Here is a 122,673-nt window from a genome sequence, read left to right as displayed (position 1 = left end):
ACCACTCTGACTGTAATCCACTGAAAAACGTGAAGAAAACACCAACATGGCAACATGATCATAATTCAAATAGGAGATTGAATGGTTTTGTTAGAGTCAGACACCTTTGATTAATAAGGTTTCGGAGGAGGGGGAGAAACAGGGAGTAGTGTAGGGAGTATCGTAAGAAAAACAAAGTTGTGAATAGCACCTTTCAATAGAAATTTAGAATTAGAAAATAATGAACAAAACCACACCAAAAAACTGTTTTAGGGCCAAAATCAGTGAAACCAAGATGGTAACTGAAGAAAATCCCAGTTGGACTCCATGAATCACTAAATAGATATTGAGGTGCACAAATCTCAAAATTCAAACAAATTTCCTAATTTTCAATTTGAATTTGATTATACAGAACACCATGTATTCTTTACTGTTCCTTTATTCAGATGAATCAAAATGTGGCATGAAGATTACAATGAACTTCAGGGGCTAAAGACAATACAGCACTGTCTACTAGCCTGCAATCTACAAGACTGTACAAAATCTTACACAAAGGTTTCTGAAATACAATGTAATACAGATAAGTATATGTTTTCCAAATGTTGACAAAGCTTCCTCACAATGTTAAAAAAAATACAGACAGGCTTTGGGCCATATACACCTGTAAAATGTTCTAAAAAAAATTAGGCTTGTTGGATAATCAAATAAAACCAAGTTGACACATTATCCATTTTTTCTCTAGAAAAATTTGGACCAATAATGCTTTGATATTACATCACAATCTTCTGGCTAAGGATATGAGTCTATCTGGTTCCTATGTCCAGAGAATCGGTTATCATACTACTACTAGCTTGTAACTTTCTAATTAGGGTAACAATCTTTTTTTAATACTGTATGCATTCTTAAGAAGTAGAATGAAAGAAATGTGGGTTTTGGAAAAATCAAAACTGATCGAAAGAAATGTCTAGAAAATCTGGATAAGAGGGATCAATAGCCCCATAATTCAGTAATTTTTTTTCAGTTCTATATATTTATAATGTATGTATTATATATATAAAAATAATAGTATGTCAAGAACATGTGTATATTTTTTTTAACTATGGCACTACTCTAGATAATTCAAAGGTGGTAAACGTCACAGTCTAAAAATGAGCTAGCAGTGTCTATCACCTGTAATCTGGAAGATGAGGAATTTTTGACCAACATCCACTTCTGTGCATCAGTATCAATGATTTTCCTCCACAGTACACTACAATGTCCCATTCCATTTTAAAGAATATCTTTGATTATCAGAGGTACATGTAGATGATTGTGAACTATAAAATTGTCTGGTTGACAATAAATAAATGTTCATTTTGAAGTTTTTGAGACAAGATCTAATGACATACGTGTAGGGACTTCACTCTTCCCTGTCTTAGCCAACATGTCCTGATTTACACACAAGATTGAACTATTATACAACTGAAAAGTTAAAGACACTGCCAAAACCTTTAATTTAAAGTATGATGAATTTCCAGATAACAACCGTGTTGCAATTAATCTTCTAGTAACTTTCTAAATATAAGCCAAGATTCCCATGATATTTGTCAACAAATGACTAAAAAAATAACGAAAGTTTGAAAAGAGGCAAATTAAAAACACAGAAAACTTCTACGATCTACACATATTCCATTTCCTTGTTCCTTGTTGGTATGTTTGGTGGTTTACTGGAATGTCACTTCTTAAAACTGGCTCTAATTTTGAAAATGTGACAGTATCTCAATTTCTATAATTTTACAATGCAGGTGTTGCAATGAAGCATAAGACATGTATGCTAAACTTTTAAGAATGCTTTGTAAATGTTGCCTGGTCATACTTTTCCTTGTTTCATTCATTTTAAGTGATATGTTGATTTTGTTTGTTGATTTTAATTTGAGGTATGATTTTGCTTCTGACCGTGCCAATGTTACAAGAAATATAGGAAATCTGCCTCTGTTGACAATTAGGTCAAAATGTACGCAGCTGTTCTCTAGCAGGAGTTAAAATTGACAATGGTAGAGCACCATGTAGAAGACCAGACTATCTTGTAAATAGGCAAACTATGAAGAATAATCTCTACTTTCTCTAACTACTTTATTTCTTTAACATAGTCCTCACATATTCATGTTTTGACATGTACGCCAAAAAAAAACAAAAAAAAACACAAGGCCCACAGGGCCTGTATCTCTCTCACCTGATTTAGTTCACTGCTTCATCTAAACTAAATGAAAAGCATCTACAAGATATATCATACCCATTTTCCTCTTGAGTCTATATACTGGTAATTCAAAACTAATATTCCCCTGCATTCATGAAAACTTGGAAACAAATTTGGACCCCTCTGCCAAATGGACTCTGATGTATCATTTATACAAGCTCCCTTCATTCATGGATGCTTCAAACCAAATGACAAAATTAAATCATTCTTAGAGAACAAGAAATGTTTAATGAATCTTCTGTAATTGCCTTATTGTATTCTGCCCGACCTGCCTCAGGGGGCCTAATACCCACAGTTTATCCAAAATAGATGCCTCTTCACCCTTTGATGCTTCAAACTAAATTGGGATAAATGCTTACATACCTACAGTAGAAAGAAACTGGAGAATTTGCTCCATATCCCATACAGAACCCACCGGTCAAGCCCAGAGACCTACCATTTATACAAAACTGATTTCCCTTTATCCATGGAAACTGCCGACCACATTCCAGCAAAATCCAATTACAATAAATAATGGAGGGATAGGATTTAAAATAATTTACGAAAATTTCCTCTCTTAGGCCCCACCTCCATTACCCAATGGGGAGAGACTCAACATGTATATGAGATTAAGTCAGTTATGCCAAGCATGCTTCAGACCAAATTTGGATGAAAGCCAATAATTCCTACATGACTTGCTACAATTCCCCTCTTGGGCCCTGCCCCTCCTGCTCCAGGGGGCTGAAACCTAATGTTTAAACAAGATTGATTCCCCATCATCAAAGAATTCATCAGACTAATCTTGCACAAATTTCAAACAGGAGTAGTAGAATTTTGAAGAATTTGTTTTATAGCCTCTTTCCGGCCCTAGGATGTTGAGACCTACCATTTACACAAAATTCAATCCTCATCATTGAAGGATGCCTCTGATCAAATTTGGGCAAAAACTTATCATTTCTTCAGGAGTAGGATTTTAAAGAATTTATTTACCCTATAAACACATGTCCCTCAGGCCTGTGGGGAGCCTAGACTCACTGTTTATGCAAAACAACTTCCACTTCCTCTAAGGATACTTCAGACCAAATTAGGTCCAAACCAGCTTCAACTTTTATGACTAGTAGTAATCTATAGGAAAAGTGGACAAATCTATGAGGCCCTGCCCCTCTGGCCCCAAGGGGATCAGACCCACAGTTCATACAATACTGATTTCCCTTCAGCCAACCATACTTAAGGTCTAATTAGTGAAAATCCAGTCAGTTCATGACTAATAGTGATTTATAGAAAATAATTAACAAATGAGACGATTGACTGATGACAGGTGCCATGGTATCCCTATACCTCGACTTTGGGCCAAGAGAGCTACAAAAAATATGCCCAATTCTACTTACAATACAACTCAATATAAAATCAAGCAAATACAATTTTAATTTTCTGTATATTTTTTCAACTACACAATGCACCATGGAATCCTTGAAATTCTTATAGAGGGATTTTTAGACTAGTAAAGTCTTAAATTTACATATTGTTTGTTTGGCATTGACCTACCAGCTGAAAAATATACCCCCAACTCAAACACACAAAACCCTGACTCAAATAATCCATTTATATATATAAGCTAGGGTCTTCAAATCTTGTATATTAGTGTTTTCTACTCCAATGTCATATTAACACTTGATACTTACTTTCCCTCACTAAAACAAATGAATGACTTTTTACAGGCGCTTTTTTTCTGCAATCAAATAAAATATTTTCCCTACCTGTTGACACAAGTCTTCAAGAATTAGTCAATGTCAGACAGAGTTTTAAAACATGAAAGTAATTTAACGACTTTCATGCATCCTCCCATCAATGTAGCTAAAAAAAGACTGATTCATAAAAATAGACAAAAGATGTGTTGATTATAAATCTGAGTGAGTTGGGAAAACTGGCATTATAGTACAGCAAATTCCAATACCTTTATCAACAACAAAATATCCAAAGTTTAAAGAACTGATATTTCGTCAAAGTAAACATAGAGTGCATTATCACTCATCAATCAGAGTAGATAGGAAGTCCCTTATTTCATCAAATGTCATCCTTTCCACATTGAATATGGCTAGTTTCATCTTCTGCCACTGTTGCTGTAATTGTTGTGGTGTTCCAGCCTCTGGTATTCTCTCGAGCATGGCTTCCCAGTCAATATCTTTTTCTGTTTCGACATTTAAATTACATAATTCAGCAATAAACTTGACCTTGTCAACTTGCTGCACACGTTTGCCGCCCTGAACCAACAATGGCCGAAGCTGGTACACCCAATGACTACGACACTGCTTTCCATTCCGATTCGGCATCCTCTTGCCAATTTTTGCCCAGGGCATGTTGAAATGGGGAAGACTAAGCAGGTCATCTGTCTCCATCTCTTCTGAGATTATTTGAAGTAAAAGATTAGTCTGTAAATGGAATCAAAATAATAAAAAATTAGTGTGTAAAGGCTCACAGAGATACATCTCCGACTCCTGGATCAGGGAATAAGTGGCCATTGTTGTCATGCAATATTTACTCTAAATCTGTTAAGGGGGTCTGGTTTAAAAGTTTTCTATTTTGAAATTGGTAAAAAATTATTTTGGACCTTTAACGTTGCATTAACCAATGGCCACCAAAATCTAATCTCAGGCAGACTTTGGTGGCAATGCCAGGGTGTGCAAGGATTTGAATGACTAAATATGTTCAGCAGTTATTTTGTATAAAAGCTTTTTATTTCCAATGTAATCAAGGGTGAACTTTGACCTTTAACCTTGATGGCAAAAACATATGAAGACAAGAGGCCCATAGGGCCTGTATCGCTCACCTGGCTTGGCTGAATTGCTTCATTAAAACTGATTGAAAAAGTAATTCTAAATATCCAAGCATCTAACACTAAACTGATCTATTTTGCTATTAGACCCCAATCCCCTCTCCATAGGGGGTCAGACAAATCCTATTTCCAATATTGGGCCTAACCCCTCCCACCCAAGGGGATCAAGAGCCATCCCTTACAACAAATTGATTACTCTTTACCCAAGAATGCTTCAGACCAAATTCAGGCATGATGGATGCTACTGTATGCCAATAGCTCACATGTTCTTTTGGGTCAGGTGAGCTAAAAATGATGACAGTTATAAAGATGAAAGAGCAATTATTGCTTTATTCTGAAATGTCAGGCCTATAAATGGTGGCGGATGAGAACCGCAACGTCACAAGAACAATTATATGCAGGACTGCAAGGGTTCACTTCAGCTCTAATACACATCATGTTGTACACTTAATGCTGAAGCATGGTGCTCCTAAACCTTAAATAATAAATATTGACCATGTGCTAGGAGTGGGTGGCTTAAAGCCAATGAAGTCTATCCAACAACAAGAGGCTCAATGGGCCTGCATCATTAACCTGATATTCAATGTTTGTCAAAATTAAAATTAGTGTTTATCACAAATACATTAACAAGTACACCATTGGCATTTAAAGTGGGCACATCCCATCTATTTCAAACAATTTTTACCACCAACAGCTTCTAATATTCAACTCTTTAACAGTCACAGGTATGACCTGGACTATAGGTAAATGTCGTTTCGTTTTTTCTTGCAAATTTCAATCAAATATCTAGCTTCTTTAACTTTCGGTTTACCAAGGGAAGTCGTTTACTGGTTTTGACAATTTGACCCCTCTGACCTTTCATATGGTTCGAGGTTATTTCTGTTTTGCAAACTTCGACAGGTTCATCTCGGAGACCTATCAGAATGTCATAGCATAAGCTCATTGGGTCTTTGAACTAGATGAGCTAAAAATCAAGGTGAAATTACAGGAGAGTATCTTACTGCAGACAGTTTTCAGTCATCAAAGATACATCTTTTACTCTGCAATAATTATTATAAAGCCTATGGGGGCAAACTATAAATATTCACTCAAAGACACTGAAATGATTCAAAAGATATACTTAGTGTTTGTTGATACAAAATACCCAGGAATGGGAATTTTGTCAAAAAGTTATTTATATAAGGGTGAGATATTATAAAACTGTTGCATAGATATAATAACATTAAAACAATGTCATCAAAATTACCTCCTCTTCTGTCCAAGTTCCCTTCTTCCTTTTACCATCTTTAATGATCTGATAATGGTCCATCACACTGTTTCTTGACCGGTTCATTTCATAACCAATCACCGACCACCGATTTCCATGTAGTTTATGAAGACTGAGCAATGTTTCTTCTTCTTCAGGACTGAAGGGTCCAGTTTTCCAATTTGGTAATATCTTTCTGGCGCGGTCCACTATACTTTCAGGTGACCTAGAAAGAACACAAACACTTTCATATATTTGAGTAAAGAACTAGCATAAAAAACAGCTTAAGTAACAAAGACACACTTCTGGCCCAAAATGTTGGCATGAATGTTTTCAAGATAATTTGAACAGTAAACTCAACATGGCCAAATTAATTAAAACAGTCCAATTAACATCAATTAACTGAAGATAATTATAAAAAATCGGAAATTTTTGTTTGTATGGTAATACGCCTGTATATAAATCATCCTCAACACCCCAAGAGCCATGATAACTCTCTCTGTTCACCCCTGGAACATGTCATGACAAAATTGAAGTTTCCACCTGGGAAACCCTGTTGACAAGACAAAAAGACAAGTTTGATACTTTGATGTACATGAAACAATCTCTGGGTTGCATAAAAGTATATTGTGATGGCTTTGAAGTTGGGTGTCACTCCTCTGTAATCTTCAAAAGGAGGGTATCAATCTGTGTTCAGTTTTTTTCTCCTGGAACCAATCAAACTGGAACACTTATAGGTCAGCAAAGGCCTGTTATGTGGCTGGAAATACCCCACCTTCTCCAACCCACCCTTAGACATACACATCCAGACTAACAGATTACTGGCACGATCTTAAGTACACTCTGTCACAAAAGTTAAAAAGGATGGGGGGGGGGGGGGGGGGGGGGGGGGGGGAAACCCAACAACATACTAAAAAATACATTCAACAATCAGATTTTTTAATCTATAATAACAGTGACCTTGACCTTAGAACTTTGGATATAAAAAAACAATATCCCAAGCAAGCACTTTTGGTAAGGAAGCATTGTATGAACTTTGATTTAGATTGAGCAAAGCAAACCCCCAAGTTATCACAGAAACTGATTTTAACTTATAATTACAGTGACCTTTGAACCTGAATGGCAATCTACCTCAAAGAAGCACTTCTGGTTAAGAAGCATTGCATCAAGTTTGAGTTAAATTGGCTACAGCAAACTTGAGTTATTCCATAAAATGGATTTTCCTTTATAGCGACAATAACCTCAACCTTTGACTTCTGGGTATGAAAAGTAATCCCTACCAGGCCCAAGGGAACCCAAGTTATACCATAGAAACCGAGTTTCTAATTAGACTAAAAGTAATCTGGACCATTGACCCTGGGACCTGAAAAGCAATCCAAAGCAAGCCATATTTGTAAGGAAGCATTCTATGAGGTTTAATTTGATTGGCCAAAACAAACTTGATTTATCGCATGGAAACTTTTTTTTTTCTTTTCATAGCAACAATGACCCTGACCTTTAACTTTCAAAACTGGAAAGCAACCCCAAGCAAACACTTTTAGTTAAGAAGTACTGTATGGAGTTTGGGTTAGACTGGCCAAAGCAAACTCTAGTTTTCACATGGAAACTGGTTTTCTATTTACAGCCAGTGACCTTGACCTTTAACCTTGGGAGATAAAAAGGTACATACCTGAAGCAAGCACTTCCTTCAAGGAGGCTAGGCATAAAGTATGAGCACTGTTGGCGCAACAGAATTAGAGATATTGTACAGAAACAAAAAACTGATAGACAGATTGACAAGCTGATTATTATAGGGCACCAACATCTCAATAGGGGGCCCCAATTACTTTGCATGTGCCTTCAATTTTGTCAAAACATGTACCAGGGGTGCAGAGAGCGAAAGTGATTGTAACCCCTGGAGTATTGAGGATGTATATAAATGTATGTATATTCAAGTTTTCCAGTGACAGCTTAAATACTTTTGAGAGAAATTGAGCTCAATGAAGCATGAAGTGTAGAGCTAGACACAAACTTTGCACAATCAAAAACAAAACCCAATTAATTGTCTTATATGTGTGGAAATCTTAATTAAAGACAAGCACCAAGATGCTGTTGCTTGTTAAGTCTAACAGTTTGGTGATGATAGCACTTATAGGTTAGTTAGATTATACGGAATTTAACACTATCAGCAGAAATGTTACACCTTTGAGACACTCTGTGACTGTCACAGGAGAGGCAATAAAATTACAACATGTACTGCATACTCACCCAGAACTCTGGATAAGCAATGTTGCCATTAGAAAATTAAATACACAAAAAGAGTATGCATATGCCTAAAGGAAATCACTTAGTCTTAAAGGATAAAAATATTTCTGATATTCCTAGTGTACAAACACACCTTCTAAGTCTACCAGCAAGTCGAATATAGAAATCACTGTGTTTACAAAACATCTTCACTCTGTCTCGTTCTTCCTTTGAAGATGCCAAATAGTTTATAAATAGTATCTGTAGAAGAAAGCCATTATCCATGTCCAATGGATACTCATTCTTAATGTTTTCAAAGTTTTCCATTAACATGTCATCTTCCTGTTGTACCCATTTCCCAGTACGAATCTTTATTCCCATCAGTCTAAAATTCTCCATGTCACTTAGTGTACTTGAAATTTTCCCCGTATGCACAATAGCTGCTTCTTCATCAGTCAAAGTTAATGAACTTGTTAAATTTTTCATTGATGGTCTACTTTCTTCCCAATCTCTCACCAACTGTTCTTCGAAACTTTGGGAGTAAGAGCCTCCTTCTATGGAAAGAAAAAACAAAACAAATAACAACAGAGTATATCACATTTATGTAACAAGTGAAATGTAATTTATTCTTGTATACAAAACATAGGTATCTAGACCATATTTAACTTTTTTTCTGCCTTGTCTCTATAATTTTAAAACTATTTTTTCCAGCTATTATCCCATCTCAGGTCCATTTCACTACAGCTGTTATAAGACACAGGAAATCACAAATCTATTCCTTGCATGCCATTATGTATCCAGGTAATAGACAAAGGATAAACTTTTCTCTTACCCAGGACAGGTAAGACTTAAAGAGGAGATTCTCTTGTCTCACCCTGGGGTTGAGACAAGCTACACAAGTTCTTTGCATATTCTGGAAACAATTTAAGTAACATTACTAATGTGAGCTGGACGTGGAACTACTTTTATGAGGTCACATACACTAATTCATCTGCTACTGAAATCTTGTTTCATCATCAAAACTCAAACTCCTGTGTTATCATCCAGATGACTTTAAGATTGAAATCGTGTTAATGTACAACTGATTATTAAAAGTATCAACAGTACAATTTTTTTATGATTTACACATGAGTTTTATTTTGTGTAAGATTAAATCACAATGTGTGAAGTGTCTGAGGTGTGGGCCTTGTCACTATTCATACCCCATCCACATGTTTTTCTTTACATCAACACACTTCGTCTTAATGTCAGACAAGGAAAACAAGATATGAGAAAAATAATGATTCACCCCCTTTAAGGTCAGATAGAGGGAATATTGTTAAATTGTCGTGTTTGACAGCTTTACAATCTTCCCCTGAGGGTTGAAATCCCAGTATCTCACCCTAAAGGGGGTGAATGATTCTATTAACCAATTGTATCAACTATCATTTGGTAGGCTGCCTCTATCGCCTTTGCATATACATAACAACATGCGTACAGTTACTGTATTATAATGTAATAATAAGCCTTAGTATGTCATAAGATTAAGTTTGTTTCCAGTACAAAAAAACTCTTCTACACATGATTTATTCAACCATTGTTCATGGTGGACAAACGTTGAAATATTTATAGAAAAAATAAAGTCTGTAGTAGTGAAGGTTAAATTTAATAAATCATTTGAATATTTTGTGGACACTATCCATGTTCTATTTATAGCATCTATTGTACATCTATTTTTAACCTAATTAACCACCTCATCTACACTTTAAGCTCAATAATTTACATATCTAATGTACAAACATGTATTAGATGTGGACATGATGATCACTTATGGTATAGCTCTATACTGAATATACACATGCATCATATCTTTTAACTGAAACATTTTCCCAACTCCTTATTGATGGTCTACTTACCATTTCTAATTTTACATGAACTTGAAGAATGCTTTAATTCCTTAACTCAAATACTTACTCTGCTTTTGACTAAGACTGTTATCAGCAGGAAAACTCTCATCCTCAACGTCTAAGTCCTTTTTCTTCTTCTTTTTCTCCTTTCTTTTTTTCTTATCTTTTATTTGAGTGAAATCATCACAGTGTTTCACATGACTTTTCTTAGCTTTCTTTGTATAGACTCCTACATTGTAGTTATTTCCACTTGATGAGCTTGCAACTTCATCAACTTGGTCTCCATCCAGGTGGTTTGTTTTTCTTTTTCTTGTGGATGCCATTCTGTTGTCCGTCATTTAAACGATTAAGTGAACAGATTGATGAAAATTGATCTAAAACATTATAAACAAGTAAATATTTGAATTATATCTTCACAGTTCACTTTAAATATCACTATAATCCATTTGTCAGTGCTATAACATATATTTCATCAATTTAATATTTATGACTTCAATAATTGATCAAGTTCAAGAAATCATGACAAATTATTCTCAAAGTATAAATATATATATATATATATAGAGAGAGAGAGAGAGAGAGAGAGATTACAAAACCTTATGCTACGCATATATATTAAAATAACTTAAAACAACATGTCGAATTAAGCAATAGTGCTTTCATTTTTTAATCTTCATGATATTTAATAATTGCCTAGAAATATTTCAACGAACACTGCCAATTTAACCTTTATATGTAGATATATATGTTAATTAACTTCAAACACCATGTCGAACATCTGACACCTTCAGATCAACATACATTACTATATAGAGATGCATTGTGTTTATTGATATTTGAACATGATAACATTCATATTTGACAGGTTCTGAAAGTTCCTGAATTCAAGAAGATGCATATATTTGATTAAAGAAATTCTCTCTCAAAAAAATTGACACATTGGTGTACTGTTAAGTCATAAAGTATTTTCAAGAATAACCAGACAAAAAGGAATCTTCTTATCTACTGCTGATAAGGATTATCAACACGTATTAATTACATATTGAATTACATTAATTTTCATACCATCCATACAATTTATCAGGTGGTTTTGTACTAAAAAGTATAATGCAGTATCACTGTTATCATACATCAATGGTTATTAACCTATGTGGATTATCTAATGATTAATTCATAATTGCTTTTCAACATTGCATACTGTCAACAATAAATAAGTAAACAACAATAAAATTTGAAATTCCAATCAAGAAAGAAAATGGAAATCTTATCTTTATTTACCAGTAAGAAAATTGTCTTCTGGTGTAAAAACAACTTAGTACCAAAATGATTGATGCGAAAATGATTGAGTATGAAAATGCCTTGACTAAATAAAATCATGGCGTCCAAAACACAAACAGGTAAGTAACATTGTCTGAAGGGTTCCGACTATCCATGATTTCATTCTTATCTTTGTTAACCATGTCCAAGGCAAAAAATATCACGAACAGGTAGTAAAAACCCTTCAGTCTATCTGGGTTGGGTCAGTCAGAAATATTTAACCTGTATTGAAGTACATATCAGTACCGGCATTTAGGTAATACAATATGTTTACCAAATTATTATTGAGGGACATGCTTATGATTCTACTGTAGCTACCCATTGACTGTGTAGTTGAGGTCAGGTTAACTTACTTTAGTAGAATGTCCAGCTATAGAGACTGAAGGGTTGCAAGTTCACACCCTTGGGCCTTGGCAGTGTGTTGCAATACTCCTTAACTTCCTATTACAGATTTGGTGTTATTGACGACTCAAAGGGTAGAAGCCATAAGAGAATGAACATTTTCCTTGGTGATAATGAACCTGGGTTGTTTGTATTTGAGTCAAAAACTTTGAAAAGGAGGGAGTGGCCTTACCAGTCTCGGTCAGTGGGAATTTCGCTTTAGTCGAGTGATAGTGTCAGGTTAAACTCAAAGGGATGCGTGTTTTTCATTACCCTTTCCTCCTACTGCTGTAACGTTTTCCCCAAAAAAATATGGTAAATAATTTACACTTATTAACAGTTATCTACGTCCCTGATAACATGTTTAATTCTCGACGATTAAAGGTTTCTCGTGTAACTTAATCTCGAAAACTTTCTGGACAGGTTTACACGTGTAATCTAAAACATCTAAATGTTTAATTCAGGAATTCTCAATAGTAACAACATGTGTCAAATGAATGATATTGAGTATTATGAAACAAAATGAAACGTGTTCTTACCCTGTTAACGTTCTGATTTGCGCGCAAATGTTTTTAAATCGTGGAGTTAATCACATTGGACGAGTCCCGAGTGCGATAGCGTATATCCGAATGAACTCTCGCGAGAACTTGTTGCTACAGGCATGGCGGATTGTATACAAATGGAGTCTTAACGCGTTGTTGGTATTTCAGTAAATGAGAAACTGTCTATCTTTAGTTCAACTGCATGTAAGTTTGCTTCAGCAGTCGAATCCAATTGAAGCGAAATATTGAACCGTCAAATAATTACTTTATTTTTGTTTATCCATCTACGTTAGGCAAGCTACAGAGCCTGACCAGAAATTGAATCGCGGATGTCATTTCTGTTATGATTATATCTAAATGGCAGTTTTAACATTCGTGATATTGTTTTGAATATAAAATGCAGTTCGGCAAGAGTGAAAAAGACTAACGAAGCGAGCCGCTTTTAAATTTCTGTACCGACCCAAAAAAAAAGCTTACACACTATGTATATAAGACATTGACCATGAATTCTATTTATCCTGCAACCTGTGTTGAAACTGACAGATTGTTGTTTATGCTTTGTTTACCTGACATTCATGTTATACTGAATTAAACCTGATGCTGTACGCCAAAACAATTCCTCATCTCATTATGAAAATAAAGAAGAGCTTATTTAAACATTCTACTGCAGTATGATTTTTCCAAACAGATAATCTTCCTTATTTTTCTATAGGTTTATGCAAATCATATTGGATCATCTTTGATATTAATGAATGATTCAGTATACACCACTATATCGATAATTTATCTTATGATTTATTCTGCTTTTTCTTTAGAACTTTTGAGGTATAAAGATGGAAGATCAGAACTATGGTGAGATGTATGGGGGAGAGGAATACATGGGGGTGATGGCAGGTGATGACTTTGACGATAATGGTATAATTGACTGTGATGACGGAGATGATGACGATGGAATGCTGGACCTGGGATCAGAGGAAGAAGAATCAGTAATAGAGTAAGTTTCTCAGATTTTTTTTTGGTTTTATATTAAGTATATCTGTTCACCACATGCAAGTCAAGAGTTCAGAGCATTTTTTAACCTCAGATTAAAGTATTCATTGGAATTCCTACATGCAACAGGCTTCAGTATAGAGATGCCAAACCTTCTCAGTCTTTCTGGACATTTTCAGTTGAATATATATATATATATATATAAAATAAAGAAGAAAGAACCTTTTTATTGGTGAAAATAGTGCTAGCATGATAAAACTCACTTTCCAATGCAGAGAGCCGACTGTGTCTGTGCCCCAGGTAGACACAATATCTAAACAAGAACAGCTTCGCATGATTCATCTGAGGAGTCATCTTAATCAGCTTACAGAAACAGTGAAGCACCATCGATATCTCACAGAGAAAACCAGGTACATGTGTACTAGTATCTTCATCAGGTTTGATATATTTTCTGCCACACCAACAATATCTTTCAGGGAGAATCAGGCAAATATTTTGAGATCATTACTGAACACAGAAAACTAATGTTTTACAAAAAGTCAGCTGCTGAATGAGAGCTCAAAGATTTATTTCCAATATTGTAGTACTGTGCCCATTGACATGTGAGACCATTAATGAAATTTTTAGCTTCTGTTTCTAACCTCTACCCTGACACACACTTGTTTAAAATTCCAGCCTTGGAGAATTAAACATCACACTACGGATGATATATAAAGGAATGTCATATGTTGTCATGTTAGGTGGTCATATATGTAGAAAGTTATTGGGTAAAGAATGAAATAATTTTAGAAGTTGTGGCCATTTTGATCTTTACATGTAAGTTATTCAGGAAATTTTGTTATTGTTATCAGTATGCTGATGGCAGATCAATCCTTCTCTGCTTCCATGTCTTAAATTGTCATTGCTATTTTCTTTCCCCAACAAATTTACGATTTTTTCAACAGAGAGGAGCAGAAGCAATGTCGTAATAAGATTGAGACTTTGGAGTCGGAGAGAAATCAAGTATTCACAGAGATACAGAGTGCTGAGTCTGACAACAATACGTAAGTATACAGTAATTGGAGAGCAGGATGTTTCCTTAATGTGCAGTGATGTTTTAAGTATATCAGTCATGTTGTTTTGGTGATAGTTTGTATAATTTGGTCATTTTTATTTGTGGCAAAACTGCACTCTCCAAGAAGCATAATCATGTAGAGTGAATTGAAATGAAGAAGTACATTGTTTAAAAGGAGATAACTTGGTTATGTTTCAGATCTGCTTTGTATCGCCTGAGGACTCAACATGAGAAAATCTGTACTGAGATTGAAAATGAACAGAAGCTTGAAACCCTGATTGCAGAGCGTCTAGAGAAGGAAGAGTAAGTAATATCTGTACAATAGGAGGTCTTGATGACTATGTAGTGTTGGAGAGAGGCCCTAACATGGCTTATACACATATAGAATAATTTATATCCGATGGGACTCAGACTGTCCAATATTTTACACATTTTTGGTGTGTTTCCTTTACAAATAAGCATGCACAGGACAAACTGTCATAGACAATCTGTCATATGAAATAGAAATGCAAATGATGAAGAAAGCCAGTGAATGATTCAGGTGTTCTGCTCTGTCAACAAACACACAAATTACATCTTTTAAGGAATTCAATCATTCTCTTAGATAAATGTATAAAGATTAAATTGAGAGAGCTGTAAAAAGAAAGAGTGGATAGAATTCTCAGAATATTCTGACTTTGATAATTTTTTTAACTTAATAATCCCTAAGCTTATCATGGAATGCATGACCTTATTCCACCATCAAGATATGTCTATTCACAAGAATGAGGTGAAAAGGGTGGCATATTTTGCTCCTACAGTTTCTGTGTGCCAAGAGAGATGGGATCTTGGTGACTACATACTTTTTTTATCATATGAAGACTAAATTATGAAGTTATAAAAAAATCATGACCAAAATCCTTTAATGAACAATGTTTCTCTAAGTTAGTTATATTTTTTTCAATTTTGAAATATTCCTTTGAAGGTATGAGTTGGCAAAGGTTGACGTGGAAAGAGGCAAGTTTTTGCTCCAAGAGGATGAACTTATTAAACGTGAACAACAGTTGGCCACAGAGAAAACTGATATGGCTTTGGCTCGTCTTCGCAAGGAAGAAATGAAAGCCAGAAAAGGGGAGGAGATTCTTCGTAAACGGGAAAGGTGTGATACATATGTAAACCTATAAATCTACCAAAGAAAAATGAACTTCACAGCTATTTCAAATGTTATGTTTTTTCACTTATATAGTTTTTTTCATTTTATGCTGAATTTATTATTTTATTATTTGTGTTTTTTTCATTTTTTGCTGAAACCGTCCAGCTATGTTCTAAGATAAGAATATCGTAATGTGATGTTGAATTATCTTTTGTTTCAGGAACTATGTGGAAGCAATAAAGGCACAGCAGAAACAGCAACAGGTTTTGATAGAAAATGCCCAGAAAAGTCATGAGAAACACAGTAAATACCTAAATGAAACAGTGGCGAAGTAAGTTGATATATCTGTCCTTTTATGCTTTTTAACATTTTTAGTATCATTGTCACCCTGAAGAACTTTTATACCTTGCTACAAAATTGTCACACATCAAACTTTTACACTTAGCTAAGATATTTAACATTGTGTAACACTTTTATACCTGTCTGGTATTATCATCACCCGGTAACACTTTCATGCCTCGCCTCCTACTTTTGTCTTTACAGTAATACATACCATACATCTATACAGTCACTCACATATGAAGATTTTCATCAGAATCAGTACACAAACAGTACCTTAACTAGGAAGAATGTTACCTTAAGAAATCTCACATAATAAAATTTGCCTCAAACAGGGTTTTCCATAAGAGCTGGTCGGCGGCCAATTTGATCATTTGGCCGCCTACACCAATCCAGTTCTGTAATAATGTTCCGTACACGACTACACGTACACGGCAGGCCAGCTTCCTACTTTCACTACACAGCCTACTACTAACAAAATTATGGAAAACCCTGCTCAAATTTCCTGTTACATTTTCATCGTCTTGTTTTACTCAGATTCTAGAGAGTGGTAAAAATGGTCTATTCAAACTTGTTTCTAAAGAAACAAAATCAGTCTTATGAAAACAGCGATTGGTGAATGATTGATAGATCTAAATATTAAGACAGCCAATTTACATTTCAGACACAAAATGCGTCAAGAGGAAGAAAATATACGCTATAAAGAGAACATGCAGAAAAAAATGGACATGTTGCTGAAACTGAAAGGCGATATTACAGCAAACAGGGTATGTGTTATAACTGACTTGTCCACCATGTTACAGAACTTGTACATAAGGTAAAATCTGTAGAAACATTTGTTCCTTGTTGAGTTTTGTAATTCTAAAAACTGAATGTTTGTAGGAAAACCTGAAGGCCCTCCATGCCAGAGATAAAGCACTGGAAAAAGAAGAGAAACAGAAAGAAGAATTAGAAAGACGTAGAATCCTTTCAGACGGCGGAAACCCAGACGAGGTTATGCTGATTCGTAAACGTATCCAGGACTTTGAGCGTGCTAAAACGTACAGTATACTCACTAAAGACTTTACACATCAGGGAATCTCTTAAATCTAAATTTAACATATTTTTTTATCAGGCAATTAGTCTATTATCCAATACATTTGCCCATGTAATATTTTTGCTGATATGTCACTAGTTTTATTCACCCTGGAATGTTTATCGTTAGCTACAAAATTCAGAAATTGATTGTGATATGATAATATGGACAATGATGTTACATAGATTTAATTGAAAATAAGACAGCAAGGTTGCTGCCACTGTTTGATTTTGTTCTCCACATTTTGTTTTAAAACTTGTCAAAATGGTTTTTTTTCCAGTAATGTGATAAGAATAACCTTAACTTTGTTTACATTTCCTAGATTTTATGAGTTTGTTTATATTTCTCAGTTTACACATTTGGATCATTATGGTATCATAGTAATAAACTACAGTGTGAACATGTTTTAAATTTTACACCACACTGAGTGTTTGATAATTTATACCCTGTATGGTACTACAGGGACTTCCAGATGGATCAGAAATCCAAGCAGGCTGCCATTATGGATAAGGTTCTATTAGAGGAAGATCGCATGAGGAAGAGAAAGAAACAGCTTCCTAATCTATGGGTCGATCCTAAGAAAGAAAAAGCAAAGGTATGCTATTCATAATAATCTTTTTATCATTCACAAAAAATTAATGATAAAACAACAATTCTGTGGCTGTTATAGGTAACCTGCATTAATGCTGTTCTTTCTTCCCATTTTTCTGTACCAAACTTTCTCAAAATTATTAAAAACATAGAAATTTGTATTTGTAATTGATACAACACTCATCATGTTTGCATAATATTCCCTGGCTTTTCATAACTCCAACATAACCCTGAACCCAAGTGTAATGAAAAGCCCATTCAACCCATGTAACTATACAATTTAATTATCCTAATAGTTGACATGAATTATCTGTATAAATATACTTGATCTCTACTTTTAATGTTGATTTGTTAAGTACTTAGATATAAAAGTGGACATGAAATGCCACATAAAGTTTAAATCATGTCCTTCTCAGATTGTGGCACCAATGAAGAAGAAACCTCTGAGGGTTTTTAAGGAGATGGATGGAACGTCATTGTTTGACGAGACCGAGGCTGCAGGTGTGAGATTCGATATGGCTGATATTGAGGTAACCAAATTCTTAACTGTTGAATAATTGACTAGATAATTTTTGTGTCAGGGATAGTAATAAAGATAGATAATAAGATATTTTTGACGAAGATGTTGTTGTGTTCATTTACAAAATCTTTTAATGTCGGTTAACATTTGATTGAGATGTTTTGAGTAAAATATACATGTACAAATTGTTAGAAACAACTCGGTAATTAAACCCCCTACTAACATAAGCAGGGGGAGGGGTATTAGTAATTGCTTTTCTGTGAATGTGTACATCAGTAATAACATTACATACAAAATATCTCATGAATTCTTCAACAGATTTAGTACATATTCACACCATAGCATCATACCACCAAGGTCTACACCAAAAACCTAGAAGAAACATCATGATTGACAACTGCAAACATTTTAACATATTTCACTTTAGTAGCAAATATACTGTTATTTATTTTGAAACTTAAAGAAAATGGCAGAGGATGCTGCTGACAGGGAGGTGGACGCCTTGACCAAAGATTCTGAGGTGGAGAAGCCAACTCCACTGCCAGATTCTAGTGACTCAAGTGATGCAGAGAGCGATGGTTAGTGAAGGAAATAGAAGGACTAAGCTTCTTCAATTCAAGTTTTGCACTCACTACTTTATAAATGAGTGACGATTACTGAAGGAAACTTGAGGTCTGAGCTAATTATCAGCTTCATCAATATCTAGAATTACGCTCATTCTGTAACATGTGATAGGTAACGAAAGATGGAAGATAAGCTAGACTCCCAGATTACTGGACATAGGAAAAGTCACACAGAATGTCTAACTGATAAACTACCAGTTATCTTATGACAGTTGAGTGATAGTTATAATCAAAGACATTTTACAACAAGGCTTGTTAACATTAATAACGGATATACAGTAATAGATATATAGTGAAGGGCTTTAATCAAGGACATCAGAGATCACACACAATATATACTGTAAATTTATGGTCTTCATTTTGAAGAATAACATTGTTAAATTTCTCACTGCCTGATGATGAAACTTTGATAACATACATAGAACAAAATACTAAATATTATATCTGATATCATTCTAAACAGAGGAGATGAAGTTTGATTTGGCTGAACCAGAGTTTGAGGGTCTTTGGGATCAACATAAGCCATACAAGGTTCCTAAGGACTCGGAGTCAACACTGAAGTTACCAGGGGCAACCAAGATGGACAGAGTAAGTTTAGTTTTCTTTTTCATTTGATCACATCTTTTTGAGAAATCAAAGATTTATTTCTGATTAATTATAGAAATTAAAAACTTTCTTGGAATTTTGAAGTATCTTATCATTAGTGTATCAGGAATAATATTTTTTTCCTGTGACACACAACACACCAAACCATCAATTTCTAAAGAGACAAATATGCTTCTTTTGTGCGTTTGTTTTTGAGTTATGAATGTTTGCCTTTTTATAGGAGATAATGACCAAGGTTCTGGATAAACATCGGTCTGGAATCATCCTTAAGCAGGTGGCCGCAGGACGTGAGTTCCAGGGATGTCCATTTTACAGCAAGCCAGATGTCATCCATTTCAAGGTTTGTAATCTTCTTGATTGCTCATCACATGCTGAATATGAAAATTACACAGCTGATGGCTAGAACAATAAATGTGTTAATAGTTCACATCATTTTAGTTCTGATCCTTGGTTTCTGATCCATACTAAATATGACCTGCTCAGCCATGAATTTTATCATAGTGTTACAGCTATCAGATTGTCATTCTGACAGACAGTACATCAAGCATCTTTATGTTTAATTCATTAATTCATTACTGATGAAAATATTTTATTTATCAATGATGAAAAACATAGATAAGTTTTTGAATGTCAACATAAAAACTTTTCACCAAGCAAGGTAAATTTTATTGATTGATGAAATAAAAAACTTATGATTTTTTACTGTGATAGCAGATCCAAGACCACTCACATTTTCTGGAGTTTCTCGAAAACTGTTCAAGAAAACTTAACAAAATTTCCGATATTTGTTAATCTTGTTGTCTTTTACATGACATGTGCAGGAAGTTATTTGGTATTTACAGGAATTTGTTGTGTGATATTTACAGGAATTCGTTTTGTGATATTTACAGGATTTTAATGTGTGATATTTACAGGATTTTAATGTGTGATATTTACAGGAATTTGTTTTGTGATATTTACAGGATTTTAATGTGTGATATTTACAGGAATTTGTTTTGTGATATTTACAGGATTTTAATGTGTGATATTTACAGGAATTTGTTTTGTGATATTTACAGGATTTTAATGTGTGATATTTACAGGACTTTGTTGTTGGACACACATATAAGAAGAGAGTTACCCTGACAAATGTGTCATATACTGTCAACTACTGTAGGTACATCAACATCACAGAGCGCCTCAAGGACTTCATCGAGATTGTGTAAGTATGACCTTGAAAAAATAGATGTATATTGTATTTACATAATTCTGTATTTTAAAAGTATGAAATTGACATCTTTAGACTTTAATTGTTAAAATAATTGACTTATTTAGAAGAAGTAAACCTATGCTTGAATTTGAAAGTAGTAAAAAACAAAAAATACGGAAATAAGTGTCTGTGATTTGTTTCTCTAGTTATTATGATAGATTTATACCTCTGTTTTATTGGTAGGTTTGACCCTCCAGGTCAGATGTCTGCTGGTCTTACATGTGAGATGCTAGTTACCTTCAAACCTATGGTAAGTATATTTAGATTTTAGGAACTAATACAGACGGAGAATTAAAGAGATAGATGTCATGGCCGAGATTATAAACTATAGACTGAGGTGATATTTATTGCAGAGAGAGAACACTGTTAGATAAATTCAGTCAGACAATTTAATACCTAATGTTATTTTGAATGATATTGATGATGTGTTTTTACTGTTTCAGATCAATGAGGATTTAGTGGGTGAAGTGAACTTCCTGTCACAGACTGGCCCATTCTCTATTCCACTACACTGTAGCACAAAGAAATGTGATGTAAGCTTTCTACAGTGGCCTCATTAAACCATACAAAACAATATGCTGTAGCACCAAGAAATTTCACATAATCATAATATTACTAGGAAATGTGATGTAAGCTTTCTATTACAAAGAAATGTGATGTAAGCTTTCTACAGTGGCCTCATTAAACCATACAAAACAATATGCTGTAGCACCAAGAAATTTCACATAATCATAATATTACAAGGAAATGTGATGTAAGCTTTCTACAACAATTCAATAATACAATGTACTATATTACAAGGAAATGTGATGTAAGCTTTCTATTACAAGGAAATGTGATGTAAGCTTTCTACAACAATTCCATAATACAATGTACTATATTACAAGGAAATGTGATGTAAGCTTTCTATTACAAGGAAATATGATGTAAGCTTTCTATTACAAGGAAATGTGATGTAAGCTTTCTATTACAAGGAAATGTGATGTAAGCTTTCTATTACAAGGAAATGTGATGTAAGCTTTCTATTACAAGGAAATGTGATGTAAGCTTTCTATTACAAGGAAATGTGATGTAAGCTTTCTATTACAAGGAAATGTGATGTAAGCTTTCTATTACAAGGAAATGTGATGTAAGCTTCCTATTACAAGGAAATGTGATGTAAGCTTTCTATTACAAGGAAATGTGATGTAAGCTTTCTATTACAAGGAAATGTGATGTAAGCTTTCTACAACAATTCCATAATACAATTATAAAACAATACACACTGTATACAAAAAAACGTTAAGTTAATTTTCAACATCCTTGTTTCTTGACTATTTCATTGATACATATGTAATTATATAATTGTCTGTTTAAGTATGTACTGGTATGCACAGCTGTTTGATATCTGTTGTACCAGAATATGTAGCATGTGACCATTAAGCCCTCACTATTGATGTAATATATTTGTTTCCTTTTTGCAGCTGTCGGTGGACACTAGTGTGATTGAGTTTGGAACCACAGTCATTGGTGAAACTTTGAAACGCACCTTTACATTGACCAACAAGGGTGCCCTGGGAACAAAATTCGAGTTTTTCAAGGTCACAGGGTCAAAGCAGAGGTCAGAGAGTGCAGCAGAAACATCTCTAGGAAGGCTGGTATGTTATGATTGCTAAGTAACACAATTCAAAAGCAAGATCTCAAGTAAATCTCCTTTTTTTTATGTGGCAATGACAGTAGAGGGTGCAAGAGTGTGTGGTGTGTGGTGGGGTGGGGGTGATTTTGGTTGGTTGGTATTTGTAACATTTTTACATTTTAAGTGTATTTTCTTGTCATATGTAATTAATAACTACTCCCATTCATGCCAGAGTGTTGATCATGAATGAAAATGTTAAGATACATCATAGTTACAATTAAGATGTTAGACACATTATATTTATAAATAAGATGTTTACACACATTATAGTAACCAATGAGATGTTTACACACATTATAGTCACCAATGAGATGTTTAAACACATTATAGTAACCAATGAGATGTTTAAACACATTATAGTCACCAATGAGATGTTTACACACATTATAGTAACCAATAAGACGTTTACACACATTATAGTTACCATTAAGATATTTACACATGTTATAGTCACCAATGAGATGTTTAAACACATTATAGTCACCAATGAGATGTTTAAACACATTATAGTCACCAATGAGATGTTTAAACACATTATAGTCACCAATGAGATGTTTAAACACATTATAGTCACCAATGAGATGTTTAAACACATTATAGTCACCAATGAGATGTTTAAACACATTATAGTCACTAATGAGATGTTTACACACATTATAGTAACCAATAAGACGTTTACACACATTATAGTTACCATTAAGATATTTACACATGTTATAGTCACCAATGAGATGTTTAAACACATTATAGTCACCAATGAGATGTTTAAACACATTATAGTCACCAATGAGATGTTTAAACACATTATAGTCACCAATGAGATGTTTACACACATTATAGTAACCAATGAGATGTTTAAACACATTATAGTCACCAATGAGATGTTTACACACATTATAGTAACCAATAAGACGTTTACACACATTATAGTTACCATTAAGATATTTACACATGTTATAGTTACCAATGGGATGTTTACACACATTATAGTAACCAATAAGACGTTTACACACATTATAGTTACCATTAAGATATTTACACATGTTATAGTCACCAATGAGATGTTTACACACATTATAGTAACCAATAAGACGTTTACACACATTATAGTTACCATTAAGATATTTACACATGTTATAGTTACCAATGGGATGTTTACACACATTATAGTAACCATTAAGATGTTTACACACATTATAGTAACCATTAAGATGTTTACACACATTATAGTAACCATTAAGATATTTACACACATTATAGTTGTTACACAGAATACCTGTCACATATAATTACTCTCAATGCTTCCTATACATTGTCTTAATTATCTTCTATATAAGTGAATTTCAAGAATATACACAAAATTTTTATCATAAAAGAATTATGAAACTGTCAGATTGAAAGGTAATATGAAATACACCTACGTTGGTTAACAGTGCAGTTCCTTATCCTGCTCTCTTGATAACAATATCTCTAGTGTTTCCTCCTGGTTTACAGACAACAGCTGACACTACCCAGGCTAATAGTCCCGATTCTGCCTCAGTCATGGTCAAGAAAGATAACAAGGAACAGCCACCTGCCAAGAAAGCCTTAGACGGTATATGTTACATTTTGATGCCACAGAAACAGTTAACAATTCTGCCTGTTGATAGATTTTTGGAAAAAACATTTTAGATTGCCTTAATCATCCTGTAGTACTCTTCTCTTGATTTTCTCGGTTCAGTTGCGATGAGGTATATCATATTTTTCTGTGGTTATATTTACTCACTAGATGCATCAGGAACCTAACAAATATTGTTTGTGTTTACATATTATAATACAGTAGCATTAAGCTTACCACCTGATTAGATCATGTTGATCAGGGACCAATGATAGTATAATCTTGTATACAGCACAGCTGTTGCAACTTACATCATCAAAAGATGGCATTTGGTTTGTAACTGTAATAAACTCTGTGATTGAGAAATCACAAGGGAGACTACTTTAATGAAAGGATGATATTTTTAAGATCTGGACAAAGCAAGCCAAGATGTAGGAGGTGGCTCTGAGGAGGGACACCAGGTGGAGGGAATGAGTGCTGTAGAGGGCGAACAGCCTGCAGAGGGGGAGGAAAATGGTAAGCAAAATACATTAAATTTGGAGTTATACAATCATCTTCTCCTGATCTTGATCAAGATTCTAAGAAAGACACAGCTTGAATGATAAATGTTATGGTAGAAAGATCTAATACTCTACTAGGCTAAATTCATTCAAAATGTAAAACATTAGTGTTTTAGCTTAGCTTACTAAACTTATAAAGGTTTTGAAAATTTGTAAGGATTCTGTAATAATTTCTATCTTTTGAGTCATTGCTGCATTTCTTGAGTTTTTGGTCATTTGACATTAATTTGTAGGTGTCCGGTAATTGCATTGTCCCTTGAGTTGCTGGGCAGTGAACATTAGTCTGTATTTTTCCAGTTATTGTTGTGTCGCCTGAGATGCTGGGCAGTGAACATTAGTCTGTATTTTTCCAGTTATTGCCTTGTCGCCTGAGATGCTGGGCAGTGAACATTAGTCTGTATTTTTCCAGTTATTGCCTTGTCGCCTGAGATGCTGGGCAGTAAACATTAGTCTATTTTTCCAGTTATTGTCATGTCGCCTGAGATGCTGGGCAGTGAACATTAGTCTGTATTTTTCTAGTTATTTCTGTCTTGCCTGAGATGCTGGGCAGTGAACATTAGTCTGTATTTTTCTAGTTATTTCTGTCTCGCCTGAGATGCTGGGCAGTGAACATTAGTCTGTATTTTTCCCGTTATTTCTGTCTTGCCCGAGATGCTGGGCAGTGAACATTAGTCTGTATAGTTATTGTCGTCTTGCCTGAGATGCTGGGCAGTGAACATTAGTCTGTATTTTTCCAGTTATTGTCGTCTCGTCTGAGATGCTGGGCAGTGAACATTAGTCTGTATTTTTCTAGTTATTTCTGTCTCGCCTGAGATGCTGGGCAGTGAACATTAGTCTGTATTTTTCCCGTTATTTCCGTCTCGCCTGAGATGCTGGGCAGTGAACATTAGTCTGTATAGTTATTGTCGTCTTGCCTGAGATGCTGGGCAGTGAACATTAGTCTATTTTTCCAGTTATTGTCATGTCGCCTGAGATGCTGGGCAGTGAACATTAGTCTGTATTTTTCTAGTTATTTCTGTCTTGCCTGAGATGCTGGGCAGTGAACATTAGTCTGTATTTTTCTAGTTATTTCTGTCTCGCCTGAGATGCTGGGCAGTGAACATTAGTCTGTATTTTTCCCGTTATTTCTGTCTTGCCTGAGATGCTGGGCAGTGAACATTAGTCTGTATAGTTATTGTCGTCTTGCCTGAGATGCTGGGCAGTGAACATTAGTCTGTATTTTTCCAGTTATTGTCGTCTCGCCTGAGATGCTGGGCAGTGAACATTAGTCTGTATTTTTCTAGTTATTTCTGTCTCGCCTGAGATGCTGGGCAGTGAACATTAGTCTGTATTTTTCCCGTTATTTCCGTCTCGCCTGAGATGCTGGGCAGTGAACATTAGTCTGTATAGTTATTGTCGTCTTGCCTGAGATGCTGGGCAGTGAACATTAGTCTGTATTTTTCCAGTTATTTCCGTGTCACCTGAGATGCTGGGCAGTGAACATAAGTCTGTATTTTTCCAGTTATTGTTGTCTTGCCTGAATTGCTGGGCAGTGAACATTACTTTGAATCTTTCCAGTTATTGCGGAATCCCCGGAGTTGGTGGTCAGTGACAATGAGGATTACGGGGCCTTGGATGGAATGAAGGTTGGTATGTTGGCTGTAGGAGAACTGGAGCCGTTCTCTTCTGTCAAACTTGAGATCATCTGGCAGCCAACCATACCAGGAAAGGTTGATACTGAGTTCCTCATCAGCTTCTCCGATCCTCTCTCAGAAAGTGTGAGTACATCAAATGTTTAATATGTTGGATTTATCTATCTGCTACTCTAGGAATAGCTTTAAAACTTGAAGCCAGTATGGGTTGATTTATTCTGCAAACAGATCTTCAGGTATCTGTATGATTAAAAGGTTTATGATTTTACAGAGAGATCTTGTTACATGTTATAGGTAGAGTTGTGTGTTTATTCTGTGAACAACAGATCTTGTTACATGTTATAGGTAGAGTTGTGTGTTTATTCTGTGAACAACAGATCTTGTTACATGTTATAGGTAGAGTTGTGTGTTTATTCTGTGAACAACAGATCTTGTTACATGTTATAGGTAGAGTTGTGTGTTTATTCTGTGAACAACAGATCTTGTTACATGTTATAGGTAGAGTTGTGTGTTTATTCTGTGAACAACAGATCTTGTTACATGTTATAGGTAGAGTTGTGTGTTTATTCTGTGAACAACAGTTACATGTTATAGGTAGAGTTGTGTGTTTATTCATCTTGTTACATGTTATAGGTAGAGTTGTGTGTTTATTCTGTGATAGGTAGAGTTGTGTGTTTATTCTGTGAACAACAGATCTTGTTACATGTTATAGGTAGAGTTGTGTGTTTATTCTGTGAACAACAGATCTTGTTACATGTTATAGGTAGAGTTGTGTGTTTATTCTGTGAACAACAGATCTTGTTACATGTTATAGGTAGAGTTGTGTGTTTATTCTGTGAACAACAGATCTTGTTACATGTTATAGGTAGAGTTGTGTGTTTATTCTGTGAACAACAGATCTTGTTACATGTTATAGGTAGAGTTGTGTGTTTATTCTGTGAACAACAGATCTTGTTACATGTTATAGGTAGAGTTGTGTGTTTATTCTGTGAACAACAGATCTTGTTACATGTTATAGGTAGAGTTGTGTGTTTATTCTGTGAACAACAGATCTTGTTACATGTTATAGGTAGAGTTGTGTGTTTATTCTGTGAACAACAGATCTTGTTACATGTTATAGGTAGAGTTGTGTGTTTATTCTGTGAACAACAGATCTTGTTACATGTTATATGTAGAGTTGTGTGTTTATTCTGTGAACAACAGATCTTGTTACATGTTATAGGTAGAGTTGTGTGTTTATTCTGTGAACAACAGATCTTGTTACATGTTATAGGTAGAGTTGTGTGTTTATTCTGTGAACAACAGATCTTGTTACATGTTATAGGTAGAGTTGTGTGTTTATTCTGTGAACAACAGATCTTGTTACATGTTATAGGTAGAGTTGTGTGTTTATTCTGTGAACAACAGATCTTGTTACATGTTATAGGTAGAGTTGTGTGTTTATTCTGTGAACAACAGATCTTGTTACATGTTATAGGTAGAGTTGTGTGTTTATTCTGTGAACAACAGATCTTGTTACATGTTATAGGTAGAGTTGTGTGTTTATTCTGTGAACAACAGATCTTGTTACATGTTATAGGTAGAGTTGTGTGTTTATTCTGTGAACAACATTTGTGTATCTATTCTGTAAACAACATTTGTGTATTTATTCTATGGATAACATTTGTGTATTTATTCTGTAAACAACATTTGTGTATTTATTCTGTAATCAACATTTGTGTATCTATTTTGTAAACAACATTTGTGTATTTATTCTGCGAACAACATTTGTGTATTTATTCTGCGAACAACATTTATGTATTTATTCTGTGAACAGATCTCGGTCCAAGCTCTGGCCAATGCCATTGACGTGCCTGTATGGGTGGAGAGACAGACTATTGACCTACGTATCTGTATGTACGATCGTCTGTACCAGGACACAGTCATTGTCAACAACAGGTCAGTGTCTCTCTACTGAAGATCTTACTGAAACCTAGATTAAGAATAAGAGAAAGAAACCATTTTACAAAAAGTTTACTTATTTCATGATTTGTGTTTTGTCAAGTGTTGAATATTAAATTCAACTTATTTAAAAATCGTTTTAGTTCATTTGAGAATAGTTTATTTTTTGAAGATTTATGATTTATGTTAACTGATTAAAATAAATGCTCCATATTAAGTAATAATGATTAAATGATTATAGTCTATGTTTATCTTTTGATTAATGATTTATGCAGAATAAAGGAATTATGAAGTAAGGTCAGTAGAGAGATGAATTTCTCTGTATTTTACAGGGCAACAACAGCTCTGCGTTTAAAGTTTGAGGTGTGTAAGGAGTTGAGAAATCACCTTGAACTCCTTCCTAAAACTGGCTACATACAGGCCCAGTCCCAGTTCTCTGCTCAGCTCAAGTTCCTTCCCAGGTTTGTTAGCTACTTGTACACATACCTGGATATGCTGAAAATTTATTAAGAAATTGTGTTAACACAGACAATTCTCCACTACGCCATCAATTATAAAATTACCCAAAGCTGATTATTGTAATGTTTTAGCATACATCCTTCTGCAATTATTGATAGAGAAATTCTTGTATTAAAAAAATATTCTTAAGTGTAAAATGCACATATACATGTATTATAATGCCTTTCAGCTTTTTGCATTCAAAATTGTATTTCCAATTGACATGAGAATATTTACCCGGTATATAAAAAATCAATCCTGACGAGAACACTGACTTATTTGATATAGATAGTTTGATAGATATTTTCCATCTTTTTACCAGACAAAGTCTCTTTGAGGAAGCTGGAAAGTATTTTGACAAGGAGACAGGTGTTTTGGAAGCCCCAATGACCATCCGAGTGGCAGATCAGGTCAGATTTCTTGTCGAAATTCTTCTAGGATTGTAGACTGAATCTTGTCCAGAGAAAATGCTTCAATTTTCATCAGTATTTTTGGAAACTTTACTGATAAAGTCAGTGCACAATGAAGTTGTGTAAATGCTGTTATTTAGAGATTTGGCACTTTTTTATGGGAGTTGTTTTCCTTCTACTTCATCTGTGGTGAAATCTTTTCCACACATCTTCTGAAGTTTTTATCCAAACTTTGTGAAATATCACTGAGGAAATTGTGCACCAAGGCTTCACATATTTGTATGGTTGTTATGTCCATTCTACTCTGTAGACTGAACAACTCTTCAATATTTTCTGAATTCAAAGTTTGTTTACTGAGAGATTTTTCTGTACATTCTTTTCAAACTTTATCAAGTCTGTGTCTAAATTTAATTAAAATTAGATGATTGGTGACCTCTGATTGAATTGATTATTCGGATGGTTCCTGTTTGTGGATTTTTGTTTTACTTCACTGACCTCTAGTTGTTGTATTTACTCTACAGACTGCCCCTGTGCCATTCACTGTACAAGCTGTAGTGACCACCTCCGACATGGAGTTTGACACGACTAGTATTGACTTCGGATGCTGTACTATCTATGAGTCTGTAAAGACAACCATCAAACTCACCAACAAGTCTATTCTCCCACAGGAGTACGGCTTTGTAGGACTTCCTGATGTAAGTTTCTAAAAATCAATCTTACAGAAATATTCATTGATTACAAATTCATAATGGTTTGGATATTTTGTGATTTAGTTTGTTTTCCGAGAAAATCCAATGCTTATAAGGCTGTATGTAGGACCATGACAAAACACCAAGAAGCATTCGTAGTAGATAGTCCCAGGAGAAGCCTTGTTCAGGATTCAGTTATTTGGCATTTCTCATTATAGATTGATATATTTTCAAAATTCACAGTATTTGGAAGTACAGCCTGATGATGGATTTGGAACACTGTTGCCATTGGAGACCATTGATCTCGAGGTCATATTTAGTCCAAAGAAAGCACGGGATTATAAATTTGAACTGAACTGCAAGTCCCTGATTAACAGGTAGAAAATGTTTCTTGTTTACATAAAAGTTTTACCTATCATATCTAGAAAGTGTTGTACACCTTCGTTTTAGATGTTTTCAATTGAATATTAACTTAAAGCATAACATGATGATGTCATTATCCTGCAGGGAGTTTAAGATCCAGTGTAAGGGTGTCGGGGTACATCCGCCTTTAGAGCTGAGTCACCAGGTTGTACACTTTGCTGCGACAGCTCTCTACGATGTGTCTACAGCCTCACTCCACGTGGTCAACTCACACACCAGCACTAATGAGTTTACTCATCCTGTGCCCAGGATTGGCAAAGGTAATAAAAAGCTTCATTGTGCACAGTAGTCTGCTTTTGAATCAATTATTTTCAACTGTTTTGACTGACATGCAAGTTAACAATCAAACCCTGAGTCAAACCTTCAACTTCTGAGTCAAACTGCCAACAACTGAGTCAAGCTTTCAATTCTTGAGTCAAACCTTAAGGTTTTGAGTCAAACCTTCAGAAACTGAGTCAAGCCTTCAGATACTGAGTCAAGCCTTCAGTTGTTGATTGAAAATTTCACCTGTTGAATCTAACCTTCATATAACTACAGAGATAACTGACATCTGTAGCTGGATTGGTGTTTGATGAAATATGTTTTTGCCCATTTGATCGAATCTTACAAACAATTTTTGTTACACATGAGGCATCTTACTGAGTGATGTCATTAATTATCGTTAAAACAGCTGGTCTTTCCTCTTATCAGACTGAATCACATTCAGACTGCTTAAGATCTGATGGAAGTATTTTTGATTCATAAATACTTTCTTTCCAGGTGACATTGCTCCTGTTGGCCCTACATCGTTTGAATTTGTTGTCCCTGAGGGAGCCCCGCTCACTATTTCACCATCAGTCGGAACCATAGAACCTGGAAAGGTACCTGCTAAAGTCATTTTTATAAATCTACACCTATGTGATGCTTTTTTCATCTTTTTATTTTTTTTTGTTTTTTGAAATTTTGATTTCAGTGAACAAAAACATGGAAAAAATGACAATTGTGGTTCAGTGTTCTCAAATAGACAGATTTAAAATGGAATGAGAAAAATCATATTCATTGAAATGTTGAGAAATAAATTTTTGATAGGAAGCCTAAAAATGAGCCAATAAACTCACTTAAGAGAACGAGATTTTATGAAATTTGAAAACTTCTGTTATGTTTGAAAAATATAGACATTAGAGGTCTGTAGAGAAATGAATATACATATGGGAGAAGGTTGTTTTAATTTATGCTGATTTATGCAAAATAGGATTCTTATTTATTGTATCGCAGCAAACTCTCTCTTGTTATGTCTATAAGGTAAAGGATATTTTGTGTTGCAAAGTGAAATTGACAACAGAAAATTATGATATATGAGATGTATCAGATTGGTTAGCATTAATCTGAGTTAACGAATACATCAACTTCTCATAGGAGTGAGTAAATATGTTCATTGATTGATGAAATGAAAATTAAATGATCACTTTGCAGTAACATTTTCTTATCTGAAATAATATGTCTTTTTTTTTTGTAGAAATGTCGCGTTCAGATTCGTTTCACTCCAACACTGCCGGAGAACAGTATTAAGAAGGAGGCTGTTCGAATGGGCACCAAAATGTTGGAACTTAAAGCAGAGCGAGATTATCAGGAACAAGTAAGGAAGGAAAAAGAGGAACAAGAACAGGCTCAGGTAGGTCATGGATCTTAGTATAGCCTGACTGGGTAATGGCTGGGGACGTACAGTCATATCACCACAACTCTCTTACAGTATGATTAGACTTGTTTAGGTCTGTTTCTTTATCAATACCTTTTTCCAGTGGTTTTATTTTTACTCAAGTTCTGTTTAGGTCTAACATTGATTTTATAAACTGAAATTATGTGTTTTGGACTTATCCTGGACCAAAATCTACAGTTTAAAGAAGAAGAATATATCGTGAGCTTCATAATTTCATCACATCAGGAGCAGGGGCATATATAATTTATACAACATTCTCTAGTTATTCTGAAAATATTTGACTTTTTTTACACAGGCTAGTTCTAAGAATGCCAAACCTGGTGCCAAGGATAAAGGTGGGGCCAAAGGGGCAGCAAAGGGCAAATCATCACCTGTCGCCCCCAATCTGACCGTAGCAGGGCCTCGCCCAATCACACCGCCCACGATGGAGTCCATCACTCGAGCGTAAGTCATACTTATAGCAAATCATTTATACAGACTGCTGATACTGCAGGGGATAACATTCCATATCATTTATACAGACTGCTGATACTGCAGGGGATAACATTCCATATCATTTATACAGACTGCTGATACTGCAGGGGATAACATTCCATATCATTTATACAGACTGCTGATACTGCAGGGGATAACATTCCATATCATTTATACAGACTGCTGATACTGCAGGGGATAACATTCCATATCATTTATACAGACTGCTGATACTGCGGGGGATAACATTCATATCATTTATACAGACTGCTGATACTGCAGGGGATAACATTCCATATAATTTATACAGACTGCTGATACTGCAGGGGATAACATTCAAATCATTTATACAGACTGCTGATACTGCAGGGGATAACATTCATATCATTTATACAGACTGCTGATACTGCAGGGGATAACATTCATATCATTTATACAGACTGCTGATACTGCAGGGGATAACATTCATATCATTTATACAGACTGCTGATACTGCAGGGGATAACATTCAAATCATTTATACAGACTGCTGATACTGCAGGGGATAACATTCATATCATTTATACAGACTGCTGATACTGCAGGGGATAACATTCCATATCATTTATACAGACTGCTGATACTGCAGGGGATAACATTCATATCATTTATACAGACTGCTGATACTGCAGGGGATAACATTCAAATCATTTATACAGACTGCTGATACTGCAGGGGATAACATTCATATCATTTATACAGACTGCTGATACTGCAGGGGATAACATTCCATATCATTTATACAGACTGCTGATACTGCAGGGGATAACATTCCATATCATTTATACAGACTGCTGATACTGCAGGGGATAACATTCCATATCATTTATACAGACTGCTGATACTGCAGGGGATAACATTCCATATCATTTATACAGACTGCTGATACTGCAGGGGATAACATTCATATCATTTATACAGACTGCTGATACTGCAGGGGATAACATTCCATATCATTTATACAGACTGCTGATACTGCAGGGGATAACATTCATATCGTTTATACAGACTGCTGATACTGCAGGGGATAACATTCATATCATTTATACAGACTGCTGATACTGCAGGGGATAACATTCCATATCATTTATACAGACTGCTGATACTGCAGGGGATAACATCCCATATCATTTATACAGACTGCTGATACTGCAGGGGATAACATTCCATATCATTTATACAGACTGCTGATACTGCAGGGGATAACATTCATATCGTTTATACAGACTGCTGATACTGCGAGGGATAACATTCCATATCATTTATACAGACTGCTGATACTGCAGGGGATAACATTCATATCATTTATACAGACTGCTGATACTGCAGGGGATAACATTCAAATCATTTATACAGACTGCTGATACTGCAGGGGATAACATTCATATCGTTTATACAGACTGCTGATACTGCAGGGGATAACATTCATATCGTTTATACAGACTGCTGATACTGCAGGGGATAACATTCATATCATTTATACAGACTGCTGATACTGCAGGGGATAACATTCATATCGTTTATACAGACTGCTGATACTGCAGGGGATAACATTCATATCATTTATACAGACTGCTGATACTGCAGGGGATAACATTCCATATCATTTATACAGACTGCTGATACTGCAGGGGATAACATTCATATCATTTATACAGACTGCTGATACTGCAGGGGATAACATTCCATATCATTAATACAGACTGCTGATACTGCAGGGGATAACATTCAAATCATTTATACAGACTGCTGATACTGCAGGGGATAACATTCATATCATTTATACAGACTGCTGATACTGCAGGGGATAACATTCATATCGTTTATACAGACTGCTGATACTGCAGGGGATAACATTCCATATCATTTATACAGACTGCTGATACTGCAGGGGATAACATTCATATCGTTTATACAGACTGCTGATACTGCAGGGGATAACATTCCATATCATTTATACAGACTGCTGATACTGCAGGGGATAACATTCAAATCATTTATACAGACTGCTGATACTGCAGGGGATAACATTCATATCGTTTATACAGACTGCTGATACTGCAGGGGATAACATTCATATCATTTATACAGACTGCTGATACTGCAGGGGATAACATTCATATCGTTTATACAGACTGCTGATACTGCAGGGGATAACATTCCATATCATTTATACAGACTGCTGATACTGCAGGGGATAACATTCATATCGTTTATACAGACTGCTGATACTGCAGGGGATAACATTCCATATCATTTATACAGACTGCTGATACTGCAGGGGATAACATTCATATCGTTTATACAGACTGCTGATACTGCAGGGGATAACATTCCATATCATTTATACAGACTGCTGATACTGCAGGGGATAACATTCATATCGTTTATACAGACTGCTGATACTGCAGGGGATAACATTCCATATCATTTATACAGACTGCTGATACTGCAGGGGATAACATTCATATCGTTTATACAGACTGCTGATACTGCAGGGGATAACATTCCATATCATTTATACAGACTGCTGATACTGCAGGGGATAACATTCATATCGTTTATACAGACTGCTGATACTGCAGGGGATAACATTCCATATCATTTATACAGACTGCTGATACTGCAGGGGATAACATTCATATCATTTATACAGACTGCTGATACTGCAGGGGATAACATTCCATATCATTTATACAGACTGCTGATACTGCAGGGGATAACATTCATATCATTTATACAGACTGCTGATACTGCAGGGGATAACATTCCATATCATTTATACAGACTGCTGATACTGCAGGGGATAACATTCATATCATTTATACAGACTGCTGATACTGCAGGGGATAACATTCATATCATTTATACAGACTGCTGATACTGCAGGGGATAACATTCCATATCATTTATACAGACTGCTGATACTGCAGGGGATAACATTCCATATCATTTATACAGACTGCTGATACTGCAGGGGATAACATTCATATCATTTATACAGACTGCTGATACTGCAGGGGATAACATTCATATCATTAAGATAAAACTGGTTTCTTGCAATGGCTTTTTTAGTTTTTGATATTTCTGGTTGAAATGCAATTTGAATGCATATAATTAAAACTGAGTTACAACAATATTTGTATCTTATAACATAAATGTACATACTTTAGTGATTATCTTATTTTAGTGCCTTTTGCACTAGAGATATTGCACTAAAATAAGACTGCACTAATTCCAGTTTCTTTATGATGTTAATATAGTAATTATTGCAAATGCACAAATTTATAATTACTCTTATTTGTAACAGATCGATATTGTTCTGAAATTTTAATCGCACATAAATATGTTCATTTACAGTGCTAATGGCAAAAAAATAACTTGTGTTGAATTTGTTATTGTAACAGGACTCCAGCATACACTGCGGCTCAGGGGTCCTTGTTGAGACAGTTTCGTGGAAGTTTCCGTTCCTATACAATACCCTGCTACGTGGCCTCTGGGGAGTGCTCCAACCCAGGGGAACTCCCTTACAGGTACAGTCATTGGAATTAAAATAAACTGGTATTATAACCTCGACAAGTGCCTTGTATTCAGGATCAGTGTACAGATAATACAGATTTGTTGCCATCTTTCTACATTCTTTCTGATTTGGACAACATTTTCTTTCAACATTCCATGCACAAATACCTTGGATACATCGTTCACATTTCAGTGTCATGGATCTGTTGGATGAAAGCAGTAACTTTAAATAGGACAATTTAATTTGGGAATCACACAAGTACTGACATTTTACCATTCATCTGAAGGTCCATATCATCATAGACAGGAAATTTTGTTATCACTGCCATAATTAACAGGTTGATGATGTAAATGATGCAGGTGTTAAATACTTGTCTTGTAATTATACAGGTACAGTGTGTATATGGTAAATGGACATTAATATTAATGGAAAGTTTCTTGTTTCAGTATTCACAACACTCTGTACCTAGAAGTCCACTGTCCAATCGTGAAACCCACCCTGGTGGTAATATCTGATAATGGCAACACGTGTCTGGATTTTGGGGAAGTTTCTCTTGGCCAAAACATCACCAAAACAATTACTATACAGAATATCTCCAACAAACACGTGGAAGTAAGTCTATAAATAAACCTGGGGGCATCGATATTAAAAAACATTACCATGCTTTATCTAAGATTCAATTTCAATCATTTTATTGAAAATGACCCAATATGGTATACCAAGTAAATGAAATAAGCTTCATAACTGAATGATTGGCTTGTCAGCAGCAGGCTGTTCCAAGACAATATTAAAAACAAATATTTTCTACTGATTTGATAAAATGTATTGCATGTATGATGACAAACACATGTGATTGGTTTTTCAGCTGCGTTCATCCATCCCAGATACGTCGGGGCCATTCCTCATGTTGAATGCTCTGAGATTGTTGCCACCAGAGGGCACCCACACCTTACTGATGTCATTCACTCCGACAGCTGGCCGTGTGGTAAGATTATTATTATCATGTACTCTGGGATTCTATTGGATGTAAAATAAAACACATCTGGAAAATCTTTTATTCCACCTGATAAACATATTTTGGGGCACTGATTACATTAGCATTGATTGTAAATACATGCATGGTTAACTGATTTTGATATCATGGTTCACTGAAAACACTATCATATTCAACCAAATACAATGTCATGGCTCATTGATTGCATTGCCACAGTCCAGTGATCACAATATGACTATCCACTTATTACAATAAAAACAATAGTGATAGAACTATATCATGGTATGGCTGATTGCAGTTTCATGGTTGACTGCTTCAAATATCTTTCATGGTTCGCTCATTATGATATCATGGTCCACCAATTTTGATATCGTGGTTCACCGATTACAAACTAAACCACTATATACTGAAAGTGTATCACAGTTAACTAATGAAAATACCATACCTACATTGATTACTATACCAGTCCATTATGTCAATCCTCATTAAGGTCTCAATTCTGTATACATGTAGATTATAAACATTTCAGTGAAAAGTTTCAATCATGTCTATTTACAAATTTTACATCAATAAAATTAGATAGAAAAAACGAAAGTATCGCCTATATAAAATATTTCATTTACTGATAAAGATGGAGTAGAAAAACATCAAAGCAAAAAGCACAATGTATCAAGGCTGTGTATCAATACCATTTCCATACAGTCTCTATCTACTAGTTTTGTATTGTCATTGTCTTACCTGTCTAATATTCTGTATCTTTGGTGTTTCAGAGTTGGGTAACTTTAAGCATGTCTTTATGGTTTATTTAGAATTATATTTTGATTGAGTTTGTTTATTTGCTAATTAGAACTGTTGGTTTTGATATAGTTAGTTATCAGATGTGCCAGTTTTTTTTCCAGAAGTGAGAAATTACCTGGTTCTCATTTTGCTATTGATTATAATTCTGCATCACAAAATTTTCACTGTTTGAGCATCAATTGAATCTGTTGGTCAGTTATATCACAGTTTTACCAATCTCACATCGTGTTATGATTTTGCATGAAGAACATACACATTGCTGTCACTAAGGAAACAAAGACATTATAAATTTGGAATTTTCACAAAGACATGACTATTGAATGTTGAGTTCCTTTATGCTTACACATGTTTCACATAGAGTAATTTGTTTATTTCGTTTCTATGGCAATACATCTGATGCAAGAGTTTTCAAGCACTGATTTCAACATGTGTGGAACTTCAGTGCACAGTATGTGCTGTTGTCATAAATAGCACCAACTCTGTATGAGGTTTCATTACACTATATTATTGTACCATCAGGACGAGGAATTACCTGAAGATGAGTGTACAAGTACACCTAAGGTAGAAAATGAGAGCTTCACAATCAACTTAATATGATAACATTAACAGAATCTGCTATTCATTAGAATCATTTTCAATACAACAATGAAATCTTAATATCAAGTGAAAAAGCTGAGTATCTCAATATAAAACAACTTACAAGCTTAATAACTTTAACCATTTAAATTATAGAATAATATTTCTCAATACAATAAACTATGTCAGTATGGAGTTCGTGTATCATTTGTATATATGTACATTTCTGTGTGGTGAGATCACAGAGGTCAAATATGTTATAGTCTTCAAAAATCTCTATAACCAAAAGGTCCAGGGTCATGATGTTTGGCCTGTAGAATTCTGGGTTAAGTTTGTTCAAATAGATAACCTTTACCCACTTTTAAGGTCGCAGGAGTCAAATCTGTATATATTTCGAAACAATCACTTCTGAATTACCAAACAGCTCAGAGTCATGATATTTAGCTAGTGGTGCTGGTATGAATGACCTTGACCTAATTTTAAGGTGACACAGGTCAAATGAATTTTAAATCTTCAAACAACTTCTTTTAATGAAACCTGCTGTGCTTAAGGGCTGTCAAATAAATGATCCTGACTTACTTTCAAGGTCATATACATCAAATGTGATAAATCTTGAAACAAATTCTTATGAATAATCAGAACAAGAGACATAGGCCTACTGAGATGAAGGTCTAAAAACTTTGTTGAAATCCATGACTTTGACCCATTTTCAAAGTCAAGGAGATGAAATGTGTTAAAATCTTTTAACTGTTTCTGTGCAATAACCAGAAGACCTGAGGTCTGTTTATTTTGCCAGAAGCCTTCTGGGATGAAGAGCTATTGAATGTGTTCAAATAAATAGACTTGAACAGTATCATTCAACTAAGGTAAAATGAAATATGTCAAAATCTGAAAATGAATTCCCTAAAATAACCAACAGATCAGGAGTTGTTTCACCTTCACACTAAAGAAGGGATCAGTGTAGGATAATCCATGAAAAGTACCAGAATACACTTGTCCAGTTATCTCTTGTATCTTGTAGTAGTTGTAAAGCAGCTGACAGATACAGACCAATGTGTCTTTTGATTCTCTCTCATTTTGTCTTTTTTGGCACTTTTAGCTTCTCCTGTTTCAATGCCTGATATTTTCCATAGTTTAAATGATAACTGAAAAAATGATTTTGAATGTTTGACAGCAAGCTATTTAAAAAAATAAAGGTGTGAAAATGATCCAGTATCATGAATTAATTATCTTACTTCACACTACAACATACTTTTAATCAATAGCATGATAGTTTGAATGAATAATTTTTACATCAATAATATATGATAACAAAATCAATGTATCACTTGTAAGCTTCAGAGTTAATATCAATAATATATAATTACAACTAGATTTTATGTCAATACAGCTGTTGTATACAGCAGTGAGGCATGGTTTCCACAAAAGGTTGAATATATGTACATGTATATTAATGATGTATGTTTATACAATATGTTATGTTAAAAATTATGATTAAATCAAAAGTTTGTATGTCAACAATGTATAGTTCTACCAAAAGTTTATGCTTTGTATAAAGTTATATCAAATTGCATATGAAGCATTCTATGGTAAAGATTTTGGAAATAGTCTTTAAAGAGATATTGGTTGATAACTGTAGTAACAATAAGGTTTGCTACATGGAAACACAACTACACAACAAATCGATAGTATACGTTGTACCCAGTAGTTATAGAATTAAAGTACTGGCGTAATTTCTATGTAGTTATAAACTATATTTGCTAGTGCTAATGCTGTGTGGGTATATATATTGTATATAGTGTTAGATATAATTAAACACATTTGATACTTTATATGAAACTACATATTCAGTGGAATACTGTAATTTACATTGTACATATTTCAAAGAGACATACATCACGGTTAAATATTATCAAGTACAGATATGATAAACTAACCATTATAATGACCTATTAACAGTTCTTACCACTGATGTTACACTGTTTCAGGAAGTTATCGACTACATTTATGTTATTTTAACAAATTCAAGATCCATTTTTAGCATCATCACCCAAAAAAAAGAATTATATTATATGCTACATTACTGGCATTTCATACTTCATCCAGAATTATATACTTAGTGTTTTGCTTATAATCACACTTGGCATTTTATTTCTCGCAGTTATCTACAATCTATTTTTTTGACTGGCTGATAATAATGTCTTTTGTTAGGTCAGATTTATTGAATTTTTCCCGTTATCTTTTGACATAATGTATCCAACATCAAACATAAATTGTGATTATCTCCCTTGATTGTTGAATTATCTCCCTTTATAGTTCCAAGAAGTGTTTAAAATCTACACTGGGATATCGGTACTGCATGTGACTCTGGCTGGTAAGGGAGTTAACCCTGTTGTGGACCTAAGTATGCCAATGGAAAATGGTGTTTTCAATATGGGATCCGTTCTTGTTTCGGAGTATGTGGAAAAAACATTCAAGGTAAGCATATCTCATATATACTTAACTGAGATGAAATTTTATTGTAATATTTATAAATATTTTTAAATAACATGTTATTAATTTTCAGAAATGCAATGTTTACCATAATTAAATAAATCAACTAGTATTATCCATGTGATGAAATCATTTGCAAAACTTTTGTTATAAAACTGAATTATAGTTGTTTTTTTTTAATTTTTAATTTATTACTTTATCTCTTACAAAAAAAATTAATTGTGTTGGAGAATCTTATAAGTATCAGCTGATAAATTTTCAACAATTTGTCCAACAGATGCAGAACTCCTCATCGTTATCCATAGACTACTGTATGAAGCTGGAGAGTCTTTCCCTGTTACGTCATACAAAAGGCCAGGAACTGCCAGAATTTGTTAAACGGGATAAAAAAGCAAAATCACAAGTTGGTAAGTGAATGTGTTTCTTTTTACATTACAAATTTTTACCCAACTGTCTATTTGAGTGCCAGATTCTCTCCATTTTTTAATGATGCATATAGTTGAAATTCATGTCTGTAACTACAGTTGTATGTTATCTTTATGCAGTCTTGTTATGATGATGTATACATGAACTATCTCCTTTTGTAGGAACTCAGAACAACAGTGGTCAAAATGTGTTTGACCTGGTGCCTTCTGAGGGAACAATACCACCTGGGGGTACAACAGAGGTCACTGTGACCTTTGCCCCAGACCATGCAAGTGACCACTTTTCTGATGGCATCAAAATTGAACTCTTTGGAAAAGTATGTATACAAAATTACTTTTGCTAAATCCTTTTTAACAACAGTTTTGAAATGAAATCAGATAATCCTTCAGTTCTGACAAGACACTTAAAGAAATTGCAAGCATTACAGAAATTTTTTTTCCGTGGCAACAAGCATGAAATAATCCTAAATCTGATACAATTTCTGTCTTTCTGTTTTGTGATTTGAGACTGTAATATTAAGACTAAACTTACTTGCTTCATTAGGAGGAGTCGCACAGCTTTAAAATTGTTGGAATGGCCAAACCAAGGATTATGTTTGTCCAGAGTCCAGACAATAGGTTTCCTAACGTTGAATCTTTGGCTGATGTGATTTCAGATGGAACAGATGAAGAAGGTAATGTATTGTTGTGATATTATGATTGAAAGAGTATTTCTCATTGTTTCGTAATAATAGTCTGGTACTTTAAATAGTAATGTTCTGAAATATAATGATACATTAGTACTAGGAGACATTGTGTTGATGTCCATTAAATTACACTCTGAAATTGCCTCACAAATGGCTTTAAACTTTAGTTATTACTAAATCTTTAGTGAAACAAAACCATAATATTGATAGCAGGGATGGCTATTGAATTTGGCATCTACATAAAAATTGATTTGAAAGATAATTATTGTGTGAGAATACTGATTAAATCTTGACATTATCTGATTGCAATGATACTTTGTTATTGCCTTTATATGATTTTGAAATAATAAGCACTCTTCTTATGATTTTATCAGTATTAATAGTGTAGAATCAGTGGACTCAACAGTGATTCCTTAGGGAAAAAAAAGTATGAATCAGATAGCTATTACACAGGGCATTAGCTTGAACACGGAGACATATTTGAAAGACATTTTCAACTGTAACTGCCAGGGCCTTCTTTATTTATTATGTCTCTAACAATTGCAAGATTTCATATAGGAGGACCACATAGGATTATAATTGTTGCATATTGATATTTGGTCTTAATTCTATCTTAAATAGAGTTATTGCCCTTAGTTCTTTCATTAACTACTTCCTTTTACAAGGACATATCTTGTATAAAGATCACTTGCAATGATCAAATTTTGCATGCAACTTTGTATGATTTGAAATTCTTGCATATTTCAGTTATTTCATTAAGCTTCACCACAGAACTATAGAATAGTGGTAATTTTTTTGCAAGTTTGATATGAAATTTTGGCTAATAGTGGAAACATATTTGTGCTGCAGATTTAAGAAGCATTTTGTTCTGGAGGTCCTTATTTAAATGGAAAGTGACAGTCTCTCAGTTTAACCATTGCATGATGAAATCTTATTTTTTTTCAGAGGGTCGACAAAGTATAGAACCAGTGCTGCTAACACTACAGAGTATTGCCAAAGAAAACGAGTATGTACCAGCATCCCGTGATCTTCAGATTGGCTGTGTTCGAACTATGGCAGTTAGTCAGAAAAAGGTTGGTGGAAATCGTCATCACTCTTATTTCACCAATTTTTTGATGTTGTAATGTATATATAAAAGCACAGACCCTATCCTTCCCAAAGGAGATAATACCTTACCCTCGTCAGCTAAAGTGCTCCCATCCTATTTTCATACAGCGCACATAAGCAGGGGTGTCATGGAGTTTGTGTTTGAGTTTTACACAGAGAAAGTAGAAGCTACTTTTACATCAAATCTCTTATTGGTTATACTTTTCTTATTTCTTATTTTCCACTGTGAAAATATTTCTCTTGGTAACGAACTTTTAAGTTTATTCAATCTACAGTGTAAAGTACACAGTGGGTTTTAAGATATGCTAAAACAAATAGTGATGTAAACACAAAATAATTTGTAATATAAGAATAGGACAAAAAGGTACATATACTGCGCATGTTTGAGTAATTTTCTGTGTACCTGTTAATATGTCTCACACAACTAACAACTGCATGAGGTGTATAAATTGATGTAACACACAACAGAGTATTAATCTGTATGCTGTCTCTGTCAGCCAGAACTATTTGTTCATTTTGGTGTAATTTGAATTGTTTGATAAGTTTTTGCATAAAATATCATTTATTCAATAATACATGATATATAAAATTGATAAAGGTCTGTTTTTAATACTGTTATGTACTCAGCAAGGAGAAGCTATGAATACAGTTTTACAACAAGCTCTAACAAACATGGCCGTGTATTATCATTCCTTCAGATGCAACTTTGAATTCCTGCCTGTAATCAGGACAACTTTCCACTTATCACTACTTACCTTAAGGCTCCTTAAGTTTTAGCAGGCTATTGACTTTCTCTGGTTAAGCTTTCCACAATTAAAATCAAGTCAATTGAAAGAATAAGATTTTTATCACTTGTAAATATTGTGAGCAAAGTTTGGATGTAAAATTAAAGAATAACTTTGTAAGTAATGTTATGATAGATCTGGCTTTACCTCACATGTTTATTTTTCTTCAGTGTATTTATTTTTCAATATGTGGTTGATATTTATTTGCTGTGGTGTGTTTCTCTAACACAGGAAGGCAGAAAGGTACGGTTACTGTCAAATAGATCAGTGCTTTAATGTAGAATGTACTTTATCATCAACAAATTAAATACAGCAAGTCATGATTGTCACAGAACTCCAGATTTTTATGAAATATCAAAATATTCAGTTAATAATTATAAGACAGCGATAAAAGTACTGTATAGAAAAAATATTCCTAAGGAGAAAAGTTTTTTAAATTCCTATGTATGTTTGTACAGATAGGGAAAAATACAATACCTTGTAGATTGGCTAGAGAACAACTTCAATGTTTCAATGTTTTAAACATTTATGAAAGCTATATAGAATATTTAGACTGCCAGGACTAAAAGTGTTTAAAATTTGGTTAGATATATTACATAATTTTGTTATTAAAATCAAAAAATTGTCAAAATATTTCTTATAATGCTTTTAAAATTGACAATCAAATTTTGTTTTAAATCATGTGATAAAAAAGGGAATTTCATTTACTTTGTGTTTATTTTTTAATGTTGAATATTTTTGGTATTTTAATTCTTCTTGTTACTGTCATTGTTGTTAAATATCCATAGTTTGTTTGCTGGGTTTTTCACCCCATCAACAGCCAAGAGGGTCATTTTTGGGCAAGGTCTCCTTGTTATCGCTGGTGATACCCCACAGAAAAGCCAATTGGCTCATCATATGTGCCTTCTTTCCAAGGACACAACCTTGATAGCATAGACATAACCATTTCTGAGCTTCCTAAGAAACACAGTGTTGTGGGTAGGGAGTGTGAAAAAACAAACCTCACATCTTCAGCTGAAGTTGCATGTTGGTCAATGCTGTACTGACTGAGCTATGGTCACAATGGTGTCCCCATTGAAACATAACTGCATTATCTACAGATAATATGCAGAAATGGCATTTGGTCATTATAACCTTCACCTCGAGGTCAAAAGTCAAATAATTTCTTGCTATATATGATTAAAAAATAATAGATATTTAAAACAAGGACTAAAATTTTATCTCCATCGTTATGGTTTAGAAATCAAAGTTTTAAGTTTATTTTAAAGAAGTTTTTACTTTGTAAATATTTTGCAATTAATAGAAAACGTTTTCATGACAAATAAGGGGAGACAATCAAGTATCAATTTTTTGCTTTCTTCTAGTTATATGACTAATTATGTAGGAGTTACTTGAGTATACAGTCTGTATCGTTATTAATCAATTTGAATCCAGCGGTCATTTAGATACAATCTGTCATGTTTTGTTCCATAAGTTTTTTTTGTTTTCTGCCGCACTAAAATACTAATATATATCACTGTAATTCCTCCCTCACCTTCCACTGCTGCGTATACCATGCTACCTAACCAATCACTCACCATCCTGTGATCATGTGACATCTAACAACCAATAGGATGCACGAGGCTCCAAGGTAGGCCATTCACTACAGAAATCAAACTAAACCTTATATTGTGTCTATGTTACATATAAATGTTTGCATGTATGTTTGTGTTTATGAAATGATCATTCTAACTGCTGTTTACAGGTAATATTATTGTACAATGCAACTGTGTTTGTTATTGTTTCTGCATATTTTAAATAAAATGCATTTCACCAATTTGCCAACTGTCAAGGTAGGATATTATGAAGGATGTTTTAGAGCACACTAAAGTATACTTATGCTTACAGTGTCCAATGTAGAATTAAATTGAAATGCTTGTATCAAGGCCTAAAATATAGTGATCTTTTATGTAATATTTCAAAATACTCAGACTACATAAAATTATATCAGCGATGATAATTAATCCAATCTTAACATTGATTTTGGTGTCAGTATGTCATGATAAAGGTATTGGAAACAAGGATATATGGAAACTATATTCTTGAAGGTATCACACAAATCTGTCCTGGATTAAACTTGGAAGGTTAACTCAAAGTTTGGGGTGGGCTTATTACAAGAACATTGAAATTAAATATCTTATTAATATTTCTAAACAGCAATTGATCTTATTTCCTGGTTTTGTTAATTCTGAAGTGATACTGTGAAATTGTTCTTTTTTTGTGGGGTATTTATTTTCATTTATTTTTAGATTTATTGAGCTTTGTTATCTGTGAAATCATGTGCCCACAGTATATTTTTGCTTGTGATTTACCACTACTTACCACAACATGTAAATATAAACATTACTACTGATAAAAAATTATCTATGACTCCACGTCTGACCATAAAACCTTCTTAATGACTTGATTTCTTGTTGCCTTTTCAGAACGGTGAATTCCAGTTTGATAATGTACAGCCCATTATTGCTAAAGGCTTTGGCATAGAGCCACAGAAGGTAGGATAATTTCAGTTTTGAAAGGTGTTGTTCTCGTATATCATCAGTCTAGTAGCTGATCACAATGTTAGAAGTTTTATCTAATTATATATTTAATAACTTTTTCATCTGCTATTTCAGCTTTTTACCTTTCAGCAGACAAGAATAAACTCAAAGAATATTTAGAGCCTTTTAAATTGACAGGGTCAAGTTCTCTAACAACTTAATGGTGAAAAATTTTGAGCAGAAAGTTGTCCTCAGGTTACATTACATTGTGACACTAATGATATCAGCTTTCCGATTTCCTTTGAATTTTGACCAAATAACCTCAAGACGTTGTTTCATAGAAATCTGGGTAAACCAGTTTAATAAGCACATTTTAGTCACTTAACACTTGCTTGGTGTCACTATTGCCTCCTGTTGTCAAGTTTGCACATCATGTTTTAATTGTAACCTGTTTTTTGTAGGGTATGGTGGAAGCTGGTATTTTAAAACCTGTCACATTCACTTGGACACCTCCTCCTGGTCATGATGTATGTATTTCTTGTTGAAAATCTTCTTTATGAAAAAGTTATATAGGTTTAAGTCATCTTAATGGAGTTATAATAGAATCAAAATTTCTTATCTTTTCATGTATCAATATTCAGCATCATCATGGCTTTTCAAAAAAGTTACTATTTCATGGACAATTGCTTTCGAAGATAAAATATAGCTCAGGAAATCTAATGATACTTATATTTTAACAGTTTGAGAATATGAATTTGTGGATTGAGAGCAACCATGAAATTGACGAAAATAAATCCTCAATAAAAATGATTGGTTTTACAGTAAACAGAAGTTTAGGGAAAAAGAGATATAAAGAATTAATACTATTTGTCTGGATTTGTCCAATAAAAAATATATCCCAACACTTTTTCAACTATTTTGGGCAGTTAAAACAGAATTGATCGTTTATAAATAGATACAATAACAATCAGAGTGTTTACAAATTGTCAGTATGACATGAAGAATGTTAATTACGCCCAAGTATCATACAATGAACATCAAATATTGTTTCAATCATCATGGTCTTTGATGTATCTTTATATATAGTCAATCTAAATGTCTTGTATACTTTATTTCAGCCCAACCAGATTGTAGATGGGACTGTCACTCTGACACTGAAAGGAGATGTCACAGAACAACTCAAAGTGATGCTCCGAGCAATGGTTGTGTCAGAATAGTCATAAACTTTATACCTCCTACCTATCTGTGATAATTTATATTATTTCAATACTGTTAAACAGGTTAGCACATTAAATCTATACCATCCATGGTGTAATGATGACAAGTATGCTTGAAAATTTGTTTTTGAAATATTGAAGATTGGCACCAAGTGAACAATTCTTTGGCTCACCAGTAACAGTGAAATTTGATGATATTTCCATTTGTAAGTCAAAGTAAATGTCAATTTTTGAAGTGTGTAACCATTGACACAACAATCAGTTTTGTTCTGTGATACATTTGGGAAGACTTCCAGGCTGAATATCTGACATTTGGTCTATATTTATCTATCTTTTACCATTGTGATAACAGGTAATAAATTATAAACAAATCATGGTATGTGTTTGTTTCATTACAAGTCCTAATTACACTATCCTGCATAACCTTATAATACAAAATATGATTGCTTGTTTTTCATTTGGTTTATCTCCCTGTCGGAAATCAAGGATGCTCTGATGCAGGATCTCCTTGTAGTCATACAGTTGGTGACTACCTCAATGAAAAACATACAGAAGGCCCATTGCAAACCATCCCGAGCAATTGGGGCAAAACGTGTTGCCCATGTATACAACTGCTACAGCTTATGCAGGATGGTCTGTTTTTTTCTGACAAACACAAACTATCTGTAGTTGAAGCACACATCAGATCTTCAGTTACAAACTGAGCTTTCTCAACCCGCATCTCCCTTTCAAAATAGGACATTGCTTATGTTTGATTATCAATATGACTGCAATATGTAAGGTATATATGCTTAGGAGAATTTCTGTACAAAATTGTGGGTATCTGGGGTAACATTTTCAGGCAGTGACACCAGTCACATTATTTCATACAAATGTACATGTATTGTCATTCAGTATACTTGTGGAAGAACAGGGAAAATACACATTCATGTCAAGTGCCCTGACCATGAATTGAGCACAGGTCTCTGACATAATAATCTAGACGCTCTACCAACTGAAGAAGCATGCTCTTTCAGCTGAGTGGCATAGACCAGATTTAGCACATATACAAGCCACACCAACCAGCTCCTTTTACATACTGTTAACACTAGTAGAAAATCCTGATAGGACTGATATACTTCCAATCCAAGTACTAAGATCTCCTGCAAAGAAACAAACAGGGACTTTGTAGCATTCATGATGATTTTGAATTCCCTTTTATTAATTTTCCATTTCTAGATAGTAACATACCTGCTAACAAAACCTTTGTTTACATCACATTCGCTCCCATATTAATGAACTTTCTCTCAATATCATGATTTCTGTGCAACATTTTCACAGCCACTTGATAATCTCACAATACAGGGTATGATGAGCATTGGGGATGATGAATGAAGATGTCGGGGAAGTTTTATCATGACACATTAATTTATTGGGATATTGTCTTTTTTTCTCCTGCAAAATATCAAGTTAGATTCATTGTGCAATTCCATACTCATTAGCATTACTGATTTCCTTAATCCTCTTTGTGCCCTGTCACACATACGGCTATCACCAGAGACTTCCAGTACTGTCTTTCATGTGATCATTGTACCTGTTCCCATATCCATCATGCTTCCTTCATCTCCTTCTTGACCGACTGCCTCCAGGTTTCCTTGGGTCTTCCATCTCATTGCAGACATCCCCAATGCATCACCATCTTCTGTGCTTTATTTCTTTTGACATTGATCCCATTGTTAATCTCAATTTCATTTTACATTTGAGAATGTGACATTACTTACATAGACCCAGATTTACATGGTGGGTGTTGAGGAAGCAGAAGATTCTTCCTCTTCACACCTGGTTGTCTCTACCATGGTTGTTAAGGTTTCAGTGTAATTCATTCTTTCATTCATGTTTTGCCTTTTGTTTCACCAATTCTGAGTTCAAATGAAGTTTTTTTCTTGACCGTGATGTATGGTGGCAATCTTGGATTTCAGACCGACCTGAAAAATAACAACACTTGGTTAGGACCATCTCAGGATCATTTCAGACAAGTTGGAGCTTAATCCCAATGGCTTTCCTGGCTGCTGTGTTGAGGTTTTGACAAGGTTGAAAAATAACAGGCACCAGTGAAACTGGAGAAGAAGTTTAAAATATGTTTTTAAGATGGAGGCCATCTTGGCTTTCAGACATACCCAAAAAAATTAACAACACTTGGTCAGGAACATCTCAGAATCATATCATGACTTCAGGTCAGATGACCAAAAAAGTAATCATTCACCACCTTGTGGGTAAGAAATGGGAATATCGACCCTCTGAGAAAAATTAAGTTGCAGAAACTAAGCAACTCTCACATATAATCTGATCTTCCCCTTCAGGCAAAATTCCTCTACCTTGCCCCTAAATGGGTAAATTACTTCATCAATCCTTTATTAAGCCTTTTCAGGATAAGGAACTATTACTAGAGAGTGACAACACGGATAAGACAACAATTTTGACTCAACTGAATTTTATTCAGTGTACCTTATAACATGATGAAGCTAAAGACCAGTAGATGGACATGGCAGAAATTGCACAAGAAACTTTTGTCAGCTTCATTTACAATTTTTTCATAATTAAGATCATGTTAACAAGCTCAGCAATTTTAGCACACATTATTATACAGCATTTAAGCCGTATATAACAGTAATATGATAATTGTACAGGATACAACAATTTAATGCTTTTGAAAAATATATGATTACTGTTAAATGATGTTGGTCATCGTCATTCATATAAGTACAAAAGTATTTTTGTTAAAAAAGCAAATTTCACATTAACCAAAAATGAACACTTATGCAATATTCAGATCTAGGCTAGAACAAGGATCATTTCATAAGTATATATATGGATATAAGCAATGACATCTTAAATCAGTTACTGATCATGATCATTGGTCAGGTTTTTAACAGTATATGAAGACAATGCATTTTTAAAAATTTCACAATAGTAATAAAATGAAAAACTGAAACTTCAGTTATTTGAATTTGAATCATTATCTGCACACCGGAGATTGAAAAACAATACAAAAAAAAGGTGCTTTGAAAATTTGCATTGATATACTGTTGAAGATTTACATTTAAAGTCAATAAGCTCATTGGCATTCCTCCAAGCACTACTTATTTATACAGGACACTCGGGTACATGTTACCGCATATCGCTTTACCAACAAGTTTTCTCGCCATCCTTTACAACCAATCAATATGTAGAGTCTGCCACAAAAAATTGTCTATTCATAGTTTCTTAAATAAACAACTCCGAACCTGGAGTTAGGACTGTTTTTAGGAAGAAGCACTTTAAAAAGTTGTGACTTGTGATACACAAAAAGGAATAAGTTTTTTTCTAGATAACAATTAATTCTTCAGGCAGCACAATGTACCGGCCTTTCACACCCATAATTACATGCAAACTGTTCCTATATTTTTCTCTCCAACAGCAGTGTCCCTTGTTTTTGGTTGGAATTAATATGTTTGGCCTTTTCAACATTATGGCTGGGATGTAGCTCTTATCAAACAACATTGCTGTGTTAATTAATTGGTAGGAATGACATATTCAAAGATTTCTGGGACATATATTTCAGTCCTTAATTCATGCTTTTCCTGTGAATCTCTTTATAACTGGACGCATCAAAACTACGGAAATGGTGCTCTGTCAGAAAAAAAACCAAAAAATTACTGCTTATATCTGACCCATGAATTCTGTTTCCTCATCATTCACAAAATAGTTACCAGATATTCCAGTAAAACATCCTACACTTCCATTCTGGGTTTTGTTAGGAGTAGTTTGATATATTCCATTGAACCATCAGCTCACTCCTGTGACTCCAAAACCAATCATTGCTATCCATGATTCAGTTTCATGTTCCCATCACCTGGTATTATCTATTAAATTCTATGGGTCAGATACCCCTAAACAAAACCAGAAGTCCAGTGGAGAGATATGTTTTACTAAGAAGTTGACTGGTTGCATCTCCTCCAACTATTGAAAAGTCAAGTTTCAAGTTCTCCTTAATAAAATGTTTGTTCAGTTAATTTATCCATATGGTTTTCATTGAATGTAGATTTATTTGAGAATTCAAGGTTGAAACAAATGCTACAATACATAGTCATTAGTTTGAAGCAGATAATTTCCAGTGAAAAATGTCCAAATTAGTCTTCATCAGTATGTATTTTTTAATTAGTTTAATGGTTCAGGACATCATGGTAGTATGGTTGTTTTCTTGTATAATGACTAGACAGAAAATATCAACAGCTTTCATCTAGGAGTTGTTTAGTATGTAAATGCATGTAAGAATTATGTGTTATTATTTATCTCGCCTGTCCTGCTTTATTCAATAATAGTATGGTAATTTGTAAACAAAATGACAAATACAAAAAAATGTCACCCTCCCAATACCAAACTTCCAAGTTTATTTTAACTAATAATATGTAAACACTTTTGACATGCAGGTAACCATATCGAAATTTTGGAACTTTTTTAAAATTTTGAAACATAAGGAAAATTTTTACTCCAGATATCACTCTTTCATAGGAGGGAGAGGAAAACTTGTCCGATATACCACAGTACTTGTTTTAATGTGACAGTAAAATTAAAGTCCTGAAGACATTATAGTAACCATTTCTCAAAATTTTCATCCCAAAAATACACTAAAATATAAAATTCATAGAATCTATTTGGTTGCTTTAGATGTCTCTACTACAATGAAAGTGTATTCAAAATTCCATTGGAATAAACATTGTATTTAATAGAGAAACTTATCTAAATACAACACTCAAGTACAGTTTCTAAGCAAACTTAATTTTCTGAGTTCACCTGAAATCATCTGGAAAATATTTTGTAAATCTACCTATTTGGTTAAAATTGAACAAGTTTACATACAAAACTTGACAGAGAAATGTAGATGTTGCTATGGTTGCCACTGCAGGAAAAATAACACCAGTCTTTGACTTTGCGTTCTAGGCGAGACAAAAACCATTTAACCATGTATTAAGAATATATTTCAGAAATTGCACTAGTTAATGTGTTAGAAAAGAATATTAATATTGCAGCTGAAATGATTAAACATTGTGGTACTGATAATAATGCAACACTTCTGCCTGTTACTCCTCCCTAAGATCTGGTTCTTATCAATGTGATCATTAACGTAAGCCATTTTATATAGCATTAAAGATGGCAGTTAGATTCCAACAAACACAATTTATATCAGTGTATTGTATTTACATCTTGATAATGTTACAATTCAAAATAACCAAAAGTTTCTTCAGTTCTAAAACCCATTCATTCTACTGTCTGCACTCTTCTGCCTCTGTCGTATTTAGTGTAACAAATGTTTCCATGGCTTCAGAAGGTTGATCTGGATTTGATTCTGTTGAAGCCTTCACTGCTGTATCGATTGCAGAGTTATCCTGTTTTGGGCTGCAAGTTGTTGTCTCATTATTAGTTGCCGAGTTATCCTGTTTTGGGCTGCAAGTGGTTGTCCCATCAGTTTTTGAGTCCTGTTTCTGGCTGCTAATAGTTTCATTATTAGTTGCAGGTTCATCTTGTTTTGGGCTGTTAGCTGCAGTTTCTGCTTTTGTGAAGAGCTGGATAGTCCTGCGGAAACCTGGAAAAGAGATTAATAAATTACAATTCTTTTCTCCTCTGCAGAACAAGAACTTCTGATCTAAAGGTGCCAAGCAGTGCCATAACATGATCAAAAATTTGTTTTACAGAACTTTTACTGTGTATGTACCTTTGCCCAAAAAATATTATCACATACACACCCTTATCACACACCTCCAAATTGTTAAAATCCAACATCACTAGCATCAGTTTTAAAGAACTCTCCTATACAATATACACATTGAAGGTGGAGTAGAAGACACCTCTAGTTTCAAAATACCAAGGAAAAACTGCTACCATATTCCTTGGAAACTTGACTGAATATTTTGAAAATTACAACATTAATGTATCCTGATACTGTATTTGAGCACAAGTTCATATACTTGTATAACACCTAAAGAATTTTACAACTGTCAAATTTTTGAAAATTTCTACAAAGAAAGGAGAAGAAAAAAGAAAATTTGTATTACCCTTATGGTATGTGGTAAACTTTGCATCAAATGTAATATCAACAAGACATTTCAATGTTTTCAATCATCAACATACTTGTGGAATTTCCATTGTAATTTTGTCCAGTACCCAGGGAATATCTACAGGTATCCCCATACCTTCTCACACCCTATCAGGGAATTTCGATGAAACAAACATGTACATAATATATTATAAAACTATACATACCTTTGGACTTGTTGAAGGGAGTGTCTACAACCTCACAAGTGGAGAATCCAACCTCTTTAGACAACAGGTAGTCTGAGAACTGCTCTGGCTTTAGAGAAATTCTTTTGAAGTTCTCAAAAATCTCCGGCTGAAAATACATAAAATTGTTTTCATTATTCTATAGAGCAAAGAACAAAGCAATTGAAACATTTACTCCTATTTGATCTTTTTCAACGACATGATCAAAATTGTTTCAGTTATTAAAGTGAGCAGTTTTGGAAATCTTGTGTTCCAAACTTTCATATATTCAATTTCCCTGATTCAAATAATTGGCAATACACATTGAAATTTATTTCCAAGGTTTGACTTGATAAATCACACATTATGTTATTAGTTCTGAATGGTGGCCATTGTAATAGAAAATATTTACTGTGAGCTTCTTCTTCTTCTTGTAGGAAGACCATGGCTGAGGCTCTAAGATCAGCCGTCCCCCTGGCCGCAGCTGCCGATAAATTCTCTTAAACATTCGCTTTAGTCCATCATCACCAAAATTAAGGTGAACCCATTTGGTAAGACTTAGAGCTAAGATGACATCATAATCTTCTTTCTGCAGTTCCAGTAATTCTTCTCTCTCCAGTACATAGTTACCCTGTAAACATGCGGACATTGATTTTGTGCTATATATGAACTGACAATATATTGAGCACATGTCTGTTTCAAACTAACGGTATGATACTACTTTTCCAATTATGTGAGCATGCAAGTTACATTTTCAATTTCTTGATCTAGTCTGAAAACTATCAGAGTTACAGTTCCTGCTTTGCTGTTTCATAAGAGTAAAGATTGGATCTATTTCTCCTAGAAGAAAATCAATCTCTAGCTCTTCAACAGCTATTTCTTAAAACATTGTACATTCTTTGGTTTTAATATTTCTGAAAATACCAATATATAAAAAGAATTGTAACATGTACAAGTTTAATTAGTGCTTTTTTAACGTTTATATTTAACATTGATATTTACCTGTACAAAGACAACATTGTGTGGAAATTTTGGAAAGCTGTAGACTTCATTCACAGGTGGAGCAGCAATTGGACCATAATTCAGAGTATTGGAGATTGGAAAACTTCCACAACCCATATTCTCTTTTGAGATGTAATGCCTCACATTTTTCCTAGCAGCAGCAATCAGACTAGAATCAATGTCAATCCCTATAATCTTTCGAGGATGCATTTCTTTTGCTATAGCCAATGTCACATGACCAACATTGCATCCAATGTCAATTGCATCCTTTCCCTCAAACCACTCTTTCCTGAAAGACATTAGCCTGTAATCATCTGCAGTGTCAGGATTTCTGTACCCATAATATCTATTGTAGTTGCCATAGACGAATTTTCCTTTTTTAGAAAACTGCTTGTTTAAACTTGAACAAGAAGCTGTCTTTTCTACAGGTTTTTGACTAAATTGTCTTTTTAACTTTTTTGGTGGTGTGATCTTGTCTAGATCTAGCGATGATCTTGGAGGACTTAATGATGTTCTCAAAATTGATCGCACCACTGATGATGATGGTTCAGGTTTTGCATCACTCATGCTAAGTGTCCGCCGTCGGCGTCGGTAAAATGAATTACTAGGTGAAATCTGTGGGACAACAGGTGAAACTATCTTATCTGCATTAGGAACATTAACTGTCACAGTCTTTGAATTTTCTGTCTCTGTTGATAATGCAGATACATTTCGTGTATCTGAAGCCATTTGGACGGCAGTGTCATCATCATCAATTTCTATTCTTAATGCTTCCAGAAGACCTTTTCGTTTCTCAGAGCAAGGCTCTTTCAAAACTGATGCTGACATAACTGATGATGCCGACGTGTTTTGACTGCAGTCTCCTTTTTTCTTATTTTTGTGTTGGCGCTTTTTCTTGTTGCGATTAGCACCTTTCGTTAAATTCCAGTCCTCATCTAAATTAAGGTTCAAAGGGTCAGTGATGTTTGTTGGAATATGAACCTCAACCTTTTGCCTATGAAGTGGAGTTGGCAAGGGTGAGGACACTGGAGTTTTCTCATTTAACACCTTGTCAATTTCCTTATCATTCATACTATTCAAGTTCAAAGGATCATTGATATTTCCTCCAAGAAGAAATTTTGTTGGAAGCACTATTGTTTCTGATGGCATGGACTTGAGCCTTTTCCGCTTGAAGCCAAATGTCTGGTGTTGTTGATTCGTCTCTGCACGAAACTGGCTAACGCGACGTTTCCGGACCTGTTTCCCTTCATTCTGGCTCTTATTGTCGGCGAATGAAAATTTTCTCAACGGTGGAGATTGGCTTGTTAACTGCTTCTCGCCACAATGGAACTCAGTGTGCTCGAACTGAGTCCGTGTCGGAGTCTTCACTTCGACACTCATTTTAAACGTTGATACAACGAATATGTGTTTTTATGTTGACATCAGCACGTGTACGACATAAATACGATTCAGTTCCGCCACCTAGCGGGAAATTACTTCACTAACAAAGTCGGACATCAAAACAGTGAATTGACCTACATATATGCCACTTTATATAGCATACCAGCATAAAGCATTCTTGAAATATGTAGTTTATGATGTTTACTTAACGTGAAATGTCCCATAAATGAATCAAGAAATGTCTTAAACACCGCTTTCCAGAAGGAATACCGCTTCAGCTCTCCTGCCTGCTCCGTGCTCCTGCCGTAGCAAGTGCTCTATGTGCGCATGAACACCGCAATGAGGTATGGGAAATAACATTCGGAACATAATCAAACGTAACACTTATTTGGATATAAAACCACGAGTCATTAGTTCACAGTCGAACGGCGTTGGCTGTCGTCTGTTGAATGTAAACATCGTTACTTTGCGGTTCAAAACTTCATACTTTACTGAAAACTTAAAGTATTTATACAGTAGAGTAAATGGTAAGTAAAAAATATTGTTTTTGTAACGAATTGGTTCAACACGTAGGGATACTTGAATTGATATTGATGTCGACTAGTTTTAATCTTACTCAGTAACGAGGGCGGGAAATTCGGTTTTTATTCTTATTCACATGAACCATATACACTGACAATGCGGTGATGACGCTGACCAACACTATTTCAGAAAAAATAAGGTTATCAGTGATATTTGGGACTGAGAATAAAATATTTGAGTCCTAGACTCATGATTTTTCCTGTATGACTGATTAAATTTCAGGAGTGTTCAATTCTGAAAACTTTACACTAGCCCAAGGGCTAGTGAACCAATTTTTCTCACTATCCCTGATCAAAACTACTAACGCCAATTTGGAATTTTTCAATTAATGCTGAATGCTGTTTTTTCCATGATTTTCTGTTTCATCAATAGAATTAATCACATCTGTGTTATGCAATAAAGCATTAAACATGTATAAATGAACAGTTTTTCTAGTTTCTGTACCATAAATTGACAATTAACATGAAAGAAATTAATTGTATACCACAGTTTAGCGATTCACCCAGAACTGCTACTTTCTAGACGCATGTAATCTATTCTCCCATCTCATTTCCACTGGGAAATCTATAAGGTAACTAAGCATACATTGGATCTGAACTATTGGTGCTAATATAAATGAAATTGTTATTCCTTTATTTCTCATAAGGAAATGTGTGACAGTAAAAGTTTTTATTTGTAAATTTGCAATTTTTTAAGTTTAAAGCCAACAAAGTTACTGAGTATGTATATTGTATATATATATTGTATATAATGTATATTTCAGAAGATGATGTTGTAAACATCTGTCAAGTATACATGTCTTCATTTAACTTAACTATTTTCTTATATTATCTGGAAAGCCAACATTGTCTTATTTTGATGTGAACATGTCTTGTGTGATGTAACACCTATCAAAGCAGTAGCACTAAGCACAAATGATCTTGTTTCAATTTCAACAGCATCAGGAATTCCTTAATTTGTAATTTAGAACCATATATCCAACGATCAGTGACATGTAAAGATACTGTCTCTTCATATTACAATCCTTATCTAAATTACCCCTGCAATTCTCAAGCTAGTTTACCAACAATTTGATACACTTAGATGAATGCATTTTTCACATTTGAGAATCTTGATGGACTGATGGAAACCACCTGTGGTTGTAAATTTTACTATCCTGACTAATGTGTACAGAAACAATTTGGCTTTTAATGCAGATTAAGAACAGAAAAAATTCACTAGCCCATGGGTTAGTCAGTGTCTCGGAACAGCAAGCCCCAACCTGAAATTTACTAGCCCCAAGCGTCGAGCTAGCAGAATTGAACACCCCTGAATTTGAGAGCCCACTACAAGATCTCTTAGTAGGAGGAATCATCAAAAGTTTAGAAATTATGTTCTGGGCTCATCTGAAAAAAGAATATACATAAAATATCGATAATATGAATGTAATTATGGTATATAAATACATTTTTTTGTAAAGGAAGAAGAATGGAGACTCCAGAGAACTCTAGTATTTCCAAACTAAATAATTCACAGGATTGCCAAGAATCGACAGAACTCGCAGTATGCAATCAGCAAAGTCTTGATAATGAAGTTGGTATTCCTATCTATTTTAATGTTATTAAATCACTTTTTTGTTAATAACAATAAAACTGGGGAATGGTTTGGGTAATGCTATCTTATTTCATGTACAGCGTTTGTTAAATAAATGAGAAAGTATTCCAAAATGTGTATCAATAGGAATTTTGATATGTACATTGTGAATTTTCTGTAATGCATGATGATATTAAATAAATAAATTGTACCAGGTACTTAAGATGTGAAATGTTCAATACTGATTTTCCTGTTATGACTTATGTAGGAGTCCATTCATCACCTTGAGGAAAAAGAAGGTTCACCATCAATGAATAACTATGAAAAAGCAAAGAGTCTAAATATCAACTTAAAACAGAAGAAAATGAAAGTTGGATTTCAAGCTCCTAAAAAGACATCAGCAGAAATGGTATACATTATACAGTTTTATCATTTACTAAATTGTTGTCCCAGCCCCTATAGGTATTGAAAGATAATCAGCGCCAACTACATTTCTCCATCATTGCTGAAGATTTCATTGCATTTACACATACTCTTTGTTTTGTATATACATCTCAAGTTCATTTCTACATTTATTTTGTCCATATGCACTGAACATTGAGAGTAGAACCACTCCCCTCAAACCTGATTTTGTGATGTGATCTAATTTTGTCTTTCAGTCATAATGATTTTTTATCTTCACTTTTGCATATTACAATATTAAAGGTGAAATTGAAAAGGCAAAATTGCAGGAAGTCATATCTAAATAATCTGAAAAGAACAAAGATCCACTAGAAGATTAATGTATTAGCTTTGCAATGTACATGTATATATTCAGTGTTTAAGTTTCTTAAGTAATCCAATTCCATTTATCATTCATAGTCATTTACCTTATGTATATATTACATATATCAACGGAAGGACATGTCACATTTTTAGCCTGCTGTCATCAGATGGTGAGCTGTTCAGTCAGTGGTCATGACATAAATGAAAGTTGATTGATAATGTTTTTTGTACATTCTCAAGGAATCAGATGAAAGTTTGAAGAATGACAAGGATGTAAAATCAGAAAAGAAGAAGCCCAAGAAATCTGGAGAAACACAGGTTAGAAAGTCATTTTAATTCCATGCTTTTACAAGGGTAAACACATTTTTCAGGTTCATTATAACCTTGTTGTACTGCCACCCATTGTACTCCCAGCCTTGCCTACCACTATCAGTTTTTTTTCAAAATGAATTTCTCTTGACATATGACCATGGTGGCTGATTGCTTAACATATCTCACCATCTTTGTTACTAGCTCTCAGTATCGCAGTCACAGCCTTTTCCCCTCTCGCCAGATCTGGTACGTCCTTTAACTAATCTTGCTGTTAATAGGAAGTGAAACAACAATGAAATAAACCTTCCTGACACTTCAATGCGCCATTGTAATTCCCTTTGTGTGCTCCCGATAACACTGCCATAGCACCACCAATGTTACCTGTGACATGGTCATCACAGCACAGCTGACCAAGTTCATGGATCAGTTATATACACTATGTATACAAATATACTTTTGAATGTGTGTTTTAGTGTGTTGATGTAACAGAATGTCTTATACATATGTCTCATTATTTCACAGATTTAATTTTCATTGCCTTGTGAATGTACTGCAAAATAGTGAAAATATCATTCATGTTAAAATATTTGGCTATACAGTATTTTCCCAAAACTGAGGAAAATGCAGGAATAACTTCCAAATTTCTAAATATCACTATATTTGCTCAATTTGCTCAATTTATAAAGGCCACAGCGGACTATAAAATTCATACACAATATAATAACACTGATGGTCTGAAACAAACATTGTATGATCTTGACTATGTAAGAAGTAATTTTGCTGGAGAATTTTGTTGTATGATAATATCTGACTTCACAGGAAGGTGATGAATCAAAAGAAGTGAAGCCGAAAAAATCAAAGAAATCAGTTACAAAACAGAAAAATTGTGCTGATAAACAGAAAGATCCTGTAAAACTTAAAAAGTCCAAGATACCAAATGTGGCTCACAGTGTTCAAGCTCCTTTTTCTGTAAGTCAAAGAAATAAAGATGAAAAAAATTAACTCAGAAATGGAATAATGTTTGAAGATGACAAGCATAGAAACTTAAAACTGAATTTTCTCTATTTTATCAGTAAATAATCACGAAGATTTGAAATGTTGACTTACATATAAAACTGAATTCTTGTTTCCATTTAAAGCCCTTCTGAAGGTGTATATTTGAATGTACTTTTGAGTTGTTCCAAAACAGATTTGCCTGTGTAAATTTTTATTTCCCGTCAAATAATTCAATTCAGACTCCTGCTTCAACTGACTGTAGTAAAGATAGCATTGCTACAGAAGTCAAAGGAAAAGGACAGAAAAAAACTGAGGTAAGGATTATTATATTTTGCATTATTCGATTTTCAATTTACAAATACATTAGAGCTGAAACGATTGTTCAAGTATTTGTTAATGAGGTCAGTTTCCGGAATTTTTATTCTTCAAATTGGGATTGTTACAATGTTCAGTTATTTCACCAAAAGATAAAGTGACTACATGTTGTTTTTTTTTATTGGTTCTGAAATTTTGCACAATTTCAGAAAAAAAGATAAAGAGCGTTACTTCCTTTTTGCGAGCATTACTTCCTTTTTGCAAGTTATACAGATGGATTTAACCCTAATAAAGTTTTGTTGAAGTCATTGGTATAGCTAATATAAAGCTCCTGAAGTATTTCTGAAATCTGGCAGACCTTATTACATTGTCATTGGTTAATACATTTTAACAATATCTTTGCTCTCTGTATAATTACATGTGTAACATGTATGCATGTGTAGTGCTCTTGTTTAATCTAGCAACCTTAAATGCAGACCATGTTTTCAGAATTTTAAACCTACTTTATAAATCTTCCTATTCAAAAGATTCACATTATGGAAATTCTTTTCCTTTCAGAAGAAAGATGACTGTACACCAGCCAAATCTTTGTCTGATGAAGAGTGGGAGCAACTCTTTCAGTCTGCAATTAATAGAGTCAGGAGCACACCATCAGAACAATGTAAATATTAACCTGTCATTTACCAGCATGCCTGTCAACTTATCAATCATTTTAAACTTTTATTTGTCTGGAGATCTTTCACTTTTTAGGAGTTTAATTTTACTGTAATTTTTATTAAAAAATTGCATTTTTGAGAATAACTTTGTAAGGAGTATTAGCATAGGATGATAGGATGACAGTTTTGATGGTATGCAAGTATTGACACTGGCTTATTATCATCAATGTCTCAATTTCTTTTTCATGACACTTGAAAGCTACTTAACCTTTAACTTTATAATAAATATTGGTTTTCTCTGTCAAGGCCTCTTGTTTTTAAAAACTATTTTAATCTTGTCCAGATCTCTTCACTCCCTCAATTTTCAACGATTCTCCATCAAACTTGGTTGGCTTCATCACCATGAGTTGACATGGAGTTGTGTTTTCCTGAACAACATTTTTATTTCGAAGAGCTATTAATCTTTGTTTTGGTTTTTCCTAGTATTTTAATCTCGACCAGAAATCTTCCTAATTGTTGATTAGCTTTTCACAAAAAAATGAGTTGTATTTTTCTTTACAATGACTTGTTTAAGTAGTGTTTACAAGAGTTATTACTCTTTATTTTCCATTATATCAACTTGAGATTCTTTCCCACAGTTTTGAATTGACCTCTTTGATATTTTGAACAATATATCATGAAAACACGAGACACTGTTTGATCAGTTGCAATTTTATTTTAGTAATTCTGAGGGAGTGATCTGATTGCCTTGTATATTTTCCAGTTTTTTTTTTTCTTGTCCAATGATTCTGTCCTTAGTTTTAGACTGATTTCTTTTGAAATTTCTTGTCATTTTTGAAAATGATTTACAATTAAATAAACAATATTACATAGGTACTGGAATTTAGAAAACAAAAGTTATAGCTTAAATAAATCCTTCTTCATGTCATTAAAATTTCATTTGTTGGCTTTCTAATAATGACATTTCATTTTTAATAAAGAAAAGATTCTTATCTTTGAAAAAAGCTCTGAATGATTTAAGATACAGCCATCAACAAATTGATGAAATACATTTAAGCTGTCAAAATCAAAAGTGATCTTCAATGGTCTGCAAGTCTTAAATGTTATGTTTTCTCTTGCAGTATTCAAACAAGATGAAGAGCCAGAACAAAATGTGGTCTCATTGAATGAGAATGAGGTGCAAAATAATCATGAACAGAATGAAGTTGAGGATAGCAAATGTAGGGATGCTGATTTAGAAGATGACAGTGGTGTAAAAGTCAGTATATCCAAGCCTGAAGTTGTGGGCCCAGAACAGATTCAGGAGAACTCCGGGAACCATGATTTACCTGTTGTAAATGAACACATACAGTAAGAAAATTTGATTGAGAAGCAATCACTATTCTTTGTGGAAAGCAAGAAAATAGTCATTAAATGGGGAAAAAAATCTTCAGTTGACTGTTCATTGTTTTACATATCCCTAATTACTTTGTAAATAGCCGATATTGTCTGTCAATGCTCCCATTAAAGAAAAATCAATAATTGGGCTTAGTCATATAGACATGATCACTAAGTCAAACAACCTCTTCTCCAGGAAGTTATCATAGCTGTCCATGACAGTTTGATAATTTACTTGTCTATATATTGCCATGAATGTTTTGGACTGCTATCTGTAGGATTACTGTCATAGATCTCCAGTGAATATAGATTTAAGCTTTAAATATATTCCATCCCATCTAGTGGTAGAAAAATTCTGTCGTTAGAAAGAGAATTCAATGACAATTTTTGGTCATGTACTATGTAAGAGAATTTCATAAATTTGAAAATGTAGGATGGGATTTTTTCTATATATAATACAGTAGATTCTGATATTATTTCAGTGAAATTTTCAGCAAAAGCTCTCAAATCCTATCTCGTCATGGAATTTATAATATTATATATAATTCTGGGTTTAGAAGGCATATAATGTGGCATTCAATAGCATTCACAACATTGTAGGATGATAGAGTGTGAACAAGTGCAAGAATTGAATGAGAATACACCTGAAGGTAGTGAATTGGAATTCAATGGTGAAGAAGATAAGAAACATCAACACACACCGGTGGTCCAATTGAAAAAAGCTATAAAAAAGGCTGACAGGAGCAGTGCTGCAAAAATTCTAGCACCAAGACAACTACAGTTTCCAAAACCAACAGGTAAGAAATTCATGTACATGTATTAAAAGATTAATGTAGATAATCCTATAGAGATCCCATTAATTGGACAGTTGCATATACCGGTATTTCTTGCTATATTGATTTTTCAGCCCACCTGGCCCATTTTTTAACTCGCTTGGCGGAACCTACTTGTATCTGTACCTCTGTTTGTTATCTGTCCAGTGTCAACTTTTCCATTTAAACAACTTCATGGTCTTTGGTTGGTGGATTCTTGACAAAGTTTATTGAAAGAAATGACCTTGACCCATATTTCAGGTCACAAGGGTGAAATTTGTTAAAACATAACCAAAAGTTCTAGCATATTGATATTTAGCTGGTAAGTTCTTGGGATGAAGCTGTGACCCATGACAGGGCAATGATCTGTCCTGTTGAACTTCATTTGAGATATTCAGTATGCCTGATTGCATTCTGAACATTCTGTTATCACCACAGAATTGTTATAACTTACAGCATACAGCAGATAGTTATAAGGTGAATGAATGCAGCTGGTCATTGTGGCTGCACTAGATTGATTTAATACAAAATTTCTTGAATGTGATTTAATACAAAATTTCTTGAATGAAATATGTTCATGTATATATTTTTATTTCTTTAGAAGATTGTGAAAAGCCAAGAAAAAAGAAAGACTGCAAAGAAATTGAAAATGAAGAGAAGAAAACTTCAGATGAGATCAGGAAGAAAGAAAAAGGGGAAAAAATCCTAAAGAATGAAAACGACAAAGATTATACTCCTAAAAGTAAAAAACAAATGTTGATGGAGAGAGAAATTGAAGAAACAGGTAAATTCTGTTGATGCTTTGTTGAACTCAGTATTTTGACCAAATAAATACCAGTTCAGTTCTCAAATGTAAAAGCCTTATAGTGTTGACTGGAATACATTTACCTGAACTGAAATGGTTAATAACTTTCAAATTATTATATTCGCATCACAAGTAGATAGCTTTTCAGTGACTGCAAATGTAATAGTTCTCCTTCATAATGCAGAGAGTTTTATGTGACTTCAATAATAATAAGGAAAAATTCCACTTTTCAAATTTTGTATGGAAATGTAAGTATTAGGGGTTGTCAAATATAATGTTACTTTTATTTTCGCCAGGGACATGGGTACAATGCTCCAAAACCACTTGCCACAAGTGGAGATTACTTCAGGATATCAATGACCCTACTGAAATTGATGAAAGGTGGACCTGTGATATGAACAAAGGTCAGCATCCACACCAAAAGTTTGAATATTCTGTTTTCTATTCTCATGATGGTGGGCTGTCAAATTGAAGTATGATCGTCTGTCATTGGTCCTTAAACAATTCCTGTTATCACTTTTTCTTGAGAAGTGTTTTATGGTTCATTTTTAAATTTCTAATGTAGGTATGCTTTTTGTCCATAGTTGTTCCCTTTAGATTTAGGGTATGATCAGAAAAACAAAATGAGTGACCGGCAAGGAACTTTGATTTTAACTACAGAAATTTGCTATCTCCATATCTCGATGGATAAATCATGCATGTTTACTTTTGTCCCTAGTTGTTCCTTTTGATTTTGGGACTGAAACAAGTGGCTGATAGGCAGCCATCTTGAATTTTGACAACAGGGTTTGTTATCACTGTTTCTTGAGAAATACTGGATAGATATTTCCCAAATTTCCTAGGTATTTTTCCCCTTGGTCCCTAGTAGTGTTATTTTTAGACTGATCAGCTTTGGATTTTACATTGAATGTTTGTTATCTTGAGAAATGCTTAATTTTATCGGTAGGTTACCTTCACTCCTTAGTTGTTCCTTTTTATTGGGGACTGATCCAAAAAAACTTCTTTTTAAAAGGCCGAAAGATGATAATGTTTGATTTGACGATTAAAGATTATTATCATTATTTCTTCAGATGAACTATCAAATTTCATATTAATTAAGAGAAAAATTAGATAAAAGAAGAAAAAAGACGGGGAAAAAATCTGACTTTTAAGAACAAATTAAGATGCATCAAACAATGGTGGGCACCAAGATCCCTCTACCTGGAATTTCTAATTTGTTGTCATTTATGAAGTTTTATCCAATCAACAGAAATAACTCCTGTTACACTCACAGTACCTTTACCAGCTTCTTGGAAGTATGTAAATAGAGGTATTAGTGAATACTTAAACTAATTTACAGCTGTTTTTGACTTTTTCATGGAGTTTCCATCAAATTTGGTATATAGAAGTCTTTGCATCTGCGGGAGGTAGTAGTTGTCTTCAGGATGACAGCTCTACATGAAATTATTGTCTTCATTGATACCAAACATCCTAGGAAAGACCCATAAGGTTTCATAAGGAATGGACCACTGAATTGGAAAGTGCATTTGTCCTAATTCTAAAATCCTTTCTTTATAATTTGTTATAAGATTTATCAACTTTTTCCTGTACACTCAAACTTTTAATTTTAAATTTTAATATATGCATGTAGTTGTACTTGATTGCAAGTGTTTTGTGACTGGAAATATGTCCTGATTTAGATGTAAATTATCATGGTTCTCATTTTTAGACTCAACCTACAACAGCTGTGAAAAGGCAGAGCAGGATTATGATGAATCTGAACACTTCTACACTAAATATTCTGAGGGGAGCATTGTGTGGGCCAGGATGGTTGGTTATCCATGGTAAATGTTTTTCATTCTTTGATTTCATTAAAATTGTTACTAATTTTGTATTGCTCCCTAACATTTTCAAGGAAGGAGATATTTGCTGCATTGTCTGTCATTTTCATCCATCATTTTCGTTTCCAGACCACAACTGTGTGTACATCAGTTACATGCACTGTACTTAATTCAACGCCCACAATCTCTATCTCCAAAACAATTTACAATAGGAAAAAAAAAATCACTGCTTTTTAGCATACATGTAAATTCAGCATATGAGTGTTAAAACATAAATGTAACATGTTAAAACATCATCTTTTCCTCATCCAAGCTCTCCATATTAACATATTTTATATATATAATACATAGCAATCCTCTAGTTAAGCTGTATTGGGGGAGCATTCACCAGCTCCAGAAACTCTTTCATGATTTTGTCCAATATGTGGAAAATTGACCACTGTTGCATATCAGAGGTATACAAAATGTTCCTTTTACTTAAAAGAAAATACATATGTAAATAATGAAATGTTAACACAGATTTGATCTCACAATTTCTTTCATGATACTTGATAGCTATCCTTTAACATTTATAATAAATATTGCTTATCTCAGGTGACCATCAAGGCTGCTAGGCCTCTTGTTTTATTGGTATGGGTATTCACTGTGTCTAAATGACTTTTCAGGTGGCCAGCTATGGTGGAGATTGATCCAGACACAGAAACATTCTTCGAACTTGTATCAGAAAACAGCATGTTTCCAGTAAGATCTTAAGCAAATACCGTGGACTATCATGGTATAGTCCAATATGTTTGAAATCTTTTCCGTTTTATATTATATGCTTGAAAATCTCCTCTAAGCAACATACAAGAGACATAGTTCTTGCTTTCCAAACCAATTTGGGGTAAAGTCTTTAGAAACAAAAGCTGTCTGGTGTAGAGATCATTGAACTACACTTCTCCGAGAATTGAAAGCTGTCTCATGAAGGGAACATCACACCATGAAGTACATTGTCCCGTGTTGGAACATTGAGCCATACATCTCAAGACTTCACCTTAGGTTTTAAAGTTGGATGCTCTACCAGGTTTTTATTTCCTCCTTATCAGTTTTGTAAACATTATATACCTATGGATATAGCAAATGTTTTGTAGAAAAACATAAAATTCTGTTTAATATTTAATCCATAAAGGGGTGAGAGCATTAGCCTTTGTAACCTCAGGTGAAGATTCAAGTGGCTTGGTTTAACACTTCCTTCTTGTGGCAGTGTGTGATTCTTGGGTATGAAAAAACTCTTTGTTCTTGTGGTGTGTCCAGTATGTTGTTCAGTAAGGTAGCCACCAGTTGCTTCAAGGAAAACCCATGCCTGCCTGTTCACGAGGCCATGAACCTAGCAAAAAAGAAAAGATAAGATAAATAAAAATGAAACCTATTCCATTAACTTTCATTTATTATATCAAGGAAAGTTATGAAGAGAAAATTGATATTTGTTAAATTGGTTAAGTTTCTTTGTTAATGTTTACCCAGCATAAAATTTTCATATTATGATTATGAAAATGATAATAAAAAGAAACCTTCCTATATAGAAATTGTAACATCTATACACTTTGTCTCCAGAGTCACTACCATGTAGTATACCTAGACAACAAAGTTTCCCGTGCATGGGTGAAAGCTTCAGCAATTCTACCTTTCCACCACAGAGGTGAAGACTTAAACAAGAGCCTCTATTTGACTAAGGTAGGTGTACCAAAAACAAAGTATTATGCTTGCTATAGCTCCATTGTTAAGCTACCCTGACTGTTATAAAAGATATTGGAATATTTTGATTTTGAATGCTTTTCTTCTGTCTTGAGCCCACCTCATCTGATAATTGGCTGATAACAAATCATTTTGTGTCCATGGGCTGTCACCCTGACCATTCATGAATAGTTCTTTTGATAACTGTTCCCAGATACTGTCACAGGATCTTTCAGAAACGTAAGGAATATGTCTTACATTTGCATATTACATTTTGAAATTGAACACTAGCGACCATCTTGATTTTTGTAATTTGAAATTTGTGATCAATCTTGCTCAAAATTAACAGGTTTCTTTATAAAACCTATGGGAGATGACCATTATAATTCTTTGATTTAATTGCTTAAGTATTGCTTGATTAGATTGATTCAATATATATAGATGTCAATGGTTTTATGGTTGATGTTCCTCAAAAACTGAAACTTCAGGGAAATGATCAATATGCAACTTAGTTTTCGTTATGGAGACCTTTTTAGTTATTTCAGCCATCTTGTAACAAAACTGTCATCAAAACTAACAAGGTATGAATATTGAATATATGCCTCATGTTTTTACGCTCCCTGACGGAAGAGCATGTAGTTGCCATTTTGTCCGTCTGTTTGTTCATGCATTGGTCCGTCAGTCATAGTTTTGTTCAGATCATATCACAAAAACAATATGAGGTATCAACATGAAACTTCATAGGTTGATAAATCTTGATAAAGAGAAGTGCAGTGTACAAAAATAACAACTCTCTTTTGTATGATTTAGGAATTATTGATACTTTTTTGTCTGGACATACTAAAAGAATATGTACAATGCCAAATAAAAGGCCAGGCAACTTCTTAATTACAGAACTTTTTCCCTTTGATTAATTTTTGTGTCAAATAAAGTCATTTTCAGGCAGCATTAATTTCATTAGTTTCACTAATACTCTTGTGTCTAACATATATTAATGTGACCAACATGAAAATTCATATAATTTTTTGGCACCATATTTATTGCCACCCAATATTACACAGTAGTATCATCTGATTCTTTGAGATCCATGTGTCAAAAATCAGCAGTGAATTTTTGTATTGTTCCAGTTTACTGGATAAAGTATGGTGAATATGTGCTTGATTCTATGAAAAAAATAACTTGTCATTTTTGAAAAGAAACACATTTGATAAATGTTCTGTTTTAACACCTTCAGATGATTTAGCTCTGTATGCTGGTATTTTTATTGTTTCTTAATTTAGAGATCAAAAGGACCAAACTTCAAGAAAGAAATTGATGCAGCAACACAGAATGCATTATCTGCTCTTGAACTCCCTACAAAGGTTAGACAATGTTTCAAAATTCTCCAACTAACATCTTTTAGCATACTGGAAATGTATAGAGTATGTGGTACCACTGATCTTCAGAAGTAAAACATTTGATATCAATACTTCATATAGACATTTGTATTTACATTAATGCTGTTCTGACAAGCATTGTTTCTGATAAGGAAGGGTGGGAGATGCTAGTTAAGATATACCAAACCAGTGATAGTTGGCACTTCTTGCATAAGACTAAATCCCACCACCAAGTATTCATGAGTGCTTCCCACTTTTTTTAACTTCACTATACACTGTTTTTACAAAACTCATTATTAGGAAAATTTGAATGAGTTTGTTATTCAGGGTATCAAGGTTATCATTAGAAAATGAAATATTGTCAACCAACTCAGAACTGGATTTCTACTGAGGGATTCTGATACAATATTGCTTCTTTACTAAGTACTTAATACCATGAATGCATTAGAAGGGTCACAACATTCTCCATAACAATTCATAAATGGCTGCTGCCCAGTTGGATGCAAAGCAGGAGACAGCCATAGAACTTGTGCATAGACAATATTCTTCCATGTAGCTGCCCAGAGAATTTTTATAATTTCTTAATATATTAACAAAATCAATTGTTACAATTTAATTATATTATTTTATTTTTAGATGTCAGACGATATCAGACTTGCACGAGTTCTAGAAATAGTTGACCTAGATTTGTTTAAAATATTGACAACAAACCATCTTAATTGAATTATGGAATCTTCTCCAGAGAAACTCAATTCATCACCCGATGAGATCAACCAAAGCAAGATTCATTGCTTAAATGGATCAAACTTGCAAGATAATACCTCAAATGAGCTTGTAATTCATGTTTCTAAGGTCAAAGTCGCTGTTATTATTTACAGAAATTTGTGAAATACTAATGAAACTTAATTTGCTTGAGAACAGGTATGCTCAGGCCTTTTTATGCACCCCAAAAGTTTTTTGGGGAACATAAAGCTGCCGCTTTGTCTGTGTCCAACCATCTATCCTTTCCTGTCCTTAGAATAAATTTGGATCATGAAACTTGGTGTATACGGTGCAAATACTAATGGAAGTGCAGTATATAAAATTCAGGGCTCACATCTCCTAAATTACAGAGTTATTGCCTGTTGAAAAATTTCATGTCTTGCAAGGATAATGGAACTTGGTGTATACCAGCACATTTATCACACTAAGACAATGTGCATAGTACCAAATTTTCAGGGATCCGGAACTCTTGATTACAGACTTATTGCCCTTGGTTAAAATGTCTTGTCCAGAGCATAACCACTTCCATTTAAGCTAGGTTAATGAAACTCAGTGTATACGTTTATCATACAAAGGCAATGTGCAGTGCACCAATGTTTGGGACTGCAAACCCTTAATTACAGAGTTATTGTATTAATAAGAAGAAATAAGTAAACTTCTTTGTAAATAAGAGACTTAGAGTCAAGATATTAGGTCAGTAGCCTGCTAAGATGATGGTTTTTTATGTGTGTGAAAATGAATTAACTAGCCTGCTTTCAAGGTCACATAGGTTAAATGTGTTCAAGACTTCAAATATATAATAAACAAAAACTGATTGTGCTCTTCAAAGTCCTCTCTTCCTGAGCCTTCAATCAATATACAATAAATGGACCTCCTGCTTTATTTTCACCATTTCATGTTGTAAATGTGTTTTTCCTTTCTTTCAGGAGAGACTGAAACAGTTTGGTTTCAGTGTTCGTTATAAAGGCAAGTGGGGTGAGGATGAGGTGAAAAGCAAAAAAAGTAAGATTGCAATTCTTTTTCTTGAGTTTAGCTTAAATAAACAATTACTCATTGATTAAGTTGCATGAATACATAACTAAACTGGCTCCATTTATGTGCAGATAAAAAGATTAAATTATTACAGTTGAAAAAAAATGCTGTTGTTGCTTGATAGAGATAATGAAAGTTGTAGACAATGTCCAATGGTAATTTCATTTTTCACATTGGGAAGCACTGATCACTTAAGATGCATTTTGAATGTATTGCAAAATTAAGGAACAAAAGCATGCATGAGCTAGGACATGTTAAATCAAATTTTACTTGTACATATCCATATCATAAAAAAACTATGTATCATTGTTGAAATTTGAATTTTGTACATAAATGTATATGTTAATCTTTGAGTCATAATAACACATGCACAAAGAATACCACATCAGTAAACAAGAATGGCTTAACATGCATGGCAGATGGCAGAGATTGGGACTTGTATTGTATTCTGATGGATTCACTGACAAATTGACCAAGTGGAAAAGCGTTGCATGTTGATTACAATGTGTATCGCTGGAGTGAGACTTTTACAGAAACGATGGCTGCTTCGTGATTCAGAATTAAATTAGAGTTATCAAACAACGTCTACTTATCCATTTATAATTTGGGTGCCAAAAAATGGGTGTTAACATACTGTTTCACTACATTCTTCTTCACCATTACATGTGTTTATGTATATAGATGAACTGCCTCATTTTCAAAACTGTCAGATGATGTTACCAGATCTAAATTTAAGAGAGGTTTCCTGAACGACTGAACATCTTGATATCATAGAAGCATAACAACATAAAGAGTAACGTTTTTACAGTGATATCCCACTATTTTCAACAAAAATGGGGTTTACATGTATGGCTGTGTACACAGTGGATAAGTAATATGGGATCAAAACCTTAAAAGTAAGCTGTTAGTAACCATAAACAAGGCCTCCGAACTGGTCAGTAGGGAAAGATTTAGAACATGTAGCCTACAAGAAAATTTGCTCAAGGTAAATATTCTTGCCCTTCCAACAAAATATTAGTCTTCTCCCAGAGTAACATTTGTCCTATAATCATAGCAACATAAGTTTTTTTTCTCTAACTTGAAACTGCGATTTATTAAATCAGCTAATCTCATGACGACCAATTGTGATCACCTTTTGGTCCAACTTTTCGCTTCGTAAACTGTCTTCAATTTTACTAGAAACCTTTCATGGCCAATAGCGACCAAAATTATAGATAAATGGTCTCCGCCCCCTGAAGGGTGGGCCAAAAGTAGTCAATATGACTCAAATTTCAAAAATCTTTTTCTCAACACCTAGATATTGTAGAATGAAAAACTCTTCATGGATTAAAGGTTCTTTAGGTGCTTTACAAAAATTTTGAATTTCAAAAATACAGGATCTCACATTACCCCCTGGGGAGAGGTAAAGCTTATTATAGTTTATGTGGGAACATCTCATTTTGGGCATAGTTTAATTATTTGTATTCAAAAATTCTTAACGATGTGGTTCAAGTTTTCCTACTTTGTTAACGAAATTATTTCTATGACATGTTACATGAACAACAACAGAATTGTATCTCAAGTGACATTTAAGGCCCTTGGGTCTTTTGTTTTCATCCTATTGACAAAAGGACGAAATGGGCAAAAGTTATACTGCAACAAAAAATATTCTGTATACAATAAACAAAATTGATATATAAATGATTCTGTTCATTTAGAAAAACTCAAGTCAACATGCATTATAAACAAGTTAGATCTAGATGATCATCTCCCTTTGACTTAAGTTTATCAGCTGAAATAAATACAGGTGGCAAATCAAATGTATACTCTAGAGTTGTATAATTTAGGGGTTCTCAGTAATTACTGATGAAAAATCAAGAAAACATAACATTTAGTTTGATAGAATCTCGATATGAATTTTTCATATTAGGTATGAAACACATTTTAATTCAATCATTATAACAGGTCCAATTAACTTAACTGAAGTGCTGTCCCTCAAATTGAAACAGTTTCTTTTCAGTGTTAATTTTGAGTTAACTCCCTTTACACACCTTTATAAGTGAATTTTCCTTGCTTATTTCCTCTAGGGTAAAATTCTTTCGATGAATTGTGCAGAGAAGAAATAGTCAACTGTTGAAAAAAGTTCACTTACCATAAATGGTCGTTTGTACCTGTTTAAATCTTGTTATAAATATTTCCAGAATAGTCAAGTGAGAAAAAATTAATCTAAAAGTTTTGTTACCCTGGCAGTTATATATACATCCAGTGTATTTTAATTGCTTCAGATTTAGTAACCACAATGTAGGAGATCTTATTTTTTTACTTCTGAATATCATCTGAAAATGTGCAATTTGGAAAAATATCTGCATGAAATATTCTGTCTCGCAAACCAAAGACAAGAGATTTGTTAAAAGTTGAAATTGAACTTTAATAACATTTTGCTTCAACAGTAAGGAAGCATTGCAGAGTTAAGTTGACCCCAAAGAACAGCAAAAAGAAGCTCAAGAAACCTAAGGAACACACCACAGGCAAACAGCAAGAGCTAGTCATGTACATGTTGGACTCCTCCACTGTGGATGAGATGCTATCTGAGGAACCAGAATCTGTCCTGAAGGGAATAGAAGAGGTGTTAGATTCCCTTGGAAGTGAGATACTGAGTGATGTTAATGGTAAGTCTTCAGTTATAGGTGTCTTACAGAGTATTGAGAGAATGTATTACCTCACCTGGGTTCAAGGGTGTAGTTTGTCATACACCTTGCTTCAACTTATTGGGTCACCTGAGATAAAGTCTCAGGGTGACCTATTGCGATCCTCTTTTGTCCAGCGTCCTGCATTGTAAACGTTTAATATTTTCGACTTCTGAGAAACTCCTGAACCAATTTCAATGAAATTTTACAAAAACCTTACATGGCTAAAAGTGCATTTAAGAGTAAATGATGTGGTCCTCAACCTTCAGGGGCCCGAGGGACAGAGCCAAAAATGGGTCAAATAGACTGAAATTTCAAAATTCTTCTTCTCAGATCCCAAGTATGGTAAAATCAAGTACCCTTCATGGATTAAAAGGCCTTCAGATGCTTTACCGAAATTGTAAATTTCATGACCCCAGGAGAGAAGGGGAGAGGGGGTTAAGTTTACTATAGTTTATACAGAAAAAAATCCTATTTTTGAACATGAAATGCACATATTGAACTCTTGAACTCAGCTGACCCCTGGTGGAAAAAATGGGTCAAGTTTAAATTTCAGATGTTCTACTGTTTCTGGATGGAAGATTTTATATAAGAAAATTCAAATTCCTTAAAACCACTTCTCCTGACTAACCAAAAGGTGCAGAGGTATGGTATATAGTTGATAGATTCCTAGAATAAAGCTCAATAAAAATGGCAAAAATGACCTTGCCCCTTACAGAGGTCACAGGGGTCAAATTTGTTGAACTATTGAAACTCCGGATGAAGTAAATGATGCAGAAGCATGGTTTTTGGTTGATAGGTTTCAAGGATGAAGTGCAGCAAAGTTTGCTGAAAGAATTGACCTTGACCCACCTTCAAAGTCACAGGAGTTGAATTTGTTAAAACATTGACACAACTTCTGTTAAACCAAAAGTCTGAAAAGCAGGTGGATTTGGTGGAAAGGTGTTTCTAGGTCAAAGTCCAACAAATTTTGAGAAAATAAAAGAAATAGCAATTAAGTTTAATCCAAGTCACAACTGTCATTTTATAGAGTTGAGTACTATAAGCTGTTTGTTGTGGAAATTGGTTAAGACTGATTGGATGTACCAACTTTGAATGTCAGTGGTGTACATGTAAATATATTTGTGAATATCAGGTGAGTCATGCAAGCCCATTGGGCCTCTTGTTCAGTTTTGAGGCCTTGACCTAATCATGATTTCTCTTTGAACATTCTGATGTTACTTAATGTTTCCATGTTATTTTATACCTTATTACTTTGGCTATCTTTAGATGAAGACTTTGTTCCAACAATATCTGAAGACAAGATGTTCACAGAGTCTACTGAGACCAGAAAGGATGTTTCTCCTTTAAAGAAACCTAAAGGTAGGTCAATAAATCTGTTAAATAGTGGGTAACTGAAGAAGGCAAAGGATATGAAAAGTGGAATACTGGAAGGATTCTTGCAAACTGATTTTTGTCAAGTGTTTACTTCCTTTTTCTTGTTTTGTGTTATTGTTGATGTACCTAGTAGTTTAAATTTCATCTTATTGTTGATGTACTGCATATTTGGAATTTTACAACAGCTGTTAAGTTGATTTACTGCTTTAAATGTAGACTGAGTTTTGATAAGAAATCAGCAAATTCTTTTATGTATATGGAACAGCGGAAAGCTCTGAGAGGGTTTAGAATACATTATATAAATTCCATATATTTTTAAACAATTGTGAAACAAGTTATAGGCCTGAACATAAGTTGGGGTTGGGTGATACATCCACTCAGGGAATCGAACCATGGACAGCTGGGTCAAAGTTGTGTGCTTTACCACTGTTCCACCCTACCACTTGTTGTTAGATGCTGAACTGGGCCTTTCAGATTGTTGTTTACTATCTCTTTTTCTCCAGAACTAATTGTGAAGGGATCTTCTTTCATAATAAATAAATTATATTGGTTTTTCTGTATGGGACCTATAGAAGCATTCCATATTTGAACTTTTCGAGTGTTGACTTGTCAATCAATCTTTTCAGGTCAGTTTCATGCCAATTAGAAGTCTAAATTACTCATTTCACAAATTTGAGCATATCTCAAGCACTGTTTAAAGTAGCTTCCAGCTACAACAAAATTGTCTCAAAAAACTTTCAAGATACTGGTAACTTCTTAAAAACATCTTTTGTACATGAAAAATGTAGCCCAGTAGTGCATTTTTCCATATCTTTCCTGTTTTTGTGAAAAAATACAGTTAAGTCACTCACCAGTTCTATATTTAACATGTAGTCTAGTTACACAATCTTCTATGTTTTTGCTGTTGTATTGGAAATGTTTGTTATTGTTTCCAACAATGACAAAAATCAAATGCATGATTGTTAGGTCATCTGACCCAGGGTCATGATGATCCATAGCCATAGTGCTTCGTAAGATTTCATTCAAAGTAGACAAAAATAATCCTTCTCCTTGTTTTAAGTTTTTGTAGTCAGATGATCATTATGGCCTGTGGTCATCTTGTTTTTTGAGTTTTTTTTTCACTCAGTGTTCACTGTCCATATTTTTTCTTGATAAATTCATCTTTATTTTCAACATTTCTGTGGGTTGCAGATCTGGATGACTCATCCTTTGTTGTACATCATTCAAAGTAATTATTGTATATTTCCTTATCTATTGACAGGAATAAAAAGGAAATCCACATGCAATGAAGGAGGGACAAAAGTCTCTAAGAAATCTGGAAAACAGAAAGATGAAGATGTGTACGGAAAGACATTAGAAGAAAGGAAAGGAAAGGTGAAAACGATCAAAAGACGGAAAGTCAAAAATGCTGAAAATAATGGCAATTTCCCAGTTGAAAATGCAGAAATGAAAACTAATGATTGTAGTCTTTCAAAAAGTGATGCTTGTGATACCATAAATACAGTTTCAGCAAGGGAAAATCATCTCGCAATGAAGTTTGATAGTGATATATTTACTATGGAATTAAATGATGAAGAAGTAGAAAATCCTCCTAACGGCAGACAGAAGAGTAATTATGTAGCAAGCAATCCCCCTTTCACACCCGAGAGAAAGTATAAATCTGAAGCAGTAGCAAAGCCAAAGAAAAAGAAAACAAAGAAAAATCTTTTTGCAGTTCCAGAGACAATTTCTAATGGGAAAGCACTGGGTGAATGTACCAAAAACAGTCCTGATGAAACAGTATTTCAAAACAAATCATTTACAAAGAATGCTTCTTCATCTAATAAGGAGGATTTGTTAGAAAACAAAACACTTGAGGCAACAGAAATAACCTCAGAAGAAATTCCATCACAGAATAATGAAAAGTGTACGAAGAAAGATGATGGTAAAGTTGTACAAAAAAAAATGCCTCAAAAAAAGAAAGCATGTTCAAAAAAAGTCTCATTTTCAGCACCTGCTACAGTGACAGTGGAACTTAAGACAGAAATTTCACCTGTGAACAATGACAATAATCTTTTGCCCTGTAATGATGAACAAACAGTACCAGATATTCACTCACAAGAATCAGATGAAGAAAATGGATTATTACTAGACCTACCTGTATGTGAGAACAATTCTGAAATACAAGAAATCAAAATAACATCTGTATCTACATTGCCTGCAGCAGTTGACACTGAAGATATGTATGACTCTGACCCCTTTGATTTAATGGAGGAGTAATTGACGAGCAATGCCTTGAAAAAAAATTTGTTTAAATTTAGAAACTATCAATTAAGGTATTAGAAAATGGAAGAATCGAAGTTGTTGAACTGTTCCACTTCTCTAACACGATATTAAATCCTCAAAAAAAGTCTTAATTAAAAGCATTTTTTTCAATACTTTATATGATCATATTACAAATTGCATTAAATACCCATAATTCAATCTAGTTAAGGATGTATTTGCTTCAGATTTCAATGTCATATTAGAGATAAGAAAATTTCTTGACGTTATGAATTAATTTTAACTATTTTATTTTAGTATGAAATAAGTAATATTTATTAAATATTATGTTGAAAATAGTTTGTTGATAATATTATTTTTTATGTTTGTTAAGATATCGAACCTATTGAAAAATATTTATTCAAAATAACTTGATCTTTACAACTGCTTGTTTTGAAATGACTTCATGAATGGCTTTTTTTTTGCCTTGTATTTGCACCTTCATGACATGTTTAAAAAGTTGGCATTGCAATAGGACATGTTTAAAGTAATAAATAGACTTACAAACAATTATGGTAATATTACAAATTTTTCAAAAATATATTGAAGTCATGTGATTAACATGCAAGATATCATTTGTAAAAACAAGAAATGAAAAACACACTTATTAATATGTATACATGTATATGTGTACCAGTTATTACAGCAAAAATCAACAAAGTTGATACAGAATTCAAAATCATAGCCAAGTTATGAATATTGCAGTATTTGAAAAGAAAATGTTGACAAAGATACAATTTATTTTCAGTAGATGGTTCGTTTTGTTGTTTTACTTATTATGTTATTTATCGTCTATCTGTTTTGTTACCCAGTTCCTAGTTGAACATTACTGGATATGTAATGAAACAGCCTTTTATCAAAATGTTAATGTTGACCATAATTTATAAACTGTTATAGTGTTAACATTCTTAATCTTGGAGTTATTAAATTTAACTTAGCACAGTTGTGAATTTATACACTCACAGTACATGTTATATAACTTAATCCTATCAGTACAAAACGCACACAAAACGACAGTAATGCTTAAATATGTATAAGTACAGTATGCAAAGGTATATATCTGTCCATATTTAACCACCAGGTATTCACATTTAATGTATTCATTTGTTAGTTTCATACATACTTTTTATGCTCCCCGAATGTAAGCATATAGTTGCCACTTGGTCAGTCCGTCCATTTGTTCATCCATTTATCCATCTGTCCGTCATAATTTTGTCCGAAGCATTTCACAGAACTCTAAGAGGTATTAGGATGAAACTTTATAGGTAGATAGATCTCGATGGGAGAGTGCAGTGTACATGAATCATAAGTCTCTTTTGCATAATTTAGGAGTTATTGAAACTCGGAGTATTCATTGGTCATACTAAGAGAATGTGCAGTTTACCAAATTCAGGGCCTACAACTTATGATTACATAATTATTGATTGAATTTTGTGTCCAATAAAGTTGTTTTCTGGGAGCATTCATAAGTTTCTCTGATACTCTTGTGTGTATATGTGATAATTTTGATCTGTTAATTGGTGAAAGAGAAAGCTTAACAAACAAGTTTCTGAATTTCTTTTTAAAAAAGTCATATTTTCTTATATAACACTGATTTATTGTCATTTGCAAATGAGTAAATATCATGATTTGTGGTGTCACATATTGAAAGACATTGACTTGAAACATTGTAACATTTGATTTATTGTAGTCATAAAACTTATATATAAAATATATAACCATACAAGGGTGTTGGATTCTGGTCATGTTTGGTGTATGATATAATTTCTGATGCTACTCATATAATTATTTCTTTGGTTTTTCTTTAAAGTAATTAATAGTTACAGCCAAAATACATTCCAAATACCACTTTTTTGGTCTAGGTGGTAAATTTCCATATACATCAGTATGCTGAGACTGGAGCCATTAAGAAATTAAGTTAAAAAAAATAAAATAAAAAAATTGTCATTTCCTTTGGCAGATAAGCACCATAAAGTTATCATTACACATTTACACTTTGTTCTTGAATGGATACATTATATCAAATGTTAGACATATCACTGATTTTAATTTTTGTCTGAGAGGAAGATGTTATCTATTCTTTTCATATTACAATTATTGTTGTTAAAATCCTTTATTTATTGCATTTAACATTGTTCTTGTTAAATTATATTTACAGAATCCTATAAAGATGTTTCGTTGTTTATTTTTAATTAAGTTTTTGTTTAAATGACTGCATATACTTTTGTTTTTGTTACCAGTTGTTAATCCTAATTTATTGTTTTACTGATGTTTTAACTTGTTTCGTGTAAATATGGTGTATAAATAGGAACATTGATATATGTTTGTCTAATGTTATAAAACCATTGTTTTACTCTCATCTTGTATGTAAATATGAACATTGATATATGTTTGTCTAATGTTGCAAAACCATTGTTTTACTCTCATTTTGTATTTCACTTCTAAATTAAAAGGAAAAATTTCCAAAATTATGCTTAATAGATATAAAGTTGTAACTTGATTACTCAAAGTAAGAATGGTATCTGAGAAATTTTCATAAGGATCAATTTGAAAGTGGATATTGTAGAATTTCTGAAAGCAAATTTTAACATGTCACACCTGTTTTGTTTACACTATATGTACTTGAACATTTATATAAAGAACCAACATCTCCCTAAAATGGCTTTAGCATTAGAAAAATCAGCTAACTGAAAAAGATATTGGTAAACACTGGAAAAGAAATTCATTTGCAAAAGAGGATTAAGTAAATGATAATAACAAATTCCATTGTATGAATATTATTCAATGTTAAAGCAATATGTTCTGCTGAGTTTGGTAAAAGAATGAACTCTTGTGATAGAAGAAGTTATACCAATAGTCCTTCTCTAGTTTATATTTACATATAAACTCCCAGTTTAGAGACATGCAATCATCACATGAGTTTGTTTTATGGCAAAAGAATTATACATGTATAATGCTATTTGTAAATGTTTCAGTAAAAATGTTTCATCCATTGTTGTTTGTTGAAATGTTTTAAGAAAGTTAAACAATAAATTGTTTCTTTTGTTTGTTTTTTCTTCATGCAATTTTTCTAAGATCACTCCAATATAATTAGAATCTTAGTGTGTATATTTTTACCCCCACCCCGACCCATTTCTGTATTATAAGGTCACCCGAGACAAAGCCTCATGGTGACCTGTTGCAATGACCTTCATCAGGTGTCATGCATAAGTTAACAATTTAACATTTTTCAACTTCTCAAAAACTCCTTCTCTGCTTTCAATTAAATTTTGCAGAAACCTTCCCTGACCTAAGATGAACCAAAATTGTGAATTACACAGTCAGAAATCTTCTTCTCAACACCCAGATATGGTAGAATCAAATGTTCTTCATGGATGGACATGTTAAGGTGCTTTACCAAAATTGTTAAATCCATGGCTGCAAACATGCCTTCACCGAAGCATAATGAATTTTTTATTTTTTGAGAAGTTAGAATGTTATCCTGTATTTACCATTCATTGGATGTGACTCCTAGCATGTATTGGTATACCTTATGTATCTTACAACAATGTTATTAAATTAGAAGTATATTAAAGACTTACAGTAAAGGTAACCAAAAGTGGAAAGGATTTTGTTTATAATCACTATGTTAGTACAATGATGTTGTCTTGGACTGCAGTATAGTTGTGAATGAAAATTATTTTAACATTGACATATTGCAAGTCTGAAGAGGTTTTTTCATGTGATTTTTTGGAGATGCAACAAAAAAGCAATCAAATTTTTTACAATGGTGGATGTTGATCAAAATTAAAATTATCAAATTGATATTTTGAAGATAAACATACACAGCAAACTTGGTCGAGATCTCTCTGTGTGTGTATGGTTATGGATTACATTGAAAGAGTTCTGCATCTTTCAGTTGATATCTTGTCCAGTAAAAACTTACACGGATCTCGATGCTTCCATGTTAGTTCAACTTTGTATGAACTTATTGTATAGGTAGAGGCTATGGTTGTAACTTTGGCTTTGATGGACCTGCTTTATAAACTAATTGCCCCCCTTCTACACCCACTGCTGACCCCAGAACTTCCTCAGATATTTAAGCACCCCATACATTGACAAATCAAGTGTATCTAGATAGACTGCACCCTACCTGTAGTAGCTGCTGCCCGGAGATACACTTGTGGGTCCCACCATGATATTGATTCAATTACAGGATGAGTATTTTTGGTTTCCTGTCTGTTGATTGTTCATTTGGCCAAGCAGACTGGCCAGAGTAGTCGTCTGTTGGCCTATGATCTGTTGATGGTAGGCTTGAGTCGCTCTTCCTTCCTGATGATTGCTGGTGTTGTATGGAATCTGTGAACCCAATCCTTGGGGTTGGCTTGTTCTGGTGGAAGGACCTATATGTCCCTCTTTTGATGATTGTTGACTTTTGGTTGACCCCCACTGAAGCCTAACAAGTGGTTTCTTTGTATTTTTGGCAAATAAGTTGTGCATACCGCACATTGGAAATGTCTGAGCCAATGCCTTCAGCAGAAGTTTTTGCTGACCAACAGGTATATCCGATTCATTCAGATCTTTATGCTCCAACAATGTCAAAACTTCCATACCCAAGGTTCAGTGAAGTTTATGATGTTTTGGCAGAGAGGTGCTGCCCATTTTAGGACCCTGCCTTCTTCCAGGTCTTCTCTGCTGACAGCCTCCTAAATAACTACATTAGATTCTAAATCTGTCATTGTGTGTGGTTCTTTTTTAATTTTTCCATTCAGGATCTTAAAACCAGGTCAGTGCTGGATGCCTGGACCTGGTCACTCCACAGTGCTCTTGGGAATGTGACTGAGCAGGTCGGTGCACGTGTAACCTACAAACCTGCTAGGTTATTAATGGCCAGAACCTGTCAAGGTGAGGAGGTGATTGGCTGACCATACAAATCCCCTTCTCAGACAAGAGAGGTCCCCAACGTCCTACTGCCCCAAACTTGATTACATTGGAGCACTGGCCCCAGGATGACTGACCTGATAAAAGTTAGGGGCACCTGACAAAATGACACTCCATCCAACCTCATTAATACTGAATTAATTACTTAATACCTACTTTGTGTGTCTTTTTTTAATCCTTCCAGACTGCTGATGGACTTTTAGTCCCAGAGGTTTGCCGTAACCTGCATGTTACGGTTTAATTTACTTGAATAGCCTGCATGTTACGGTTTAATTTACTTGAATAGCGGCCAGTAATTGACGTCCTGATATTATCATATATATGAAATTTACGAAAACTATTTAATTATAGGGCTATTACATCTCTGTGTATTTCTTTCGATCGCTTTCGGTGTGTCTGGAGTCTCACTTGCAATCTAGGTTTCAAAATTTAGGCCTTCAGCATTTCCTAGAAGAATGAAACAGCTGTGTGATGCAGTTTAATTTAGTGTATGGCTCTAGTGTACCCAGTTCTAAATTTGATAAAAAAACTGTTATTCACTTGTGTGTGTCTGTACAATCTTATGATAATGGGACAAAGTATAGAGTAACATGACTTTTTCCGTCCGAACATCTATTTTTTTTATACATTTCAGCAGTAAAACTAGCAAACTGATCAAAGGAGGCAGGTCTGGACACCCAGCTTGATTCTGATACCCATATGGTTTAGAATGGGATTAATTATCTGTCCATAACATTGTTCGGCTAGTTAGTAGGTACCTACTATATACCATCATCCCACCCTACTGATAATTCAAAGTGGGTGTATCGGTTTTCTATGCTGTCCTCTAAAGAGGAATGGGGTTTTTGATATATCGTTTTGCATATTTGATAGTTGATGTTGATTGTTCCAGACTAATTTTTGTTGCATCTCTTGTACCAACTTCTGATCGAAGGAGAAAGATTTCAGATATTAAGTTTGATTTCTCATGTTTCCTGTACCTTGACCACTATTTTCGACACAATTTCGTTGAATTCAAGATTTAGTCCATTTTGATCAATCAACGATCACATTCTAACTTAAATTTAATTAAAATTCTTCATCCTTATTGGAGGCGTACACCCTGTGTTTACCGACTCCCCAAGGTGCAAGGCCAACTTTCCTTCAGCCGTACTAAATGGGTATCCCCCTCCGTTACCGTGAGAAAGGTCACACATTTTGAATTCAATTTTACGGCAATAATTTCACTTTTCTCAAAGATGTATTGTGTATTGGAAGCCCATTTATATAGAAATAAAAAATGAGTTGGAATTAAGAAGGTGTGTAACCTTTAGATATTATCTCGATTCGTGAATACTACATAAACAATAGCGGTTATCAATATTTACACCTGGAAGTACATGTTCTACCAGTTAGAGTCAGAGGGTACAATATCGAACGATACAGCCTGTCGCTTGTTGATAACATAATGGTGACTTTAAAGGAAAATTAGTGACTATTTATAAAAGAAAATGTATATCTAAACCAGCACTGCATATCATGGCGTAGTCTAAAAGAAAGGTGTCTCGTTCGCTTAGCGTTTATTGTAAATCAGATATGCCCTGTGCCACTGTATCTTTCATTAATCTGTTAGCCAAGATATATCAACACGTATTTAAATCCTCATGTACTATATGTACCCAGAATTTACTGTGATAAATTACCTTGATATCAAAATATCACTAAAACAGTAATATCTAACACTCTGACTATTGCAAATTAAAATCACTTGTTTATATCTGGAAAGTTTCATTATTTCCCAACTTTTCTATGGGATGATCGTTCCTGTCCACAACCTCTTCAATTAATTATCTACATGTGTACGTCGTTTATTTTTCCTGTTTTCTCCACTTAATACGAGCGTTTGTAAGTTAGTAACATTCATTAATTGTCTCAGACGTCTATATTTACCTATTGATGAATCAGATAGGATGTCAACTACCCTTTGACTTAAATATTATATAAACAATGGTTATCTGTACAGTACATTCACCTATAAGTGTTACTAATAAAGGTCAGAGGTCAATAATCATGTGTTGTTGTCACACCACTTTGGGTAGATGGGAGTATCCGTCACTGATCTTCTATACCTCTGTGGATGAACTTGAGCAAGCATGCTGAGAATGGTAGCCTTGCATGCTTTGATAGCGACTGTTGGATATTTAGTTGGTAAGTAGTATAAATTAATCTACATATTGATTGATAAATCAAAACATTTTTTTTTATACTTTTAAAAGGTACGCATGCAATGTTTTAATTCAATCAAATAGTGTCACGGTTCAGAACATCAAATTAATAGATCATAGAAATCATGACATTTTTACATTAATTGGAGTTAGTACACAACTGACCTTATCTAGAGCAAGTACCACAGTAGCCTACTAAGTATAAATTTAAGCCCTCAACATCACTGACAAGCCTTAGGACAAACAACAACATGAATATGACGCGCTTTAATTCTTTATTTGGCTCAACCATGTACAATAACGACTTTTTTTAAAAAAAATCACTTGTGTTTTGTACGATTATGAAGATATGAAAAGAAATATCATTGTGAGTGATATTCAATATTGAAAATTTGAAATAAAAAGATTTTTCAAACTTTTTGTTATTATGAACGATGCCCCCGATTTCATTTTACGTAGAATATGATTATCTTCTCCACTCTTAATTGGATGGAGTGTGATATTTAATAGTTTGTGTTGTTTCAGAAGCGTGTATTCATATGTAAGATTGACGTAAAATTATTGTTGCTTGAACCAGGAGACTTCGTAGTAAAGAATATGAAGAATTCTCGTCTATCGACTGTAATTAATGTTTATGGTACATAAATTATGAATCAAACATGTTCATTTTCGGTTGTGATGTCTTGGATTTAACCTTTAAAAGGAATAATGCACCTTACCGTTTTTAATATGATTGGTAGTACTGTTTTGTTTGGATAGTAAGATGAAGGTTGTGATTGTCTTCGGGATTGATAAGTGATTACCAGTAATTACGTATGCATTTATCTTTAATTTCCTGAAAGATGAATAAAATTGTAAGGCGTATTTTTATTCATTAGTCAGCATTTAATGTATCCGTAATTCTCTCTATCACAAACCTTGTTCTCATATTTGATTTAGTACACGTAAACGGCAACCTAGCGGATGACCTCGGAGACTGTCTACCATTTTTACCTCGGACACAGTATGTGAAATCCTACGGCGACGTTTGTCTGTATCTTATTACTGGAAAACGCTCCTGGAATGGTGCCAATTCCAATTGTCATGGTCATGGAGGTCGTTTAGTGCAGATTCAGGACCAAGACAAACAGGATTTTATCTACAACACATTAAAGGCCATGAACTGGGGAGACCGGGGGGTATGGATAGGAGCCACGGACCACGATAGTGAGGGGAGGTGGAAGTGGACAGACGGTAAGTTTTATAAGGTCATAGGTCATGGTGACCTAATCCGATCGTTCTTCGTCCGTCGTCGTCTGTCTTGTACTAACATTTTTGCTAGTGAACTCGGTTATTTGTGTAGATATGAATGGATATTGATGAATCAAATATCTCAAATGTGTCCGACAATGGGACCGATTTGATAATAATGTAAAGAGTTATGGCCCTTTGTAATTTTATTACTATGCCCTTTATGAGTATGATAGCTTGAGTAAATATGAACAGATTTTGATGAAACTTGATATGCTGCCTTGTATTATTAAGATCTCGGAAATGTTTGACAATGGGACCAATTAGATGTTTGCAGAGTTATGGCCCTTTGCTTATAAGTTCGGTTGAGATAAGTCAGGTGACCGTTTAGCTCCATTGGCCTCTGTTTTTATCGTAGCATCAGATCAGCATGTTCTGCTTCTGAATAGTGGGTGGTCATTGATCAAGGTCAAAGGTCACCCTTGACAACTTTGATTTAGGTGTGGGGTATATTTGAGCCCCTGGTCACTCTTTTAATCTACAACCTGAAATACCGGTTGTTCATTTCCCTAAATTAATATTGCCTTTGTTTCTCAAATTCAAATTGTTAAGCATGTCCATTGTGTAAATTAAAAACCGACCAACATTTCTTGTTCTTGTGCGCTTAACTGATATTCTTGATATGTTTATGTTACAGGTACGAAGCTGTCTTATGGAAACTGGCATCCAGGTGAGGGACCGGCTCACGGATTCCTATTCTCTAAGGCAGGATACGAGGACTGTGCCCTGATGCGACTCGACGATAGTGGACGATGGCACGACTACGACTGTGGGACAATTTTGTATCATCACACATCTATATGTGAATACCGTAAGTATCCTTATCATCACACATCTATGTGTGAATACCGTAATTACCTGTATCATCACACATCTACGTGTAAATACCGTAATTACCTGTATCATCACACATCTACATGTGAATACCGTAAATATCCTTATCATCACACATCTATATGTGAATAAGTATCAAGCCTTTTGAAAGGACGATACCATGAAATGATATTTTTGTGTGTATTGAATAACTCACAAGAAAGCGTTTATCTTTTCCAATCTTAACGATCCGTTTTATTATTCTTCACTAGGGATTAGTGTAAATAACTTAAATAAACCTCACTTACCTATATTTGGATATCTAAGTACCGTGTGGTTATAAAAGTAGGCTAATGTATTTGATGTCGATTGGATGATTTTGCGTCGAGTTTTACCGTACTTTTGGTAATATTTTCACTAATGAGTCCTTTTGATTCTTCGTGAGACACGTCTCTGTGGTGCACCCTTGTATATTCTGCACTGTTGATATCAATTATTAACCTATATATCTCAATCTTTTACTGGAATTCGAGTTAATATATTAACAGCACTATCACACACAATTCATGGGACTTTACTTCCTTTCTAGGGATTTATGTAACAGTATAATCCAGGGAGATGTTCAGTATACTCATTATATCTAATAATTTTACAGAAAAAGTTGTTCGAGCTACAACAATGTCACCGACAACAACAACAACTATGCCGACGACAACAACAACAACTATGCCGACTACAACAACTATGCCGACTACAACAACTATGCCGACTACAACAACGACAACTATGCCGACGACGACAACAACTATGCCGACAACAACAACAACAACTATGCCGACAACAACAACAACTATGCCGACGACGACAACAACTATGCCGACAACAACAACTATGCCGACGACGACAACAACTATGCCGACAACAACAACTATGCCGACGACGACAACAACTATGCCGACAACAACAACTACGCCAACAACAACAACTACGCCAACAACAACAACTATGCCGACAACAACAACTATGCCGACGACGACAACAACTATGCCGACAACAACAACAACTATGCCGACGACAACAACTATGCCGACAACAACAACAACTATGCCGACGACAACAACTATGCCGACTACAACAACAACTAAGCCGACAACAACAACTATGCCGACGACAACAACAAATCAAATGAAGACAACAGGAATGCCTGCTATTACGACAACATTCGGAGGCATCAAAATAGAATTTGGTACACCACCTCGTGGTAAGCCCTGTTGCTTAGTGCCAATATGTTATGATCTATTTAGCGACGGATGTAAAATTTTATTAACTTCCCTTCTGAGATATTTCACTTGATCAGATGTGTGGTTCATCATTTGTGAATATTTCATTTTGAGTTCTTAACGCAAGTCAAGCATATAACTGTTTCCGGTTTTGCTGAAAAGTCAAATATATATATTGACTATTCTGTGTTCGTATGTCAGGGTTCCAAGATGAAGGTAATTTTACTATTTATAGAGAAAAAACAATTTAATGGCAATATTCTAGTGACTTATTTGATCTTAGAATTTGAATATGATTTAATGATATCATGAGAATATAGCATTACTATTATATAGTTAAAATTAAAAATGTTCTTAAATCTGAAGTGAAGATATATTCACAGACTACTTGTTCATTTTGTTTACAATGATTTACAAGAGATGTTTATCTATTGCTACTTTCCTCTACAGCTCAGAGAAGGAAACTGGTGGAATCTGACAGTATAAAGGACGCAGTGGTGACGAGACATGATGACAGTGCTAACGATAACACAGGTAACGATCAAACAATTATGTACTTAACAAAACAGGAGAACTTCATCAAATGTCCCATAACAGACATTTGATCATTTGTTAAAACACGGCTGCATTATTAATGGAGTTTTCGAATATCTGTAACAAAAATGCAGTTTACTTACGCTGCTAAAAAAACAAATTAATAATAATAATGAGAATGATAATCGTCAGTCATTGGACACTTACACACTGTCGGAACAGCCCGACAACTGATGGAATAGCAAAACAATTTCGCGGGATCGTTTGTCAACTACAGAAAATAATTTTACAATAAAGTCATTTTTTTACTAAATTTTTGTGACATATTTTCAATATTTACATTCCCATCCACATATTGCTTTAAATGGTCTTGTTTATGCGAAATGAATTGACAGAATTAAGACAGTAGAACAAACAGAACAGCGGACTCGCACTATATTTTTACAGTAAGCGTACAGCCGTGCGGCTTCCTACTGTTACTGTTAAAATTTCAATTTCACTATTGTGAATTTTCCATTTCGGGATAACAACATTCCTGCATCCCAAACCAATGGTGTTTACATGTCGCAGTTGAATCGATATTCATGGACCAGTTCCTATTACCACGTTTTTCGTGCAAGATGTCTTCCAACTGACGAACAAACACGATGACAGATTTTCAATGGTACAGGTTGATAAAGATAATGGGAAAGCTTACGGTCGTCGTATTGATCTCTTTGAGAAATGTTCTATTTCTTTGTGCAATATGAAGCTGGACGAGTTTAATGCTCGTTAGTTGGCTGTTGGTTCCTTTGTTTTATACCCTGTTCTAATTTCATTTGAGAGCTTTTTTATTGTTGTTTATCCAATTGTAGGAACATACATTGCTATCGGTGCTAGCAGCTGTGGAGTTGTAATCCTGGTGGCGGCAATCCTAACAGTGTTATTGAGGTAAACATTTCTCTGATTCCTCTTGTAGTTAGAAATGGTAACTTACATAAGAGAAGGATAGAACTGGGAAGAATTTAAATAATTTTTGGATATTTTTTATGCATGTAATGCATTTCCACAGTACTGAAATTTTTACCTTATAATATTGTATCTCTATCTCTTACTTTGTATTATCATTTATTTGATGAGAAATTGCTTTTTATGTTATATGACTTTTAGCCACCTTGTTTTGTCCATCGTCGTGTGTCGTTTGCCGGGAACATTTCAAACTTCTTCAATAAATGCGATTGATCCGATACTTGCTATGAATAATTCTGAGATTGTTCTGAGATGTGTTCTGCTCTATTCACCAAGATGGCCGCAATATTGAAAAAAAAACCACGTTTTAACTTCTCAAGTTTCACTGATGTCAATGAACAGAATTTGGCATGAATGTAAAGAAAAGGAAGTCGACAATGTGGTGTTACACATTTACGTCCTCGAAACTTTGACATGGCTGTCACGGCAGCAATTTTTGAAAGTAACAACTAAACAACTATTTTAAACTTCCCAAGCTTCATATGTGTGACTCAGCTCAAATTTGCCTGTAAGGATCCTTAGAAGGTCCTCACTAAACGTTCTTATTTTTCTGGGTCAGTCCTGAATTCTAAATGACTGCCATTAAAGAAACCCACGCATGTTGAACCTCTTCTTAAGTTCCACTGGTGCCATTGAACTGAAATTTTGTGGGAAGGAGGATAAACTGAATTGAACAATATTGTGATTTTTATCACCTTATCTTCTATAATATCGTTATTGATTTAATCATTTAATAATTGATTACACTACCACAACTGCTAGGTCTTTATAGATGACCGTTAAGATCAATGAGACTCTTTTTCAATGAAAAATTGAATGGTGTCGAAATAGCCCGGAAGTCCTGAGAACAATAGAATGTATATGTTTTGTATTTCACATTGATGTTATTACGCGTATTTTATCAGAATGTCTTACGAACCTGACTAATCTTAAATATTTTATTTAATAGAAGACGCACTCGCCAGACAGAAGAAGAAACAAAAGACAAAACGACCAACACAGAGGGAAATCCTTTATATGATATCATGCATGGAAATGGAGCTATCCCAGAAAATAGCTTCCCGTAAATGATTTAAATTGCTTGATGTCCAAACAGGACTTACGAAATGTGTAATTCGGAACTCTAAAAAACTTGGAGCTCATTGATTTGTCATTATTGCTGGTAAAGATTAACGTTAATTGTCACACTTTGTTTCTTATATAAATTTATGTCAGTTGTTATAACAGGAAAATGTTAATATCTGACCGTCTTTAACAGGAACACTATCATTACGCTTTATCAATATACCAGTGACTGTGTAACATAATTGCTATAAGTAAGGTCAGTAACATATAATCATTTCATCGTCGTATCGTTATTAATGATATAAAAAAATATGCATTTACGAAATAATCGGCAGAGGATGAGCTCAACTGAGAATGAGATTAAGGTTGAAAGTAAGCACAGGAAAGATGGACGAAGGTAAAAATAAAGTATGGGAATGAAAAGGAGATCAGAGGAAAGAAAGACGCGAGACAGAAAGGTCAAAATGAGGGTGAGGGAGGAAGATCGAGATGAAGCAAAGGCATGAGAGAACGAAGTCGAGAGAAAGCAAAGAAGTGAGGGTAAGAATCAGTAAGGGGCAGAAGAAAGAAAGAGGAAATCAGAAAGGAAGCACGGAATATTGTACAAAAGACCCGCAAGTGAATAGCGCCTTTTAAAACAAATTCAGAATCGGATACAGTAGAGCCAAGCAATGAAATAAACTACGCCATACATCTGTTTCGGTCTTCAACTTGTCCCGTGTCAGTGATTTAAGGGCCTTGAAGCTAATGAGGCGACTGAGGAAAATGGAAAGTGATCAAGAAAAGGTCAAAATCTAGAGGGGGAGGTGAGAGAAAGAAGACGAAAGGAATCAAATAAGTGAAGGAGGGGTCAAGAGCACGTAAGAGAGTGGGAGAGGAAATCGAAATGAAGCATAGGAATTAGAGAAAGAGATCAAAAGGGAGCAAATTAGTCAGAGGAAAAAGAAAAAAAAAGTGAACAAATTAATGAGGGAATGGATCTAGAGGAACTTATAGAGCGAGAGAGGAAATTCGAAATAAAGCATCGGCACGAGGAGATCCAAATTATATACAATAGAGAGGGAGATAAGAGAAGATACTGAGAGAGGGAGATCCAGAGGAAACAAAGGCGCGAGATGGGGAAATCCTGAGGGGTCAAATGAGTGAGAGGATGAAATCGAAAGGAAACAATGGAATGAAAAAGGGAGATCGGGAGGAAACTTGGAGTTGAGAGGGGTCGGTTGGAATAGAATATGCAAATAAAAGAGGGAAACGGGAGTGAGAAAGGTCGACAGAGAGCGCGGGATTTGAAGATAAAGCTATGGCTTTGTAAAATTAAAGACAGGAGATTGAGAGGAAACATGAAAGGTCGAGAGGAAAAATGTGAATGACAGAGGAAACGGCTGAAACGGGCAGATATAGAGGAAGAGTCAGTTTGTCAGACAGCGCATGACAAAGAGAGATGGAGCCTAAGGGAAAAACGAACGTCGAGAGGAAGTGTGGAAATCGGAAGAGTTACAGAATTTGACAAGACTGAGAGAATAGGCGCCTGTGTAAGAGAATAGTCAACAGGAAACCCGAAAAAGAGATAATTATGACATGGAAAATGAGGGGGGAAATGAGATATTAAGTTCACGAGAAAGCACAGAAATGAGTGGTTGAAATAAGCAAAGGTGTTATCTACATGCAATGGGCATGCCAATATATAAAATAAGTATCTGCTGTAAATTAAAGGTATCAGTAAAGAAAGGAAGAGATGAACGTCAACAAGAATTGATGTAGTAGAGAGGGTGTGGAAAAGAAAGAAGGTCTTAGGAAGATGTTTGATCATGACTTTTGTGTCATCGTTTAAACGACGGAACCTTTCATCAGCGATTGTATTAAATAAAAGAAATTCTGTTTCATATTTGTGTTATGGAGTGATTTTCTGGAGAAGGATATACTGTTGATACTGTTAGAATATATGTGAAGGTATTCACCTACCAGGAGTATTATCCTTGAAGCATTCTTCATTGATGAAAGGAAATTGACATCTTGAATTCTAGAAACTGACGAACATGAAAGTTTGGAATACCTGAAGAGCTATACCAAATCGTTAATTTAATCAATGAAAATACATGCTCTGAACCGACACCCCGATTCATAATATATTAAATATATGACGTAAGTGACCTACATATGAATAGCTGGACAATGGACACGTTGCTACTATTAGCACGTTAACGTAGAATTTTTAGTCCATTATCATCAGATGGTCGTCCATTCAAATCGCCCCGTGTCTGTGGTCTGTCTGTCCAACCTCCATGTACAATTGTGAGTTGCATTTACGGTTTACTCCGTACTGATGTTTACTCGTGGAGTCCATTCATTTTCAGAAATTTTTCCGTTTCATGCAGGAAATGAAAACTGGGATTTTCATCCACTTCTCTCCATTAGACCCCAGTGCTTTTGACTGGAAATTTGACGAATTTTCAAAATTATTTTATTGATTGATAGGTGCAACCCACAACTTGAACGGACGAAAAATTGCAACCCCTATTGATTTTGGGACTGATAAGTAAACACTCTAGCCTGGAGAAATCATATATTAGTAGCAATGTAAATCAGGTGGGTTAATGTACGTAGTGATATAATCCTACTAGGTACGACGAGATATATACCTAATACAACGGGAAGGCGAAATATAAACATGATGGTGGCTTTCTAACATTTGTATTTTCGATAGATTGAGTGTAGAAAGCTGGTATTGTAATAAATAATTTTGTCTTTTCAGTGAAGACGAAGTTTTCCTTTTATATATATTAACGGGACATCCACTAGGTTGTGGGCTTTTCTGACACAAATATTGCCAAGACCTATGGAAAATAATCTGTATAAACATACGCTGTGTATTTTTTCAGTATTTATATAACAATGATAATCAAGAAAGAAATGTTCCTTACCATAGTCAAGCATACATTTCTTTTCATAATAGCAAAACAAAATAAGAAGAACTGCGACGGAAATCACATTTGTAAAATATCTCCTAATTCGCATTAGTTAGCTACCTGAACTAAACGGAAACAGACAGCAGCATCACACAAAAATGTTTTCATCAAGGGGGACCATGGTTGATGTGTTTAGTGTAAAGAGATCAAAGCAGTCTAAAGAAGACCAAAGGGTTTCTCTAGCATGTTTCATAGGGTAAACACTACACGATGTGTTGTAGGACATCTCTCACTGATAGCGAAGACGACGGACGGGGATGGCCCATTAGGTCTTCAGTATTTTCAACTTTTTTGTATTTTTCAAATCTAACATTATCTTTTAAATATCAAATAATGTTGGTTGCTCTAGGTACCTTCCGTTACAATGTTTATGTCGATTCTTAGCTAAAAAGCTATACAAAAATGAATCTGAATGGTTATTCGTTAAATCTACATAACATATTCGCTTATGTACCGTCGTAAGATACTTCGAGAATGTCACCATACCATACATGTAACAATGTTTCTGTAACATAATTGTGCACACAGGGACCTGTAATAATGTTTCTGTAACATAATTGTGCACACAGGGACCTGTAAAATGTTTCTGTAATATAATCGTGCACACAGAGACCTGTAAAATGTTTCTGTAACATAATCGTGCACACAGGGACCTGTAATAATGTTTCTGTAACATAATCGTGCACACAGGGACCTGTAAAATGTTTCTGTAATATAATCGTGCACACAGAGACCTGTAATAATGTTTCTGTAATATAATTGTGCACACAGGGACCTGTAAAATGTTTCTGTAACATAATCGTGCACACACGGAGTTTGTATACGTATATCTGTCATCGAAATATGTCAATTGAAAGTGAATTAACTACATGCCAGCGTTGTTTTCACTTGAATCAGTCTGGATTTTAGCAAACTAACAGCGAAGAATTTCATCTAATGTAATTAAAAATATCAAGCTGCAAGATTGTCATAGTCTCTCAATTTTACGGAAATAAGAAGGGATTAGACAGTAGGAAATTAATGGTTATAAAAAAATTAAAAAGAAATAAACAGAATTAGATAAAACAATTGTAATTGATTGTTTTAAAATCTAAAACAAAGAAATAAATAAAATTAGATAAAACAGTAGTAATCATTTAACAGTTTAAAGCTACCGTTGACTTAAAATAAGAAAATAAATCAATATCCTTTACATAGATGCTTTATATGTAGTTAATCAGTAATTAGTCTACAATAGTATAAGTTTATAGTATTCAGTGTTTATATCTGTGTAAACGTGAACGTTCACGCATCTGATATAATCTCGATTTGTGAATAATATATAAACAATATATATCTATACATCACAATGACCTATAGATCAGAGGTACATCGATCGTATTCACCAGCCTTTGTCATCCTATCTGATGTGAAGGATGGGTGTTTATCTACAAGAAATTTAGGTATCAGGTTGATGACCATTGGATAATATTGTCACGCCACTTCTGATTTGGGTAGATAGGTATATATACTTCTCACCCATGCTCACCTCACAGAAAAGACAAAGCCAGCATAAACAACAGCAATGGGAAGAACAGTAGACCTGATACTTTTGTTTGTTATCGTAGCAATATTATCAGGTATGGTTTTCAATCCCAATGCAGAAATAGGAGAATAGTCAATCTTTAACTTTCTTGGAATAACTAGAGAGAAAGTTTTGTAAATTTGGGAATACATGTTTAAATCTTCTTTGCTAAAGATTTACCCACAGAAAGTCTTAGCAGTATATCTCTTGTTCAGAAAGGATCGCGAAATTTAAAAGAGATTAGCAAAGATTTTTTTTATTCGACGATAGAGCATATTTATCACAAACAACATTCTCTTTTCTTACTTACAGTAAATGGAAGCCTTCTTGAGGACCTTGCGCAGTGTCCGGCTTTCCTGCCAAGGACTCAATACGTGAAGTCGTATAGCGACAAGTGTCTCTACCTCATTACTGGAAAACAATCTTGGAATGGTGCCAATTCCAATTGTCATCATCATGGAGGTCGTCTAGTGCAGATTCAGGACCGAGACAAACAAGACTTTATCTACAACACATTAAAGGCCATGAACTGGAGAGACCAGGGGGTATGGATAGGAGCCACGGACCACGAGAGTGAGGGTACATGGAAGTGGACAGACGGTAAGTTTACACGTTATCTATAACAGGTTCAGAAGCTGAAGTACATGTTTCCCGTTAACATTCTTTGAACTGTTTGGATACATATGTCATTTCAAGTCAGGAATTGTCGAAGTTTCGACATGCTGATGGCATTGCCTTTTTTCTATGCACCATAAGGCCACCTCAAGCCGCTTGTACGTTTCACGATATTCCACGTATATTTACAGGTACGGTATTATCCTACGGGTACTGGCGTCCAGGTGAGGGACCGTCTCACGGATTCTTATTCTCTAAGGCAGGATACGAGGACTGTGCCCTGATGCGACTCGACGACAACGGAAGGTGGCGAGACTATGACTGTGGAACGGCTCTGTATCATCACACATCTATATGTGAATACCGTAAGTATCCTTATCATCACACATCTATATGTGAATACAGTAAATATCCTTATCATCACACATCTATATGTGAATACCGTAAGTACCTGTATCATCACACATCTATATGTGAATACCGTAAGTACCTGTATCATCACACATCTATATGTGAATACCGCAAGTACCTGTATCATCACACATCTATATGTGAATACCGTAAGTACCTGTATAATCACACATCTATATGTGAATACCGTAAGTACCTGTATCATCACACATCTATATGTGAATACCGCAAGTACCTGTATCATCACACATCTATATGTGAATACCGTAAGTACCTGTATCATCACACATCTATATGTGAATACCGTAAGTACCTGTATAATCACACATCTATATGTGAATACCGTAAGTAACCTTATCATCACACATCTATATGTGAATACCGTAAGTATCCTGTATCATCACACATCTATATGTGAATACCGCAAGTACCTGTATCATCACACATCTATATGTGAATACCGCAAGTACCTGTATAATCACACATCTATATGTGAATACCGTAAGTAACCTTATCATCACACATCTATATGTGAATACCGTAAGTATCCTGTATTATCACACATCTATATGTGAATACCTTAAGTACCTGTATCATCACACATCTATATGTGAATACCGTAAGTACCTGTATAATCACACATCTATATGTGAATACCGTAATTACCTGTATAATCACACATCTATATGTGAATACCGTAAGTATCCTGTATCATCACACATCTATAGCTGAATATCGTAAATATCCTTATCATATCATATCTGTCATTTCACATATATTGTTTTCCTTGGTTTCAAAACATTGATATCACTACACGTAAAAGTCTTAACATGTTTGAAATGATACAAAATCATCTGATTCATCTGTATGTTTTAGGCAGAAATATTTCTTTATCTTAGGTAAAATTTCGTCCTATATAATTATCTTTTCATGAGAAATAATCTGTGCGTGCGTTGAATTTAATTGTTTGTATTACAGAAAAAGTACCGATCACAACAAAAACGCTGCCAACTACCACAACAACAGTTGCTACTACAACAAAACCTATAACTCTACCAATAACAACAACAACTTTGCCAACAACAACAACAGATATGCCAACGACGACAACAACTATGCCGACGACGACAACAACAACTATGCCGACGACAACAACAAATATACCGACGACAACAACAACTATGCCGACGACAACAACTACTATACCGACGACAACAACAACTTTGACGACGACAACAAATATGCCGACGGCAACAACGATGCCGACGACAACAACTATTCCTACGACGACAACACCTATTCCTACGACAACAACTATGCCGACGACAACAACAACGATGCCGACAACAACAATTATTTTGACGACAACAACAACTATGCCGACGACAACAACAACTATGCCGACGACAACATATATTCCTACGACAACAACACCTATGCTTAAGACAACAACTATGCCAACAACAACAATAGTCAAGAAGACAACAACAAGACAGTTCCCTACCACATCTCTTGGTAATTTTCACACGAATCACAATACATATTTACCGTATCTTGATTTTACGTGTCATTTTCGAAATAGGAAAGAGTTCAACACTCTTATGTATATTTTTTGATACTCTAAAAATTATTACAATACTTTTAAAAGATATTTTTTGGCCTCAAAAAGAAATTAATAATATTGGATATACGAAGCAGCTGTTTGATTCAGTTTCTACCTGATCATAGATCAACATGATAGGGAACTTACAGTATAGATATGTCTATTACTTGAATCTCTAAATAAATGTATTCACTATATTTGTCATAAGCATAACATACATACTTCAACAGGTACAAAAAGAAGCTCTAAAGTTGACAACATCGCCGATGAACTGGTCAGCAGACAAAATGGCGACAGTGGCGGTCGATCAGGTATCCTTCTACTTTAATCAGAACTCCTTGTAAGATGATAGCTGTCTCTTCTCTTTCTATATGTAGTTAAATAGGAAAGATTGCAAATGCACAATACACATAACTTTCATGGGAGTCATATCTAAAATAAGATTTCACAAATATGCGAAACACAGTATATCAATTGTATTTGCTGCCTAAAGGAGAAGTGTTGATCTTAAGACAAAATAAGCGGGTGCAAACAATGGTATATTAAGCGTGAAACACGGATTTTGTCGTCAAAAATTTAATGTGAATCTATCATAATAAGAATTGAAATTAGAACTCTTTAACTAATTAACAATAATGTTTAAATCTTAATGTGAATGCTCGTCTCACTAATCTGCCTTAAAAACTTGAAAACAGGCCGACCTGAAAGATAAACCAATCCTGAAAGTAAGCCTATTGTTCTCACATAAATAAACTCGCATCACTTACTATAAACTGTCTTCGTGTTTGTAGGGTACTTGTTGCAATAACGGTTGTCGAGATCATGTAAATATTATAAGTCTGTCGCTAATATCTCTAGAAATGTCGCATTCTGGTAACTTACACAATATCCTTTTTCAATGCCCCTTTTGTTGGTTCTCCTGTAGTGATATACATTGCCATTGGGGCTGGTAGCTGTGGAGTATTGGTCCTTGTAGCCGCCATCCTAGCACTTGTACTAAGGTAAATATGTAATCTAATATTTCGTTAAGAATACAAGTTTAGATCATAGACATATCACTTTCTACTTTTCATTTGATATTGAAATACCTTCAATTGTAAATATAAACTCGCATCCGGGGAAAATGTTGTTTGATAAGTTAATCTATATAATTATTACATGTTTCATATGTTGTCTTCGGAATCGTCTATGAACCAATTTATTATTCAGGCGACGTCAACGCCAGTTAGTTGCTGAAACAGATGCAAAAACTACCAACAGCCGGGAGAATCCGATATACGATATAATGCACGGAGAAGGAACGATATCTGAAAACAGCTTTGTATAAAAGACATAGAAACGGTACGAGAACATAAGAGTTTGTGGATTTTCAAAAGAGTGCAAAAAGAATTCTCTTAAAAAGCAGTTATCAACAGATCACAATTCTTCTATAGGGCATTCAGTTATGAAGCCTATACAAGCCCTCTCCTTAAAGACTCGAACATTAATACATTCATTAAGTATTTCCCTGGAATGGTAGATTAGGCTGCTTCAGATATTCAATTATTAAACAAAACACTATATTTGATATTAGAATCAATAACACCATGGAATCTCCTGTTATTTTCACATGCCTTAACATTACACTTATCAACTGTAAACCATTAACCCATTTTTTCTCCAGCATCACTTATAACTAGAGTCTATTCACACCAATAAAATCCATTTGTGTAAATCTATTATTATACCATCAGAAAGTTCAAATTATCAATGACTGACAATGTCGAGTGTATAGATTAACAACCCTTATGTTACACTAATCTTAACATTTTAATAGCTGTACTGATACGTGATTTATTTACTAGAAGAAAAATATAAGGCATATTTTTGATAAAGGATATTTTCTCGCAATGTAGTCTTCTTTTAGCGAATTGTTTTGTATTAACAACGAAACTTATTGTTATGAACATCATCGCAATCTTTTATTGTAATATAAAAATAGGTATATCCACAGAAAGGCTTTCATAGTTAGGACACTTTCCTCAAATTCTGTAATGCGTCCCATGACAAATTTCAAGGACGGGTAGTTCATAAACTGGGGTCAGGTACGACACGGGGTATTTTATACATAATATTACTTATAATTACTTTATATGTAATCTGAATTTTGTATATGTGATACTGTGTAGTGAGTTTTAGATAACACTGTGATATATTTTGTGTATTTTATTACAAGTTTTTAATAAAACTATTTTTTGATACATTGACGACTTGGATTATTGTTATGTCAAGTCTTATGTCCATTTTTTCAACTTTGTCAGACAAATAATATTATTTATGTTGTATTCTAAAAATGAAGTTTGGATGGCGTCATTACAAAAAAAAAAAAAAAACTCTAAATTCACAATAGAATGCGGTGGCAACTAAATCGCCAAAGTTTTGCAATTTTCAGGGGTTATTATTATTCATGTTATTTGGTTCAATAGCATAGAAATTATCAGTAGCACCTTTATTATGATAACTGGCACAATTATTAATCTTTTAAATGTGGCCCCAACAAAGAAGGACCACTTTTATTGTTTCTAGTATCTATGTCCGGGGTTATATGACATGTAAGGATTGTATTCCAGGAAAGAAAGCAGCATGATGATCCGCACATGTCTCTTGATGGAAACCCAAAATTAATAGTTCAACTTGCAAAATTTCTTGGTTCAGTTTTCGACCTAGAACTTACCATCCTCTCAAAAATTAGATAGCCTAAAGATAAGTCTTTGAAGCTGTTCAACATATTTTAAGTTCCTTCCCTTCCTGATTTGGGTGCAGACCATGAGATGCCTTGTGTCTATACCGAACACTTGTCCGATCAAAGTTTGACTGACTGTAAAGTATATGGATCGGCTTACCTTACTTAAATCTATGTCCAGACCAATGAACAATTCCTCAATGACCGCAGAATAGAAATCTCACACCAATCGCTGCTCAGCTGAAGTCAAATAAAAATGCCCTGCACTTCTCTTTGTATTGAACCCAAATTATGACAATATATTCTATTAAAACGAAAAACGTATACCAACAATTGATTTGCATGTAAAAAATGTAATACCGGATGTCCCCCGGGGACCATTAAATCAATCAAAGAGTTGGAAAGTCGACCACACTCCCAGATGCTTAAAAGGCAAACTTCCCCGAACTCCTCTCAAAATGTCCCAAACAGCCTGTACTTCATACCGACGATTTAAGGGTTGAAATAGAGTTGCACCAGCACGCTACTCCAAAAACTTTGTCTCTTCCATTCGTCTTCCTGACAATGCTTCACTACTCTCAGCTGAAGCATGCGCCATCTATTTAGCGCTTGATTATATTCACCATAACCGGGTTTAAAATGCAGTCGTGTGCTCAGACTCTTTATCTTGTAAAGTTTGAAGTCACGTGGCATTAAAAAAATTAAATTACAAACTTGTTGTTTATAATGCATTATTTCCATGTCAAAGCAAAATACAACATTTATCTGAATCTCAGAACATGTGGGCACACGGGAATGAAAACGTTAATAAAGCCGCTCAAAACACTATGCTGCAACCAAAGATGACTGGCTGCAACAGTGGTCACTAGAGGCCAATAACATACTGTTTAAAGTTCAGTCAAATATAGGAACATGTCTCCCTAAACGAACTAACCGAGAGGAGGTTATTCCTTCTCGACTCCGAACTGGACACGCGTATCTTTCTCAATCCTTTCTCCTGTTTGTAATCCATGCTAACAGTCCTTTTAACAAATTCGTACGAAGTTCTTCCATTTCCCTGATCTGAAAAGCCTTTTCACCTTCGTGGACTTGGATGAAAACTGGATAACGTTAGAGAGATTTGCCTTTTTTAACAAAATATGAAACATATAAGTGAGTTATAATAGGACTTGCTCTTGTTTCTTTTATCCAGCATTTTTAATTTCCAAATACTATCATAGAACAGCGGACCCATTTCCTTGCAAACACGAAGAATAGTTTGGGCTGGCAAAATCTTGTTTCGTGAATAAAATATACTACTGGTGATTTTTGTCAAGACCATTCTAGCTACCCATTGTATCGTTTAGGTGGGGCAGATGCGTAGGGTTCACTGTTCGTCTGAATGAAGAAGTCCAATGAATACCATAAAGCATTACACTAAAAGGGGAAGTGGTGTGAGATAACATCTATCTTTGACTGAGCTACAACCAATTTTGTGATGATTTCGATTGCGTTTGGGTATCGCACCTGTAGAGCACTTTGTGTGAGTAGTATTTGCACTTGATGAATTAGGCCACACCCTCGTCATAATAACGCCGCCATCGTCATGGCGACATCCCTGCTGAGGAACAGTCGGGACAACACGTGGTGAATTGGAACTACTACACGAAAATGGCGTTGGTAATATGATGAGCTTTATGCAGTCCCAAATCAGCAGCAACACTTCTCATTTCTGGCAAATAGATTTCTTTCATGAAAAATAAAACAACAAAATCCGCGATATGAATATCTCAATAGCCAGTAGTGGAGGAATTGGCAAAATAAGGCGATTTGAGCAATGGCTCTGCGTCTTTTACAGTTTATGTGTACATGTTCCTCCCGAACGGGGGGATTTCAAGATACCAGTTATCATATCTCATGCTTAATAAACTCCTGTTCTTCTTCCAAATATATCTGTTGATATGGACGTTACATGTTTATCGTCAAAGATAGAGGGGTCATTAAAATGAGGTTAAATGATATCAGTACCTACCTTATGGCTCCTGATATTCAGAGGACCTTATAGTCCGAAGGTCCGATTGTCCGAAGTGTCTTGAGTTGTATCTGATTTTTTCTTGGCATATTACAGTATCAAATCCATTAACGTTCGTGTGACAATTTAAACCTAAATCTAACTTGTTTCGATGATTGATTTTCGACTAGTATGTCAAAAGCGGTACCACGGGGATATGTCGCATGCTATTTAAACATATTTAGCAACAGTATCTTTATGTATATCGTGACGTAACCCTGGACCACCAATCAAGCTGTTGTTACACAACCTATGTAAATGCAATTAAATAAAAAACAAATATATTCCCACCGGAATGTATCGCTATGACGTAATCGGTATTTGAATAATCTCGTTTATCATCTGTTAAACTACAGATGAACGTTTAACTTACAAGTCAAGGGAGACAATCCCTTTAAAAGACAAAAAGACATAGCCTACATTATATACAAATAATGAATTATTAACAAACTCAACTCTTTTAAATGTAGTGTATTTACCTGTCGAAGATGAAACCACAGTTTGAGAAACATGCGTCATGGTCATTCTGTTATATTCATTTATCAAATGCAGTACTCTGCTGTTATAATGATTTATAAATACCGTCAACCCGAAACATTACACAATAAACTCCTACTCATTCACCTAACTTTGGCAGGCCGTAGACTGAAAATTGATCCAAATCCTGGGCATTCTAAACACAGATGTAAGTCTGCTGAATAGTATACATAATCGAATTGTGTGATTTTTACATGAGCAAAATGGAATTAATTTTCAACATGGGTTACGAAAGTATCAACGACAGAAGAACCAAGAGGAACCCCAGTACAGTAGCATACTGTGTTTTCATTACAGAAAGGAAAAGATACTTGTAAACACGCCTCATCAGAAAAATATGCACAGTCGTCTACACAAATATATTGATATAGTGATAGCTGACCTAGATATCGAGTTGAACATTATCAATTTAGGTCAAAATAGCGATAACTTATTAATTTACATCCTGATATATTTATACAAAATGTTTATAGTCTGCGATGTTAATTATCATAATGTAGAAATCTATGAGATCGGTTGATATCTTGTTGAAAATTAAATCATACATCGAAATGAATATGAAGTTTGACCAAGATTTACTTTACGGCATGTGCCGTCTAGGAAGCAGAAGACGCCTACTCCACCGGAACACTTGGTTTTATTATCTTTTTCAGGAGTTACCATGTTATTATTTCTTCGTATGTTCATATTTTGCCTTAGTGTTATTGAATTTGGAGTATGATTTTGTTCACATTTTGGTATTGTTGGTTGTTTTTATGAAAAGTAAACAATTTTCTATCAGTGAAACCACTAGTAACGAACATGGAACACATTTAAAGTTTTACTTCACAAGTGTTGGGCATATACTACGTTTGAGTAAGGGGAATAATATAAATCAATTATATTTACTGTTGTCATAGAGAATGACGATTCACAGTTATCACCATAATCCTACTATCTAGTACCATGTGTTGTATGAAGTGAGATGAACTTGCTGCAGTATCTGCAATAAATGAAACCAAATATGTTTTGTCTATTTAATTCTCAAGAATGCTCAGATACAAATGTTATGATATCTTAAATCTTCTATCTAGGTTTGATCAGTTCACGACCCCTGGCAATTATTATCGATTTAACCCCAATCGTTTATTTACATATACAACATTAGATAAGAGATTGCAAGTACACTGACTCAGGGACACATAAATATCAAAATATCTTGTTTCAATGAAAGATTATCTGCTATCTTTTACAGATACATAACAATCAAACTGTATTGTGAGAGTTTGAATCAGAAAACTTTCAGATATCATGAAACTGAGAGAGAAAAAGGCCAGAAAAAGATAATCCATTAACGATTACATACTGTGAATGAATAATTTGGTCAATGATTGACCTCTTTTATAATAGTTTTGAAAATAGTTTTTAATATCCTCAGCTAACACAAGGTTAATTGAAATAGTGTTAGCGCATTCTATTAAAATAGATACTCGTTTATTGCTTAATGAAAATTGAATCAATGCCACAATACATTACTAAGTGTATGACAGGACAATAAATTAATAAAGCACATTTTCATACGATTGGGCAAAAGACGAAAAGGAGAGGTGCATTTTTAAAGACAAATTTAGAAGTACATACCATAAAGCCAAATAATGAAATAGACTGCATCATACAGCTGTATCGTCTATCTAGGACTCGTCAGTAATGCAACATCATACAGCTGTTTCGTCCTTCTAGGACTCGTCAGTGATAATTTGGGTCTAAATCATAAACCTCGGAGGCTAAGGAGGAAATTCCGAAGAGATCGAACAAATATAGATTGGTAGTTACTCGTCAATAACTTTATTTCTCGATCATAAGTAAAGATGTATAGAGACACCAACGTGGGTATAAAGACACCAACTTGACCCTGTAGATCTACGAGAGGTAAAGAGGTATATAGACACCATCGTGACCCTGTAGATCTAAGAGGGGTAAAGAGGTATATAGACACCAACGTGACCCTGTAGATATAAGAGGTGTAAAGAAGTATATAGACACCATCGTGACCCTGTAGATCTAAGAGGGGTAAAGAGGTATATAGACACCAACGTGACCCTGTAGATATAAGAGGTGTAAAGAAGTATATAGACACCAACGTGACCCTGTAGATCTAAGAGGGGTAAAGAGGTATATAGACACAAACGTGACCCTGTAGATCTACGAGAGGTAGAGAGATATATAGACACCAACGTGACCCTGTAGATCTACGAGAGGTAAAGAGGTATATAGACACCAACGTGGCCCTGTAGATCTAAGAGGGGTAAAGAAGTATATAGACACCATCGTGACCCTGTATATCTACGAGGTGTAAAGAAGTATATAGACACCAACGTGACCATGTAGATCTAAGAGGGGTAAAGAGGTATATAGACACCAACGTGACCCTGTAGATCTACGAGAGGTAGAGAGATATATAGACACCATCGTGACCCTGCAAATCTACGAGGGATAAAGAGGTATATAGACACAATTTATGCTATATTCGTGGTATATGTAAACTACTTGATAGTGTTAAGAGTGTTCCCCACTAAATTTGTTAATATTAATGATAATAATAATTATATTAAAACAAACAAGACAAAAATAAGTAAAATAAAACGAAAACATCACCAGTACTGTTACTTTACATGTTTGAAAATAAGTATTACAGATAAACAGCATCCATAACCTACATCTCTCTTTGTGTATGTGTAATAGATATTATATATGTTCCATGGTCATGGTAAAAAATAAAAATCAGTAAAAACATTGGTAGTATAATCTACCGTAACTGTATCTACAATGATTAAAAGTTGCCGAAGACTTGTCTATCAATTCTTAGTAAGACTGATATCGTGTTAATTTATGTGTATATTTTTATCTTATCTTGTCTTTATGTACCTATCCTTACTTTATCACTTATGTATCTGATAATGTATGTGTTACCAGTCACTGGGGAGATACAATATCAAAAAACCGATAGCAGGACTTTGTCAAGTGTAATTCAAGTTCATCAGTATAAGGATTTAAATGGTTAAATAAATATTACCACTACACCAATCCTATCTATATTAATGATAAACGGCTTACTGATATATTGTTTTCTTGCAATGATTGCAATGTTAGTAGCTCAATCGTACGATGAAACAGGGCAAAGATCGTACAGTACACATGCGCAGATCCATATCACTTATCCATCCTGCTACGAAACATAACAGAAGGTATACATCGTAATAACAACCATGCTTCTGCTAATCATACTCGGTTTAATTGGCGTCGTAATCTGTAAGTATCTTATTTGTGTTAATAATATATTGTGATTATTTTTGTTTTGTGTTTTTTGTTTTTGTTGCTGCTTATGTTTTTCCACGTCTATTTGTAGGAAAAAAACTTCTTCGCAAGCCTTTGTCAAAAAATAATTAAAATACTAGTAGGGTTGACTATTCCAATTTCATGTGCAAAACCTTGCAATGTAAAACATTTTTGATTTCACTTTTGATGCACACGAATTTTTGAGATCCAACTTTGAAATTGCACACTGTGAATAACCAGGCTACAAATAGATAGATACAGAAAGGAATTGCACAAGAAAGCTACGGAAAAGGAAAAAAAATACGGTTTTATCGAATTCATAGTTGCATAGCTCGCTGGACTTTCTGGTGCCTGATTTGCGCAAACCAAGACTACCAAAATATTTCATGTAAAGATAAGACTTCAAAATACTTTATGTCTACTTTAACAATGAAATACTTTTAACAGCTCAAACCAACACCGACGTAACACATTGCCCAGGGTCAGTACCTCGAAACAATTACCTGAAGGTTTATGGTGGCAAATGTCTCCAGTTTGTCGTCACCGAGAGAACATGGACCAAAGCCAGGACCGATTGCAAAAGCAGGGGAGGTGACTTAGTGACAATAAAGGATGCTGGAAAACAAGCATTTGTTTATAATACTCTGAGGAATCTCCATTGGCGCTACAAAGGACTTTGGATTGGAGGGTCCGACAGAGACAGGGAAGGAACTTGGGTGTGGGTTGATGGTAAATATTTGGACTGGTAACAAATTTTAGACATCATGAATAGTGTTTCGAACCATGGAATTGAGTAGCTAGTGTCTAAAAGCGGAAAGAATTTTTATATGACAAAACTCAAACCAAGCACGAACCTATTCGAGACAATTTTTCATTAAATACAATTATGTAAATTGTTTGCTTGTTAAACTCGTTTACGAGAAGAGAAATGACGCTTTGTATGATCTTGTTATACTTTTATCTAAATCATTGTAAATTTTTATAGGTACTCTGATGAAGTATGGAAACTGGCATCAAGGACAAGGGCCTACAACACATCATGGATTCTTCTTCTCTACTTCAACCTTTGAAGATTGCGCCGAAATGAGATTGGACGACGGAGGGAAGTGGCATGATTATCCATGTGGAGGACTCCATTACTCCTACTCTTACATATGTGAATACGGTATGTGCAGATAATGAGAACAATATCACTAACAGTCTCCCATTTCTTTGAAAAATATCAAGTTATCTTCGATGCTCTCTAATTTATCTGGTGGTTTTCTTGTTGTTAATTTTGTTTTCATTTGGGAATATGATATTGCTTACATGGCGGGTGTCGTCGGTTATACAGAAGACAATTATCTTCCAAAAGGTTTTTATCTCCTTATACTTTTCAATGTGGATAAAGACTTTGTTTACAAGTCGCTCCTTTCTTGTTGTAATAGTGCAAGTCATCTAGCAAACAACTGTCCATCATTATTGTGTCACGGGAGTGTTATGTCTACGGTTGTAGAATGGAAAGTCTAACTTTTTTCAAGCTTTCTTACTTAGTTATTATCGATGACCAAATGATGTAGCTACAATATATTGGCTATATTTCGTCATTTTTAGTTGACAATATCTCGCAAGTTAGCTGTTAAGATAAAAGGAAGACATTGTGTTCCCTTTCCAGATTTAAACAAAGCAAAGTCATTGTTGCGAGTTTCGCTTACAATGATGGTTTGAATGGTAAGATCCATGTCATAATTCTATTTATAGCATAACTATACTGTTATCAGTGTTATAATACCAATAACATAAATATCTATGAATACTGCTGCTCCCAATAGGAATTTCGACGTCAACAAAGGAAGACATAGGCGAGAACATCGCCAATCTAATGATTTAAAGATATGATGTTTTTTCGAGAATATTTGCAAAATATCTAGATTGTGTGATAAATATGACACTACTTTCGTTTACATATTACATAAAATTTATAAAAATCGTCATGAATTTCATTTCATATCGGCAAAAGCCCGGTAAAATGAAAATCCTTTGACTCGCACAGAATCGAGAACGATCCTCGTCTGAATGTGAATTCTATGAATAAGGTTTCTAAGTATGTCTTTCCTTTAAACGGCTTCATACAGCATAAGACCTTCGTTTTGAGGTTCAGTAGAATATTTCCCCTTCGCCAAGAAGGTGAGCTAATATGCGCCATTTGAAGTTTTGGCTCACGGTCTTCAAACACCAAAGTAGTATCATTCTTAGCGCTTAACTGGGTTGGATTATTTTTTTTGGATATTTCTATTTGTCAGCTCGTAGCTCACAAGTAACTTGATTTTTTTTCTACATTGTTCATTCTTTTTCAATACAAAATTAATGGGTTTTTTTCTTTTCCTTTTGATGAACAGCTTTATCAGCTATTGTCGTGTCAACGGCTGTCCCTCCTCACTCAACTCCGAGACCAACGTCAAAAACAACACCTCGTCATCAGACAACTCTGAGACCAAGCCCGGCCCCTCAGACAACTCCGAGACCAAATACAACTCCGGCCCCTCAGACAACTCCACGGCCAAATTCAAGTGTCAATACGAAGCCAGTGAATAAACAGACATTAGCACCAGGTACCACAGCGAGGCCGTCTACCGCTAAACCACCTGTTATGCAAAGGAGCACCTTAAGACCAAATAGGACACCAAGACCCGCTATGACATCAAATGCCAGACCTCAGACTAAAAGAACAACATACACTCCAAACATATATGTACCACCGAAAGGTGTAAAACGTATGTACAAACACAATATCTACTGACTGAAAATCATTTCTAAAATACTTGTTATTTCTTTCTTTTATTTCTTTAAATGAACACGAGTGTCACTTTTAAGGAATGGCTCTCCTCCTCGTTTACATTTAGAAGAGCGAGTCTACGTAAATAGTTCTAAGTAATTTCAGAAAACTCGACGGTTATAAAAATTTTATTTTAATTTTGTTATCACAGGGACACCCATTAGTGCTTCACAACAAGGAAATCCGAATCCGAAAAAATCAACGAATGACACCGGTAGGTTGCTTCTGAACTGTAAGACCTGTCACACTGCGTTACTGTAAACGGTGTGTAATATTTCTGAAGGAAATTTACTTGTTTTAACATAATGGACGTTCCCCTGCTTCGATTATTGAGAGTATAGAATTAAATCTGTTGTCCTGAAGTCAGGAAATGATGCGTCTGTTCATGATATTTTATATTAGAATTTGACTGGCTGTTATAACTTTGATGACGTATAATACAGTACGGTTCCTTTTGTTTTACTGACAAGATGTCATAGTGGGCATGGCAGTTGGCGGGTGTGTGGCAGTTGGTCTACTGGCTGTTGTATTTGGTATTCTTCTTCGCAGGTAATTTTTGTAAAACTTTGTCACAATACTGTTTGAAGTCGCTACACAAAACACATTGCTATACAATAAGATTTCAACTTAAAATAATTAATCATATATGTCTCATAGAATTTAAAAAGTACAATTGTAATTGGAATTGAAGTTGAAATTAATCTTAACTCACTGAAAATAAATACACACCTGACCTACATTTTATATTTAAATACCATAAAGTCGCTTATTTTCGCGGGAATGATGTTTTCAATATTTAGCAGTACATGAAAGTAACTATAGCGGAAATTTAATTCGTGAAATAATGAGTTTGCATTAGTGTTCTATTACATTCAGATCGCAAAATCTGTGAAGATGAAATTCAATCGTTTAAAAAGAAAATCGCGAAAGTTTATGACTCATGAAAATTATAACCCCTATACTATGATGTGACACTAAGATCTGGTATGAAGTAATACATTAACAGGAATGCCCTATTTATAACTTGACCCTCATCATGAAAAGTATTTTTAATGCTGTTGAATCATCAATATTTATCGCAACAATTTCTGTTAAAGGAGAATAATTTACGTACAAATAAGGACATGTTTCAGAATCTTACACAGACAATTACTTTCTTTTGTAATAATAAAATCAATACTCACTTAAAAGTGCGAAATTTGTATTAAAGTAGATAAGAGCACTTTCAACATCAATACTTTGACATGTATTTTGCTCATTTTAGACTGTACTAACTTCTTAGTCACCTTCTAGACACTTAATTCCCTCGACAATGACGAATTTTAGAAGGACAAACCTTATTGTTGAGCTTAATTCCCTAATTGGCGCTACTCTATCTAATTCTAATTAAAAGGAGCGATACTTTTTTGTCTTTTGTACAATACTTTGTACAATCCAGATAATCTTATATACGTCTATAGAAGCATCTCCGTCTCCTACAAATGATAACTAAATGAATGTTTAAAACTCAAAATGTTGTTCTTTTTTAACAGGAAACGATTGGCTGATGTAAATGGCACGATGTCCGTTGATAACAAAGTGTATGGGATGGCCACAGACCAGAAAGAGACAGCGACATACTGATCCTTTATCGGTGTATCAAATTATGAAGGCATAAAGTAGTGATAATCTGATAACTAACATGTGTATTAGTCAAATGTAAATTTATCTAAATGACTGTGGTTATTATCCATGTAGTCAGGGTAGTCAGAACGTATTCATTTCATAAGATTCAATACAATTGCCTTAAATGTAAACAGCAATATTCAAAATATTATTATATATTGGTTCACTGCGATATTGTATATATTTCACCCATTATACAAATTCTATAATGTACCAGCGAGCACTTTACAAGCATTTCAACACCCGAAATGAATGAAAACAGATGGATTAATTTATCTTGCTTTTTTGAGAGAAAGCGGAAAATATCCATGTCCGGAAAAAAAACAAAAAAACAAAAAACAAAAAACAAAAAAATAAACAAAAACTAGTGAGATGCTTTTGAAACTAGGTCATGGCCACCTCGGTGTTGTGTCGTGTGCCTGTAATATAAACATACATGTATTAAAAAAGATAGGTACACTGTATACTGAAATATTGTTTCCTGACATGATCAGGGAAACTAAAACTGTTACTGATATTACTCATATCATCATTGACTTCAATTCAATTAAAACTTTACAAGTTGCTTAGAATGTCACTATTTCAAATCTAATGAATTATCCAAAACAGACGTAGGAAAAAGATGTGGTGACGAATTGTGAACTACAATTATCTTTATCTTATTTGATAATGGTTTTATCTGTGACTAGTACCTCTTTGCCTGGCTAGATCACTGGTTGACACGGCCTCGGGATCACCAAGTAACATTTAAGGTAGAACACCTGAGAGGTCTTTAACGCATTCCAAGCGAAGTCATCCAATTAATTGTTTTTCCTAGGAACAAAATACGATATAGCATTCAGAGAGGCTGCGGTTCACCTGGTCAGCCCGAATTAGTGGTAAAAACAGTGAAATATTCACTAGAAATACATGGCGTATAAATATATCTGCAAGATATCAGAATAAATACATTTGGCATCAAATTAATTTTATCTTTGTTAAAATGAATATCTTAAATAACATTCGACGCAATATATCTTTTTAAAATTTCTTTCTTGTGTTAATTAACATTTCTAAAATTACTAAAATCATAGAAGTTTTGATTATAAAGATACGTTATTGTGAAAACTATGTAAATCTTGTTTCCAGAATAAGTCATAATTCTGTTTTCCATGCTGCTAGCAAGTGTATGAAGAAACACGGCGGTAGCACACAACATCTTGTCTTTCTATTAGTAATATAGCATAATATTTATATTTAAGGGTTCAGTCTTAATGACGTCAATTTCATGTGATGAATACATTTGGTCTTAGGATAAATCAAAGTGATGAGACATCCCGCTGAATTGATCAATTGAGTGTAGTCATTTTAATTAAACCCATTTAAAAATGATACACTTAGGGCAGTATTAACCATATATCTGTCATTCGTTATAAGTCAGAGTTTGTATAGAGAATGAAAGGTGTCAAAATTATGGTGAAAATAGGACCCACACTCTCACACAGGTGAAATGTGAGTTAGGTTACACTGTTAGGAATGAGTAACAGATTCATATTCAATGGTCACTTGCTTACGTAAATCACGTGTAACTAATGAAAGCCAAAGTGACGCAAGGTTTAATATGTTATTCTGTCACACAAATCAGAATTAAATAGAAAACCAAACAGTTGCGAGGTCAACTAACATTGAAATATTCGATGTACATCTTTGAACCTTCCAAACTCAATGTTATTCATCGTTATAAATGATGTGTTTATGCAGAGCGGTTTAAATCATCATTAATTGCATTTTGTACATTAAATAACTATCTCATTGATTCTTGTTTTTAACTTTTGCCTTCCTGTTATAACGGACGTTTAATTCCATATTACCATCAGTGTCTTGTTAAGAACTCTTGTCATTTATCCTCTATAAGACCACCTTGCCTGTGATTGACCGAGGAAAATGTTTATAGGTGTAAATGAATGAGTGTTTTTGTAAATACCTTGTAATAATAAGATGTAGCTATTACAATTAAATATAAATATCTCGCATTTTCAAAATATGATAAGTATTGAATTAAGCTTTATGTACATGTATATTGACTTCAGTGACACATACTTGTTATGACAGGTAGATTACATCTGCTGATAAAACAATTATTATCTTAATCAAACAAATTGAAATGTAAACATACGTATGATTAAATGGATCAAGTGGAAAAGAATAAAATCAATTTTAAAAAATACCAAAAAAAAAAAAAAAAAAACAACAACAAAAATCCATATACATTAGCTCGGTTTGATTCTGCCTTATTTTCTATCATCTAACTCTCTCGTGTAAAATATTTCGCGAAAAGGAATAAAGTTCAATTGTAGTAGAATTGATATCAGTCTTAACGTGATTTCTTGTTTTACAATCTTTTAAATAGCATTATTATGTTGTGTGAACGTAGTGAGTGTCATTTTCTTCTGTTTGTTAATAAAATAGAGATGAAAATTGGATGTATTTGCTTTGCCTTTTTTTATCGTGGAAAGAATGTTGTGCTGCGACATAAGTAACCATGTATCCAACGTTTCCTTGTGTTATATAAAGGTTGGCATTGTAATGGTTGTAAAGCATTATCAGTACACTGGCTTTTCTTTAGATTTGACATAGCGTTTTAGTGATTTCATATTTTTTTGTCACATAATTTCTTTCGATAAAACATATTCGCTATTTTCATGGTTATAGACAAACAGGTTTGAATTCGGTCTTTAATTTCAAATAAAATCTAGATTTTGCAGCTTGGTGATGAAGGTAGATATGTATTGATAAAAAGATATAGTTGTTTGCAGTTCCAAAATGGATGACATCGATGTCCAAAATAATCTATAACATACCTTTGCTGTTTTCAGTGTCAGATGACCAAATAAATGAATTTGTTATAAACGTATTTACACGCTGACTCCTAAAAGGTACAAGGACAATAAAACCATGTTATCCGGGAGGATAAGTGTCGGTAGTTTCGTCGAAGACACCATCCATGCAATTTTTGGTTATTTAAAGTTGGTTTTGCAGATATGTTCCTCTGAAGAAATGGCATATTCACAAAAGGAGACAAATGTATCTGAAAGCCTGACATGAAAACAAAAATAAGTAAGATGGGAAAAGTTTCTTCTCAAAGGTAGTTTATTAGAAGATCTTACCCCCAAACTTAACGAAGATATTGTAAAGCAAAAATTCGAAATTCGATTATCTGTAGGAATTCATTTTCCGTATATTTCTTTTTTTACGAAAAGAATTCTTCAGTGTAGCTCACAACCATATATTAGTACCGCCGTTCACCTTTCTTGGAACAAAAAACTCATAACAAGGGGAAGCGTTCCTTCAGTTTAAAATGGGGAGTTCGAAAAGACATGTTCTTATTGAAGTAATGGTTTTAGATAAGGGGATATTCAAGATTCGTCCAGAACTCCCCGGTTTCATTCAAAATCCAGATATATTAATCCATTTATCAAGTAAGCAGTATCACTATAAGACTGTCACCTTCATATGATAGAACTAAGAGTGGTAGTAAGAAACTTTGGCAAAAGTTTAATTGAACAACTAGAGTATCACTGTATGACACTCTGTATATATGGATTCTTATGGAATTCAGGAATCCCATGTAAAGCTGAGAGAAAATCTAAATACCGTAATACTGAAACATGATTAGTCAGTGTTTCTGGGGTTTCCTTCGTTATCAAGAAAGATTAATTCTTTTTGTGTGCAGGCAATGTAGTAATGTCTGCAGAAAAGGATTAAGTTATCATGTGTTTTGTCTTCATGTCTTGTCGATGTAAATCATGAAATGTGGATTTAACATCAGAATAAAAAATTACACTAATTTAAATATCATCGATTTTGATTTTATGCCATTCTAACGAAATACGTTGTAAATATCTGTAGTGTTCCATTAGTTTGTTGATTTCTGTTATAGTACTTATATATACTTATAGTAACCGCCTGAAGAATGATCTATTCCGATGAATTTGGACATGTAATTTCAATTAGATATACCCAAATACCAATTAACAGAAAAATATGGACATGTCATGTGTTATTTTTCACAGATCGTCAAAGTTGATATCTGAAGCATTATGTAACACGGGAGTTTCCCCGGTTTCAAATGCAATTTCGACACGGCGTATACATGTACCAATTTTTAGGCAACTGTCACTAATACAGCGTGATCAGAGGTAATTTAAATCCTATCTTCGAAAATTGACGTGCGCTGCTACCGAAAAAAAAAAGTACAAAAAAAGTGCTTATGTTTTCAGTATTGAATTTACGAATACAATTTCGATGAGTTGGAAGGACATTATACACATCAGTCGAATTTTCCTGGGGTCGTACGTCGATCTCAGTTACCGACATCAAGACATTATTATTTTTTTCAATACACACTTGAAAAACTAATTCTAGTGGAGAGTTTCTTTTGATTTAATTATTCATATCCATATGCATGTGCCCTTATTTTATAGTATTTATTAATGAATTTCCGTTATTTTATGTGTTATATGTGGGATTCCATCAGGGCCTATCTTTTAACTAACTGCTGTAAATTGTACACTGTCTGTATGCGCTAGGGCCTCTTAGTATGAATTTCAGAATTATGTCATTCAGGATGGTTTGTATAGACATATTGAATATTATCTCGAGAAATTGACGATCATGACAGGTAATGTTTTCTGCGAACACACGATGATTTCTCGGACAGAAGAAGAAAGTATAGATCCAGTTTCGAACGTCTGAACGGTTTTAAAACATTCGTTTAATTTTAACATATTTGATTGCAAATAAATGTTTACAAAATAATTGGTCACTAGTTTTCAAAACTTATCACAAGCAATAAATAGATTAGACAATTCACGACATTTATAGTAAATGATACCTTATGTGGGAATGGATATACATAAATATGCGTTATTCTGTTTAAATTATTGTCTCGTGAACTTGTGGGGAATGATTCTGTACTGTGTAGGAAATCAAATATTATTTTTCCTTTTCTATCCTATTGTTACTTATGTGCAATAAAATTTGTTTAAGTCGAAATCCTTTACTATTTTGGTTTATGACTCATTAGATGAGATTCTCAGAGTGTGTTTTTTTTTTAGAATTTTCTCTGGCGTTATTGTATAGGACAGTCAAAACCCTTTCCATTGTCGTTCCCTGAATATCGCATTGTTCTGAAAAGCCAAACACTTTACCATCAGAATTGTCTTTATCCTCTGAACAAGGCGTTGTTAAAGTCAATATCGCGATGATGAAAAATTCAATTTCACTTATCTCATTAGATGAGATTCAAGAGTGTGTTTTTTTTTATGTTATACGAGGAATATTGACAAACAAACTTATTTGGGAATGATTCAGTGAAGGGAAGATTTCTCCGAAATTTGCAGGAAATATATTTCACTACATATTTCTGTTAGGAACAAGCTTGTTTTCTGTTTCGTTTTTGCGAAAATGTATTTTATATATAAATTAGTTAAATTGTTTCAGGTTTCTCTGGTAATTATCTTAGTTTGCGTTAAAGAGACAGCTGTCACGAAATCATGTCGAATAAATGTGACATTGGGAAAAGTTGATTTACAAACGCACGAAGCATTGCAGCATTTCATTTCGGTAAATTGTCGCAAAGTTTTGGGAAAAAACATATTGTTGTATTTCCCAACTGCCTGATGGAAAAATGTCACTTGCACTTTGGGGGAAATAGTTTCCAACATGTATAAATTACAGCCGGTCGTTAGTTTGTTGTATATCTATATAACCCCGTGTTTATTTCACTCTCCTTCCCATATATCCCATCATCCCTTTCGCACGTCTCGTGTTATATACCTATTCCAACCGGCTGTTTTGATTATAGATAATTTTATAAATATTGTTGCACAGCACTGTCACATGATTGTCATGATTAAAAATGGATTCTGACACAATAACGAAGAAAGGGTATGGAATTAACAGGAACTGTAGTTAATTACAAATGTATGGTGGTAAAGATGTCCAGGAGTCCATATTGATACTATATTTATATCGTTTTCGGCTAATTTAGCTCCGTGTAATGGTTTTGGGGTTTATATATATATATTTACACTGTCATTTTAATCCAACTTATCAGCGCTCTCATCACAGCTAAATGTTCACAAGCATATCCAACCCTGCCCTAGGTATTTTTACATGGTGTATATTGTATTGCCTCGACTTGAACAAATTTCCGTTTACTTTGTTCTCATTTAAGAACGTGACATTACTTACTTGGATTCACCAAGATTTTCATAGCGGGTTTCGTCGATGTAGCAGAAGGCTATTCTTTTTCTTGTACTTTTTCATGTGTCTCCATGTAAATCTCTTCTTTGTTTATATTTTTTCCAAGTTTCTAAATATCTTAATACGATTTAGAATATACACATGTACCTTTGTATGAAAAAGGTTGAATTTCTCTGGTTTGTCGTCCATCTAATTTATGTCATTCATTTCAACCAATACTGATTTTCCTTGGCCACTTTCAACGTTATAAACACTTTAAGCCCATATCAATAAAGCAAGAGGTCCATAAGTCCTGTACCGCTCATATGGATCTTAAAAGCCAAGTAATGGTATACATGCCTATAGGTTAGGTATTTCAAATATTTCCAGATTAAAGCTCAATCACTTCAGCTCTTTGATAGGGTAAGACCAATGGGTGAATTCTTATACCATGATGTGGCAAGACCCACCATTTATACAAACTGATTTTCCACCGAAACAAGATACAGATCAAATTTGGGCAAGTTCAAGTCATTCGTACAGAAGTAGGATTTTAATTATTTGTCCTATTTTCCAATATTATTCCCCATCCCTCCCGCCTAAGGGGAAAGACTGACCGTGCAAACAAAATTAATTCCCCTTCGCCTAAACAGGTTTCAGACTAAATTTGGACAAAAACCAATTATTCCTACAGGAGGAGTAGGATTTTAAAGAATTTGCTCTATTTTCCTATTGGGCCCCACCCCTCCCGCCTCAGGGACTGAGATCCAGTGTTAATACAAAACTAAGCCACCATCACCCAAAGATGTTTCTGGCGAAATTTTGGCAAAATCCAATCATTCCAACAGGAGGAGTGAAATTTTTAAAAATTGCTCTTCTTCCCATATTGGGTCCTGCCTCTCCTGTCCTATGTGTTCAACATCCATCGTTTATACAAAATTGATTCCCCTACTCCAAACCATACTTCAGACCAAATTTGGGCAAAATCCAATCATTCATAAAGAAGGAGTAGGATTTTAAAGGCTTGAAAAATTTCCTTTTTTGAGCCCTGCTCCTCCGGCCCTTTCTTTGGGGACCAGTTATATAAAAAAAAATCCCTTCCCCTAAAGATGCTTCTGACCGAACGTAGTCATAATCCCCTCAGTCGTTCATGACAAGTAGCATTTTGTAGAAAATGTTGACAGACGACGGACGGATGACGGACACCGCGGTATCCCTATAGTTCACTCGGCTCTTCGGTCCAAGTCAGCTAAAAAAATCCTTAAATGACAAAACTGCTGTACGAGTCTTTCTTATTAATTGGCTACCTTGCATTTAATTCTTAACTTGTGATGAAATGTTACATCTTTACATTATGTGTACACAACAGAATCTCGGCATCGTAATCACTAGGAATCTGTTTCTGACCTCTCACTTGACCTACGATGAAGTCACAAGATCACGTCAAAACTGTTAGCACAAAACACATTTATTTAAAAGGGTATTAAAACAAATATTTAGAGTTACACGATTACAGACATATTTCTGAAATAATATCAGTGATTTTAGATAACAAATAAGCGATTTTACAAATACACATCACGTCTTAGATGTGAAATATAATTAAATTGTTCTCGATATAAATTTGCTCCCACTAATAAATCATGAATAATTTGATCAAATATGCATCGGTGTATATAATAGCAATGGAGACAAAGTTTCATAGTAAAAATCGAGAAAACATTCACACGATACAATATATGTGACTTGTTTCCATGGTCTTTGTCCTTCCTTGTACTGTAAATATCATTCCAGACAGTTTTAATTTTTCGCTGTTTTTGAGAACGGAATACAATCGCGATAAATAATTATGTTAACAATAAAAAGCAGGAAACTAGAGTCTGCTTCATAAAATTTGTTTAAAATACACCATTTTGCTTTATTTTTTGGTAAAACTTCGAATTTGGACCATGAACAAAACCAACCTTTACTGTGTCACGATTTTCTAAAGGTGTAACTATTCTTACTGTACAAATATATAGATTTACAAATCGTGAACGATTTAGACGTATATGTCGTGTTAACAAAATAAACAGGGCTAACAAACATCATTCTTAGTTCTCTTTCGATATTTCAATATTCATTTCACTCATCAAGCGTCTAGTCATGATATATAATTAATAATTTAGAAAAAAAAACAAAAACAAATTATACAATTTAAAAGCACATATAAATATGTTTTGCTGTATAGTGAGAAGGGTAGTTTTCCGATCCGATTTATCTTTTGATCAGTTGACTTAAAGTTTGTATGGATGTATATATATGTAAGAATTTAAATGCACATTCTACATATGTATATGCCCAAAGTGCTGGTTTTACTTTGTTATAATCACAGATATACTGAATTTGTAACGAATAATTAATATTTTGACGAAACTGCAGAATGTATCAATGACATAAAACAGAGTGTCCAGGAAAATGTCGCGTTTTAAGAAATTTCTTTGAAATAATGTGGTGTATACATTGACGATATTGAAGGAATTGAGACGTAATATCACAATTTTTGTTCAACATGTTTCGTACAAAACTCCTGATGTCTTCAGCACTGTTTTATATAATATCTCTGTACATTTGTAGGACATGGCAGACAAAACATAATTAACATAAGACATGAATGTATGTGGAACTGGCGTTACATCAGAACGGTTGCTTCAAAGTTCTTATCTCAGTTATGTTACGTCGTATAAAACTTGGTGACGAAGCAATCGGGCATTGTCGGCACTGTTCGGATAAATTCGTTACGAAACGTACACACTTTCTCACTCGGTAGACTACTTCCGAAGACCTCCGATCAACATTTAAACGAGACATAGATGATATGGTTGTGATGCTTCGGGCTGAATCATTCCTCCTTTCTCAACATCCAGTCAAGCATCTAACTGTAAAATATTAATTCAGTTAACTGTATGAAGCACTGACAATTTATCATTTTTTCCGGTTTGGTTTTCTAGTTTCTACTGCTAAAGTCAAGGAGAATAGTAATGTGACAAAAGAAGACAACATTCCTTCATTTTCAAGTTTTATAAAAACGCAATATCATTCTTATATTGATACAATAAAACATTATATAACCATAATGCTTATCTATACATTAATCAAACTTTTTCCGAAATGAACACAATTTTATTATGACGTCAATGTAGTATGTAAATTGACAAAATCGACGTATTTCTTCACGATAAGTCATGATTACTGTACAAAACGTATCGAAACGTAAATTTACAGAACTTGACCTTTATTACCTGTTTTGATCAGCTCATCGATAACGGACTAATCAGCCGATAGAATGAGAGTTGTCTGTACACAGCCTTAATGATAGTGATCAAATAAGGGTGTTAGATTTGTCCACAATAATAAATAATTATACCTACACATTTGTTTATCTTTTCCCTATATATACATATATTTCACTTGAGGCGAAGAAACTCCAACAGTACACCATCCTCTAACGCGTCGTCAAACTGTTCGAAATTCTGAAAAAAAGACCAACTCATTCCTTTTATATTTACTTCTTTCCTTTTCACTGTTGAAATGTAATTATCTTCTTCTTGTTTTGTAACTGTCTTAATTTCTCAAACTTATTTAGTTCAAACAATATATTATTCAATAATCAACAATATAACACATATCTATAATACGTATGGGATGGGAAAATAAGCTTAAAGCTTATATAAAATAATTTCCTTAAACATATTTAACATGTCTAGTGTCAGGATACCCCAGGTTGGATGTGGTTGAGTTATCAAAAATCAATAAATAGAAATGTCAGGCACATCCTATAAATAAGTTTAGAACGTAAGACAAAACAATAAGCATGAGGTATATTTATCAATATCTTGCCCGTTGGCAGCTTATTTCCAAAGTAAAATCAGTACATGTCGTAGTATTTTCCGGAGATTCACAATGAAACATCCTTTTTTAATTAGATATTCCCGCTGTCATTATAAAACAATACTTACACCGCAATAGGTGTCTCCATTGAAGAGTTGAGGGGGTAATATTTCAGGATTTCCGCTTTTCTCCACCATGTCGTTTCTACTCTCTGGGTTTTTGTACAGGTCGATTTCCTCAAATGGGATTTTCTTACTCCCAAGGACTTGCTTGATTCGGTTTGTATTCTGGGAGATCTGGATAGGGAAATCAGAGGCTGTTTTAGTACTGTAAACAAGACATTTGTACAGAGAGATTCTCCTTGCTTGGCCTTCGTTTTGCAAATAGGACAATACCTAATTGTTTCAATGAAAACATGGTAAATAATATTTATTTCTGGAAAAATGATAATTTGGTGAGCAGATATAAATTCCTATTGTTGAGTTGGTCAAGTATTCCAACAGTTCATCAGAAATTGTATACGTAACACATCATCTGTTTAGTGTTAAAGAAAGGAAAAAAACAGAGTGATCATTTCTTCTTCAAATTACCACCACGACACGTCATCATATGAATAATCTTTGCGAGCAAGTGTTCAATGAAATGCCCTTCGTCGTAATCAATTAAAGTCCGTAGATACTAGACCCTATCTGTTGAGGGGACGTTAAATTTCTTTTAGCTGACTCAGTCAGGACTGCGTTGCTTAACTTTCAAAAATTGCAAATTACACTAGTGTCATCCTACAATTGATTAGAAACGAGAAGTGGAACAGAGAGCATCTGACAGTGATATTATTGGATGGTCAAGATAATGCGCTGACCAACCGCAACATTCTTGTCAATTCCGTCAAAAATCCGGAATGAAGTTTCAACCGGGACTTCCACAAAATGTATGGCCGAGCCTCAGAAATTACTTCCAACAGGAGTTCACTGTAAATGTTGATGTTATGACAAATTGAAACACTTAATTAATAGGGAGAGTGAGTAGTAAGTGGTAAGATTTTGCGTATGTACTAGAAAGAATATTTTTTATATAGTTAACTCTATGTCCCGTCTTTACCAGCCAAGGGAGTTAATCCTTGGTCAGCAAAAATGACGTATACAAGTAGATGAAGCCATATAAAAACGTGGTTTTTTTCAATTCACGCGTATATCTTTATGTAAGTTGATATGGCTTTGTTCGAACTTGTATCACATCTACCGTAATAAACAATACCATACATAACAATAGTATTTATATCATCCTAACGTTAATTCTTAAATCTCAAAAATATACATTTATCAGTAGAAATACCACTCTTCACTATAAACAAAACTGTTTATGGATGTCAGAATAATGAGATGTAGCATTCTGGACAAAGCTAACCATGCTTTCAATGACGAGTGCAGCCATGAGTTGTATGTATGCATCATATACTGGTGAGGCAGTTTATGATGCATCAACAATCACGCAGCGAATTTTTTTCCCTTTGTAACTGGTTTGCATTTTTTGAATATTTGATTCAAACTTTTATATTGACACTTCGAAGGTAATTTTTTAGGGTACTTTTTACGAATAAATTTAAGCAATATAAAAATTTGATGCAATTTGAGTACAATGTGTTCTGCATCCGGTGTCAAAACGTTTAGTATGTATGTTACATGTAAAACATTACATTCGTATACTTAAATATAATATTACCGGCGTAGACATTACACCAAGCCTCTAAACC

The 122,673-nt window shown here is 34.3% G+C and overlaps 9 protein-coding genes across 9 annotated transcripts in view; 6 read left to right on the top strand and 3 right to left on the bottom strand.

Annotated features, from left to right (window-relative positions):
• Positions 1–3,603: 3,603 nt before the first annotated feature.
• On the bottom strand, positions 3,604–12,659 carry LOC132549397 (cyclin-D-binding Myb-like transcription factor 1). The gene is made up of 5 exons (XM_060213324.1): positions 12,620–12,659; positions 10,450–10,756; positions 8,651–9,050; positions 6,274–6,499; positions 3,604–4,623 (listed from the first exon to the last, which is right to left on the bottom strand). The coding sequence occupies exons 2-5, from the start codon at positions 10,718–10,720 to the stop codon at positions 4,219–4,221; spliced, it is 1,302 nt and encodes a 433-aa protein (XP_060069307.1). The 5' UTR covers positions 10,721–10,756; positions 12,620–12,659; the 3' UTR covers positions 3,604–4,218.
• Positions 12,660–12,770: 111 nt separating this feature from the next.
• LOC132549412 (cilia- and flagella-associated protein 74-like) lies at positions 12,771–47,928 on the top strand. Its single transcript, XM_060213345.1, has 43 exons — positions 12,771–12,826; positions 13,438–13,616; positions 13,888–14,022; positions 14,557–14,655; positions 14,865–14,969; positions 15,631–15,804; positions 16,019–16,129; positions 16,802–16,904; positions 17,020–17,177; positions 17,675–17,807; positions 18,220–18,333; positions 18,787–18,901; positions 19,410–19,534; positions 19,773–19,892; positions 20,635–20,753; positions 20,985–21,051; positions 21,245–21,334; positions 22,265–22,438; positions 23,971–24,070; positions 24,482–24,589; positions 26,191–26,390; positions 28,081–28,202; positions 28,538–28,666; positions 29,026–29,113; positions 29,635–29,808; positions 30,046–30,179; positions 30,310–30,485; positions 30,985–31,085; positions 31,721–31,876; positions 32,217–32,365; positions 35,842–35,967; positions 36,401–36,566; positions 36,820–36,939; positions 40,639–40,800; positions 41,093–41,222; positions 41,403–41,557; positions 41,785–41,914; positions 42,872–42,999; positions 44,050–44,061; positions 45,431–45,448; positions 46,284–46,352; positions 46,799–46,864; positions 47,456–47,928. Exons 2-43 carry the CDS (start codon positions 13,456–13,458, stop codon positions 47,552–47,554), a joined length of 5,121 nt encoding a protein of 1,706 aa, XP_060069328.1. The 5' UTR covers positions 12,771–12,826; positions 13,438–13,455; the 3' UTR covers positions 47,555–47,928.
• A 4,822-nt stretch (positions 47,929–52,750) lies between these two features.
• LOC132549347 (7SK snRNA methylphosphate capping enzyme-like) lies at positions 52,751–56,515 on the bottom strand. The gene is made up of 4 exons (XM_060213276.1): positions 54,833–56,515; positions 54,243–54,461; positions 53,834–53,960; positions 52,751–53,156 (listed from the first exon to the last, which is right to left on the bottom strand). Exons 1-4 carry the CDS (start codon positions 56,210–56,212, stop codon positions 52,837–52,839), a joined length of 2,046 nt encoding a protein of 681 aa, XP_060069259.1. The 5' UTR covers positions 56,213–56,515; the 3' UTR covers positions 52,751–52,836.
• A 1,746-nt stretch (positions 56,516–58,261) lies between these two features.
• On the top strand, positions 58,262–77,409 carry LOC132549360 (uncharacterized). Its single transcript, XM_060213289.1, has 18 exons — positions 58,262–58,336; positions 58,635–58,775; positions 59,372–59,449; positions 60,263–60,405; positions 60,657–60,753; positions 61,313–61,415; positions 62,532–62,760; positions 63,388–63,584; positions 64,201–64,383; positions 64,701–64,808; positions 66,113–66,227; positions 66,890–66,965; positions 67,818–67,937; positions 69,218–69,298; positions 71,002–71,077; positions 73,537–73,755; positions 75,049–75,135; positions 76,412–77,409. Exons 1-18 carry the CDS (start codon positions 58,262–58,264, stop codon positions 77,407–77,409), a joined length of 3,126 nt encoding a protein of 1,041 aa, XP_060069272.1.
• A 7,094-nt stretch (positions 77,410–84,503) lies between these two features.
• Positions 84,504–90,571, top strand: LOC132549359 (hepatitis A virus cellular receptor 1-like). The gene is made up of 7 exons (XM_060213288.1): positions 84,504–84,558; positions 85,515–85,808; positions 86,503–86,676; positions 87,334–87,939; positions 88,409–88,492; positions 89,347–89,422; positions 90,466–90,571. The coding sequence occupies exons 1-7, from the start codon at positions 84,504–84,506 to the stop codon at positions 90,569–90,571; spliced, it is 1,395 nt and encodes a 464-aa protein (XP_060069271.1).
• Positions 90,572–91,797: 1,226 nt separating this feature from the next.
• LOC132549358 (ladderlectin-like) lies at positions 91,798–97,434 on the top strand (the record flags this gene model as incomplete). Its single annotated transcript, XM_060213287.1, has 4 exons — positions 91,798–91,927; positions 95,408–95,695; positions 95,902–96,079; positions 97,188–97,434. Coding segments are annotated over exons 1-4 (843 nt in total), but the record flags the coding sequence as incomplete, so codon positions are not given.
• A 3-nt stretch (positions 97,435–97,437) lies between these two features.
• Positions 97,438–99,051, top strand: LOC132549357 (integumentary mucin A.1-like). The gene is made up of 4 exons (XM_060213286.1): positions 97,438–97,636; positions 97,955–98,035; positions 98,650–98,725; positions 98,934–99,051. Exons 1-4 carry the CDS (start codon positions 97,438–97,440, stop codon positions 99,049–99,051), a joined length of 474 nt encoding a protein of 157 aa, XP_060069269.1.
• A 7,126-nt stretch (positions 99,052–106,177) lies between these two features.
• Positions 106,178–110,786, top strand: LOC132549356 (uncharacterized). Its single transcript, XM_060213284.1, has 7 exons — positions 106,178–106,196; positions 106,796–107,077; positions 107,334–107,513; positions 108,727–109,101; positions 109,315–109,377; positions 109,634–109,712; positions 110,696–110,786. The coding sequence occupies exons 1-7, from the start codon at positions 106,178–106,180 to the stop codon at positions 110,784–110,786; spliced, it is 1,089 nt and encodes a 362-aa protein (XP_060069267.1).
• Positions 110,787–118,503: 7,717 nt separating this feature from the next.
• LOC132549390 (SH3 domain-binding glutamic acid-rich-like protein 3) overlaps positions 118,504–122,673 on the bottom strand; it is a 4,758-nt gene continuing 588 nt past the window's right edge. Inside the window, exons 2-4 of the mRNA XM_060213316.1 lie at positions 121,052–121,219; positions 120,464–120,565; positions 118,504–119,971 (exon numbers count right to left, since the gene is read on the bottom strand). Of these exons, the coding sequence (XP_060069299.1) occupies positions 120,500–120,565; positions 121,052–121,219 (234 nt within the window). The 3' untranslated portion in view covers positions 118,504–119,971; positions 120,464–120,499. The remainder of the gene's footprint in view (positions 119,972–120,463; positions 120,566–121,051; positions 121,220–122,673) is intronic.

The sequence above is a fragment of the Ylistrum balloti genome, unplaced genomic scaffold (genome assembly GCF_031769215.1).
Source record: "Ylistrum balloti isolate Yb309-2 unplaced genomic scaffold, AGI_CSIRO_Ybal_v1 Utg370056, whole genome shotgun sequence".
Lineage (NCBI taxonomy): Eukaryota > Metazoa > Mollusca > Bivalvia > Pectinida > Pectinidae > Ylistrum > Ylistrum balloti.
This window is presented reverse-complemented; position numbering and strand designations above follow the sequence as displayed.

What these genes read in the sequence shown, in the direction of transcription:
- LOC132549397 (XM_060213324.1), bottom strand. Translation starts at nt 10,720, where the DNA reads ATGACGGACAACAGAATGGCATCCACAAGAAAAAGAAAAACAAACCAC. An exon ending in CAGTCTTAGTCAAAAGCAGA is followed by an intron (nt 9,051 to 10,449) that starts GTAAGTATTTGA and finishes TTCTTTCCATAG; the next exon opens with AAGGAGGCTCTTACTCCCAA. An exon ending in GAACTTGGACAGAAGAGGAG is followed by an intron (nt 4,624 to 6,273) that starts GTAATTTTGATG and finishes TTCCATTTACAG; the next exon opens with ACTAATCTTTTACTTCAAAT.
- LOC132549412 (XM_060213345.1), top strand. Translation starts at nt 13,456, where the DNA reads ATGGAAGATCAGAACTATGGTGAGATGTATGGGGGAGAGGAATACATG. An exon ending in GCTGAGTCTGACAACAATAC is followed by an intron (nt 14,656 to 14,864) that starts GTAAGTATACAG and finishes GTTATGTTTCAG; the next exon opens with ATCTGCTTTGTATCGCCTGA. An exon ending in GCGATATTACAGCAAACAGG is followed by an intron (nt 16,905 to 17,019) that starts GTATGTGTTATA and finishes GAATGTTTGTAG; the next exon opens with GAAAACCTGAAGGCCCTCCA.
- LOC132549347 (XM_060213276.1), bottom strand. Translation starts at nt 56,212, where the DNA reads ATGAGTGTCGAAGTGAAGACTCCGACACGGACTCAGTTCGAGCACACT. An exon ending in ACAATGTTGTCTTTGTACAG is followed by an intron (nt 54,462 to 54,832) that starts GTAAATATCAAT and finishes GCATGTTTACAG; the next exon opens with GGTAACTATGTACTGGAGAG. An exon ending in TCCCTTCAACAAGTCCAAAG is followed by an intron (nt 53,157 to 53,833) that starts GTATGTATAGTT and finishes TCTCTTTTCCAG; the next exon opens with GTTTCCGCAGGACTATCCAG.
- LOC132549360 (XM_060213289.1), top strand. Translation starts at nt 58,262, where the DNA reads ATGGAGACTCCAGAGAACTCTAGTATTTCCAAACTAAATAATTCACAG. An exon ending in AAAAGACATCAGCAGAAATG is followed by an intron (nt 58,776 to 59,371) that starts GTATACATTATA and finishes TACATTCTCAAG; the next exon opens with GAATCAGATGAAAGTTTGAA. An exon ending in GATACTGAGTGATGTTAATG is followed by an intron (nt 73,756 to 75,048) that starts GTAAGTCTTCAG and finishes CTTTAGATGAAG; the next exon opens with ACTTTGTTCCAACAATATCT.
- LOC132549359 (XM_060213288.1), top strand. Translation starts at nt 84,504, where the DNA reads ATGCTGAGAATGGTAGCCTTGCATGCTTTGATAGCGACTGTTGGATAT. An exon ending in CAGTGCTAACGATAACACAG is followed by an intron (nt 88,493 to 89,346) that starts GTAACGATCAAA and finishes ATCCAATTGTAG; the next exon opens with GAACATACATTGCTATCGGT. An exon ending in ATCCTAACAGTGTTATTGAG is followed by an intron (nt 89,423 to 90,465) that starts GTAAACATTTCT and finishes CGCACTCGCCAG; the next exon opens with ACAGAAGAAGAAACAAAAGA.
- LOC132549357 (XM_060213286.1), top strand. Translation starts at nt 97,438, where the DNA reads ATGCCGACGACAACAACAACGATGCCGACAACAACAATTATTTTGACG. An exon ending in GTTCCCTACCACATCTCTTG is followed by an intron (nt 97,637 to 97,954) that starts GTAATTTTCACA and finishes ATACTTCAACAG; the next exon opens with GTACAAAAAGAAGCTCTAAA. An exon ending in ATCCTAGCACTTGTACTAAG is followed by an intron (nt 98,726 to 98,933) that starts GTAAATATGTAA and finishes TTTATTATTCAG; the next exon opens with GCGACGTCAACGCCAGTTAG.
- LOC132549356 (XM_060213284.1), top strand. An exon ending in AACTTGGGTGTGGGTTGATG is followed by an intron (nt 107,078 to 107,333) that starts GTAAATATTTGG and finishes AAATTTTTATAG; the next exon opens with GTACTCTGATGAAGTATGGA. An exon ending in CTCTTACATATGTGAATACG is followed by an intron (nt 107,514 to 108,726) that starts GTATGTGCAGAT and finishes TTTGATGAACAG; the next exon opens with CTTTATCAGCTATTGTCGTG.